Genomic DNA, 144,179 nt, shown 5'->3' with positions numbered 1-144,179 from the left:
CGAATATTACTCAGTACTATTTTCTCGAAGACAACATCTCTGCCACAACAGCACCACCCAAAAGCCTCCCGATCGAACGCTAACCGAGGAGCAGTGCCAAACACAAGTGAGCATGCGCACACACCGCTCGCGCCCAAGGGTTCTAAGAGGTCTCCTGCGGGGGCCCCGGGTTGACCAATGGTTGCTGATTGCCGTCAGTGGTCCCTAGGGGGATTGAAAGTTGTTTCTCACGGGCTATTTCTTGCCATGGCTACAGATAAGTTCTTTCCTAAGCTTGGGCCTGGCTCCGCCCCCTACTTCTCCATCCACTCTGTCATCCACTTACCCTACTCCACACGGAAAGGTCTGCTATCCACTTTTAACATGACCCCTTTTGCAGCTTGATGGATCTTTCCCAGATGTCTGTGTCGGATCTGGTAGCTCAGCCGAAATCCGATTCCATTTCTCAACCAAACCGCTCCCGCGCTCGCCTCCTGCAGCCTGCTGGAGGTTCCCGACCCCTACTCCACACGGAAAGATCAGCTGTCCTCTTTCCACATCACCCTGTTTGGCAGCGTGATGGATCTTTCCCAGATGTCTGAGTCGGATCTGCCAGCTCAGCCGAAAGCCGATTCTCTTTCACGAACAAACCGCGTCCGCGCTCGCCTCCTGCAGCCCGGTGGTGGTGCCAGAGAGTGACTTTTTCTTCTACGGTCCAAAGTCAAAAAGCGCCTTCATGGCAGAAGACAGCAGCTTAACGGGCCAGCCCGCTCACCTGCCCCCTCGGCTCTTATCCACTTCTAAACCTAACACCAGCGATTACTCGGTACTATTCGGCAGAAGCCAACCTCTCTGCCACAACCGCACCACTCAAAAGCCTCCCGATCGAACGGTAACCAAGGAGCAGTGATAAACACAAGTGAGAACGCGCACACACCGCTCGCGCCCAAGGGTTCTAAGAGGTCTCCTGCGGGGCCCCGGGTTGACCAATGGATGCTGAGTGACGTCAGCAGTCACTAAGGATATTGAAAGATGGTTCTAATGGGCTATTTCTTGACCTGGCCACAGATCAGTTCTTTTCTAAGATTGGGCCTAGCTCCGCCCACTACTTCTCGTTCCGCTCTGTCACCCAAGTCCCCTACTCCACACGAAAGGATCTGGTGTCCTCTTTCAACATGGCCCCTTTAGGCAGCGTGATTGATCTTTCCCAGATGTCTGAGTGGATCTGGGAGCTAGGCCAAAAGCCGATTCTCTGTCTGAAACAAACCTCGTCCGAGCTCGCCTCCTGCCACCTGGTGGCGGTGCCTGAGAGTGACTCTTTCGTCTACCGTCAAATGTCAAAAAGCTTCTTCATGGGAGAAGACAGCAGCTTCAGAGGCCCGTCCCCTCACCTGGCCCCTCGGCTCATACCCACTCGTGAAGCCGATATGAGCGAATATTACTCAGTACTATTTTCTCGAAGACAACATCTCTGCCACAACAGCACCACCCAAAAGCCTCCCGATCGAACGCTAACCAAGGAGCAGTGCCAAACACAAGTGAGCATGCGCACACGCCGCTCGCGCCCAAGGGTTCTACGAGGTCTCCTGCGGGGCCCCGGGTTGACCAATGGTTGCGGAGTGACTTCAGCAGTCACTCAGTAGATTGAAAGTTGGTTCTTTTTTTTTTTTTTTTTTTTTTTTTTGACTTTAAAAAGGGTGAATTTTATGGTTTGTGAATTATCTCAATAAAGCTGATTTTTTTTTGAAAAGTGTCCTACGTGTAAGTATATATGAGTACATATATGAATATGTGTACATACATACAATAAATTGTAAGTTAATTTAGAAATAGACAGCTTCATATCCATCTAAATCAATGTTTAAATTCTTTTTAAGGATGTTCAGATGCTAACATATTTGAGGGAACACTACAATATCACATAACCTAGTTTGATAATTACAGATACATACCAAAGATTTAAACTTAAATCTCCATTGAACTTTGAAATCCTAGAATCTGCAGCAACCTGCTCACTACTGAGTTGGCTTAGCTCTAGTTCCAATTTCATATTTGCACGGAACCAAGAAACTCTACAAAGGCGAACAGCACACCACTGGGTATGGAAGAGCAGGGCCGCGTCTTTTACACCCTCGTGACCTTTGCAGCACGCGGCACTGTCCCTCGCGCACATGGCAGGCCACATGACAAATGAGGGAGATACTTTTTAAATACCATTTTTGTGAAACAGGACCAGAACAGTTAAACTTTTGTTCTCTGTGCTATCCCGTTAGATCAGGTCAGCAAACTTCTTATGTAAAGGACCAGATAGCAAATATTTTAGGCTTTGTGGACAAGATCGTTTCTGACAGAACTACTCAGCTCCCTCCGAGTAACATGAAAGCAGCTGTAGACAATATATAAACAAATGGACAACATTTCAACAAATGATCCCCTGCTTTAGACCAGTGCTGTCCAACGGATCTTTCCACAGTAATAGAAATATTTTATTATCTGACTATTAAGCCCTTAAAATACGGCTACTGTGACTAAGAAACTGAATTTTTAAATTATTTTAAATGTAAACAGATCCATGTGACTAGTGGCTACTGTACTGACCAGCACTGCATTAGACAACTAACTAGCCAATTTTATTACCTCTGTTCTAAAAACCGAAAAACAGGACCTCTATTCAAAAAACGTAAAGCTAAAGATGAATTCTGTGACTACATTTCAAGGATGAACTGAGAAGAGAACACACGATGTCAAATTTCTAATAATTCATCGATCCTACCACTAAGTATCAAAATTCTAAAGCAAATTATCTCAGTTCAAGCAGGAGGATACGTGTAGAGTTCCATGTATCTGGACTTCGCCATACTCTGTCTGGTGTACACTTGCTGGATTCCAGCTCTGAGGTCGTCCCAGAGCTGGTCAAGGCCAATCTGCTTCGGTCCATGGGGATTCTGACTCCTGTTGGATGACATTGTGAGTAATGTTCTGAAGTCGTCCAGTGCAGCAATCCTTATTCAAAATACAGCTATTTCTCCATTAGATGAAAACATACAGTATCATCCCAAATTTATTCACAGCAGCTCAGAAAAGGATGTCCTTTAAATGCAGAAAATGAAATCTCATTGCAGGCAAGCCCGCATTTCCCTGGAGACTGCAAGGCTCGCGCGCCGTCTCCGCCTGGTCGCTGGGCCCAGGCCCTGGCGAAACCCCCGTCCCGCCAAGGTCGGGTAGCGTCCCTCAGCGCCGGGGCCGCCCCGCCTGGAGCTGAGTGCCGAAAGTTGGTTCTAATGGGCTATTTCTTGACGTGGCTACAGATCAGTTCTTTTCGAAGATTGGGCCTTGCTCCGCCCCCTACTACTCGTTCGGCTCTGTCATCCCCGTCCCCTACTCCACACGAAAGGATCTGGTGTCCTCTTTCAACATGGCCCCTTTAGGCAGCGCGATTGATCTTTCCCAGATGTCTGAGTGGATCTGGGAGCTAGGCCAAAGCCGATTCTCTGTCTGAAATAAACCTCGTCCGAGCTCGCCTCCTGCCACCTGGTGGCGGTGCCTGAGAGTGACTCTTTCGTCTACCGTCAAAAGTCAAAAAGCTTCTTCATGGGAGAAGACAGCAGCTTCAGAGGCCCGTCCCCTCACCTGGCCCCTCGGCTCATACCCACTCGTGAAGCCGATATGAGCGAATATTACTCAGTACTATTTTCTCGAAGACAACATCTCTGCCACAACAGCACCACCCAAAAGCCTCCCGATCGAACGCTAACCGAGGAGCAGTGCCAAACACAAGTGAGCATGCGCACACACCGCTCGCGCCCAAGGGTTCTAAGAGGTCTCCTGCGGGGGCCCCGGGTTGACCAATGGTTGCTGATTGCCGTCAGTGGTCCCTAGGGGGATTGAAAGTTGTTTCTCACGGGCTATTTCTTGCCATGGCTACAGATAAGTTCTTTCCTAAGCTTGGGCCTGGCTCCGCCCCCTACTTCTCCATCCACTCTGTCATCCACTTACCCTACTCCACACGGAAAGGTCTGCTATCCACTTTTAACATGACCCCTTTTGCAGCTTGATGGATCTTTCCCAGATGTCTGTGTCGGATCTGGTAGCTCAGCCGAAATCCGATTCCATTTCTCAACCAAACCGCTCCCGCGCTCGCCTCCTGCAGCCTGCTGGAGGTTCCCGACCCCTACTCCACACGGAAAGATCAGCTGTCCTCTTTCCACATCACCCTGTTTGGCAGCGTGATGGATCTTTCCCAGATGTCTGAGTCGGATCTGCCAGCTCAGCCGAAAGCCGATTCTCTTTCACGAACAAACCGCGTCCGCGCTCGCCTCCTGCAGCCCGGTGGTGGTGCCAGAGAGTGACTTTTTCTTCTACGGTCCAAAGTCAAAAAGCGCCTTCATGGCAGAAGACAGCAGCTTAACGGGCCAGCCCGCTCACCTGCCCCCTCGGCTCTTATCCACTTCTAAACCTAACACCAGCGATTACTCGGTACTATTCGGCAGAAGCCAACCTCTCTGCCACAACCGCACCACTCAAAAGCCTCCCGATCGAACGGTAACCAAGGAGCAGTGATAAACACAAGTGAGAACGCGCACACACCGCTCGCGCCCAAGGGTTCTAAGAGGTCTCCTGCGGGGCCCCGGGTTGACCAATGGATGCTGAGTGACGTCAGCAGTCACTAAGGATATTGAAAGATGGTTCTAATGGGCTATTTCTTGACCTGGCCACAGATCAGTTCTTTTCTAAGATTGGGCCTAGCTCCGCCCACTACTTCTCGTTCCGCTCTGTCACCCAAGTCCCCTACTCCACACGAAAGGATCTGGTGTCCTCTTTCAACATGGCCCCTTTAGGCAGCGTGATTGATCTTTCCCAGATGTCTGAGTGGATCTGGGAGCTAGGCCAAAAGCCGATTCTCTGTCTGAAACAAACCTCGTCCGAGCTCGCCTCCTGCCACCTGGTGGCGGTGCCTGAGAGTGACTCTTTCGTCTACCGTCAAATGTCAAAAAGCTTCTTCATGGGAGAAGACAGCAGCTTCAGAGGCCCGTCCCCTCACCTGGCCCCTCGGCTCATACCCACTCGTGAAGCCGATATGAGCGAATATTACTCAGTACTATTTTCTCGAAGACAACATCTCTGCCACAACAGCACCACCCAAAAGCCTCCCGATCGAACGCTAACCAAGGAGCAGTGCCAAACACAAGTGAGCATGCGCACACGCCGCTCGCGCCCAAGGGTTCTACGAGGTCTCCTGCGGGGCCCCGGGTTGACCAATGGTTGCGGAGTGACTTCAGCAGTCACTCAGTAGATTGAAAGTTGGTTCTTTTTTTTTTTTTTTTTTTTTTTTTGACTTTAAAAAGGGTGAATTTTATGGTTTGTGAATTATCTCAATAAAGCTGATTTTTTTTTGAAAAGTGTCCTACGTGTAAGTATATATGAGTACATATATGAATATGTGTACATACATACAATAAATTGTAAGTTAATTTAGAAATAGACAGCTTCATATCCATCTAAATCAATGTTTAAATTCTTTTTAAGGATGTTCAGATGCTAACATATTTGAGGGAACACTACAATATCACATAACCTAGTTTGATAATTACAGATACATACCAAAGATTTAAACTTAAATCTCCATTGAACTTTGAAATCCTAGAATCTGCAGCAACCTGCTCACTACTGAGTTGGCTTAGCTCTAGTTCCAATTTCATATTTGCACGGAACCAAGAAACTCTACAAAGGCGAACAGCACACCACTGGGTATGGAAGAGCAGGGCCGCGTCTTTTACACCCTCGTGACCTTTGCAGCACGCGGCACTGTCCCTCGCGCACATGGCAGGCCACATGACAAATGAGGGAGATACTTTTTAAATACCATTTTTGTGAAACAGGACCAGAACAGTTAAACTTTTGTTCTCTGTGCTATCCCGTTAGATCAGGTCAGCAAACTTCTTATGTAAAGGACCAGATAGCAAATATTTTAGGCTTTGTGGACAAGATCGTTTCTGACAGAACTACTCAGCTCCCTCCGAGTAACATGAAAGCAGCTGTAGACAATATATAAACAAATGGACAACATTTCAACAAATGATCCCCTGCTTTAGACCAGTGCTGTCCAACGGATCTTTCCACAGTAATAGAAATATTTTATTATCTGACTATTAAGCCCTTAAAATACGGCTACTGTGACTAAGAAACTGAATTTTTAAATTATTTTAAATGTAAACAGATCCATGTGACTAGTGGCTACTGTACTGACCAGCACTGCATTAGACAACTAACTAGCCAATTTTATTACCTCTGTTCAAAAAACCGAAAAACAGGACCTCTATTCAAAAAACGTAAAGCTAAAGATGAATTCTGTGACTACATTTCAAGGATGAACTGAGAAGAGAACACACGATGTCAAATTTCTAATAATTCATCGATCCTACCACTAAGTATCAAAATTCTAAAGCAAATTATCTCAGTTCAAGCAGGAGGATACGTGTAGAGTTCCATGTATCTGGACTTCGCCATACTCTGTCTGGTGTACACTTGCTGGATTCCAGCTCTGAGGTCGTCCCAGAGCTGGTCAAGGCCAATCTGCTTCGGTCCATGGGGATTCTGACTCCTGTTGGATGACATTGTGAGTAATGTTCTGAAGTCGTCCAGTGCAGCAATCCTTATTCAAAATACAGCTATTTCTCCATTAGATGAAAACATACAGTATCATCCCAAATTTATTCACAGCAGCTCAGAAAAGGATGTCCTTTAAATGCAGAAAATGAAATCTCATTGCAGGCAAGCCCGCATTTCCCTGGAGACTGCAAGGCTCGCGCGCCGTCTCCGCCTGGTCGCTGGGCCCAGGCCCTGGCGAAACCCCCGTCCCGCCAAGGTCGGGTAGCGTCCCTCAGCGCCGGGGCCGCCCCGCCTGGAGCTGAGTGCCGAAAGTTGGTTCTAATGGGCTATTTCTTGACGTGGCTACAGATCAGTTCTTTTCGAAGATTGGGCCTTGCTCCGCCCCCTACTACTCGTTCGGCTCTGTCATCCCCGTCCCCTACTCCACACGAAAGGATCTGGTGTCCTCTTTCAACATGGCCCCTTTAGGCAGCGCGATTGATCTTTCCCAGATGTCTGAGTGGATCTGGGAGCTAGGCCAAAGCCGATTCTCTGTCTGAAATAAACCTCGTCCGAGCTCGCCTCCTGCCACCTGGTGGCGGTGCCTGAGAGTGACTCTTTCGTCTACCGTCAAAAGTCAAAAAGCTTCTTCATGGGAGAAGACAGCAGCTTCAGAGGCCCGTCCCCTCACCTGGCCCCTCGGCTCATACCCACTCGTGAAGCCGATATGAGCGAATATTACTCAGTACTATTTTCTCGAAGACAACATCTCTGCCACAACAGCACCACCCAAAAGCCTCCCGATCGAACGCTAACCGAGGAGCAGTGCCAAACACAAGTGAGCATGCGCACACACCGCTCACGCCCAAGGGTTCTAAGAGGTCTCCTGCGGGGGCCCCGGGTTGACCAATGGTTGCTGATTGCCGTCAGTGGTCCCTAGGGGGATTGAAAGTTGTTTCTCACGGGCTATTTCTTGCCATGGCTACAGATAAGTTCTTTCCTAAGCTTGGGCCTGGCTCCGCCCCCTACTTCTCCATCCACTCTGTCATCCACTTACCCTACTCCACACGGAAAGGTCTGCTATCCACTTTTAACATGACCCCTTTTGCAGCTTGATGGATCTTTCCCAGATGTCTGTGTCGGATCTGGTAGCTCAGCCGAAATCCGATTCCATTTCTCAACCAAACCGCTCCCGCGCTCGCCTCCTGCAGCCTGCTGGAGGTTCCCGACCCCTACTCCACACGGAAAGATCAGCTGTCCTCTTTCCACATCACCCTGTTTGGCAGCGTGATGGATCTTTCCCAGATGTCTGAGTCGGATCTGCCAGCTCAGCCGAAAGCCGATTCTCTTTCACGAACAAACCGCGTCCGCGCTCGCCTCCTGCAGCCCGGTGGTGGTGCCAGAGAGTGACTTTTTCTTCTACGGTCCAAAGTCAAAAAGCGCCTTCATGGCAGAAGACAGCAGCTTAACGGGCCAGCCCGCTCACCTGCCCCCTCGGCTCTTATCCACTTCTAAACCTAACACCAGCGATTACTCGGTACTATTCGGCAGAAGCCAACCTCTCTGCCACAACCGCACCACTCAAAAGCCTCCCGATCGAACGGTAACCAAGGAGCAGTGATAAACACAAGTGAGAACGCGCACACACCGCTCGCGCCCAAGGGTTCTAAGAGGTCTCCTGCGGGGCCCCGGGTTGACCAATGGATGCTGAGTGACGTCAGCAGTCACTAAGGATATTGAAAGATGGTTCTAATGGGCTATTTCTTGACCTGGCCACAGATCAGTTCTTTTCTAAGATTGGGCCTAGCTCCGCCCACTACTTCTCGTTCCGCTCTGTCACCCAAGTCCCCTACTCCACACGAAAGGATCTGGTGTCCTCTTTCAACATGGCCCCTTTAGGCAGCGTGATTGATCTTTCCCAGATGTCTGAGTGGATCTGGGAGCTAGGCCAAAAGCCGATTCTCTGTCTGAAACAAACCTCGTCCGAGCTCGCCTCCTGCCACCTGGTGGCGGTGCCTGAGAGTGACTCTTTCGTCTACCGTCAAATGTCAAAAAGCTTCTTCATGGGAGAAGACAGCAGCTTCAGAGGCCCGTCCCCTCACCTGGCCCCTCGGCTCATACCCACTCGTGAAGCCGATATGAGCGAATATTACTCAGTACTATTTTCTCGAAGACAACATCTCTGCCACAACAGCACCACCCAAAAGCCTCCCGATCGAACGCTAACCAAGGAGCAGTGCCAAACACAAGTGAGCATGCGCACACGCCGCTCGCGCCCAAGGGTTCTACGAGGTCTCCTGCGGGGCCCCGGGTTGACCAATGGTTGCGGAGTGACTTCAGCAGTCACTCAGTAGATTGAAAGTTGGTTCTTTTTTTTTTTTTTTTTTTTTTTTTTGACTTTAAAAAGGGTGAATTTTATGGTTTGTGAATTATCTCAATAAAGCTGATTTTTTTTTGAAAAGTGTCCTACGTGTAAGTATATATGAGTACATATATGAATATGTGTACATACATACAATAAATTGTAAGTTAATTTAGAAATAGACAGCTTCATATCCATCTAAATCAATGTTTAAATTCTTTTTAAGGATGTTCAGATGCTAACATATTTGAGGGAACACTACAATATCACATAACCTAGTTTGATAATTACAGATACATACCAAAGATTTAAACTTAAATCTCCATTGAACTTTGAAATCCTAGAATCTGCAGCAACCTGCTCACTACTGAGTTGGCTTAGCTCTAGTTCCAATTTCATATTTGCACGGAACCAAGAAACTCTACAAAGGCGAACAGCACACCACTGGGTATGGAAGAGCAGGGCCGCGTCTTTTACACCCTCGTGACCTTTGCAGCACGCGGCACTGTCCCTCGCGCACATGGCAGGCCACATGACAAATGAGGGAGATACTTTTTAAATACCATTTTTGTGAAACAGGACCAGAACAGTTAAACTTTTGTTCTCTGTGCTATCCCGTTAGATCAGGTCAGCAAACTTCTTATGTAAAGGACCAGATAGCAAATATTTTAGGCTTTGTGGACAAGATCGTTTCTGACAGAACTACTCAGCTCCCTCCGAGTAACATGAAAGCAGCTGTAGACAATATATAAACAAATGGACAACATTTCAACAAATGATCCCCTGCTTTAGACCAGTGCTGTCCAACGGATCTTTCCACAGTAATAGAAATATTTTATTATCTGACTATTAAGCCCTTAAAATACGGCTACTGTGACTAAGAAACTGAATTTTTAAATTATTTTAAATGTAAACAGATCCATGTGACTAGTGGCTACTGTACTGACCAGCACTGCATTAGACAACTAACTAGCCAATTTTATTACCTCTGTTCTAAAAACCGAAAAACAGGACCTCTATTCAAAAAACGTAAAGCTAAAGATGAATTCTGTGACTACATTTCAAGGATGAACTGAGAAGAGAACACACGATGTCAAATTTCTAATAATTCATCGATCCTACCACTAAGTATCAAAATTCTAAAGCAAATTATCTCAGTTCAAGCAGGAGGATACGTGTAGAGTTCCATGTATCTGGACTTCGCCATACTCTGTCTGGTGTACACTTGCTGGATTCCAGCTCTGAGGTCGTCCCAGAGCTGGTCAAGGCCAATCTGCTTCGGTCCATGGGGATTCTGACTCCTGTTGGATGACATTGTGAGTAATGTTCTGAAGTCGTCCAGTGCAGCAATCCTTATTCAAAATACAGCTATTTCTCCATTAGATGAAAACATACAGTATCATCCCAAATTTATTCACAGCAGCTCAGAAAAGGATGTCCTTTAAATGCAGAAAATGAAATCTCATTGCAGGCAAGCCCGCATTTCCCTGGAGACTGCAAGGCTCGCGCGCCGTCTCCGCCTGGTCGCTGGGCCCAGGCCCTGGCGAAACCCCCGTCCCGCCAAGGTCGGGTAGCGTCCCTCAGCGCCGGGGCCGCCCCGCCTGGAGCTGAGTGCCGAAAGTTGGTTCTAATGGGCTATTTCTTGACGTGGCTACAGATCAGTTCTTTTCGAAGATTGGGCCTTGCTCCGCCCCCTACTACTCGTTCGGCTCTGTCATCCCCGTCCCCTACTCCACACGAAAGGATCTGGTGTCCTCTTTCAACATGGCCCCTTTAGGCAGCGCGATTGATCTTTCCCAGATGTCTGAGTGGATCTGGGAGCTAGGCCAAAGCCGATTCTCTGTCTGAAATAAACCTCGTCCGAGCTCGCCTCCTGCCACCTGGTGGCGGTGCCTGAGAGTGACTCTTTCGTCTACCGTCAAAAGTCAAAAAGCTTCTTCATGGGAGAAGACAGCAGCTTCAGAGGCCCGTCCCCTCACCTGGCCCCTCGGCTCATACCCACTCGTGAAGCCGATATGAGCGAATATTACTCAGTACTATTTTCTCGAAGACAACATCTCTGCCACAACAGCACCACCCAAAAGCCTCCCGATCGAACGCTAACCGAGGAGCAGTGCCAAACACAAGTGAGCATGCGCACACACCGCTCGCGCCCAAGGGTTCTAAGAGGTCTCCTGCGGGGGCCCCGGGTTGACCAATGGTTGCTGATTGCCGTCAGTGGTCCCTAGGGGGATTGAAAGTTGTTTCTCACGGGCTATTTCTTGCCATGGCTACAGATAAGTTCTTTCCTAAGCTTGGGCCTGGCTCCGCCCCCTACTTCTCCATCCACTCTGTCATCCACTTACCCTACTCCACACGGAAAGGTCTGCTATCCACTTTTAACATGACCCCTTTTGCAGCTTGATGGATCTTTCCCAGATGTCTGTGTCGGATCTGGTAGCTCAGCCGAAATCCGATTCCATTTCTCAACCAAACCGCTCCCGCGCTCGCCTCCTGCAGCCTGCTGGAGGTTCCCGACCCCTACTCCACACGGAAAGATCAGCTGTCCTCTTTCCACATCACCCTGTTTGGCAGCGTGATGGATCTTTCCCAGATGTCTGAGTCGGATCTGCCAGCTCAGCCGAAAGCCGATTCTCTTTCACGAACAAACCGCGTCCGCGCTCGCCTCCTGCAGCCCGGTGGTGGTGCCAGAGAGTGACTTTTTCTTCTACGGTCCAAAGTCAAAAAGCGCCTTCATGGCAGAAGACAGCAGCTTAACGGGCCAGCCCGCTCACCTGCCCCCTCGGCTCTTATCCACTTCTAAACCTAACACCAGCGATTACTCGGTACTATTCGGCAGAAGCCAACCTCTCTGCCACAACCGCACCACTCAAAAGCCTCCCGATCGAACGGTAACCAAGGAGCAGTGATAAACACAAGTGAGAACGCGCACACACCGCTCGCGCCCAAGGGTTCTAAGAGGTCTCCTGCGGGGCCCCGGGTTGACCAATGGATGCTGAGTGACGTCAGCAGTCACTAAGGATATTGAAAGATGGTTCTAATGGGCTATTTCTTGACCTGGCCACAGATCAGTTCTTTTCTAAGATTGGGCCTAGCTCCGCCCACTACTTCTCGTTCCGCTCTGTCACCCAAGTCCCCTACTCCACACGAAAGGATCTGGTGTCCTCTTTCAACATGGCCCCTTTAGGCAGCGTGATTGATCTTTCCCAGATGTCTGAGTGGATCTGGGAGCTAGGCCAAAAGCCGATTCTCTGTCTGAAACAAACCTCGTCCGAGCTCGCCTCCTGCCACCTGGTGGCGGTGCCTGAGAGTGACTCTTTCGTCTACCGTCAAATGTCAAAAAGCTTCTTCATGGGAGAAGACAGCAGCTTCAGAGGCCCGTCCCCTCACCTGGCCCCTCGGCTCATACCCACTCGTGAAGCCGATATGAGCGAATATTACTCAGTACTATTTTCTCGAAGACAACATCTCTGCCACAACAGCACCACCCAAAAGCCTCCCGATCGAACGCTAACCAAGGAGCAGTGCCAAACACAAGTGAGCATGCGCACACGCCGCTCGCGCCCAAGGGTTCTACGAGGTCTCCTGCGGGGCCCCGGGTTGACCAATGGTTGCGGAGTGACTTCAGCAGTCACTCAGTAGATTGAAAGTTGGTTCTTTTTTTTTTTTTTTTTTTTTTTTTGACTTTAAAAAGGGTGAATTTTATGGTTTGTGAATTATCTCAATAAAGCTGATTTTTTTTTGAAAAGTGTCCTACGTGTAAGTATATATGAGTACATATATGAATATGTGTACATACATACAATAAATTGTAAGTTAATTTAGAAATAGACAGCTTCATATCCATCTAAATCAATGTTTAAATTCTTTTTAAGGATGTTCAGATGCTAACATATTTGAGGGAACACTACAATATCACATAACCTAGTTTGATAATTACAGATACATACCAAAGATTTAAACTTAAATCTCCATTGAACTTTGAAATCCTAGAATCTGCAGCAACCTGCTCACTACTGAGTTGGCTTAGCTCTAGTTCCAATTTCATATTTGCACGGAACCAAGAAACTCTACAAAGGCGAACAGCACACCACTGGGTATGGAAGAGCAGGGCCGCGTCTTTTACACCCTCGTGACCTTTGCAGCACGCGGCACTGTCCCTCGCGCACATGGCAGGCCACATGACAAATGAGGGAGATACTTTTTAAATACCATTTTTGTGAAACAGGACCAGAACAGTTAAACTTTTGTTCTCTGTGCTATCCCGTTAGATCAGGTCAGCAAACTTCTTATGTAAAGGACCAGATAGCAAATATTTTAGGCTTTGTGGACAAGATCGTTTCTGACAGAACTACTCAGCTCCCTCCGAGTAACATGAAAGCAGCTGTAGACAATATATAAACAAATGGACAACATTTCAACAAATGATCCCCTGCTTTAGACCAGTGCTGTCCAACGGATCTTTCCACAGTAATAGAAATATTTTATTATCTGACTATTAAGCCCTTAAAATACGGCTACTGTGACTAAGAAACTGAATTTTTAAATTATTTTAAATGTAAACAGATCCATGTGACTAGTGGCTACTGTACTGACCAGCACTGCATTAGACAACTAACTAGCCAATTTTATTACCTCTGTTCAAAAAACCGAAAAACAGGACCTCTATTCAAAAAACGTAAAGCTAAAGATGAATTCTGTGACTACATTTCAAGGATGAACTGAGAAGAGAACACACGATGTCAAATTTCTAATAATTCATCGATCCTACCACTAAGTATCAAAATTCTAAAGCAAATTATCTCAGTTCAAGCAGGAGGATACGTGTAGAGTTCCATGTATCTGGACTTCGCCATACTCTGTCTGGTGTACACTTGCTGGATTCCAGCTCTGAGGTCGTCCCAGAGCTGGTCAAGGCCAATCTGCTTCGGTCCATGGGGATTCTGACTCCTGTTGGATGACATTGTGAGTAATGTTCTGAAGTCGTCCAGTGCAGCAATCCTTATTCAAAATACAGCTATTTCTCCATTAGATGAAAACATACAGTATCATCCCAAATTTATTCACAGCAGCTCAGAAAAGGATGTCCTTTAAATGCAGAAAATGAAATCTCATTGCAGGCAAGCCCGCATTTCCCTGGAGACTGCAAGGCTCGCGCGCCGTCTCCGCCTGGTCGCTGGGCCCAGGCCCTGGCGAAACCCCCGTCCCGCCAAGGTCGGGTAGCGTCCCTCAGCGCCGGGGCCGCCCCGCCTGGAGCTGAGTGCCGAAAGTTGGTTCTAATGGGCTATTTCTTGACGTGGCTACAGATCAGTTCTTTTCGAAGATTGGGCCTTGCTCCGCCCCCTACTACTCGTTCGGCTCTGTCATCCCCGTCCCCTCCTCCACACGAAAGGATCTGGTGTCCTCTTTCAACATGGCCCCTTTAGGCAGCGCGATTGATCTTTCCCAGATGTCTGAGTGGATCTGGGAGCTAGGCCAAAGCCGATCTCTGTCTGAAATAAACCTCGTCCGAGCTCGCCTCCTGCCACCTGGTGGCGGTGCCTGAGAGTGACTCTTTCGTCTACCGTCAAAAGTCAAAAAGCTTCTTCATGGGAGAAGACAGCAGCTTCAGAGGCCCGTCCCCTCACCTGGCCCCTCGGCTCATACCCACTCGTGAAGCCGATATGAGCGAATATTACTCAGTACTATTTTCTCGAAGACAACATCTCTGCCACAACAGCACCACCCAAAAGCCTCCCGATCGAACTCTAACCGAGGAGCAGTGCCAAACACAAGTGAGCATGCGCACACACCGCTCGCGCCCAAGGGTTCTAAGAGGTCTCCTGCGGGGGCCCCGGGTTGACCAATGGTTGCTGATTGCCGTCAGTGGTCCCTAGGGGGATTGAAAGTTGTTTCTCACGGGCTATTTCTTGCCATGGCTACAGATAAGTTCTTTCCTAAGCTTGGGCCTGGCTCCGCCCCCTACTTCTCCATCCACTCTGTCATCCACTTACCCTACTCCACACGGAAAGGTCTGCTATCCACTTTTAACATGACCCCTTTTGCAGCTTGATGGATCTTTCCCAGATGTCTGTGTCGGATCTGGTAGCTCAGCCGAAATCCGATTCCATTTCTCAACCAAACCGCTCCCGCGCTCGCCTCCTGCAGCCTGCTGGAGGTTCCCGACCCCTACTCCACACGGAAAGATCAGCTGTCCTCTTTCCACATCACCCTGTTTGGCAGCGTGATGGATCTTTCCCAGATGTCTGAGTCGGATCTGCCAGCTCAGCCGAAAGCCGATTCTCTTTCACGAACAAACCGCGTCCGCGCTCGCCTCCTGCAGCCCGGTGGTGGTGCCAGAGAGTGACTTTTTCTTCTACGGTCCAAAGTCAAAAAGCGCCTTCATGGCAGAAGACAGCAGCTTAACGGGCCAGCCCGCTCACCTGCCCCCTCGGCTCTTATCCACTTCTAAACCTAACACCAGCGATTACTCGGTACTATTCGGCAGAAGCCAACCTCTCTGCCACAACCGCACCACTCAAAAGCCTCCCGATCGAACGGTAACCAAGGAGCAGTGATAAACACAAGTGAGAACGCGCACACACCGCTCGCGCCCAAGGGTTCTAAGAGGTCTCCTGCGGGGCCCCGGGTTGACCAATGGATGCTGAGTGACGTCAGCAGTCACTAAGGATATTGAAAGATGGTTCTAATGGGCTATTTCTTGACCTGGCCACAGATCAGTTCTTTTCTAAGATTGGGCCTAGCTCCGCCCACTACTTCTCGTTCCGCTCTGTCACCCAAGTCCCCTACTCCACACGAAAGGATCTGGTGTCCTCTTTCAACATGGCCCCTTTAGGCAGCGTGATTGATCTTTCCCAGATGTCTGAGTGGATCTGGGAGCTAGGCCAAAAGCCGATTCTCTGTCTGAAACAAACCTCGTCCGAGCTCGCCTCCTGCCACCTGGTGGCGGTGCCTGAGAGTGACTCTTTCGTCTACCGTCAAATGTCAAAAAGCTTCTTCATGGGAGAAGACAGCAGCTTCAGAGGCCCGTCCCCTCACCTGGCCCCTCGGCTCATACCCACTCGTGAAGCCGATATGAGCGAATATTACTCAGTACTATTTTCTCGAAGACAACATCTCTGCCACAACAGCACCACCCAAAAGCCTCCCGATCGAACGCTAACCAAGGAGCAGTGCCAAACACAAGTGAGCATGCGCACACGCCGCTCGCGCCCAAGGGTTCTACGAGGTCTCCTGCGGGGCCCCGGGTTGACCAATGGTTGCGGAGTGACTTCAGCAGTCACTAAGTAGATTGAAAGTTGGTTCTTTTTTATTTTTTTTTTTTGACTTTAAAAAGGGTGAATTTTATGGTTTGTGAATTATCTCAATAAAGCTGATTTTTTTTTGAAAAGTGTCCTACGTGTAAGTATATATGAGTACATATATGAATATGTGTACATACATACAATAAATTGTAAGTTAATTTAGAAATAGACAGCTTCATATCCATCTAAATCAATGTTTAAATTCTTTTTAAGGATTTTCAGATGCTAACATATTTGAGGGAACACTACAATATCACATAACCTAGTTTGATAATTACAGATACATACCAAAGATTTAAACTTAAATTTCCATTGAACTTTGAAATCCTAGAATCTGCAGCAACCTGCTCACTACTGAGTTGGCTTAGCTCTAGTTCCAATTTCATATTTGCACGGAACCAAGAAACTCTACAAAGGCGAACAGCACACCACTGGGTATGGAAGAGCAGGGCCGCGTCTTTTACACCCTCGTGACCTTTGCAGCACGCGCCACTGTCCCTCGCGCACATGGCAGGCCACATGACAAATGAGGGAGATACATTTTAAATACCATTTTTGTGAAACAGGACCAGAACAGTTAAACTTTTGTTCTCTGTGCTATCCCGTTAGATCAGGTCAGCAAACTTCTTATGTAAAGGACCAGATAGCAAATATTTTAGGCTTTGTGGACAAGATCGTTTCTGACAGAACTACTCAACTCCCTCCGAGTAACATGAAAGCAGCTGTAGACAATATATAAACAAATGGACAACATTTCAACAAATGATCCCCTGCTTTAGACCAGTGCTGTCCAACGGATCTTTCCACAGTAATAGAAATATTTTATTATCTGACTATTAAGCCCTTAAAATACAGCTACTGTGACTAAGAAACTGAATTTTTAAATTATTTTAAATGTAAACAGATCCATGTGACTAGTGGCTACTGTACTGACCAGCACTGCATTAGACAACTAACTAGCCAATTTTATTACCTCTGTTCAAAAAACCGAAAAACAGGACCTCTATTCAAAAAACTTAAAGCTAAAGATGAATTCTGTGACTACATTTCAAGGATGAACTGAGAAGAGAACACACGATGTCAAATTTCTAATAATTCATCGATCCTACCACTAAGTATCAAAATTCTAAAGCAAATTATCTCAGTTCAAGCAGGAGGATACGTGTAGAGTTCCATGTATCTGGACTTCGCCATACTCTGTCTGGTGTACACTTGCTGGATTCCAGCTCTGAGGTCGTCCCAGAGCTGGTCAAGGCCAATCTGCTTCGGTCCATGGGGATTCTGACTCCTGTTGGATGACATTGTGAGTAATGTTCTGAAGTCGTCCAGTGCAGCAATCCTTATTCAAAATACAGCTATTTCTCCATTAGATGAAAACATACAGTATCATCCCAAATTTATTCACAGCAGCTCAGAAAAGGATGTCCTTTAAATGCAGAAAATGAAATCTCATTGCAGGCAAGCCCGCATTTCCCTGGAGACTGCAAGGCTCGCGCGCCGTCTCCGCCTGGTCGCTGGGCCCAGGCCCTGGCGAAACCCCCGTCCCGCCAAGGTCGGGTAGCGTCCCTCAGCGCCGGGGCCGCCCCGCCTGGAGCTGAGTGCCGAAAGTTGGTTCTAATGGGCTATTTCTTGACGTGGCTACAGATCAGTTCTTTTCGAAGATTGGGCCTTGCTCCGCCCCCTACTACTCGTTCGGCTCTGTCATCCCCGTCCCCTCCTCCACACGAAAGGATCTGGTGTCCTCTTTCAACATGGCCCCTTTAGGCAGCGTGATTGATCTTTCCCAGATGTCTGAGTGGATCTGGGAGCTAGGCCAAAGCCGATTCTCTGTCTGAAATAAACCTCGTCCGAGCTCGCCTCCTGCCACCTGGTGGCGGTGCCTGAGAGTGACTCTTTCGTCTACCGTCAAAAGTCAAAAAGCTTCTTCATGGGAGAAGACAGCAGCTTCAGAGGCCCGTCCCCTCACCTGGCCCCTCGGCTCATACCCACTCGTGAAGCCGATATGAGCGAATATTACTCAGTACTATTTTCTCGAAGACAACATCTCTGCCACAACAGCACCACCCAAAAGCCTCCCGATCGAACGCTAACCGAGGAGCAGTGCCAAACACAAGTGAGCATGCGCACACACCGCTCGCGCCCAAGGGTTCTAAGAGGTCTCCTGCGGGGCCCCGGGTTGACCAATGGTTGCTGATTGCCGTCAGTGGTCCCTAGGGGGATTGAAAGTTGTTTCTCACGGGCTATTTCTTGCCATGGCTACAGATAAGTTCTTTCCTAAGCTTGGGCCTGGCTCCGCCCCCTACTTCTCCATCCACTCTGTCATCCACTTACCCTACTCCACACGGAAAGGTCTGCTATCCACTTTTAACATGACCCCTTTTGCAGCTTGATGGATCTTTCCCAGATGTCTGTGTCGGATCTGGTAGCTCAGCCGAAATCCGATTCCATTTCTCAACCAAACCGCTCCCGCGCTCGCCTCCTGCAGCCTGCTGGAGGTTCCCGACCCCTACTCCACACGGAAAGATCAGCTGTCCTCTTTCCACATCACCCTGTTTGGCAGCGTGATGGATCTTTCCCAGATGTCTGAGTCGGATCTGCCAGCTCAGCCGAAAGCCGATTCTCTTTCACGAACAAACCGCGTCCGCGCTCGCCTCCTGCAGCCCGGTGGTGGTGCCAGAGAGTGACTTTTTCTTCTACGGTCCAAAGTCAAAAAGCGCCTTCATGGCAGAAGACAGCAGCTTAACGGGCCAGCCCGCTCACCTGCCCCCTCGGCTCTTATCCACTTCTAAACCTAACACCAGCGATTACTCGGTACTATTCGGCAGAAGCCAACCTCTCTGCAACAACCGCACCACTCAAAAGCCTCCCGATCGAACGGTAACCAAGGAGCAGTGATAAACACAAGTGAGAACGCGCACACACCGCTCGCGCCCAAGGGTTCTAAGAGGTCTCCTGCGGGGCCCCGGGTTGACCAATGGTTGCGGAGTGACTTCAGCAGTCACTAAGTAGATTGAAAGTTGGTTCTTTTTTTTTTTTTTTTGACTTTAAAAAGAGTGAATTTTATGGTTTGTGAATTATCTCAATAAAGCTGATTTTTTTTTGAAAAGTGTTCTACGTGTAAGTATATATGAGTACATATATGAATATGTGTAAATACATACAATAAATTGTAAGTTAATTTAGAAATAGACAGCTTCATATCCATCTAAATCAATGTTTAAATTCTTTTTAAGGATGTTCAGATGCTAACATATTTGAGGGAACACTACAATATCACATAACCTAGTTTGATAATTACAGATACATACCAAAGATTTAAACTTAAATCTCCATTGAACTTTGAAATCCTAGAATCTGCAGCAACCTGCTCACTACTGAGTTGGCTTAGCTCTAGTTCCAATTTCATATTTGCACGGAACCAAGAAACTCTACAAAGGCGAACAGCACACCACTGGGTATGGAAGAGCAGGGCCGCGTCTTTTACACCCTCGTGACCTTTGCAGCACGCGGCACTGTCCCTCGCGCACATGGCATGCCACATGACAAATGAGGGAGATACTTTTTAAATACCATTTTTGTGAAACAGGACCAGAACAGTTAAACTTTTGTTCTCTGTGCTATCCCATTAGATCAGGTCAGCAAACTTCTTATGTAAAGGACCAGATAGCAAATATTTTAGGCTTTGTGGACAAGATCGTTTCTGACAGAACTACTCAACTCCCTCCGAGTAACATGAAAGCAGCTGTAGACAATATATAAACAAATGGACAACATTTCAACAAATGATCCCCTGCTTTAGAACAGTGCTGTCCAACAGATCTTTCCACAGTAATAGAAATATTTTATTATCTGACTATTAAGCCCTTAAAATATGGCTACTGTGACTAAGAAACTGAATTTTTAAATTATTTTAAATGTAAACAGATCCATGTGACTAGTGGGTACTGTACTGACCAGCACTGCATTAGACAACTAACTAGCCAATTTTATTACCTCTGTTCTAAAAACCGAAAAACAGGACCTCTATTCAAAAAACTTAAAGCTAAAGATGAATTCTGTGACTACATTTCAAGGATGAACTGAGAAGAGAACACACGATGTCAAATTTCTAATAATTCATCGATCCTACCACTAAGTATCAAAATTCTAAAGCAAATTATCTCAGTTCAAGCAGGAGGATACGTGTAGAGTTCCATGTATCTGGACTTCGCCATACTCTGTCTGGTGTACACTTGCTGGATTCCAGCTCTGAGGTCGTCCCAGAGCTGGTCAAGGCCAATCTGCTTCGGTCCATGGGGATTCTGACTCCTGTTGGATGACATTGTGAGTAATGTTCTGAAGTCGTCCAGTGCAGCAATCCTTATTCAAAATACAGCTAATTCTCCATTAGATGAAAACATACAGTATCATCCCAAATTTATTCACAGCAGCTCAGAAAAGGATGTCCTTTAAATGCAGAAAATGAAATCTCATTGCAGGCAAGCCCGCATTTCCCTGGAGACTGCAAGGCTCGCGCGCCGTCTCCGCCTGGTCGCTGGGCCCAGGCCCTGGCGAAACCCCCGTCCCGCCAAGGTCGGGTAGCGTCCCTCAGCGCCGGGGCCGCCCCGCCTGGAGCTGAGTGCCGAAAGTTGGTTCTAATGGGCTATTTCTTGACGTGGCTACAGATCAGTTCTTTTCGAAGATTGGGCCTTGCTCCGCCCCCTACTACTCGTTCGGCTCTGTCATCCCCGTCCCCTACTCCACACGAAAGGATCTGGTGTCCTCTTTCAACATGGCCCCTTTAGGCAGCGTGATTGATCTTTCCCAGATGTCTGAGTGGATCTGGGAGCTAGGCCAAAGCCGATTCTCTGTCTGAAATAAACCTCTTCTGAGCTCGCCTCCAGCAACCTGGTGGCGGTGCGTGAGAGTGACTCTTTCATCTACCGTCAAAAGTCAAAAAGCTTCTTCATGGGAGAAGACAGCAGCTTCAGAAGCCCGTCCCCTCACCTGGCCCCTCGGCTCATACCCACTCGTGAAGCCGATATGAGCGAATATTACTCAGTACTATTTTCTCGAAGACAACATCTCTGCCACAACAGCACCACCCAAAAGCCTCCCGATCCAACGCTAACCAAGGAGCAGTGCTAAACACAAGTGAGCATGCGCACACACCGCTCGCGCCCGAGGGTTCTAAGAGGTCTCCTGCGGGGCCCCGGGTTGACCAATGGTTGCTGATTGCCGTCAGTGGTCCCTAGGGGGATTGAAAGTTGTTTCTCACGGGCTATTTCTTGCCATGGCTACAGATAAGTTCTTTCCTAAGCTTGGGCCTGGCTCCGCCCCCTACTTCTCCATCCACTCTGTCATCCACTTACCCTACTCCACACGGAAAGATCAGCTGTCCTCTTTCCACATCACCCTGTTTGGCAGCTTGATGGATCTTTCCCAGATGTCTGAGTCGGATCTGCCAGCTCGGCCGAACGCCGATTCTCTTTCACGAACAAACCGCGTCCGCGCTCGCCTCCTGCAGCCCGGTGGTGGTGCCAGAGAGTGACTTTTTCTTCTACGGTCCAAAGTCAAAAAGCGCCTTCATGGCAGAAGACAGCAGCTTAACGGGCCAGCCCGCTCACCTGCCCCCTCTGCTCTTATCCACTTCTAAACCTAATACCAGCGATTACTCGGTACTATTCGGCAGAAGCCAACCTCTCTGCCACAACCGCACCACTCAAAAGCCTCCCGATCGAACGGTAACCAAGGAGCAGTGATAAACACAAGTGAGAACGCGCACACACCGCTCGCACCCAAGGGTTCTAAGAGGTCTCCTGCGGGGCCCCGGGTTGACCAATGGATGCTGATTGCCGTCAGTGGTCCCTAGGGGGATTGAAAGTTGTTTCTCACGGGCTATTTCTTGCCATCGCTACAGATAAGTTCTTTCCTAAGCTTGGGACTGGCTCCGCTCCCTACTTCTCCATCCACTCTATCATCCACTTACCCTACTCCACACGGAAAGATCTGCTATACTCTTTTAACATGACCGCTTTTGGCAGCTTGATGGATCTTTCCCAGATGTCTGTGTCGGATCTGGTAGCTCAGCCGAAATCTGATTCCATTTGTCAACCAAACCGCGTCCGTGCTCGCCTCCTGCAGCCTGGTGGAGGTGCCCGACCCCAACTCCACACGAAAGGATCAGCTGTCCTCTTTCCACATCACCCTGTTTGGCAGTGTGATGGATCTTTCCCAGATGTCTGAGTCGGATCTGCCAGCTCATCCGATATCCGATTCCATTTCTCAACCATACCGTGTCTGCGCTCGCCTCCTGCAGCCTCGTGGATGTTCCGGAGAATGACTCTTTTTTCTACCCTTACAAGTGAAAAAACTTCGTGCCGCCTGTGGCTCACTCGGGAGAGTGCGCTGCTGATTACAACAAGACCGCGGGTTCGGATCCCATATAGGGATGGCCCGCTTGCTCACTGGGTGAACGTGTTGCCAACAACACCAAGTCAAGGGTTAAGATCCCGTTACCGGTCATCTTTTAAAAAACAAATAAAGTCAAAAACCTTCTTCATGGGAGAAGACAGCCGCTTCAGAGTCCGGTCCCCTCACTTGACTCCTCCGCTCTGACCCTCTTCTGAAGCCGATATGAGCGAATATTACTCGGTACTATTTTGTAGAAGCCAATGTTTCTCCCACAACAGCACCACCCAAAAACCTCCTGTTCAGAACTGTAACCAAGCAGCAGGTCTAAACACAAGTGAGCATGCGCACACAGCCCTGGCGCCCAAAAGTTCTAAGAGGGCGTGTGCAGGGCTCCGGGTTGACCAATGGTTGCTGAGTGACATCAGCAGTCACTAGGGAGATTGAAAGTTGGTTCTCTTGGGCTATGTATTGGCATGGTTACCGATTAGTTCTTCCTGAGCTTGAAGCAACCTTAACCATACGTTTTCCGCTGAAAATGTTCAGGCTTACTAGTGAGTTTCAGGAAATTTTAAGCTAAAGGGAATACAGCATTTAAATGCATTTAAATACCTCCCCTTACTCAATATAGAGATTTACAGAATTGAATGCAAGACAGATATTTCCAAGGATTAAATACTAGCATTTCATACTGGCATTAGTTTCCCAAAGGGCCGTTAAGTGTTCTATTGTACGATTTCCTTCCTTCACAGTTGCTTCTTTTTTAAAGGATGGAAGGAAACTTTTCTTCGACATTAAGTCTGAAAAACGACTTCAAGTTGATACCTGTCCTCGTGCTCCGACTGGCAGGTTAAGGGGACATTTTTAAGCATAAAAGTGTTCTGAGAGAAAACAGAAAGTGTCGATGACATAACAGGTATTCAGGTTATGCATGAAGAATTTGTGCTTTGACTGCATAAGTAAAGAGAGTTGACGGGTTCAATAATTTTCATGAAAAATTCGTAAAGTTAAGCAATACTTTTGAATTATTTGCAATCCTATGTATGTTTGCTTTTTGTTTCCAAAACTATACAAACAAAATGATTAATCTATAGTTGTCTGCTTAAATGGGATACACCTGTGCACAACACGAACATACGTGTAGAACCAAACGTGTACATAATAAAGGCCACATGCACGGAGATAACATTTCCCTTTACTTCTGATGTGGCTGCAAATTGGCAGAACATACAGATCCACAGAAAAAAACAGTGATCGAAAGTGGGAAATTATTTTAATTTGTACAAGATTCACATTCCTACCCTTCCCCACGATTATCTCCTTCAAAGGAATGACTTACTGAAACCATTATCCATGTTCCTTGTAGAAATCACAGATACAAAAAAGAAAAAGGGAATTTCACTTTGAACTCAAATGTCCAGAAATAACTGTGCATTCATTTTAGCTCTTTGGTACATATTTTCGGCTAACTTAAGACCATAATCTGTTTGTGCATGTGTTTAAGCAATCTTTGTTCTCACTTAATATACCAAAGTACGTCTTCACCTGTCTACATACAGCTGTATTTACCCCGACTTCAATGGTCACACACCATTCCATCCCACGTATGCCGTGCAGTTTATAGAACCTATTATACGGTTTCTTCTTAACGCATTGCTGTTTGAAGCAGTCATGAGAAAAGCAACTCACGTGCATCTCTCATCATTACATATAGATATTTTAGTAGAACGTAATTCATGGGTAAAAGGCATAATTGTTTGTTAAATGTAGTACTCCCTACCAAAGTTCCTACTGGTATACTCATAAACAGCTTAAATTTTAAGCAACGGCATAGGTACCACTGCTCTTCATCATCAAATCTTTGCAGAGGGGACACTATTTCTAAATTCTTGCCCATATGTGGGCGTTTCTTGATTTTCCATGCCATTTTGTTCATTTACCTGTCTTTTCAGCTGTTAGTGAACTACTCATTTGCGGACAATTGGAACACGTTTTGATCTCTAAAACGGCAAGACTTTGCTCATCACACTACAAAGGTTGTCTTAAAGTCACCCCAACAGTAAAAGATAGCATGCGTTACTCAAAAATTTTAAACGTCCATATTTTTATTGGCCTGATGTTAAAAAGGATACATTTTAAAAGAGCTCGCATTTTCAAATACATGAGTTACCCTATACAACAATGCGGAGCTAATTTCCTGGTTGAGGGTTTCCTTCTCCCATCCTTCAGTAAGAAACACATAGGAATAGATGTAGACTGATTTACAATGCATATTGGAGTTGATTCAAAGAATTTTCAGCCCCCAGAACTTGATGTATCATGGGAATTATACACTCTGTGCTCTTTCTTTTTACTTTCATTCCTTAATGGTGTTTGAAAACATGTACTTGACAAATAATACGCAGTATGGACTTCATTTTGATAGTTAAGTCACTTCACGGTCTTCAATAAAGTGCTTTCTATGGAGAATTCTCAAGGCATCAAACACCAGCGAAAGTTTTGTTTCTGTTTTGCAGCTCCGATACATGATTTGGGCACTTGAACCCTGCAACATTTCTCCGTCCCACCTTCTAAGGAATGTATGGAGGGACAAAAGCCTAGCATCATTGGTGGCAGGAGAATTCAGGCCCAACCATGGAGAGCCCTGGAACGTGTGCTTTCTCCCTCATCCACCTCTCCTCCTCCCCACCGGCCCTCACTGCCTGGCTCAGCCCCTACTTTTCGTTCCACTCTGTCATCCACGTCCCCTACACCACACGGAAGGATCCGCTGTACTGATCCCTCTACCTGGAGCACCAGTCCCTCCCTGTTTACCTGCCTGACTCCTCTAAACACTTTAGAAGCACGTGCCCCATCCCCTATCCACTGCACACCGCCATCACAAGTCACTCCCTCTCCCTTGTTCCTACAATCTTAATACATCCCTCCAAAAGAGCCCTGTCACATGGAGCTAACATGCGGTCTGTCCCTCTGTCTGTGAGCATCCCATTCATCCCTGTGTCCCCAACCTAACAACAACAAAAACACGACAGCAACAACAGACAATAATAACAACCGTCCAGGGTTTACTCTGGTCCAATAAACGTATAAGTGAATATTTGAGTGAATGAATAAATTAATGTGAATGGGTACTAGCACGTTCTTACATAGTCCGTCAGAAAAGCCTGGGCTCATGGTTGGAGAATGATTTCTGAATGTGATGGGATGTGAGCTGACTCTTCTCCCAGGCCTCTGCTCCTGTCCCTAACCTCATGGACCACATGACCCCATCAGTGAGGGCCTCAGGCTGTAAGGCTCAGCACGTAGCCCCTCTTCCCAAATCCACTGCTTACTGCTCCCAGCAGGTCTGGCAGGGTGGTCTCAGAGCACGTGACTCCAGGGAGGTGTATGTGCCTGTAGCCTCCTCTAATCTGTTCCCAGAGAGGACAACTGGAAGGAGTGTGGAATTGAGGAAGACATGCAGAAAAGGAGGAGGAGGAGCAAGAAAGAATCAGCATCCATCCCGAGGTCAATGTACATGGCTAATTGCATAATCAAGTGCAGATGTGATCAGAAATTGACTATGATAGTGAGACGAACACCCAAGGTCAAGAAACACCAATCACCTCCTCATAATGCATTCCTCTCCAACCATCTCCTGCTCAGGAAAATCCCAAAAGAAGGAAGGAGAAGGAAAGGAGAAAACCATCCTAAAGGAAGACCTCCAGGATCTGGAAACAAATGAAAAGCTTCTATGGAACGGATCAGTACTCATCAGAGGAGTCAGGGCTACAAGAGAAAGGGAAAAATGAGGACTTCCCCAAACTGGAAGAGTCTGAAGAAGACACAACAGCTATGAGCAATGTGTGATCCCAACTCGAACCTGAAACAGTAAAAGGGCATTAGAGAAAAAGTGGTGAAATTCACACACAGTACAGTAATAGTATCGTACGCATGTAAATTTCCTGGTTTTGACCAAGGTACTATGGTTATGTAAGCTGTTAACATTAGTAGAAGCCCGGGGAAGGGTATACATAAATTTCCTATACTATTTTTGTGATTTTTCTGTAAGTCTAAAATTATCTTAAAATGAAAAGGTTGCTTTGTCTTTTAAAGGACTTCAACCCCACCAGTAACATCCTGGTAAGAATGAAGTCATTCCCACCAAACCTGGTTTTGCTGAATTACCCATGAATGTAGCTTATTTATTTGCAATCATGGATATTGTTCTCTCAAGAAACCTACAGTTCTTCCGTGATGCTTAGAAGTCTCAGACGGAAGGAGGAGGAGGAGAGCTGGAAGTGACACACTGACAAATGGCAGGGAGGAGGAAGGACAGTTTGGAGCCATTAAATGCAAGGGCAGATAGGCCTGCACACCTGAAGAACCTCCGGAGTCAGTCCCCGGTTCCAGCACAATCTCTGGAATCTTTAAATGATGCAACTCCAATTGTGCAGCAAATGTTTATGGAGCCCTGAGCTGGGGACAGAGTATTGAACAAGACTCAGTTCCTGCCTGCAAAAGGCTCACAAACATAGAAGCAAGTTTGGAAAAACACAAAAGAAAATCTTATGCGATTTCTATCATTTTGAAATGTGCAGTATGTTACAGGACCCCAGGTAAATGGGCTATTCATTCAACCTGAGGGAAGACAAGGTCAGAGAAGCCTCCAAAGAAGGGGACATTTAGGTGTTAGAGGTGGCTGGGGCCCAGGAGTCAAGGTGGAGTGTGGTTAGAATAGAACCAAGAGAGGCAACCTGGGACGAGATCAGAAAGCACCTTAAACTGTTGAGCTGCAGGGCCATGTGGACTTAATCCAGCAGCAATGGGAAGCTCCTGGAAGGCTTAAGCAAGAGCATGGCTTGATGTAAGGAAGTCCCAAAGCTGCAGTGTGGACAGATGTCCTTTCTTCAAGAGGCTGAGTAGAGCAGATATTAAGACCATCTGTACCCAGTGTTAGAGGGCAGGATGCCTGCAACACACTGTGACAGTGAAAATGAGATGCTGAGAAAACAGCATCTTCCCCACAGGGCCAAATTCACAAGCACCACTGCCCATCAGGCTGTCCTGCCTTTCCTCGTGTGCCAAAGCTCAGCTGCTCCAGCCCAGGGATGTAAATTTTTCATTCACTATACTCCATTCAGGTGACACAATTAGCATTCCTCTCAAGGATGACTTCTCCCAGCAGCATCTCAAGTTCATCATGGTCAGCTCAGACGAATAACAGACAGTCTCAGCTAGCTCTCCTAGGAGCCTGCATATGGGGAGCAGGTGCAGGGGAAGCAAAGCCCCTACAGTTGTTGCATTGGGTTCTGGAATTTCCTGTTCTTCTGAGCACTATGGATGTGTGCAGTTGACGTACAGATATTCTTGAGTTCCCAAGAGTCACCGGAAACCGGAACAAGGGCCAGGACAGAAAGGAGAGGCAGAGTTAAAAGTCCCCTTCACGCTGCACCAGCCATTCCAGCAGAGGGACGCTATAGAGGAGACCAAGGTCCCAGAAGTTACTGAGTGAGACCCCCTTCTGCTGGGCCAAGGTTCTCAAAGGACAAGTGATTCATCCCAGGACACACAGCTGGTAAATGGCAGAGTAGGGACTTGAACCCAGGTCTCTGGCTCCAAACTCCGAACAAGTCCAGAGTGAACATCTCTGTGCTTTCTGGAACTTAGAGAAAGACAGACCTCATGTGGTCCCCTGTGTTCCCTCCCTATCCCCCTGCTGCTCAGTGCCTCATGAGGGTATTGGCCATCTTCTATGTTCCAGGCCAGCCCCTACCCCACCTTTCCCCCTTTATCCTCTGAAATGAGCTGTGGAAATGCTTCACACTCACGTGGGTTTTTTATAAATGTTTTCTGCACTGTTTTCTTTATTCCTAGGTCATCTTCTTCCACAAAGAATCAAAGCCACTTTATGTCTAGAAACCCATACATAGTATAATGTTTTCTCTAACAGGTGACTAAATGGGGCAAAGGAAACGTACACACATCTCAATTTTCTTAAATCAGGGACGAAGGAAACACACCCATTACAATTTTTGAAAAATGAGCGAGTGATTCAGGACAAAAGAAAAGCAAGGATATGAAATAAAAGAAAAAGACCAGGATAATACTGAAAGACAATTCCTATACTTGCCAGAGGTGGACCCCCAAAAATTGACTTTAAGTAGCAGTCACTGCAGATGGAAACACTCTCTGTTATAAGATTCACAATATTCAAGATATATGCATATTTGCTATAAGTACTTTTTCTAACTGAAGGATTTCTTAATGAATTTTAAGTACATAAAATGCACTAATTTGAAATGTATGATGTTTTTAAAATATGTGTATATCAGTTTAAAATCAGTAAAACTCCCACCCACATCAAGACATAAAACATTTATTTTACATATGAGTGCCATATTATTTACCACATAACAGTCTCTTAAATGTTACATCCTGTATTGTATGTTTTGTAAATATAAAATATCTCATTATGTGCTTGAATTCTGTCTAATAAAAGTGTTACTCTCAATTTCTATGACTTATTGTTTCCATTAGATTTATATTATCTTTTAATTGTATTTTTCCAGGAACTTTTTGAAGTACCCTAGTATCTTTAAACTCTTTTATCCTTTGTTTCATAAAAATGTGTTACAGGTTGGAGACTGATTTTTGAACCAATTTAAATGTAAGAGTATTTAACCAGTTTATGAGTATGATAACACATCTGTAGCTCTGTCAATCTATTGTTTGCTAATTTTAATATTTTCTTGCTGTTTTTCTTTTGGTTGTTTTTTTTTTTTTTACCAGTTCCTCCCCAATCCAAAATATCGGAATGTACATGTTTTATTTTTGTCTGTAACACTTATCTCGATGTCAAATTTACTTATATGAACTACCACATGATGAAGTAACTGTTGTTTTTCCCAGGCAACATGTACATAAAACAAGGTTATACCCACCCCTCCCCAAGCAATGATTTGGAAGTTTTCTTTTTACACTATCAGTATTGGCATCAAAGACAAACTTGCTCCTTTGTCCTCTAAATGAAGTAAATTCAATAATTTTATTTATAAAGTAAAACCGTGCAGTTTTCCAATTTTGTCAGATTAACATTTGGAATGTCTTTACTCTTATTTTTCCTGTCCACAATGACAAAGCCCTTTTAGTTTAGTTATGTTTAGGTTAAGAATACACATACCTTTACCTACAATACTACATGCTAGAAATAAAGCAGTACTTATTTGCCCAATATATTGAACACTGGCATGCCCTTTCACAGTTTAAACTATATGAACTGAAATTTTACACCCAGTGTACAAACCTATTTTTGTGTTTATTTTTATTACCCTATGTATGGCAATTTAAACTTAATTAGATCAAAACAGGTCCACTGTCACCACTGCCACAGTCACTGGAGCCATTGTCCAGTCCCAGAACCATCGTATAGTCCTGCAGGTTGTCCATCACTACAGTCACAGAATCCACAGACATGAGAGAGGCAGCTGCAACCACCACCACCACCACCATTGCCACTGTCACAAGTTAACCCTTCTGTTGCCAACGACGCAGCAGATGCAAAGGAGGCAGTTGCAGCCACCAGTGCCACGGCCACCCCCACGAGGTAAATCTGCTGCTGCTGGAGACACCACAGATGCGAGAGAGGCAGTTGCAACCACTCCCACAAGGTAACCCTGCTGCCACCGCAGACACCGTAGCTGGATAGGCCACCACTGTCAACACCACAGCCAAGCAGGAGGCTGCTGCAGCTGTCACTGCTACAATCACTGCCACCACCGATGCCACCAGGCAGCCACCATCATGGAGTAGCCCGCTACCTCTGGAGCTATTGCTGTCATGTGGGCAGCCTTTCAAAGCCACCTCCACAACCACTGCCACCACAAGGGCAGCCTACTACCACAGCAGTGGCTGCAGCAGCCACTGCAACTGTATAGGCAGACCAACCATTTAACTGCATTGACACAAAGAAGGTCACCAGCAGAGTCCATAGAAGAAGCAACTGCTCCACCAGATGACCAGACATCAAAGTAGAGATACTAGAAATACAGAAAAACAAGAACATATAGTCCACCAAAGGAATACAATAACTCTCAAGTACTAGGTCCCATAGAGCAGGAAACCCTAGAAATGACTGAAAAGGAATTCCAAGTAAAAAATTTAAGGAAACTCAATGAGATACAAGAAAATGCAGTTAGACAACACAATGAACTGAGCAAAGCTATCCAGGATATAAAGGAGGAAATTAACAAAGAGATTAATACTTTTTAAAACAACATAGAAAAACTCGTGGAACTGAAGGAGTCACTCAATGAATAAAAACACAAATGAGAGCTTAAGCAGCAGGCTAGAGCAAGAAAAAGAAAGAATTTCTGATCTTGAAGACACTCTCTTTGAAGTAACTCAGGCGGACAAAAAAGAAAAAGAAAAAAGAGTTTTAAAAAATGAAGAAAACCTAAGAGAGACAGGAGACAACCCTAAAAACACAAACATCTGAATCACGGGTATTCCTGAAGGGGAGGAGAAATGAAAAGGCATTGAGAACATATTCAACGAAATAATAGCAGAAAACTTCCCAGGTACAGGGAGAGACATGGATCTTCAAATCCAGGAGGCTCAAAAACCCCCAAACAGATTCAGTCCAAAAAGATACTCTCCAAGGCACATTTTAGTCAAACTCACAAAACTCAAAGACAAAGAGAGAATCCTAAAAACAGCAAGAGGAAAGCCTCAAATCACTTATAAGAGAGTCCCCATCAAACTAACAGCAGATTTCTCAACAGAAACCCTACAAGCCAGAAGAGAATGGGATGACATATTTAAAATACTAAAAGAAAAATTGTCAGATAAGAATACTATACCCAGCAAGAAATGAAGGAGATATAGTGTACTTCCCAGATAAACAAAAACTACAAGAGTTCACCACCACATGACCAGCCCTACAAGAAATCCTCAATGAAGTTCTACATCTGGAATCCAAAAAACTGTAATCACTACCATGAATACACAAGAAAGAAAAAAACCCACTGGTAGAAAAAAGTACAATCAAGAAAGAGAAAGAAACTGTATCTCACCAACTCCAAAACCAACAAACACCAAAGATAAACAATAAAAGGGAAAGAAAGAAACAAAAGATATTTAAAACATCCGAATGAAAATTGATAAAATGCCAGAAGTAAGACAATAATTTTCAGCAACAATCCTAAACATAAATGCCTTAAATTCCCCATTCAAAAGACAGGGCGGGGGCCGGGCAGGTGCTCCGCGGCTGTGTGTGACACCGAGAGCCGGCGGGCCGCCTCGGCCCCCAGAGACCCGGCCATGGTACGGGCGGGCGCCGTGGGGACGCATCTCCCCGCGTCCGGCTTGGACATCTTCGGGGACCTGAGGAAGATGAACAAACGCCAGCTCTATTACCAGGTCTTAAACTTTGCCATGATCGTGTCTTCCGCCCTCATGATATGGAAAGGCTTGATCGTGCTCACGGGCAGCGAGAGCCCCATCGTGGTGGTGCTGAGTGGCAGCATGGAGCCGGCCTTTCACAGGGGAGACCTTCTGTTCCTCACAAATTTCCGGGAAGACCCCATTAGAGCTGGTGAAATAGTTGTTTTTAAAGTTGAAGGACGAGACATTCCAATAGTTCACAGAGTGATCAAAGTTCATGAAAAAGATAATGGAGACATCAAATTTCTGACTAAAGGAGATAATAATGAAGTTGATGATAGAGGCTTATACAAAGAAGGCCAGAACTGGCTTGAAAAGAAGGACGTGGTGGGAAGAGCAAGAGGGTTTTTACCATATGTTGGTATGGTCACCATAATAATGAATGACTATCCAAAATTCAAGTATGCTCTTTTGGCTGTAATGGGTGCGTATGTGTTACTAAAACGTGAATCCTAAAATGAGAAGCAGTTCCTAGGACCAGATTGAAATGAGTTCTGTTGAAAAAGAGAAAAACTAATATATTTGAAATGTTCTACTTTCTGTATGAAAGGAAACAGTGTGGAGATGTTTTTGTCTTGCCCAAATAAACGATTCGTCAGTAAAAAAAAAAAAAAAAAAAAAAAAAAGACACATACAAGCTAATTGGATTAAAAAGCTAAGCTAGACTCAGCTTTATGCTGTGTATGAGAGACTCACCTCACCTGTAAAGATGCATACAGGCTACGAGTGAAGGGATGGAAAAAGATACACCATGCAAATGGAAATCAAAAACAAGCAGGAGTAGCTATTCTTATATCAGATAAAATAGACATTAAACCAAAAACAATAAAAAGAGAAAAGGCCATGATATAATGATAATGGGATCTATCCAGCAAGAAGATGCAACAGTCATAAATATATATGCACCCAACATCAGAGCACCCATATATATATAAAGCAAACACTATAAGACCTAAGGAAAGAGATAGATCCAAATATGATAATAGTTGGGGACCTGAACACCCCTCTCTCAACATTAGACAGATCATCTATGCAGCAAATCAACAAAGAAAGACAGGATTTAAACCACACTTCAGACCAATTGGACTTGGCAGATATCTACAGAACATTTCATCCACAACCACAGAATATACTGATGAGAATATTCATCTCATCAGTGTGTGGAACATTCTCCAGGATAGACCACATGTTAGGTCACAAATCAAGCCTCAACAAATTTGAAAAAATTGAAATCATTTCAAGTATCTTCTCAGACCACAATGGAATAAAACTAGAAATCATAAAAAGTGAAACTCGAAACTATGCAAACACATGGAAATTGAATGACATGCTCCCAAACGACATATGGATCCAAGAAAAAATTAAACAGGAAATCAAAAAATTTCTCAAAACTAATGAAAATAAAGGCACATCATACCAAAACCTGTGGGATGCTGTGTTATTGCAATAACCTTCTCTCTTAGTACTGCTTTTGTGGGATGTTGCAAAAGCAATACTAAGAGAGAAGTTTATTGCAATAACACTTACATCGAAAGAATGGAAAGATTACAAATAAACAAGCTAACACTACACCTCAAGTAACTAGAAAAACAAGAACAATTCAATCCCAAAATTACCAGGTGGAAAGAAATAATTAATATCAGAGCAGAATTAAATGAAATAGAAACCTCCAAAAAATGATACAAAAGATGAATGAAACAAAAAGTTGGTTTTTTGAGAAGATAAACAAAATATACCATTAGCTAGGCTAACTAAAAGAAGAAGAAAGAGGACCCAAATAACAAAAATTAGAAAGGAAAAAGGAGACATTTCAACTGATGCCACAGAAATACAAAGAATCATTAGAGACTATTATAAACAACTATTTGCCAACAAATTTGAAAACCTGGAGGAAATGGATACATTTCTGGACTGAAACAGGAAGAAATAAAAAACCTGAACAGACCAATAACAAACAACAAGATTGAAGCAGTAATTAGCAACCTCCCAGGAAAGAAAAGCCCAGGACCAAATGGCTTTACTGATGAATTCTAACAAACCTTCAAAGAGGAATTAATACCAGTTCTCTTCAAACTATTCCAAAAACTGAAACAGAGGCTGTTCTCCCAAACTTATTCTATGAGGCCAGCATCACCGTGATACCAAAACCAGACAAAATACAACAACAAAAATAAACTATAGGCCAGTATCTTTGATGGACAGAGATGCAAGAATCCTCCATAAAATGTTAGCAAATAGAACACAGCAGCACATCAAAGAAATTATACACCACAATCAAGTGGGATTCATCCCAGGGACGCAAGGATGGTTCAACATATGCAAATCAATAAATGTGATACACCACTTCAATAAAACTGAGGACAAAAATGATATGATTATCTCAATAGACACAGAAAAAGCATTTGACAAAATTCAAATCCTTCATGATAAAGAATCTCAGAAAATTAGGTAAAGGAGAGTATCTCAACCAATAAAAGCCATATACAACAAGTCCACTGCCAATGTCATCCTGAATGGGGAAAAGCTTAGAGATTTTCCTTTAACAACGGGAACAAGACAAGATGGCCATTCTCACTACTCCTATTTAACACAGTGTTGGAAGTACTAGCCAGAGCAATCAGTCAAGAGGAAGAAATAAGGGGTATCCAAATTGGAAAAGATGAAGTCAAATTGTCCCTCTTTGCAGATGACATGATCCTATATATAGAAAAGCCTAAAGACTCTACAAAAAAAACTCTTAGAGTTGATAAAGAATTTCAGTAATGTTGCAGGATACAAAATCAACATGCAAAAGTCAGTAGCATTTTTATACTCCAACAACAAACTAGCAGAAAAAAGAAATCAAGAAAGTGAGCCCATTTACAACAGTCACCAAAAAAATTAAATACCTAGGAATAAATCTAACCAAGGAGGTGAAAGATCTCTACAGCGAGAACTCCATATCACTGTTGAAAGAAATTAAAGAGGACACAAAAGATGGAAAAACATTCCATGCTCTTGGATTGGAAGAATTAACATTGTGAAAGTGTCTATACTAACCAAAGTGATCTACAGATTCAATGCTATCCCCGTCAAAATACCAATGACATTCTTCAAAGAAATAGAAAAAAACAATCCTAACATTCATATGGAACAATAAAAGACCCCAAATAGCCAAAGCAATCCTGAGAAAATAAATAAATAAAGCTGGAGGCATAACACCATCTGACTTCAAATTATCCTACAAAGCTATAGTAACCAAAACAGCTTGGTACTGGCATAAAAACAGATACTCATACCAAAGGAACAGAAATGAACCCACAAACTTACAGCCAACTGAGCTTTGACAAAGGCAGCAAGAACATACATTGGGAAAAAGACTGTCTCTTCAATAAATGGTGCTGGGAAAACTGGACATCCATATGTAGAAGAATGAAACTAGATCCATACCTCTCACCATATACCGAAATCAACTCAAAATGAATTAAAGACTTAAATGTAAGCTCTGAAACTATAAAACTCCTAAAAGAAAACAGAAGGGATATAAAGACTTTATGAATATGACACCCAAGCACAGGCAACGAAAGAAAAAATAAACAAATGTAATTGTATCAAACTAAAAAGCTTCTGTGAGGCCAAAGAAACAATTAACAGAGTGAAAAGACAACCTACAGTGTGGGAGAAAATATTTGCAAACTATGTATCCAACAAAGGATTAATACCCAGAATATACAAGCAACTCAAACAATTTAACAGTAAAAAAAACCAAAAAAAATTAAAAATGGGCAAAGGAACTGATCAGGCATTTCTCAAAGAAAAGTATACAAATGGCTGACAGACACATAAAAAAACGCTCAACATCACTCAGCATCAGGGAAATGTAAATCAAAACCACACTGAGATATCATCTCTCCCCAATTAGACTGGCTATTATCAAAAAGACAGAGAATAATAAATGCTGACAAGGATGCAAAGAAAGGGGAACTCTCCTACACTGTTGGTGAGACTGTAAATTGGTGCAGCCATTATGGAAAATGATATGGAATTTCCTCAAACAACTACAGATAGAACTGACATATGATCCAACAATTCCACTGCTGGGTATATACCCAAGGAGATGAAAATCATCATTTTGAAGGGATATTTGAACCCCCATGTTTTTCACAGCTCTATTTACAATAGCCAAGAGTTAGAACCAACTAAACGTCCATCATCAGATGACTGGATAAGGAAAATGTAGTATATATACACAATGGAATACTACTCAGCCATAAAAAGAATGAAACTCTTCCATTCACAACAATATGAATGAACTTAGAGAAAATCATGTTAAGTGAAATAAGCCAGGCACAGAAAGAGAAATACCACGTGTCCTCACTCATAAATGGAAGCTAAAAAATAAACAAATAAATAAAAAAAGAAGGAAAGAAAGATACAACAATCACAATAATACATTGAACTTTCAAAAGGAGAGAACAGAACTGAGGTTATCAGAGGTGGGAAAGGGGAGGGGATAAGGGAATAGGGGAGGAATTGGTAAAGGGCCACAAAACATGATTACATTGTGTAATGCTGAATATACTAATTATCTTGATTTGAGCCTCACATATTACACACAGGTAATGATATTCAACTCTGTACCCCGCAGATATGTACAATCAACTATGTTACAATAAAAAATAAATAAAATAAAAAATGTTTTTAAAATGAAAATTAAACTGGATTGATGGATGGAGGAATGAATAAATGGATAGTTATATGATAAAGCAAACAGAAAATATTCATCATAGAATCTAGAAATGGGTATATAGGTATTTACTGTAACACTCTTTCACCTTTTTCTGTATCTTTGAAAATTTTAATAATAAAATGTCAGAAGAAAAAAAAACTTAATGTTCCTTATCCAGTTCTAAAGCTTACAATTAAGTCTTTCATACAATTGTCTCCCTACTCTTGAGTTACTTTAGTTCATGTTCTCTGTTGGCTGCAGTAAATCATTCAGCAAATTTTTCAGGGAAGGTTCTTGGTTGACACACTTTCTTAACACATGCATATTTAAGAATGTCCTCCAGTTGCCTTGGTACAGAAATGATAACTTGGTAGGCTATATAATGCTTGGTTCAAAATTATTTCCCCTTAAAACTCTGTAGATATTGTTCCATTGTCTTCTGGCATTTAGATTTGCAAGAGAAAAATCTGAGGTCAGCCAGACTTTTGCCCCTTTATAAGTAACTTGCTCTCTCTGTCTGGATACTTGTAGAATTTTTTTCTTTATACTTGAAATTTAAAAACATCACCAGAATATGTCTAGGTGTTGCTTTCTTTTGGTCAAATTTAAAGGTACCCTGTTGCACTTTTTCCATTTATAGATCTAGTTCGCTCTTCGACTCTGCAAAATTTTCTTTGATTAGTTCCTTAACTGTTGTTTCAGCTCCATTTGCTTTGTCCTCTGTTTCTGGTATTCTTGTTATGCGAAGATTGTATCTCTTGGACCAGCCCTCTAGGTCCCTCTTTTTCTCCTCTTTTCTTATCTTGATTTCTTTTCCTTTTTTCTCCACATTCTAGACTTTCTCTTGTTTTACATTTACTTCCGTAATTTGACTTTGTATCCAATCTGACTTGTACATTTCTATTAACTCTCTCAACTCCCTGATACTTTTCTCTGACTATCCTTTCTCTATCACTGCCTATAGGTTGTAAAACACCTGTATTATATGATTCTTAAATCTTTCTATATCTTCTATTTCCAGCACTATATCCATTTCAAGAGAAGGCATTTTCTCAATTACTTAGCTCTGTTCCTTTCTTCTGAACTTGAGTATTACAACCTTTTCAATAGCTCTTTTTAGCAATGAGGACCAAAAACAAAAATTAAAGGAGGTCTTCCACAGCACGGAAAATAAAATGTAGAAAATGGTTCCCCTCAAGAGATATTTTTAAATAAACACAAAGAAAGAAAACCTTTTGTTCCGAAGAAATGAAACTATTTTTGTTACTGAGCCTGGAAAGAAAGTTCTCCCACAGACTGAATTAATATTAGTTCCTTTCTTTTTGCCCCTTCTGCCTGTAGTCCCAAATCCCTCTTTTGTCTTCAAGCTGGGAGCCTCTCTTGCCTCAGCTGGGCACATGTAAAAAGATGGGACACACTTTTTTAAAAATTAAAGGACAGCACGCATACGTTAAAATGTTCATAAGTGTACTGTTCAATGATTTCACAAACAAAATACATACGTACTCAGCACCCAGACCAGAAAGCAGCTTTTGCAGCCCACCTGAAATCCTCATCCAGTCACTGTCTCATCCCAAGGGTAAACACTGCTGGAACTTTCAGCACCATAGATCTGCTTTTCCTGCTTTGGAACTTTATATAAATGGAGTTATACAGCATCTGGATTCTTTCACTCAATGCTTTGTTTGTGAGTTGTCCATACTGTTGCCTGTAGTTGTAACACGTTCATTCTCGTTGCCGTGGAGTATCCCGTCATGTGATTCTACCACAATTTACTCTCTGGTAGATGGGAAGGTACATCCATCCTTGGTCAGGAAAATAAGGATAGTCACAGGTTTTACATGGGTATTTTTATCTGAGTTGACTGTTATAATAATTTGGTTAAATGCTTGAGTTCAGGAGATGCCAATGTTCTTTTTCTAAACTTTTAAATTAGACTCAAATGCAGCATCTGAAAACTGTCAGTCTGGCAGCTGACATTATGTTGAACATTGAAATCTATTTTTGTAAGCAAAGATGTCTCTGTCCTGTGGCCAGGGTAGCAAAAACTAAATAGAAAAGCCATAGGAAAGGTTTTCTCTGCTCTTTTAAAAGTAGACATTCAACATTTGTTGGCAACATTTATTGAGATTTTACAATGTGTCATGAACTGTACTAAACACTTCACATGTATTATTTTCATTCAATCCTGACAACAACCCTGGGAAATAGTTTTACTTGTATTACTCTCATTTTTTAAACTTTGTCTATGTTACCCAGTCCTTCATCCTGTGTATCTAGTGTAGTATCCAGTACAAATCAGGCACCCAACAAATGCCTGTTAAATATGGTAATGAATGAATAGTAGCAGCTACCATTTACTGAGGCCTTAGTATACAGCAGGCATTCTGCCAACGTTTACATTCTATTTAATGTCCTATTTAATCTAAACCTGTGAGGTAACATAGGAGACACCTTCAAGGGTTTTACCCAGCTCACACATCCCACTTTGAGAACCTTCACCTGCTCATGCATGTATCCATTAGCTGTCATGTTTATGCTCTATGACCCCATCCCTTTGGTCACAGTTAATTGGACCAGGGATGGACACTTAATGTAGCTCAGCCAATCAGATTCTCTTTTGGGAACTTAGACTTGTGGTTGAAAAATGGTCAGTTAATTCTGCTCGTGGCTAGAGTTGAGATGCTGTAAACTTGCCCCCAAGCTGCAGTATGGCCTTTTTATGAAATAATGGAGAAATAAGTCTTCAGGGAGAGAAAAATTAAGTGACTAAACAGAGAGGCACAGAGACAAAAGGCAGAGTCTTGCCAGGGTCTGTTTGCTTCTCTGTTTCCCACTTCAGGGCCTCAAAAAAGCCCAGATTTGGATTCTAGAAATTGTCCTTTTTTGCTTAAAATAATTTAAGTTAGCTCCCATTAGTTGCTACCAAAGAAAAAATCTAAACTAAGATAGATAAATATTTTTCCCATACCACAGGTGAAGAAATTGAGGGTCAGAAGAAATAAAGTGACTTGCCCAAGGTCATATATCCAGTGAGTGGTGGAAAAAAGACTTGAGCTCAAATTCACCCAACTCTACAGCATGAGCTATTTCCCCTCCACACACTGGTATTCCTTGGTCCAGGTCAATGGAACATCTGTCCTTCACCCCTGCTGCAAGCTGTTTGAAGACTGGGGTCACTGCTGACTCATTGTAGCAGCTTCACCTGGGCTGAACATTGTCAGGTGTCACTTGCAAGCCACCAGGATGGAGATTTCACAGAGTCAAAGGAAACATTATGGCATGACTGATGGGAAGTTAATGGGCTTTGTGGATACAAATCATAGAGGCAGAAAAGTGGAGCATGAAACTGAGACACTCCCTAGTGACCTTGACAGACAAGCCAGTGAGCAATTGATGCAAGTCCATGGCAGCCCTAAAGCTGGAGAGGGACCACCATGAGACTAAAGCCCTTGGTGGGAATACCAAATACCCCATGGAAAGTGGGAAACCCCTAAATCTTCCTCATGGCCACAACCCTCAGCCTGGCTGCCTTGACTTCAGCCTTGGCAGAGTAGGTGGGGTGAGAACTAGGTCAGAGTCCAAGCCAAATGTGGGGGCTTAAGCCAACCCCAGAGGCTGGGCCCAAAGAGCCCTAAGTGCTCATTCTGCAGAAGCTGGATCATCTGATCCTCTCTGCACACACCTATCCCAAGCCACCTTCCACACAGTAGACCAAAGAGATTTCCCTACAACACAAACTTGACCACATCACCCCCTCCTTAAAGCCCTTACATGGCCCCCAAAGTTTTCAGCCTGTAATTCAAGGCATTTATGAACTGCCTTTCCAGACTTCTTACATAACACACCACTCATTCACACTCAACTTTGCTTCCAATAATCCAAGTTGCCTGTGTCCCTGGAATCACCCTGGTCTCACGCCACCTCTACCACCTTTGTACACATAAGCTATTCTCTCTCCTAGAACATCTCGCCCATCTGTGAAATCTTAACTGAGCTTTAAGCTCAATTCAAGAAGCACACCTTCAAAGAAGCCTTTTCTGACCTCCACAGATTGAGTTAAGTGTTCTTTGTGCACATGGCTGGCACAGAAAATATATTGTTTAGTGACCATTTGTTTATACATGTGCCTCTCCTAATGGACTGTGGGCTCCTAGAGGACAGGGACATGGTTTTCTACATTTTTTTTTTTTTTTTTTACCAGTTTAGAGCAGAGTGCTCAGCCTGGAGTGAGCATCTGTAAGTATGTATGGGACATACGGTTGGATGGATGCAGATGGGGTCAATGGGTAGATAAACAGGAGTTTGTATGGATAGGTGAATGGGAGAAAGAGTACATGGATGTGTAGGAGAATAGAGAGGTGGGTAGATGAGAGGAAAGTTGGATGGATGGATGAATGGATGGATTGGAAGATGGAAGGAGGGATAGGTGGTGCATGGGAGGTTAGATGGGTGGATGACAGATCAATCAACTCTGATGCCTGCATGTCTAAGCCTAGGGTTCAGTCCTTCGGCTGTCTTTGTGGCCTGGACTCCTGTCAGAGTTCTGCTGCCTGCTGATAACCCTTGAAATTCAACATGTGTAAAATCAAACTTATATCCTTCTTTCCCAAATTTGATTCTTGTCCAGTGTTCTGCTCCTTAGTAAATGACAACACCAGCCACCCAGCTGCACCAACTAGAAATCTAGCATATGGACTCCTTCTACTGCCTCAGTCCCCATTCCCAAGACATCACAAGTCCTGCTGAGTATACCTCTGATATATCTCTCCAACTGGGCCATCTTGCTCCACCCCAGGGTCACCATCACTTCTCTCCTGGGCTAGTGCGACCACCACCTGGCCAGCTTCCTTGCCCCCAACCATCTCCCCACTACCAATAAAGCTGTCTTTTCAAAATGAAGGTCTGCTTATGCCACTCCAATATTGTTTAAAACATTCTAATGCCTTTGCTCTTAGGATCAAAATCATGGCTTCTGTCCACTTCTCCTGCCACATCCCACACCGTGACAAGGTCACACCTTTGCAGCATGTCTCATTGATGCAACTTTACATTCATCTCTGTGACTCTTGTTCATGTGTGTCACCTCCTATAGGCTGTGAGCCCTGGAATGGAAAGATTCGGTCTATTTTGGTTTAACCTGTTTGCAGCAGGCTTGGGTACAAATCTGGGGCCTGCCTCTAATTAGCTGTGTGACCTTGTACAAGTTACTTCCATAAATCTCATTGCTGCATGTGGAAAACAGAGAAAACATTACCTGCCTCTGCAGAATGTTGAGAGGATGGAATTAAATAACACATGTAGCATGGCTAACACAGAGTACGGCCTCTACGAGATGGCAGGACCGGACTGGGAGCAGCATCAGTAAGTTCTGTATGTAATCCCTGTCCACCCCTCACCTGGCCCTAAAATTAGCACTGCCCTGAATACAAATCTTCAAGTAAGCCCAGAAATAAACTCTCCCAAAAGAGACCCTGGGAATAGGAGAGAAGGGGCTGCCTTTTACACTTCAGCACCTGGAGACTTCTCCCAGGGCCCTGAAAGGTGGCTTCCCTCCTAAGAGGAGACAGACAGAGGCAGCCTGACCCAGCCCCTCCAGCCAGGAGAAAGGGTGGTCAGGGTTTATCAAATTCCCAGAAGTGTCTAGAACCCCAGAGAGCAGCCTTCTTAACAGGTCTAATTCATTAAGTCCCTTCCTCTCTCAAGAGCCTGCAGTGGCTCCCTGCAGCCTAGAGCATCCAGTGCAGTCCCCTTTACTTACGGGAATCTCACTCCCATCTCCCACCTGACCTCAGAACCCACTCTTCATTCAGACAGGCCTCTTCACCTGCCTCCAAACTCTTTCCTGACCGCAGGCCCTGCCTTCTGACCTAGAAAGCCCTCTATTTTCAGGTAATGCTCTATAAACCCTTCCACACCCCTCAGGGCCCTCCTCTTCCAGAAAGCTCTCTAGGACTGACCCAGCCCACACTAATCTCCCCCTCTTCTGAGGTCCCAAGACCCTAATGCCTCCAATAAAAGACAAACCTCTGGTGTAAGACAGACCCATCTGAGTGAAATTCCAAGCTTTCTACTGTTGAAGAATAAAGTTTTTTTTAAAGGATAAAATCATGAATGCTACACAAATATAAAATGAACATGTGTCAAAGCTTTTATTTAACTCATTAATGAGAGAACCAGTAAGATGTTATACATGATTCAAGGAAGAATCCAAAGAGCATGTAGGTATACGTGTATAGCTCTTAGTCCACCCATCCCAGATGTCCATTGACCTCCTCTGACAAAACTCATTTGCATCTCAGTGAACAAGAATAGTTTGCATTATTATCAGTTTTCTACAGCTTACAGAATAATGAAATAGCTCAGAGACCATGACAGGCACAAAGGCCTCGAGAAACAGATAACATCTAATAGTCAATTAAAAGGACACCTGGTAAACGTTTTTGCCTTTTTTAACATGTTTCATAATCTTACCTGGCACTACTTAATCAGCTGTGCATCTCTGGAAAGTCACTTAAATTCTGAGGGCCTCAGTCTCCTCATATGTAAAGTGGGAGGGAAAGCACAAAACCCTGCAGGCTCTCAGCACAGAGGAGCTCCAGAAGGAGATGCTTCAAGTATTACAGATATTTCCCTGCCCCTGAATTTCCCCTGGCTACTTCAGCTGCCACCTCTGAGCCTATGGGTGCAAGGCAGGCAGACTCTGCTCTCTGTCCCCCACCACCTCCCACCAAATATGAACCAAAGCCTCTTCCTTCATTTCCCCTCAGCAACACCGAGACATGCTCAAGGGACCTTTAGCAAAAATCAGATGGAAAGAGAAAAATCTTCACAGAACTAGTGGGATAGTTTTTCCTGCCTCCTTCTTTAGAGCATGGTGTGCTCTCCACCCCCAAGGCCAAGGCAACATAGACAGCAGGTCTTTTGTAAAGTAATTCAAGACTGGTAAGACACTTTTGCCATACTTCTGTAAAAGAGATATGCTAGAAAGATGTAACCTCCCTGGAGGGTCTGATGGGTGTTTTAGACAGATATCTCTTCCAAAGGCCAGAGCATCCAGAAGGTCTTTCCCCCTCCCCTCCTCTGCCCTTAGCATCAGAAGATTCCCCCCAACAATAAAATTGATAAATTGACTATCATGACGTTAAAGGAAGTACGGATGGTGAGGAGGTCCAAGCTGAAGAAGCTCAGGAGGTCCCTCCAATATCTCCATCCCATGGGTTCTGGGATTGATGACGGCATGGACCCTGTTCTTTACAAACAGAAAGGATGTTCTTTGGTATTCACTGTGAGTGACTGGGCTAACACAAAGCACACTCTAGGGCAAGTTCCCCCAACCCAGCCGGTCCCTCAGGGTATCTCAAATGTCACTTTTGTTCATATGTTGTCTATTGCTATAACAGAATACCACAGACTGGGTAATTTATGATGAACACACATTTATTTGACTCACACTTCTGGAGGCTGGAAAGTCCAAGACCAAGGGGCTGCAACTAGCAAGGGACTTCTTGCTGCATCTTAACATGGCAGAAGGCATCACATGGGCAAGAGAGAGTGAGAGAAGGGGGCCAAACTCATGCTTTTATAAAAAACTCACTCCCATGATAACGAATCCACTCCTGCTATAATGGCATTAATCCATTCATGAGAGCAGAGCCCTCATGACCTAATCAACTCTTTTAAAAGGTCCCACATTTCACCCTCTTGCATTGGGAATTAATTTCCAACACATGAACTTTGGGGGACATACTCAAACCACAGCAACACCACATGATTTCTCGAAGGCTCACTTACTCCAATCTCCCTATTTTACCTTTGGTCAAGCAGACACTAGATACCACTGTGCTTCCCTGGTGCCCAGGACATATCCTTTCTGCAAATCTAAGCCCATACAAAAAAACACCTCAAAGATATATGGATATCCCTACTGACATAAAGAATAATCGTAGACATGCACAAATTTACCCATGAAGATGTCCACTGCGGTATTGTCTAGAAGTATGAAAAACTGAAACAAACTAAATGCCCAGCAATAGGGGATTGGTTAGATATATATAGTACAACCATCCAATGCAGTGCTAGGCAGTCATTCAAAATGTGACATACAAGGGGAGAGGAGATATCACAGCAAGCTCACTCCATTTAAGAATATTTGTAAGGTTAAGCAACTACAAAGAAAGGGGGAAAAAAGAAACCTCAACATTAACAGTGGCTGTTTTTTATTTTCTTCTTTTTCCTTTTGGTTTCTAAGTGTCCTGCACTAACATGTATTTGTACATGAATAGACAGACAGATAGAGATAGGTAGGCAAACAGTCATAATCCAACTCCCTGAAGCTAGACCCAACAATCACCAGGCCCACTGGAAACCAGTTCTGGGTTCCAGTCTGAGGAACAAGCCACATTTGCCAGACCAGTGATATGCAAATGGGGAGTGGGGGGAATGAATTCTTTAGGGCTGGCGCCTTCCACAATGACTCACTCAAAGTGAGCCACCCCACACCACCACACCACAAACACACACATACACACACAGTCTTGCCAAAGAAGAGGCTTATGGGTAAAACCATTCAACAACTAGAATATCCATCCTGTAAGATTCATCTAGTGTCTGCTCAGGGAGATCAAGGGCACTCTTAGCAAGGTTGTACAGTGGGGAAGCCCTGGCCTGAGAGTCTCAGAGCCTCCAATCTCAGCTCTCTGGCCCTGACCTTGCCTGCCTTTCTCTGGTCTTCCGTTCATCCATCTATAAAACAAATGTGTGGGGTTGAATGAAGGGCCTCCCAGATCCCCTTTCTCGGGACTCTCAGAGATATTTCGCTTTATTCAGGCCCCATCTCTCCACAGCCCTCAGGACAGCCCCAGAGTGAACTGGAATGCCCCAATCTAGGTCCTAACCCCTCCCAGTCTGCAGGAGGGGTAAGGGTAGCAATGCAGGAGGCAGACCAGAGTAAGTTACCAAAGGAGGCTGGGAGGTGTCCTCACCCAGGAGGCTCTAGACCATGCAGCTTCCCCCGCATCCCCCCAAGGAAGCCCAGGACAGAATGACTGGCAGGGCTGGGGTGAAGTCAGGTTTGTACCTTTGCCCACCCACTCCATCCCCAAGGGCCAGTTGCTGGCTCACTTCCCTTCTCTGCCATTCCCATGGCTCCTCTGCTTCCCCAGGGTTTATCATCAACATGTTCATCTCTTTCTCATCATGTTTTATTTTTGACAACCACTTTCCAGCCTGTGGCAAGCCTTTGGGTTTTGAAACAAACCTAGCTTTGAATCTCCTTACCTCTTCAAAGCCCAGGTTCCTCATCAACAAAATGGGGGTTAGGAGAGGGTCACCAACCATATATTTTATCAATTCATTCATCAAATGTACTGAGAGCCTGCTCTGTGCAGACCCTTCCAGCCCCTCACAGATGCTGCCCGCCTGGGGCTCCCAGGCAAGTAGAGGAGATGAAATAAATGATTCTACAAAGAACTGCAGAGCACCACGACACAGCCGGGGTGGATGTGAAAGGGGAACTCTATCCTAATGAAGGGAGACCTGGGATTTGTCCAAGGCCCCAAGGTAGGGAGCGAGCAGAGCAGGATCTGGAAGCCAGAAACCCTCCCCTGAGCAGGCATCCCCTGGGGCAGGCTTGCATCTGCCAGGGCTGAGCCCTATGCTCTGAGGTGTGGGCAGCAGAGGGCAGAGGGCACAGGGTGGGAAGAGGGGTGAAGGAAACAGGCCTGACAGGTCACTCAGAGGGGAAAGCTTCAGCCAGGCCTAGCAGACACCCTGGCACGCCCCAGAACTCCCCTGCCAGCTACTGGGAGCAGGAGACCCTGCCAGAAACCCAGCCAAGCTGCGTCCCCGCCTGCCGCCCCCTCCCCATTCTGCCCTTTGCTCTTTGCCTGTGACAGGGCTCCTCTGCCCAAGTGCCCCGCCTTGCCTCTGTCCAACCTGTCTGGCTGTCCTCTGACATATCGTTTGTCTACCCTTCTCTGCACGTGTCAGTCCTCTGTTCCTGTCTGTCTGTATATCATTCTCTAACAGCGCCTGTCTGTCTGTCCTCCTCTTCACACGTCTGGCTGGCGCGCCGGCCTCCCTGCATCTCTGGGCCTCCTCGCCGCGCCTGCCCCGCCTGCCGCTGTGTGGGTGTCGGGCTGGCTGTGCGCACAGGGGCGCGGCTCGGCCCGCCCCGTCCCCCGCGTCCCCCATCTCAGGAATGACCCGGGCCGCGGCGCAACGGTGCTGAGGCCCGGCAACCGAGCCGCGGCCGAGGCAGGCCGGAGCGAGTTGGCGGTGGCGTGGGCGGCGGCGCGGGGACGACGGGCGGCCGGGAGGAGCTGCGGCAGATCACGGCCAGGGCCGGGGCCGGGGCCGGGTCCTGGGAAGCCGCTGCCGCCGCCTCGGCCCGGGATCGCGGGCGGCGGGTCGGCTGGGCTCGGCCCGGCCCCGCCTGGTCCGCCCCGCCCCGCCCCTGCGCGCAGAGCAGGCCGAGGCGGAGCGGCGCGCCCCCTGCGACGCCCGAGCCCGAGCCCGAGCCCGAGCCCGAACCGGAGCGCCGCGACATCCGAGCGGGAACCGGAGCGAGAACCGGAGCTGGAGCCGAAGCTGGAGCCGGCACTGCGGCGCACGGAGCGGAGCGCGGCAGCCAAGCCGAGTAAGGGGCGTGGGGCGAGGGCGGCGCTGGGGAGGGATCGAGGAGGGGGGTCCCGACCCCCTTCCCCCGCGCTCTGCGGCTGCACCCGCGAATGCACACAACCGGGGACGCGCCGCGCGGAGCCTCGGCACGCCGGGCGGGCGGATGCGTGGTCCGGAGCAAACCGCAGCGCTCTCGGAACAGAGAGGGACCCTAGGACTCCAGCTGACCCGCACCGACTGGTGGACCACCGGACTGGCAAGGGCTGAGGCTGACCCTAAGCACGCCCTCGGGCCGCGGGGAAAGGGAGGTCCCCCGGGTTCCTGCCTGACTCGAGTGCCAGACGAGCATCCATCCCTTGAGGGGAGCCCAAGAAGTCTCCCCAGCTCCGGGAGCTGTTTGGGGGACCTCGGTTTGGAGGACCTCTGAGCAATCCACTCAAGAAGGGGAAACTAGGGCGCGTTCTCGTCCGGGGTGGGAGAGGAAAGGGACCGGGGGGGTTGTGGAGTTTGGAGCGTGAATCCAGGGCCCCACCCCCTGGAACTAGGAAGTTTGACCCTCGGACAGGCGGGTCACCAGGGCCGTGTCCCTGTTTCCGTGCCTGCTGCGCTGGCCTATCTCAGCACCGAGGGTGGAAGAGGGAGTGTCTCCGCCGCACCTTCTCCCGCTTTGGGGCAGACTTTCTCTTACGCTCTCAAAAGGCCCCGAGGCAGGGTCCGAGGCGCGGCTCCCGCTGGCTGCGCAGCTGAGCAGCGTAGCCACCTCTCCCCAGGCGCCCTCGGAAGCTGGGTAGTGCCCACCCCACCCCCGGCTGAGTCGCGCGGCCCTTCCTCTCTCCCCAGCGGGCTCTGCGGTCTGGAGGCTGGCGCGCGGTGAGGACCCAGGGCTGCCCTCCTGATCCCGCGCCGGTGCCGGCCTGGGTACCCAGGCCCAGGCCGGGAAAGGGAAGGCTGAAGTGACAGGTGTGAGAGGCAGAGGCTCCGAGGGCTTGGTCTTTGGTCTTGATCCACGCAGTCCCACAGGCACCTGCCAAGAGATGTGCGTCTGGACTCTCTCTTCAAACATCCTGACTGCTTTACCAGAACAAGTGACTTCACCACCCTGTGGCTCAGTTTCCTTGTCTGAAATGTAGGCAGGATTCTGGAACCACAGGCAGGCTTGGCTGACTTTCTAGGTGTATGACCTTAGGTAAGACACTTACCCTCTCTGTGTCTCAGTTCCTCCATCTGAAATATGGGGATGGTGAGTTGAGATGATGTGTGCGGGGAGCCTAGCCTAGTGCCTGGCAAACACCCTGTACTCAATTATAGTGGGCTACAGGTGTCATTTTATGAAGTGTCTGCACCAGTAGATGCTGAGGCAGTGAGTTCACTTGAAGTACTAGGGACATCATGCCCCTGAAGCACCTCCAAGGATGCCTTTGAATCCCCCAAGGCCCATTGACGCCTAATTGCACAGCAAAACCCTCCTGAGGGCCTGCCCTTTCTCAGGCATTCCCTCCTTCTGAGGCTCTCTGTGGCCCAGCCCACTTTTCCACTCCCCACCCCTCAATGTCCCTCCAGGTTGGAAAAGGCTGCATCTGACTGCAAGGGACACTCTTTTCCTCCCTTTGGCTGATGTCTGCTGTCCCAAGTAGGGGCACCCTACTTACCACTCAGGCTGTGCACAAGGGAATTTACACACCTCCCTCCACTCCTGCGTTTGGGAGCATGTGAAGGTTTGCCTTCCCTGCAAAGCAACCAGGCTGTCAGGTGGCTTAGACTTGCCAGTGATGATGGTTCAGACAGGCAGTGGGAAGCAGCAGGGAGAGCAGCCACAAGGGCAGGAAGACAGCCAAGAGGGCAGAGGGGTACCAGGCTTGATTTCTTACTGACTGGGATGTGTTCATCCAGGTGACGAGGCCACGAAGCACTAGAAATGAACCTCAGGGAGGAAATGGAGCTGGTGACTGACAAATTAGAACTTCAAAGCTAGACAGTTCCCAGGAAGGGATCTGCCCCAGTCTGCACAGCTGTGGCCTCAAACCCAGAGCAGAGCAGAAAGAGGCCCAGGGCCTAGGGGAGCATGCTGGGATCCTTGGGGTGGCATGGGGAGGTGTAGGTGACCAGGAGGTGGGAGGAAAGCAAAGGTCCAGTTTGTGGGCATTCATGTTGGTCCCTGGCCACCTGTGGCCCAGCTGCCCAGAGCAGGGAATGGGGGAGTGATTTCAGATGAGGAAACATATCCATATGTTGCCAGGACCTGGTGAGACAGGCAGAGTGGGTTGCCTCATCAGGGCTCCTCCACACAGAAGCCCCTCTCTGCTCTTCTTCCTCTGTAACCTCTCCCACCCCTCCCCACTCACACACTAGGGTGTCACATTCCTGCCTCTTCCATAATCCTCACTCCTCATCTCCCCAAAGGAGTTAATCGGAAACTAATTAGGTTTCTGTCTACTGGTTCACAGAGTGGTTGGAACACAGCTGATAGGGAATGTGATGGGAATATAGGCAATATTGTCAGTCTTCAGGAATAATCAGTTGGATACCCTCACCCTGGAAGTGCTCAGAGCACAGGGCAAGTGGCAGGAAGACATAAATCTGCTCTCAGCCTCCTCAGAGGAGAAACTGAGGCCTGGAGGGCTTCTGGAGCCCCTTGCAGGAGAGCACAAAAACAAAGAGTTGTGGCTGAGAGCATAGTTTCTTGGAGCTGGGCTGCCTGGATTTATAGCATATAGGTCTGGGCAGCTGACTTATTATTCAAAGCCTCAGTTCCTTTTGAAAATGAGAATAAATATTACACACCTCCCAGGATAGTTGTGAGATCGAAGAAACAATAAACTCATATAGGAAGCATAAAGCAATGTCTGATGCGCTCTGCCAATGGCCCTGTAGTGTCTGCATTATGAAAATGCATTGCACACACACTGTTTCCTAAACATAAGCATTTCTCTGAATCCTGACAGCAGCTCTCTGATGTAGGTACTATCATTGTCTCCATCTTACTGATGAGAACACTGAGGCTGAGAAAAGTTAAAGGGCCATCCAACTCTGCTAGGTATAGAATACTTAAAACATCACTGTGACTCATCATAATTTTATATGACTTTGTAAAATTGATAATTAGCACATTGTAACTTAGATGTCATGTAATCAGTTATTGGAATGATTCCTCTATGGAGATCTTCAACCATTTTATGTCTGAGAACTGAAAAAGAATATGTTAATTGTCCACAGGCTATAGAATTTTTACAGACACCTTTACTTTTTTTCTATTCAAACAGTAACCAAACTGATTTAAAAGAGCAGCCTCCCATTCATTACTTAGCCCTCGTCTATTTTTCTCCAAAGCACTTACCATTCCAACATCTGTATATCTTCTTTATTTATTTATTGTCTGCCCCCCAAAGGCAGGAACTTTTGGCCATTTTGTTCTCTCTGATATCCCCAGAGCCTAGAATAGTACCCAGCACTTAGTATGCTTTGCAAAATTATAAAGGGTTTTACAAACATAAAGTCTATTATTGTTATTATTTTTGCCAAGTGCATAGATTGATCGAAAATAAAACATTAAGGTTCATAGCAAAAACCATTAAAGCAAATATTTGGCAAATAGGACTTGCTCAAGAGCCAGGGATAATTTGATGAAGATTAAAAACAACGGAGATCATGTTTCTAATATTTTAATAAAGCTTCTTATCAGTAAGTTCAAAGACAAATTAACTTTTTAAAAATCTTTTCAATGACAAATGACGTGTTCAAAGGCAATTAAATTAGCTTTTAAAACTTTCAATGAGCTAACTATCACTGACTCATTCATTTAATTACTTTTTATTTTGTTAGCACAAAAGTTTTTATTCCAATCTTCATTTTAATAATTTTTTAAATTATAAAAGTAATATGTGGTTCACTATAAAAATTTTGGGAAAATCATAAAAAATATAAAGAACATAAAAATCCTCTTTAATCTCACCACTGCCCAGAGAGCACAATGACTGTGGACATTTTATTCTATTGCCTTTCTAATCTTTTGTTATGTATGAATATATTATCTAGGGTTTTTTTTTTTTTCCTTTTACAAAATAAAGATCATACTGTATGCACAGTTCCATAATCTTTTTTTTTTTTAATAACCTGGGTTTTTTCCTCTTAACATTATACTAAAAGCAGGTTATTAAAATTTCTTTTAAAACGTGGTTTCACCACTATGTAATATTCATTATAAGTGTGTGGCATAATTTGCTCAGTCTCTCCTACCTTACTGGACAATGGGGTTGCCTCCCATGTTGTAGTGCTACAAATAATGCTTGCCTGTGTCTCTTTTGGTGTTTTCTGAGCCCCAAATGCAGCTTCTCTACACACTTGGTCAGCACCTAGTTGACAGCTTGCAGATGGACTGGTTTATGCAGTCAGACAGTAAATCAGCCTTAGAGTTTGGGCCACAATGGTGGTGAGGAAGGGGGTGACAGTTGATACTGTAGAGGGCCACTCCAGGTAAATTAAGGCAACATGGAGACCCAGTAAACTCCAGGCACATCCTGACCAACCCAGTGGGTTGCACACGTAGCCAGATGTTGCATGGGGACAGAAGGCCTCCTGCTGCAGAGGCTCTCACATACTTGGATTCCTTTTCTAATATCAGAACTGAATTACCTGTTTGCAAACCTGGATGCCTTCTACCCACCTCTTTGCCACTGTTATTTCACTTTTTCTACCCCACTCCTAAATTCATTCATTCCTTCATTCAGTCATATGACAAACATTTCATGACACTATCCACACTTGCCAAGGAATATTCTCCATTGCGGAGGTCACCAGCTGAGTTCCAGACTCATATAAAGACCTTCCTTTGACAAGAGAAAGTTTTCCTGCTGCCTGGGGAACCCCACCTGCAGCCCCAGGAGTTAGCTCCTGCCTTGGTGAGGCAGATGTGCACTTTGAAGATTACTGCGTCCAAAAAAGTCCCTAGAATGTCTTACTTCTTTCTGGCTCTGGGTGATTACATGCACACCCAAAGATTCATGAAACCCCTGTGAGATGACATTGTTCATTCATTCATTCATTCAGTAAATAGCCACTGAGCACTTCCTGTGTGCCAGGCACCATGCTAGATGCCAGGGACACAGTGGTTGTCTGGGCTGTCTAGACCTGAAGTCATTACCTCTCCCATCTGCACTGTCTGCTCACCACCCAAGCAGACACAGGAAATCATTCTCAACTTCTCTCTCTTCTTCGCTCTCTACATCTGATCCACCTGTCCCTTAAACCCACCCAGCTTGTTCCTGCCCAGGGGCCCTTGCACTCTCTGCCCCCTCTACCTGGAATCCTCTCCCTCAGGTAACTGCCCAGCTGGCTCACTTCCTCTGGTCTTTGCTTGTCTGTGACCCTCTCACCAAGACATGCTGCAGCTGCAATATCTAAATGTGCAGTCCCACCTGCACAAACAGCCTCTGTTCCTTCTCATGCTGCTCTCTAACAAACTCTACCATTGTAGCCGTACCTCTATCAAGAAAGCTCCATGGACCATCCCTGCTCTATCCCTGACACCCAGCACCTGGTACCCAGGGACTTTCAGTGAAACCTGAACTGGTGAATGCAGCCTCTTCCCTTTTCTGCAGTCATTGTTGCCTGCATTTAGGCCACATCACCCCCTGCCACAGCCTCCTGTGCTCCCCTACCTCCCACACCTAGCCCACCCTCCACACTGAGACCGAGAGATAAAAATTGCTCTGCTGCTTAAGATCCTCCTAGCAGCACTCTTGGGGCAGAGAGCATACTACCTCACCAGGCCCTTTATTCTTCTGAGTCTCACTGTTGTCATCTGTAATGAGGGGATTTGCTTTGAGGCTCCAGTGAGCTGACAGCATGGGGAAGCAGTTGAGCAGGTTCTGCATAAACAGGGACCATCACATGGCCTTTCCACAAGACCAGCCCACTCCACAGCCCTTCCCTGCCTGCTGCCCGCCAACGTGAGGCTGGCCGCTCCTGGGTCCTTCTGCACCCTGCACATCTGTGCACTGAGTTTCCTTGCAATTGAGCAGACCCAGGCTCTCTCCCCAGAACAAAACCCTCATCTGCTCAGGTCTGAGTGTCGCAACGGAGCCCCAAGTGGAGGTATCCCAGGAGCAGGGACACAAAAGGGAGTGGGAATGACGTGGACTCACCACACACCATTCAGCCACTTCAAAGCCTGGAGTGTCACCCACCCACCCGCCTGCCCGCCCTCGAGTTCCCAGCCAGACAATCCAGTTGGAGATGAGTCACCGGCAGGAACAAGCTCAGATGCTGGGCTCAGAAAGAGGTGGGCAAGGGGGGGAAGTGACCTCGGGTGTGGGCCCCCACCTGACCTTGGCAGCTGGGGTGGGCCCCTACCCCAACCAAATCACAGTCTCAGCCCATCTGTGCCAGGCCTGTCTATGTCCTCATCGCTGTTCCTCACCATGGCTCTGGTCACATGTAGGAAAGCCAGGGCGGGCACTTGCTCCCTTGGACCTCCCACAGCTAGCTCCTTTGTCGTGATGACCCCAGCAAAGCTCCACCAAAGTGGAAGGTCTGATGACACTAGGAAGTGGTTTTTCTTCGGGTCCTCAGGCTGAAATCCAGAAATGGGGGAGAAGAGAAGGAAACAGACAGTGAAGTTGAAAATCCAGCTTCTGTTATAGGATCCAGAAAGCCCCTTCTTGTGCCTTCTAAGGGTTTTGTGGGATGTATAGTAGGTGCCTGGTGAATGAATCAATGGATGCAAGCCAGGAGTGCTGGAAGGTGGTGGCGGGAGGGTGTGTGTCAAGTGCTGATTGTGTTGGACGACGCAGGGAATGTAGCCGTATCTGATGTTGGTGTCGTTGTCACAAAGGATGACAAGAAGTCTGGGGAGCATCTCAGCTCTTCACATATGCATCCTTCTCAGCAAGTTGAGCATCAGTAAAAGGCAGCCTCCACCCATCAGTTACACGTCAGCGTCAGGCCAAGGTTGGCTTATTCTAGCGTTGCCGTGTACTTTCGAATGTCCCCTCAGTGCCCTGAGCTGGACAGCCAAGGCCACACTGACCCTCCATGCCCTTGAGGAGCTACTAGTCTAGGATAATTTAGGGCCAGGGTTTTCCTGAAAGGATGTCCAGGTGCTGCAGAAGCACAACCAGAATATTTTCTTGCCGGCAGTCAGGAGGACTCCCCTGAAGAGAGCTCTTGAGCTGGATGTTGACAGCTACATAGGAGTTTGCTGGGTGGATGGGGAAGGAATGGCATGCCAGGGAGAGGGAACAGCCTGCAAGTAGGACAGGCCCAGTGTGTCCAGGAAGCAGGCCAGCCAGAGCACCAGTGTGGCAGATCTCTGTGGGATGTCCCTGGCAGTAACTGAAGGGCACTGAGAACGACACAGTTGCTCCCTCCTTCCCACATAGCTCTTCCTCCATCTCTTCTCTGTGGCCTTGGATAGGTTATCTCCCTGAGCCTCAGTCTTCTCGTCTGCAAAATGGGAATGATGTTATCCACTTCAAAGGACCAGTTGCAATAACATTGGTGACATTACATTACCTGGCACATGCAGGTGTTTGGTGAATGTGAACCATGCCTGAAGCCCCGAGTGCCCAGAAGGTGTCCACGTATGGAAATGTCTACCTGACCAAAGGCCAAACTGGCTCGCTGCTCCCCAGCCTCCTGAACCATTGAGGGACTTACAGTTTGTCCTCCAAACACCCAAACTGAACACAGAAAACCATATGCAAAGCAAGAGTTCTAAGTGTCCTTTGCCCTGGGTGACCCATCTCCCACCTCCACGTGTCCTGAGAAGCCTCAGCCTTCATCCCAGAGTCACAGGGCCCAGTGGGAGGAAGGGGGTGGGGGGGTGTAGGGGGGTCTCTGGGACAAACAGGACCCTGAGGAAAGCTCCTTGAGAAAGGGAGGGTGGTCAGCCCCACAGGAAGTACATTCCACATGCATTTATTAAGTACCTACACTATGCCAGTTCACTGGAGAGGTAAGCAGGAGCCCAGGGCTGTGGAGGTTGTAGTGAGAAACTGGGACATTTTCCTGAGGGCACTGGGGAAAAGTTTTCCCAAAAGAGTTTTCATCAAGGAAGTGACATAATCCATTTTGCCTTTAGGAAAGATCCCTCTGGAAACAGCACGAGTGATGACTTAGGTAACTTATGTCCTCCTCCCCAGACACACATACATGTGCATGCACATACAGCCACAGTACACATGGGCACATTCACAGACACAAACGCAGACACATGTGCATGCATGTATTTTTAGAAAGCATGGATTGCAGGCCCCAAGATTCTTCTTGAATTTTCTGGTGCAAAATCACCAAGCAGCCTTCCCTGTCAGTCCCGGGGAGATCACATACTACCCTCAGTTCCCCAGGTCAGAACTCTCCCTTGGTTTCTATGGAGAGTGGCAGCGGTGTCACGCCAGCCTGACAGTTCACACCTGGAAGTCTGAGCTACATCAGGAGGAGGCAGGAAGGAGCCACCTAAAGAGAGGGATTCCCAAGTCAGCTCCCCTCTCCCTCACCCTAGGAGAACAGAATGAATGACCATGAGGCTGTGCACCTCAGCCCAGGGACTTTCCAAACATACCTCTCGTCCTGAAGCAAGTTCAGGGCTCATAGCCTTGCTTTACACGGGTGGACGCTGAGGTTCAGAGGGCAAGTTGATATTAGCACTCAGGGATTGGACTTCTGAGCACAGACTCTCCAAGATAGGTCTCTGATCCATTTGTTAAATAGACAAAAACAATTATTAGTCAATGCCGTGTGTTTGGCCAACAGGTTCTGTCAAAACATGGGACCATCTGGGAGGGAAAAAATATATAATTATAAAAAGGTCCCTGGGAGGCCAGGATGGGAACTCTGGACCTGCTTTTTACAGAAAAGTTCTGTCCACAAAGACGTCATCCCCAGGATCAGGGAAGTGACAGCCTCCTGAGACCTGGAGGGGCCAGGCTCTTTTCTCTCTAGCTTCTGGCTGCTGGCTTTCCCATGCAAGAGCCCCCTGAGCTCGGCATCCGTGGTCCCTACTCAGCAACTCCCCAAGGTGCAGTTTGGTGTCTGCCAGGCAAGTGACCACACTCCTTAGGACATAAGAACCTTATCTCCCTCCTGTTCCCAAAGGCTCATGTCACTTAGGGACACACCAGGAGAGACAGAACCAGTTCAGATCTTTAGCAGCAGGGGGAAGGATGGGTTACTTTTTGAAAGTGTTTCCTGCATTACCAATGGGTGTCAAAGTGACCTGGCACTTCCTAACTGCCCGAGACATCCAAGCGTCACACCAAGTTCATGTTGGCGGGGGAGGGGAGTTGGGGAAGAGGCAGTTTCATTCTGTAGGCCTTCATTTCTGAATTGGTAATTTAATATATTAGGTGCCTTCTAAAGGAGTGTGCTGACTAAGTGTGGGCTTTGGAGTCAGACAGACCTAGATTGTAGTCCCAGCCTTTAGTTAGAAGCCGTATGACCTGGGGCAAGCTATATAATCTTTCTGAGTCTCAACTTCCTCATTTATAAAATGAGGATGAAAAAAGCATCCTATTCTTAAAGTTGTTGGGGTAATAATAATAATATGGTTTGAGCTAGATGTCAATAAATACCCTTCAAAAGCCAGCTGTGAGACCTTGAACTAGCCCCTCACCCTCTCTAGGTCTCAGTTTTCCCTTCTATGAAATGATGACATTGGGCTAGTCTATAAGGGTCCTTCCAGCCCCAACAGTTATAAGATGCTCAGGATGCCATGGTCCGTTGAAGTTGCTGGAGGCAGTGGGGTCTCACAGGCTCATGAGACAGGAGAACTCCGTGGCATCTCTAATTCCCACCCAAGGATCCATCCAAGAGAGATATTTCCCCCTCCACCCACCACTGGGACCCCAGCATGAACTTGTCCCTTCCTGCACCAACACCCCCATACTCTGCAACCCAGAGGTCCCCCAGGCCCTTGCCTAGTCTGGTCACATGCTCTCAAAGTCACCATCCTCTCCCTCAGAGGTTGACAGCTCAGGGGATGTCAGTGCCCAGCCCGTAAGGACAGGGGCTGCGCTGTGGGCACCCCCATCACTTGCCTGTTTGTGTCTCCACAGGTTAGTGGAGGGGCCTTCCCTGCAAGAAGTCAGAGCTGTGTCCGTGGGCAGGCTGGCTCCACTGCTCTGCTCCAAGGATTACATGTCCTTCAAACACCCCTGCCCCTGTAAGTCTCCTCCCACATCCTTTTGCCTCTTGGGGCTGGGTGAGGGCAGACCTTGCAGTCGGGGTAGCAGAGAATGGCTCTTTGGCCAAAGAAATCCAGGGATCCAATTGGGGGCTAATGCAACATGATAGGTTGGGGGAGGGCCACACAGAAGACCCGTAACACCTGCAAGACACTCCCTAAAATTTGAGAATCCCACTTTGGCCAATTCTCCTGTATCAACCCTTCCTAAAGTATGGATCACAAGTTCCTCTGAGGTGTACTAATGGGGATTACATGGTGGTAGACAGGAAAGAGATTCCATGGCCAGGTAAGTGTGGGAAATGCTGAGTGAGACACATTAAGATAGTTTTGCTGCCACAGGACTTCTCAGAGCCTTTAGTATGGGGATGTGTGTTGTGAGGCTCCCATGGAAAGAGGGAGCCCGTTGCTCTTCCCAAATCTAACTGACCACAAGGAATGTTTCACACAATTGTCATTCCACAGAACACACTCCTTGGGGTTTACTGTCCTAAGGAAACCCAGTAGATGAAGTCCCTCATTTACTGAAGCCATTAGATGATTTTGCCCCATAACAGTCTTTTCATGGCCCCCTGATGCCCATGAATCCAGGTGATGCATTCAGCCAGGTGAACCCCTGGGGCTCAAGACTGCAGCTCCCTTTGACTTACTCCCCTAGTCTCCACCAGCTCTGCCCTCACTGATTCATGCCGCCACCCTTGCCCCAGGTCCCCTTCACTTCTCCCATGACAGCCACCTGAGCCCCCCAAAACCATCACCATGTGCTATAATTGGGGGTGCATGCATAAGCACCCCATCCTTTTCTCCTTAGTAAGTCAGGACTGTGAGTGTGTGTGTAATCAGGGGACACACTCCCCCAACACCTCAGCTGTCATGTCCCCTCTCCCATGCTCACTCTGGTCAACACCTCACCCTCACTCACCAATGTCTGTTCAGATTTGTACCATGGATGCATGTGTGTCATGCATCTTGGGGTGGGGACATGTCTTCAAAATAGTTGAAGCCCCAATTAGTGAATCTTTGAACATCAGGTGATTCCACAGTGGGAGGCAGGGGAAACTGGCACACCCCATCTGGGTGGGATTCTCACCAGGCATGCCAGGGGCAATATGCTGGCTGTGGGCGTTACTGACCAAAGAGCGGTATCCGGGGATGGGGGAGTCAGCCTGGCTGCTGGCTACCGTGGGTACCCAAAGAGGGTACAGGTCGAGAGTTGATAAGATTATTTCTGATGGATAGTACGAGCTCAATAAATTGTTATTACTGTTGTTCCTGTTGCTGTGGCACAATCAGAAAATGAGAACCCAAATCTCAGACAGGTGGGAAGGCTGCTGTCCAGGGGCACTTTGGAGCCCAGGGGCACTTTGGAGCCCAGGGACACCTGCCCTGCAGAGGGCCGGGATGGTCTGTTCTTGCCCCTATGTGCTGATGAGGCAGGAGCAGCCAGGAGTGGAGAAGGCTGGAAAAGGTCAAGTCTGAGGATGCTGAGTGTGGAGGCTTTCCAGAACCTTCTGGGGTTAAGCCTAGGCCACCTGCACTAATAGAGGCCATTACTGCAGAACAGCCCTCTGCAAATTCTCCTGAGGACTCCAGAGTGTGGCCGTTGGTATTCTGGGCCATTCAGAAGTGGTTCCTGCACATCTCCAAATTCCCCTTCCCCTCGAAGGCCCAGTATTTAGCATGCAGTAGGCACTCAATAAATGTTTCTTGAATGGACAAATGCATAAATATACACTCTGGAGGAGGAGCTGGGGGTGGTGGGTTGGGGAGAAGCTGAAGCTGGTGACTCTGCCACCAAATCCCTCCATGGGGTCTGGCCCAGCCTCCTCGCTAAGGCAAAGGGATTGTCCAACCCAGTGGTTTCCAGGAGCTCAGCACTCCTGGGAGGCTCCATTGTCTTCTCTGCCAAGTTCTGCCCCTCATATTGTCCACTTCAACTGTCTTGATGACTTCTACTTTGGGTTCCTGGTGTCTTTCAGCGATTCTGACCATCTAACCATCTTACCTTGCATTTGTGATCTCCCTTGGTGGTGGAGGAGGGAGGTTCTTCCTGCACCTGCCCTGGGATGCTGGGAGGCTCCAATTCAGCCCCTGATTCTCACTCTGCACAATCCAGACCTTCCCACCCTCACTCGGCTTTCAGCTGCAGCCTCTGGGCCATCAGCTTCCAAGGCTCTGGCCCACCTCAATTTCTTCCTGGGCTTCCCATTCCTTCCTTTTCCTTATGTTGCCTGTCTCTCTTGGGCAGCCCCCATGCCTAAGCTCAGATTCAGCCAGTCCCACTATGAACTTTTTGTCTTCCCCTCTACACTGTCTGTGCTTGATTTTGCTATATTAGTTCAGGGCACCACCATTGACTCAGGCCCTTGGGCCCGAGTCTGGGAATGATGCTCAGTTCCTTCCTACCCATGCACGCATCCCTGCCACCTGCCCAGGGAGGGAGACCCTTGGGTTTGTGAATTGGGCAAACAGATCGTCATTCTGACTCTGTCTCCCTCTCAGCCCCCTCTTCAGATCCAATCTAGAAATTGCTCTTTTATTAACCAGCTCTTATCCTTGTTCACATGTCCAGGCCCCCAGCAGAAGGTGAGCTTCCAGAAAGCAAGGAGCATGCCTGCTATGTTCCCCGGTTTATCTCCAGCACTGTGCTCAGTGCCTGGCACATAGCAGGTGCTCAGTAAATGTTTACTGAACAGCTGAACGAGTGAATCAATCGAGATGAAGCAGATGCCTTTGGGCAGCCTCTGTAGCTTGCAGACCGGAGGCCCTCACACGGGTTCTGGAAGGGATACAGAAACACAAATGCTCCAGACCACTGAGAATACCAGATATAGAAACAGGAAGAAAACCCAGAAGTCCCAGGAGGGGCACTGACACAGACACACACCCCTCTTTTTTAACCCCCAGTTCCAGATCTGGAGCTGCTCTGTGCATTTAGAAATGTAACAGGGAATGGCTTTAACTTTCTCAGCTCACAAAACCATCTTGCTGGCTACATATGAAGATACTGAAGCCCATAGAAACTGAAAAACTTAGGGTAGGAGCCATAGTTTGTTCTTGTTTGGGTTTCCAAACCACAACCCCCTTCCAGTTTAGGCAGGCAGCCAGATAAGTCCCCAGAAGCAAAAACAAGCTCAGAAGTTTCCTAAGCAAGACTCCACCCCTAGGAATCAGTGCTCACGAGGTCCAGAGAGAGTGAACAGTCACATAGCAGAGGGGAGGAGGGTAGCAGAGTGAGCGGTGCCCACATACCGAGGGGCACAGCTGTGGGCACTGGGGAAGCAGATCACCCATTGGCCTCCCGGGGGTCAGACAGCATTAATCAGGCCAGGCTGGGCTGACTCCTCCCAGGCACTGCCCACAGCCCAGCAGCCCCCATCCCCCAACCCCATCTCTCCTTCACACATTCCAGCTCACCTCTGCCCCTCACAGAGACAGCTCCAGCAGCCCTCATCACCCCCCCCACACACCCACCCCCATTCTGCAGGTGAGAAGACTTAGGCAGGGGGAGGTGGCAAGAACAAGAAAGGGAGAAGGCAGGGGAAACCCTGACCCAGGGAAGCCCAGAGGGGTTTTGGCCAAGTGGCTGCAAGGGGGAAGTGGGCTCCTCTGCCTGCAAGCACCAGGCCTGTTGCCATTTTCCAGCCTTCAGGAAACCTGCCTCAAGATCTGAGTGGGAAAGAGGAGAACCGGTCTGTATTCTCAGGAAGGCTGGAGGTGGGAATCCTTCTCCACCTGGCCCCAACTGGGCAGAGCAGCCAGGATTTGCCCAGGGCCCAGGCTCCAAGAACGGATGCTTCACAACCTCTTCCTCTCCACCAGCCGATGGCTGCTCTGCAGAGCTCCCTGTGAGGTGGGCGTGGCCTACATCCCTTTGGCCTCTGGGGCCCCAGGGGAGACTGAGCCTGAGCAAAGCAGGAAGAAGGAAGGTGGAAGGTCATATCCGATCATCCACAAATAAGTCAAGTGGGGCTTGTCTATGCCAAGTTCATGGTGGCCGGCACAGGTTGGCAGGGCCTCTGGGTGGGCTTTGGTCTCCCTCAGAGTTGGTGTGATATAGTAGACAGTGCTTGAGTTTGAGTACAATCACTTACCAGCTGTGTGATCTGGAGCAAGCTACTTAACTTCAAGAAAGCTCAACTTGCTCATTTATAAAATGGAAAAATACCACCCTTTTGGTTTGATGCTCAGATTTGATGTGCCACAGGGAGAGTCTGGCTTGGTGCCAGGCACTGAGAAGATGCTCAGGAAACTTGAAAGTCTTGTCCTTTTGGCCACCTTCTTTCTCCACAGCTTAGTATTACCCAGAGAGGGAAATGGAGAAGAGTGGGGACTCTGGGGATGAATTTGGGGGTAATAAGATACTACTGTTCTCTGCTCTGCTCATTGTGAGAGTTACCTTTGCACAGACTTAGCTATCCACAGAAGGAAGGACTTGAGGGCAAGGAGGGCAAATGATGGGACACATTCCCCACACACCACTTCTGCTCCCTGAGCAGACGTCACTAATCAATTGCAGCACTCTCATCCTGAGCCTAGAGCAACCTCACACTCTGTCTAAACCCATGCAGGCACTACCTAGAGATCATTGGCCTGTGAAGTGATACCCTTATTCATCCTTTGCTGAGATCTGACTCTGGAGGAGGGGAGAGAATAGAGGGAGTAACTTAAGCTACTCCCATTTCTCTTTGGGATCATTTTCCTTATCCGAAAAAATGGGAGTTGAAAAAGTACCCACCTCAGAGGATTGCTGTGAGGATCAAATAAAATATCACAGGTGAAGGGCTTACAAGGCCTTATGATCATTTCTTTATGTGGCCTCCTTGCTTCCTTATAGAAGCCCTTCAGGGGAGGGGTCGGTGTGCCCATTCCACATATCAGGAAACTGAGGCTCAAGAAAATGAAGAAATTAGTCTAGGTGACATAGCTAAAAAATGGTGGGGCCAGGGCTACACCAAGCAAGTCTGTCTAGGGCTCAATTTTAGCTGGACAAAAGGACAGGGGTGGAGTCCAGTCATTCCTTCATGCCCACGACTTGGATGGAGGAGTCCACTCTGCGGTAGGACTTCATGGCCCCACAAATGTCCCAGCTGCCCGTCCTCAGATTCTCTGATCTATCACAGAGTCTGGTTGTAATGAGTGCATGGCATCTAATTGCTAATCTTCATTTTTAATGTACAGTCATGTCATATCAGAGTCCCTGGCAAGAGAACACTCAGCCTAGGCTTGAGCATGTAATGTAGTAATAATAACAATAGCAGTGCCCCCCAGCTTTGGCAGAACACTCCCAGATTGCAAATGCCTGCATTTCACTGTCCCCTGGCACTGAGCTCACTGCCCCTGGAGTCAGCCCTGCCCAGTGGCTTTTCCTCCAGTGTACACCATGCCCCAAGGAAGGGCTTCCTGAGCTTTCCCCCAGAGCTTCCTTTGTTATCTGGACTGAGATTTCACCCAATTTGGCCCTTCCCTGTCCTCTTAGAGAGGTCTCAGTTTCCTCAAGAACCTTCTCCTGTCCTCCCTCTGGGACAAAGAGAAACTCAGGGCTGTAGGTCTTGGACATCAGCCTCCATGGCCTGGGAGGGGCTTTGAGGATGCAGATGGGGCAGTCTGTCACAGGTAACCTGTGGCTGGAGGTAGGTGCCCTCAGTGGTCCCTGCTGGTCACAGTACAGGAGGGGACTGGAGGGCAGGAGGACAGGGAGAGTGAGTGGCAAAGACCCGTCTTTTCTGTGGAATCATTGACATGTCTCTCTGGGAACTGGGCTTGAAGACGCTGACTAGATCTGTGTTTTTCTCATGAACAGCCCAGAAGAGGGTGGGCTTTGGAGCACACAGACCTGGACTCGAATCCTGCCTGCATCATTTACGCACTGGCTAACCTCCCTGAGTCTCAATTTCCCCGGGTGAAAATGGGAACATCCTGATGCTTTGAGGGTTAATGCGAGGGTTATCTGCTGTGCAGCATGAGGTGAGGGATTGAGATAATGTGGACCAAATGCCTGGCACCAGGGTGGGAACATTGCAGCCCCCCAGTTAAAGGTGACCATGGGTACCATGAGCAGAATAAAGCCTGAGGCTGAGCCAGAGCCTCTGCTTGGTTATCTGCAGTACGGCTCCATCATGGTTCCAGTTGTAAATGTGGACAGTCATTCCTGATATCAGGCTCATTCTCCCATTCATTCATTCATTCATTCAACAAATATTGAGCATTTACTACACAGTAACACCCTTTTAGATACCACGGTTACAGCAATAAACGAAGCAAAGTCCCAGTCCTCATGGAGCTGACATAGTCAGAAAAGACAGGCAAAAAAAACAAACAATGAATATTTAATATGTCAAAAGATGGGAAGAGCTATGAATACAAATAAAGCAGTGAGGTGATGGGTATGGTCCTAGGCTCACCAAGAAGGTAACACTGGAACTGAAGTTACTAGAAGGAAGAGAGGGAGCCATGCAGGTGTCTAGGGGAAAAGGGTTCCAGGAAGAGGGATTCTGAAGTGGAAGCAGGCTTGGCTTGTTCCAGAACAGCAGGAAGGCCAAGGTGCCTGAAGAGGAGAGAGGAAAAGTACCAGAGGTAACAGGGGTCAGATGACATAGGGCCTTAGAGCCTGTATTAGTCCATTTTCTGTTGCTTATAACAGAATACCTGAAACTGGGTAATTTATAAAGGAATGAAATTTATTTCTTACAGTTTTGGAGGCTGGGAAGTCGAAAGTCCAGGGATCAAATCTGGTGAGGGCATTCTTCTTGGTAATGACTCTGCAGCAGTGCAGGTGTCACATGGTGAGAATGGCATGAGCAAGAGAATTAATGTGCTCACTTGCTCTCCTTATAAAGCCATCAGAACCACTCCCTGATAACCTATTAAACCATTAACCCATTTTTCCATGAATGGATTAATCCACTCATAAGGGTATAGTCCTCACAGTCCAATCACCTCTTAAAGGCCCCACCTTTCAAATACCATAATTGAATTTCCCACTCTCTTAACACTGTTACAAAGAGAGTTAAGCTTCATTGAATTTTGTGCGGACATTCAATCCACAGCAGAGGCCGTTGTAGGACTTTGGCTTCTACTCAAGGAGATGGGTAGTCATTGGAGAGTTTTGAGCACAAAAGAGACCTGATCACCCTGGTTGTGGCAGAAGAGTTTGGAGGGAGACCAAGGAGAAGGTGAAGAGGCCAGGTAGGAGGCTAGGACAGTGGCCCAGGTGATGACAATGTTGCTTTGGACCAGGGGGTTAGTGGTAGAGGTGGCAAGATGGGGTCAAATTTGAAGGTGAAACAGGATTTGCAAATTAATTGGATTTGAAGTGGATGAGAAGAAAAGGAGTCAAAAATGACTTTGGGGGCCTGAGCACAGGGAGGGACCGAGCTTCCATCTGCTGAGACGGGGAGGATTATGGGCAGGTTGGGTCAGGGACTGTGAGTCAAGAGTTAAGGTTTTTACGTCTGAGATGCTTTGTAGACATTGGAGTGGAGATACAGGCAGACAGTTGGATGTATAAATCTGAAGTTGAGGGGAGAGTCTCGAGCTGGAGATGTCAGTTTGGGGGCTGTCAATGTACAGATGCTGTTCGGTGCTGTGAAGCTGGATGAGATCATCCAGGGAGCATGTGTGGGAATGTGGGAAAGGCAACAGTCTAAAGACGGAGCTTCGGGTTGGTGGAAGGCAAAATGATTTCTGCATCTAGAAGCCTTGCCAAGGAAAGTGTGATCCCTGGGGTTATTGCCCATGGCATCCCAAAGCCAAGCGTATTGGGAGGATTTTCCTACAAACAGGAATGAGTAAGGACACTGCCATTTCTCTGCCAAGGGCCACCCTACATTAGCCACCCTGGCACTCGGCTCCACCTGTACCTGGAACTGTGCCCAGGTGATTGGGAAAGGCTGGTTGTCCTCTCTGATGTCACCACAGAAGTCTGCAGCCCACATGCTTCAGAGACAAGAGAGAAGGACCCCAAGAAAGAAATCACATGCCCAGGGACCCATTACCAGGAGCAGACAAGTTCAAAAGCAGGGCTTCTGGGTCCAAGGCCAAGAGCAGTCCCCCTGCTGGGTCCTCTGGGGGCTTGAGTACATTTTTACTTCCCTGAGTTTTATTTGCCTCTCTGCATTTAAAGCAGCATGTCATCCCCTTTTGTGCCCAAACCATCAGCTTCTGAAGGCTGCTTCCTCTGCCCACTTGAGCCCACCTTGACCCCATGTCTTTAGGTCACCTCCCTCTGCAACCTCTGCTAGAGAGAGTCATTCCATAGCTTTTCTCTGCCCATACCCCAGGCCTTTCAGCCCTGGATGGCACTTGTCTCTCCTAGGAATGGGGCTACGGGCAGGGACTGGGGGATGGGTGTAGCCGAATGCGGTAACAGCAGCAAGAGCTCAAAGACCCAGGTTCAAACCCACTGGAGCAAAGGTTTTTAAATCATCAGGACCTCTCTTTATTCACCTGTAAAATGGGACAATTAGACTCAGTTTCCAGTGTGACTGTGAAGGTTTGGAGAGCACGTGGTTGCTTAATAAGCTATTGTTCTTTTATTTCTTCTCTGGCCTTTTAATTCCACAGTGATTGTTGTAGACCTACTGTCAGTCTTCCTGAAGGGTCCTCCCGAGACTGCTCCAGGGGGAGGACATATCTTCTCTCTCCCTCCCCAGCTAGCCCCAGGTTGGTCTTGGGAGGAAGATTGGTACACTGGCTCACCTTCATTTGACAAGGTCTCATCAGGCCTGGCCAGGTGCCAGCTTGTGCCAGGCCCCATTACGAGCACGTGATGGGATAACTCAAGCAAATAGTTTCTCCCTACCTTGTAGATTGGATGTAAGATGTCATCTGCTGACCTTGTGGGTCTCACCCTGGGGCTCTACCCAACTGCCTCACACCACATATGTGTCCAGAGAGGGGACTGGACCAGGTCACCCAGCATGTTAGTGGCTGAAACTTCAATCTCCTTTTCTATGTGGAAAGTGCTCTTTCCACATAAAAGTGGGAAAATGCCCCAGGAGGGAGCCTGCTGCTCTGCTCTCAGTGAAAATGCAGAGAAAGTGCAACCCCTCTTTTGGAAGTAACTGTGACCCAAACTACGTCTTTAAAAGGACAGAGTCTGTGACATCCAGGTCCCCTGCCATTTACAAGGCAGTGGACCATCAGACCAGCAAAGCTTCCCCCTTCTTCTTGTTGCAATCCTTCCCGTCAAGGCCCCAAGATACCAGAAGAATCTCTGAACATCTGGACTGAAAACAGATGAATTTCTTTTCTGGGGAGATTCTCTAGGGACTTTTTTTTAGTAGAAGTACCAGCTCACAAGAGCCAGTAGGTAAATAGTCCAGAGTTTCATGAGTTAGTTGTTAAAACATTGGTAGCTTGACAGCCACCGTGGTTGGAGTATTTACACCATGGAAAATTGATAAACGATGGAAATTAGGGATCTTTCTTTCTTTCTTTCTTTGAAAGTTGGTTTACCTGTACACTGCTAAATAAAACATACATACAGAAAGGTGCACAAATCATCAATGTATAGCTCAGTGAATTTTCACAAACTGAACACGCTCATATCAGGAAACACATTGTTACCTACACCTTAGAATTCCCTCCTCGTATTCCACCAGTCACTACCCCATGCCAAGGGCAACCATGATCTTCACTCCTGTCACCATAAATTCATTTTGCCTATTCTTAAACTTTATATATATTGAATCATATGGTATGTTCTCTTTTGTGTCCAGCTTCTTTTGCTCAACATTATGTTGCGATATTCACCCATGTTATTGAGTATAATTGTAGATCATTTATTGTCATCACTATATAGTATTCCATTGTGTGAATATACCACTAATAACTTATCCATTCTACTTTTATGGGTATTTGAGTAGTCTTCAGTTTGGGGAGATGAATGAGTAGTGCTGCTGTGAACATTCTACAGTGCTGTCCAGTAGAACTTTCTGTGATAATAAAAATGTTCTGCATCTTCACTGTCCAGTATAACAGCCACTAGCCGCATGTAGCTATTGAGCACTTGAAATGTGGCTGGTGCAACTGTAGAACTTAATTTTTAATTTGACTTTAGTTGATCTGAATTTAAGCAGTTACATGTGGCTAGTGGCTATCATATTGGATAGCGCAATTCTAGTACATGGTGAACATGTGGATGCCTTTCCTTTCCTCTCCACCTAGAGTAGAATTTCTGGGTTTAGCACATATCTATGTTTGGCCTTAATAGATAGAGCTAAACAGTTTTCCAAAGTGGCTGTACCAATTCACACTCCATCAGCAATGTATGAGAGTTCTAGTTGCACTATGCCCTCATCAACACTTGGTATTGTCTGAATTTTTTCATTTTAGCCATTCTAACAGGTAGCAGAGATATTACATTCTGGTTTTAATTTGAATTTCTCTGGTAACTAAATATAGTTTGGCACCTTGGGTATCCTCTTTTGTGAAGTAATTGCTCAAGTCTTTTGCCCATTTTTCTATTGAGTTTTTTTTATTATTGGTTTCTAGAAGTTTTTTTTTTGGGGGGGGGGAGCAGCTGACCAGGGTACAGGGACCAAGTATATGTTATACATATGAATTCCCTGTTGGATACATTATTGTAAAAATCTCCCTCTCAGTGGTTTGCCTTTTGACTCTTATAATGGTGTCTTTGGATTAACAGAATTCTTAAATTTTTGTAGATATTAAGTATTTAGCATTTGAAGTTGGAAAACAGCCTTGTTAAAGAGTTTTTGTCTGTCATTGAAATTTCAGATTTTAAGTTAAACAAAATTTAAGGGATTACTCATGAAATAATTTAAACTTTTTCAAAAACCTCACATTTTTCCAAGATGAAAAGGTACCTCTAATACTTGAAAATATCAAGAGTGATTCCAATAGTATGACTATTTTAGTATGTGTGACTGTTATACATACACAGAGCGTCACCACACTGTAAACAATGAGAACAGTAGCATTTTGGCATCACTCCCATTTTATTCTTGTGAGGGAGTAAGATGATCAATTACACCTGCAATGCTAGTGTGCTGACTTGTCTGCTGTATTAGTTTGTTTTGTGTTGTTATAACAGAATACTTGAGACTGGGTAATTTATAAAAAAACAGAGTTTTATTTGGCTCATGATCTGGGACAGCTGCATCTGGCACGGGCCTCAGGCTGCTTCTACTCATGGCAAAAAATGGCAGGCAGCTGGCGGGTACAAGCAGATCACATGGCCAGAGGAAGCAAGAGAGAGAGAGGGGAGGTGTCAGGGTCTTTTAAACAACCAGCTCTTGCAGGAACTAATAGAGCAAGAACTCACTCAATACCCCCACCCCCAAGGGAGAGCATTAATCCATTCATGAGAGATCCACCTCCATGACTCAAAAAGCTCCCAACACTGCCACATTGGGGATAAGATTTCCATATGAGTTTGGTGGGGGGATAACACATCCAAACTATCATCTACCAAGTGTAAAATCCAATTATCTAAAACAACATGACTATCAAATTCCCAGACAGTATGTAATTTATAACTGAATTTGTGTATTTAGAAACCTGTGGAGTGTTCTTTAAATTCTTCTAAAATAAAAATTATACTAAGCATTAAATAAAAACACTGAACTAAATAGTATAACCACAAGAGTGGCTGAAGTTCAGTGTCTGGTTTAACAAATGTTTACCCATCATTTTGATATCAATTTTTGCTCATTCTTAGCACATCCAGTGTTTCTCCTGCAATGGGATTTATTTTTCAGCATATGAGAATGAAAGGCCCAGCTGTACATGACTGTCTTATTACAAGAGCCATAGGGATGTTGAGCCTGTGAAGTACACGCAGGGGAACAAAGGTGCCCACAGCATTTCCCTTTGTTTGACATTGGCTTTGAATGGCTCTTAGAGAAAAATTCAAAAACAAATTTTAAAAACTGAATGAGGGTCTGTTTCTAAGTTTAGTTCAGTAACCAAGACCTGTACTTCAACTGCAAAAATCTTCGCAGGATGGAAGTACTCAAGTGACACAAATACTGAAACACAGGTAATCGGAGGTACCAAAGGCATGGATAATATGAGTCATCACCAAAAGACAGTCTGAGTAAGTATTGCATATTTCCTGTCAGCTGAGGCTAAGACTTGCATATTTCAAACTGAAGAGGAATCTTGTGGAGCTTTTTACTTATCACTTATTTGAAGAAATGCTGTTTTAGGTCCCCTCGTTGAACATAAAGCCTAGGTTTCAAAATTCGTTTTCCTGTATCATCACAAAACACATTATACTCTGTTAATACTATTTGACATTGAACTGCTATAATTGATGGTACAACCACTCTCTTGTGTATCCAGCAAAGAGCAAACCTATTAGAGTGAAAAGCTAATCATGAAAAAATGGATGATTCTATAAAGATATGAGGAAGGACTGTTTGTGTTTTGGGATCTATTAACCAGGTCCAGGCACCTGTACAGATAGATGGCCTGGGGTAGTTTGCGCATGATGACTATACTTAGAAAGTCTTCCAAAAACCTTCTGCTTGCTCCAGCCATGGCCTTGACCCTATGCACATCTCAGTCCCTGGGTAGGCCCTTAGCCTTCTGGCCACTTCACAGCCCAAACTCCCACCAAATGTCTTTATTTTAATGTAGTCTAATTTATCCATTTTTTTTTTTAATGGTGAGTACCTTTTAAGAAATGTTTGTGTCTTATTTAAGAAATCCAGAGTTGTGAAGATGTTCTCTGATGTTTTCCTTTTCAACCATTATTGTTTGGCCTTTCACATTTAGATCTGTGTCTAGGGAATATCTTTAAGATTTTAAGGTTTGATTGTCATGTATTGAGTACCTATTATGAACAAGGCATCCTGCTAGATGGTGTGCTTTGATTAACTCATAGAAGAGACTGCTGTTCCCAATTTACAGATGGGGCAATAGAGGCTCAGAGACCTGACTTGCTCAGTGGGCTAGGCCAGCCTGAGGTGGGACCAGGATTTTAACCCAGGACTGTCTGTGACTTACTTAGCCAGAGTGATATCCTAGGACAAGATACAGGTCAGCTCTGGCAGAGGAGCTCTGGGCTTTGGCTGACCCGGCCCTGTTCCCAGGGCTCTACCCCCAAGGAAGGTGGCTGAGGAGTGACCTCCCTCCCAGAGGACCCTACGGCCACTGACCTTCTCAGGATACTGGATGTTGGTGAACAAAAGGCCTGCGATGAGGACTGGTTTGGCTCTCAAGACAGCTAAAGGCTGCAAAGCAATCTGACGGGAAGGGGAGAATAAAGGGCTTGTCCCCAAATACCCCATAATATTTTTTGGAATCCATGCTCCATGAACCACTTGCTAATATGATGTTGGCAGTCAGTTGAGATAGTCAGGATTTGTTGTGGATGAGAAGTATCTGTCTTTTCCTAGCCTACTAGTTTTTCTTGTCCTACCTACTGCAGTGACATTATGTTAATAGATTTCCTGATCGTAAACCATTCTTGCATTCCTGGAATAAGCCCTACTACTTATGACGTATTATTTTTAATACACTGCTAGCCTGATGCTGGTTTCCCAGATGCACTCGTAAATTCTGGGAGCTGAGGGAACTTCTGTGGATCAGCGGACAAAATCCCTTCACCATTAATGTGTTCCAGAATGGGAACACACAGGGCCCTGCCTTTTGTAGGCTCGAGGCCCAGGCAACATGGTTAACAGAGATGGGAACCATAATTGCCCCGACTGCCAGAAAAGCATAAATGGACTGGCAGAAGTATGCCCATAGAGTGTGACATTTAGAGAGGTGAGATGGCACTGGAATCCTTCATGGGTGTTTAGCAAAGAGATCTTTAGGGAGGCCAGGATTCTGAGCAAGTTGCCAGTGAGTGTTTGTTTGAGAAATTTCCAGAATCTTTTTGCAGGATCGATTTTTCAGAGCGTGGAGAAAGGGAGGACAGGGGTTAGAAATGGTTTTCTCTGTAATTGTGTTTGCCAACCCGCATGGCACCTCAGATGGCCTCTCACTTAGCCCAGGGCCCATCTGTACAGCCTCAGAGTAAGGGAGGGAACCACAGCTCCCCAGGAGGGCAGGTAGGTATCTTGATTATTCCTAGGGCTATGGAGTCAGAACCAAGTTCAAATCCTGTCTCCCCACCCCCACCCCCAAAATGACTTTGTGACCTTGAGCAAGTCACTTCAACTTCCTGAGCTTCAGTACCCTCATCTATTGAGTTGGATTACTAGCACCTACCTCATACAGGTGCTAAAATTTGTCCATTTTGTTTATCTTTTCAAAAAAACAGCTTTTGGTTTCATTGACGTTATCTGTTGCTTTTCTGTTTTCTAGTTCATTAATTTCTGCTCTCCTCTTTATTATTCCTTCCTCTACTTACTTTCGGTTTAGTTTGCTCTTCTTTTTCAACATAGTATCCTAGTATGAAAGCTTAAGTTTTTGAGTTGAGACTTTTCTTCTTTTCTGATGTAAAAGCTATAAATTTCCCTCTAATTTAGCTGTATCCCATAAATTTTGATATGTTGTGTTTATTCAGTTCAAATTATATTTTTATTTTTATTGCAATTTCTTCTTTGACCCATGGGTTACTTAGAAGCATGTGGTTTAATTTCTAAATATTTAGAGTTTTCCCAGATACCTTTCTGTTTTAGATCTCTAATTTAATTCCATTGTGGTCAGACAACATATTTTGTATGATTTAAATCGTTTTAAATTTATTGAGACGTGTTTTATGGATCATATAGAGTCTATTCTGCAGACATCAGAATAATACTAACTCAAATCCAATAAAATATGGAAATTTTACTCCAATATATCTCATTTTCCTCCCCCGCTCACTTTTGTGCTTTTGTTATCATGTATATTACATCTGCATATGTTTTAAACAAAATGGTATTATAATTATTATGTATATAATCTTATGTCTTTTAAAGAAGTTAAGAGAAGAAATTAAAAAGAATATACTTATAGAATCTTTTGTATTTACCTACATATTGACCATATGCAGAACTTTCTATTTCTTTCTATGGATTCAAGTTAGCATCTAGTGTCATTTCCTTCCAGCCTGAAGGACTACCTTTAGTATTTCTTATGAGTTAGGTCTGCTAGCAACAAAATCTCTCATTTTTTGTTTATCTGGAAATGTCTTTATTTTACCTTCAATTTTGAAAGATTCTGACTTTTTACCTCTTCAAGGTTGTTGCTGTTTGTCTGTTTAGTAACTTGCCTAAACTAAATTTATTAAGATCTGTCGCCACAGCAACATGCAGCTGCTAATGTCTCTGCTCAATTGTTGGGGTTTTTTTTTTTTTTTTTTTTTCTTGCTTTAATTTTGAAGCCTTCTTAGTGGATGACCCATGTCTACGTAGCTCAGTGTTCTGTCAAAGAATGGCCAGAGGCTGTAATCAAACATCTCAAGACAGTAAGGCTTACACTCTCTGCTATTGGGTCTGTGTGTGCAGCCTGGAGAGTGCATTGAAACTTCAGTCCATTTTCAAGTCTGCCCCAGATTTCACTTCCCTCTAAGCATCTCTCACCTCTTCTGCACAAAATGCAGGCTCCATTAGCCAGGGATGTGTTGGTGACGTGGGCCCCTCTTGGCTTCTGCTGCACATGCACACAGCCTGCACTCAACCTAGGATGTGTGGAGAACTTACCCAGCCCCTATAGCTGGATCACTTCCCAAAACTCCCTGTTAAATTTCTAACTAGTCTGCTAGTCCATTTCTTGCCACAAACAGGACCACAACTTCAGGCTGGTGCAGCAGCTGGCCCTCCTTGTTTATGTACCACCAAGATTGCCACTTTAACAACACTCTAAATCAACTTGGTCTCTGCAGTGGTAGCGTGACAGCTGCTGGGTTTCACAGCCTGTCCCACTCTGGCTGACAGTTGGTGGGGAAGAGGATGGGAGAAGTCCCAGACAAGAACACCCCAGACTTGTACTGTTTTTACCTGAAGTTCAGTCATTTTCATAAATGCTTCTTAGTTCATGGTATGCCTTTGGCCAATTTCCAGAGAACTGAAATGACAGTCTGACTGTTTCATTCAGCTTTATATGTGGTTGCACTTATGGAGTGCTTATGTAACTCATGCAAACTATCTCACTTAATCCTCACAGAAACACCTTGAGAGATCATTACCCTGTTTTAGAGATGAGGGAACTAAGGTACATAGGTGTTAAATAACCTGGCCAATGTCACTGACCCAGGCTCTTAAATGCTGCATTTACCACCTCCAGAGATATCCTCTCCCTAAAGCTTTTTTGAGCAAAGCAGAAAACACCCCCCAAATCAGGATGATTACTCACAGCTACAACAGCAAGTAATGTAATGGTGACCTGCCTAGACACTCAGTCATGTTCATTCCCCCAAATCTGACTCACAAAGGGAATCCCTGAATGACTATATTGGGTGATGCTAACTGGCACTAGTGAGCTAAGGAAGGGCTGGTTTCCTTTCCTGTTCCAGTCAAGCTGCAGAAGTGTCTCTGAGCTTCCTGGAGGCCAAAGTTACAAGGCAAAGAGGGTTAGTTACATGATTGTCATTATCTGTAAAGAGAAAGCAGCTCTTTGGGAAAGTCAAGCTTTTCATGGTCCTCAAATCTTGGAGCAATTTCTCACATGGAGCCTCACTGAGGGAATACTGAGAAGTGTAATGGACAGTATGTGCAGCAACACACTTGTGAGAAAGCTGCTTCTTCAGTCCCCTCAATGTGGGCTCTGAGGCATAAGGCCAAAGCAACACTCCAGGAAGACAGTTCTTGGGAAGGAAGCTTAGCTATTGTAGCCGAAGAACACAGATCTAGGCTGGTCCAGCTTGTTCCGAGGACTAAAAGCTTTACACACAGAACTGTGTATGGATGGAATGGCCGTCACACAATCCTCCATAAATATTCTCTCTCCCCTGGGTGGGATAGCTCATGATAATTTGCAGCATGAATTTAACATTTCTATGTCAATTATTCATAAACTTTCTGGAAAGTCAATGTTCTAGTAAATGGCCATTTTTCTGAACCATGATTTTGAGTCTCCTAATGCAAGCTGGGCTGTGGGAGCTTACCTCCTAGCTGCTGGGTGGGCCAAGCCGGCCCCCCAGCATCTGCTTCTCAACCTAACCAGGGAAGCACAGTGACTCTACTGGTGTTATTAAATCCTGAGTTCTTTGTGGAAAATGGTCCAAGAGCCAACCCTAGGTGGCAATGGAAGAGAAGAGAACATGAGGAGGTCAAGGCCGGTGATGATTCTAGCAGGAAAATGGGAATTAGGTTCAAGTGAAATGTCTAATCCTAACCTGGCTCCATTCTGCAATGTCAGACTGTTCACTATTTCCTCTGCAGAAATAAGGAAAATGGGTTTGTGACACACCTTCAGCAAGTTTTCCAGCCAATAAGTAAACTATACTTAAAGCCAGAGATTCACTTTAGCTAATGGTGACAAGCAGGTAAACTTATGGAATTTGGATACGTGTGAGTTAATTTTACTGAGTTTAAAGTGGCAGAATGTATCTTAGTGGAGTAAACCACTTTCATCTCATATATTTAGAATCATTAAGGGCCTGTGGGTGTGTCACATATTTTTTAGTTATATTTTAACACAGTGATTGAAAACCTTCTACTTGGCAGTGGAGCACTCTTCTGTTCACTCTGACATGTAAAACAGATGGAAGCGGAGATGCTCTGCTGAAGTAGGAGCAGGGAGCTGCATGATGCCCCAGAACTGCCCTACTCAGCACCAGGCACCTGTGTGGGACTGCTTGCTTTCCACAGTTTGAGAGGTTCATTTTAATCTGATTCATATCTGTGTTCCCAGTGTCTGGCATGTGTCCAGGCATGGAGTAAGGACATGGTGAGTATTGGTGAGTGGATGGATGGAGGGATGGATGGATGGATGGATGGATGGATGGATGATGGATGGATGGGTGGATGATGGATGGATGGATGGATGATGGATGGATGGATGGGTGGATGGATGGGTGAATGATAGATGGATGGATGGGTGGATGGATGATAGATGGATGATGGATGGCTGTTGGATGGATGGATGGGTGGATGGCTGATGGATGGATGGATGGATAATGGATGGATGGACTGATGAGAGATGAGTGGGTGGATGGATGATGGATGGATGATAGATAGATGGATGGGTGGATGGATGATAGATGGATGATGGGTGGCTGATGGATGGATGGATGGGTGGATGGCTAATGGGTGGATGGATGGGTGGATGGCTGATGGATGGATGGATGGATAATGGATGAATGGACAGATGACAGATGGGTGGGTGGATGGATGATGGATGGATGATAGATGGATGGATGGATGGATGGATGATAGATGGATGATGGATGGCTGATGGATGGATGGATGGATAATGGATGGATGGACTGATGAGAGATGGGTGGATGGGTGGATGATGGATGGATAGATCGATGGATGGATGGATGCATGCATGGATGATGGATGGATGATGGATGGGTGGTTGGATGGATGGATGATGGATGGGTGGATGGCTGATGGATGGATGAAGGATGGGTGGATGGATGGATAGATGGGTTGATGAGTAGGTGGATGACTGAGTGAATGCTGAGTAGATGGCCTAGATAGATAAATGCCTGGGAGGGGGGATGATTTGTTGGTCGAATGAACTGATGGAGGATTGATGAATAGATGGATTACTCCATATTTCATTCTTCCTTTCCATCATAATCTACCCCACTCCTAATGTTACAAATGATCATGTAAAAATATTAGGAACTTGGCATGACATTAGTTGACTTCTTGTAGAGATGCATCACCATTGTAAGAAGAATCCTGAACACAAAGGAGCCTTTTCCTCATCCCCATAATCCCAACATTCAGCTGCCATCAAGGGGACATCCCACAGCCTCCCTTCAGGAGAACCCCCCTTTCCTGAGCTATGCTGGCACCTCACCCCTCTCTGTTCCTTTCCATGATTCTCCCTATCTCCCCTGATCTTATTCTGCTAGTTCATCCTTCAAGACCCAGCCCTTATATGTCCTTCTCTCTGACCTGCCCCCAGCCCTGTGTCATACCTCCATCAGTCTACTGGTGACCAGAGGATGGATGTTAGCCAGTGAGCTGAGAAGTCACCCAAAAAGGCAGGAAAGGAGACTCAGAAGTGCCCAAGCCAATGAGCCCTGCACTCACATCCCCTGCCCCAGCCCTTCTCCAAGTCCCTGCTGGGAAGATGGTGCCTGAGTCACGTTCCCTACACTCCCTCCACTGACTCCGTGGCCTTGCCCTGTAGGTTTCAGTAGTGGGGGAAGAGTGCACTGCCAAGGCCAGACTTGCCAGGGAGTGAACCTGTGACAAATGTCTTCAGAATTTTTGTGACAGGGACCTTCAGTCAGACCTGAGTCCTTGACCCTCCTTCTCCCTCTACCAGCATCTCCGAGAGAGTGGGCAGGACTGGAGGGCTAAAGGTGTTGAGTCAGCACTCCTGAGTCTCTGAGCCTTCCCTTTGTCACTGCTGCTCAGATAGCTGCAGGCTGAAAGATCACTTCACTGTACCCAGACAGAGCGACTGTGGAGTTGTCTACACACTACACTCAGCAAGGACTTGGGTCTGCCTCAGTTTCCCTGCCCTGTATGTTTCTCAGGTTCCCCAGACTGGAGCCAGTCCTGACCCAGCCCCCTGACACAGGCCTGGATCTCATTGTTTTCCCTCATAGTTCCCACCTCCCTCAGACCCATTCACCCACCCTGAAGGAACACCAGTTCAAGAATAAGTGCCTCTTCAGACAGATAGCCAGCAGGTCTAGAGAGGGCAAGGGATGTGCCCAGGGTCACACAGTGAGTGAGTGTAGAACCAGGAATAGAACCCAGTTCTCCTGCCCCACACCCCCCTTCCATCCTGCTCTCTTCTCCTCTTCTGTGCCACTGTTTGATGAATTATCAGACAGTCCTGGATTCAAATCCCAGATCTGCCACACAGCTAGGTAAGCAATCTGAGCATGCAACTTCAGCTCACCAAGACTCAGTCCTCATCTGTAACTGGGAGTGACAATGGCATCACACAGAGAGGAAGCAAGCCCAAGACCTGGCTCCATAACCAGGTTTGGGTTGTATAAGACCTTCTGACTCCAGGCAGTTCCCAGTCCCAGAGGCACCAGAGCTGGCTTCTGCCTGGCATGGCAGTGGCCCCTGGACCCAGGCACCACCCCAGCCCTATGGGGGTCTTTGGAACACCATGTACAGATTGTAACTAACACCAGGACTGTCTCTGAAGCCTGCTCAGAGGACAAGAAATCGGAAGGGTCAAGGACCTCTGCAGTCTTATTCTGTGGTATCGAGTGTGTTCATCTGAACCCCACTCCGTGCTTGGCTCTACATATTGCAGGGACTGTGGCTCAGCCTCCTCTACCTCTAGCTCCATGCTCATGTGAGTCCTCACAGCAGCCTCTTCACAGATCTCCTGCCTCCCACCCTGCCCCTGCCCATCTGTCCTCCCTTCTGTAGCCATAGGGCTCTCCTCTAACACTCTGACCATGCCCCTCTTTGCCCTTGTCCCTTTGTCCTTGGAATCAAGGACAGTCTCTTGATTTAACCTTCAAGATCCCTCATGGTCTGGCCCCTGACAGCCCCCACCCCCAACCTCAGCCCTGACCAGTCTCCTCTACAGCCTCCACCTCTCCTGGAATTCCTCAAATGCACCGAGCCCTCATGGGGGTGTCCCAAGGTTCTTCTATAGTGGAATTTTCCAGACTGACTTATCATTGATCTTTAGCCCACCCTAGACTTGGATTCCTTAATCAAGACCTGACTTACTGTCCTGGATGGAAGCACCTATTCTGTTCTGACAGTCTGCCAATGTTTATTTGCAAACATCTGTGAATCCCATGGTTGGGCTGGAGTTGGGGGTGGGGTTTGAGTGAGTGATGAACCGGAGGACAGGCCAAGGAGTGAGTGAGAATGACTGAGAGCAGCTCATGTGCCCTCCCTTAGGAGGCATTACATATCACTGACTTCCCCTTGGGCAATTCAAATGACTCCTGAGCTTCCTCTTTGTGCTGGCCCTGCCCAAGATACAAGGCAGAGGAGATGACAAGACAGAGAGAACCCACCCTCCGGGGGCTCTCAGTCCATATGGAACCAGAGCAGTTGAGAGTGCAGGTTCAAGAATCGTTAAGAAGAGGCTGGATCTAAGTCCTGGTCTGCCACTTTGACTAGCGCTGTGCCTCGGCTTCCCCATCTGTAGAATGGAGGGAAAGACCATAGCTGCCTGTCAGGGTTGTGATGGAGATTAGATGAGATGACCACACATGTGAAGAGTTTAGAGCCTGGCTGATGCATAGTGAATGCTGAGTCAGTGAGAGCTACCATATTGTCAGTGTTCCTCTATGGCAAAGTCACTCAAGGGTCCCTGCCCTACAATCAAGGACACCTGTAGAACAGATCTAGAGATAGACTATACACAGAACGCCCCTGCCCAGCCCTGAATTGTTTGCTCTTTCCCATATGACTGCCTGCCCATCTCATCCCGAGACACACGGGCTCCTATCTCTGGGATCCTGGCGTCTTATCAGTGATGTTCAGCTGTTGATTTGTCTTTATTCTGAATAAGCCCCAGGTCATGGCCTGCTCTGACTACATAAAAAGTGGCTCAGGAGAAGCAAAGCGTCATTTTAAGGAGAGGAACATTTTATTTTATTTTACTATTTTTTATTGTGATAAAATATATGTAACATAAGATTTGCCATTTTAACCATTTTAAAACGCTCTATTTCATGGAAATAATTACATTTACAATGCTATGTGACCATCACCTCTATTTCCAAAACATTTTTTGTCATCGTAAACATAAACTCTATACCCGTTAAGCACTAACTTCCCGTTATTCTTTTCCCTCAGTTTCTGGTAACTTCTTATCTACTTCTGTCTCTGAATTTTTTTTTTCTTTTTGTTTTTTCTTAATTGACCCATGATAATTGTGTATACTGGGAGAGGAACATTTTATTTTCACAAGATTTCAAACATATGAACTGCTCATGCCTGGGGCCACAGCATAGCATCTAGGCTAAGAGCGCAGGACTTCAGCTTCCCGCTGACCCAGGTCCCTCTCCATAGGGCTGTGAGCTTGGAGAAGTTACTTAACCTCTCTGAGGCTGTTTCCTTACCTGTTAACTGTGGATCTCATCACAGGCCACCACAAGGATTAAATGACATAATATAGTGCTTGAAAAGTACAGGGCACACAGTAGGTGCTCAGGAGATGGTTACCACTTCTGCTGGTATGTGGGGGGAAGGTGGTGTCTCAGGGAAGAGCCTTTATTTTGAGGTATAGTTTCCATTTGGTCGTGGGCACCTTTGTAGAAACTGCTTGGGAAGAAAGTCCAGGATAGAAGTGAAGCTTGCTTCATCCTCTGTCCTTGCCGCAGCTGGTGCAGGGGGACAAGGAGGCAGAAAGGGTGGGAAGGGGGGCTTTCATCATGTTATTTCTCTGCAGTCATATTTATCTTGTTGATAAAATGGGCCCCAGGTTTGGAAATTGGAAGACTTTCCCTCATAATTTAAAGCAGTGCCTACTCTGCTGGTCTCAGTGACTGGGAGATTAATTTCCCAGCCAGCCATGTAGGCAGATGTTTGCATCAACTGGCTCCATTGGCAGGCACAGGTGACACCATCACTGGTAACGAGGCTGGTGCCAGATAAGGGTGGGGCTGTCATCTGCTGCTGAGGCAAGTGGAGGGAGGGGTGCCTTCAAGGTGACCTTATGGGGCTGGCACCTTGGAGCCAGGTTCTGCGTGCTTCAAGGGGCTAGCACACACACATGCACTGGCACACACACGTGCATGCACACACACATCTAACCCTAGGTTTGCAATCTGAGCACCTGCAGCCCTGCCATGGCCAGCTCTGTAGTAGCATGTCTGCCTTGGATCATGGGGTGACCAGTGCATCCCAAACCACTGCAAAACCTGGGATCAGAATAGGATGGACATTCCGATGCCCTGTTAGGGGCAAGATTCTTGGACCCAGCCCACTATTGCACAGCACTGTGGATCCCACACACTCCTTCCCTCCCCAAGAAGGGCAGGTGTGCCTGATACTCCCAAGATCTGCCATTGGCTCTGAAGGTGAGAGGCTGCATGATAGAAAGAGCATGGCCATTGCCTCAGGAGTGGTAACATGCCGGACTCCGGTCATGCTAGATGACTGGTGGCTAAAAGCTCCATATCATGACCAGCTCTAAGCAGTTGTAGTCACTGTATAGAGTGCTGAGCTGAAAAGGATACTGAGGCTGCCTCCTGGGCTACACAAGAAAGAGACCATGGTCGGTTAGTAATGTCAGCCATTGGTATGGACTCAGGAAATGGTGGTAGGTACACTATAGGTTCACCAGCCAAGGACTAGGTTTCTCCTAAGTTGAGGTCAGACAAGACCATTTAAATTGATACCTTTTGACTGGGAAGAAAAGATGGAGGGGAGCCTCACTTTGCCACCTTTCATCTATGAGTGTTGAAGAAAAATGGAAAACTTTAGCTTACTATAGCTAACAGCCAAGGGAACCAAAAGGAGAAGTTGCCACTTCATCCGAAACTCAAGCTGTCACAATCAGTCAAAAAATAGTGAAGAAAACAAATTCTAGCCTAATGGGGAGATAGACACAAAGCCAACTAAGTCCATTGCAGGTCACTCAGTCATCCAACTAGTATTTAATGAGCACCTATTATGTGCCTGGCACCTGGCTGGGTGCTTCAGATTCAAGCAGTACACAGGTCAGGGAAGATGGGATATCTGTCTTCAAGGAGCTAACAATCTAGTGAGGTGGGCAGGGAGTCCAAAGATGTACTAACGCCATAAACAAGTAAACAAATAAATAAACAAGATGTTCAGAGATTGGGATATAAGTGCTGTTTGAAAAAAGTGCATGGGGTAATATGATGTATAGTGGGGTGAATGGCAACTAGGCGCAACCACTCTGAGGAGGAGACTTTTAAGAAAAGATCTAAAGGATGAGAAAGAGGCAGCCAAGCCCCATGTACTTTGGCAGGGGGGACTATCATGAATAATACTATTATGAATATTAACATACAAATTTTTGTGTGTACATGTGTTTTTATTTTTCTTAGATAGATACCTAAGAGTACAATTGCTGGATCATATGGCAATTATGTTTAGCTCTGTGAGAACTGCCAGACTGTGTTTACGAAGAACCAGCAGTTTATGAGGGTTCCAATTTCTCCACATCCTCACTAACACTTGGTCTTTTGGAATATAAGCACATCTGTCTTTGATTATAGCCAGCCGTGTGTGTGTCAAGTGGTATCTCATTGTGGTTTTGATTTGCATTTCTCTGATGACTATGGATTTTGAGCATCTTTTCATGTGCTTATTGGACAGTTGTATCTTCTTTGGAGAAATGTCTACTCAGATCTTTTGTCCATTTTTTAATTGGATTTTCTTTTTGTTATTGAGTTGCAATAGCTCTTTATATATTCTGGAGTCTCTTATTATATATATGATTCACAAATATTTTCTCTCATTCTATAGGTTGTCTTTTCATCTTCTCGATAGTATCCTTTGATGCACAAAAGTTTTTAATTTTGGTGTTTCTTTTTTTTTTCTTTTGCTTCTTATGCTGTTGGTGTCATATCTAAGACTCACTTGCCAAATTTAAAATCATAAAGATTCATCCCCATGTTTCCATCTAAGAGTTTTACAGTTTTAGGTTATATATTTAGGTGTTTGGTCCATTTTGAGTTAATTTTGTATATGGTGTGAAGCAGGGATCTAACTTTATTCTTTTGCATGTATTTAGTTATCCCACTACCATTTGTTGAAGACTATTATTCTCCTCATTTAGTTGTCTTTGCACCCTTGTTGAAAATCAATTGACCATAAATATAAGGGTTTATTTCTGTACTTTAATTTAGTCCATTTATCAATATGTCTATTCCTGTGCCAGTACTGCACTATCTTGATTACTGTAACTCTATAGTAAGTTTTGAAATCAGGAAGTGTGAATTCTCCAATTTAGTTCTTCTTTTGAGGTTATTTTGGGCCCCTTGAATTTTCATATAAATTTTAGGATCAGCTTGTCAGTTTCTACAAAGAAGTCAGCTGAGACTCTGATCGGGATTGTGTTGAATCTGTAGATCAATTTGTGGAGTACTGTCTTCTTAACAATATGACATGGGGTGTCTCTCCACTTATACAGGTTTTTAATTTTTTTCAAAAATGTTTTAGAATATAAGTTTTTCACTTCTTTTGTTAAATTTACTCCTAACTAGTTCATTCTTAATTTCATTTTAGGTTTGCTCATTGCTATCATATAGATATAGAACTGATTATTGTATATTGGTCTTGTATCCTGTAACCTTGCTGAACTTATTAGTTCTAATTTTTTTTTAATAGATTTCTTAGGATTGTCTATATATCAGATCATGTCACTTGCAAATACAGTTTTACTTCTTTTCTTTTATTGTATTTTCTTGCCTAATTGCTCTGGCTAGAATACCCTGTACAATGTAGAATGGAAGTGGCAAGAGTGGACATGCTTGTCTTCTCCTGATCTTAGGGAGGAAATATCAGTTTTTCACCATTAAGCATGATATTATCTGTGGTTTTAGATGCCTTTTATCAGGTTGAAAAAGTTCCCTTCTATTCTTAGTTTGTTGAGTGTTTTTAACATAAAGGGGTGTTGAATTTTGTCAAATGCTTTCTATGATCATGTGGGGTTTGCCCTCTAATGTATTGATGTGGCATATCACATCAATAAATTTGGGGAAGTTAAGTTAATCTTGCATTCCTTGGATAAATTTCACCTGGTCATGATGTATAATCCCTTTTATGTACTGCTAGATTCAATTTGCTAGTATTTCATTGGGGATTTTTGCCTCAATATTCACCAGAAATGTTGGTCTGTAATTTTCTTTTTCTGTGATGTCTTTGTCTGGTTTTGGATAATGGTGGCATTATAGAATGAAATGATAAATGTTCCTTCTTCTATTTTTTAGAAAAGTTTATGAAATTTTGCACTTTTTAAGCTTTTTTATTGTGGCAAAATATATATAACATAAAATTTGCCATTTTAATGATTTTAAGTGTACATTCCAGTGGCACTAAGTACATTCATACTGTTGTGCAACCATCACCACCTTCCATCTCCAGAACTTTTTTCATCTTCTCAAATCGAAGTCTTGTACCCATTAAAGTTATTATTTCTTCTTTAAATGTTTGGTAGAATTTAATAGTGAAACTATCTGGTCCTGAGCTTTTTGGTGTAAAAAGCTTTATGTTACTAATTCACTCTCTTTACTTGTTATAGATCTATTTAGAATTTCTGTTTCTTCTTGAGCTCGTTTCCTTAGTTTTGTGCATTTTTAGGAATTTGTATACATTATATTCAAGTTACTCAGTTTATTGACATACCATTTTTCGTAGTATTCCCTGATAATTCTTATTTCTATGAGGTCTGTAGTAGTGTCCCCTTTCATTTCTGATTCTAGTAGTTTGAGTCTTCTCTATTTTTTCCTTGGTCATTCTAGCTAAAGCCTTGTCCATTTTATTAACCTTTTCAAAGAACCAACTTCTGGTTTCATTGATTTTTTTCTACTGTTTTTCTCTTCTCTATTTCACTAATTTTTACCCTAATCTTTATTATTTCCTTCCTTTGGCTTGCTGAGGAATTAGTTTGCTCTCTTCCAGTATCTTAATGCAGAAGATTAGGTTGTTGATTTGAGATTTTTTTTTTTCTTTTTTCTAACAGACATTTGTAGCTGTAATTTTCCCTCTAAACACTGGTTTAGCCGCATCCCACATGTTTTGGTGCAATTTCATTTTAACTCATCTCAAAGTATTTCCTAATTTCCCTTATGATTTTCTCTTTGACTCACTGGTTATTTATTAGTATGTTGTTTAATTTCCATGTATTTGTGAATTTCACAAATTTCTTTCTGTTATTAATTTCTAATTTCACTTCACTGTGATCAGAAAACATATTTTGAACAATTTTAATAATTTCTTATTTCACTTCACTGTGATCAGAAAACATATTTTGTACAATTTTAATAATTTTAAACCTATTGATGCTTGTTTTATGACCTAGCACATTGCTTATCCTGGAAAATGTTCAATGTGCACTTGAGAAGAATGTACATTCTGCTGTTGTAAATGTTTGTTAGGTCTGGTTTTGTAGAGTGTTGTCCAAGTCTTATATTTCCTTATTGATCTTCTGCCTAGTTTTCCTACACCTTATTGAAAATGGCACATTGAAGTCTTCAGCTATTGTTGTATTGCCTATATATCCCCTCAGTTTGTTAGCCTCTGCTTCACATATTTTGGAACTCTGTTGTTAGGTGCATATATGTTGAAAATATAACTTCCTGATGGATTAACCCTTTTATCATTATAATATGTCCCTCTTATCTCTAATGACTTTGTTTGTTTTAAAGTCTATTTTTTCTGATATTATTATAGCCACTCCAGCTTTCTTATGATTGCTATTTGCATGGTGTATCTTTTTCCATCCTTTTACTTTCAACTTATGTGTGTCTTTGGTTCTCAAATGAGACTCCTATGAACAGCATATAGTTCGATCTTGTTTTTTTACCCAGTCTGACAATCTCTGCTTTTTTATTGGATTGTTTAATCAATTCACATTTACTGTTATCATTGAGAAGGTTTGATTTACATCTGCCATGTTACTTTTTGTCTTGTATATGTTTCATGTCTTTTTTCTTCCTCTATTTCTCCTTTTTGCTTTAAGTGAATATTTTCTGCTGTAATGTTTTAATTCTTTAAATGAGTTTTTCACCATATTTGCTTGAGTTATTCCCTTAGTGGTTGCCCTAGGCCTTACCATGTACATCTTAACTTATCAGAATCTACCTCATGTTTATGCTAATTCCAGTGAAAATTAAGTTACTCCAGTTACTCCTCTATAACTCTATTCCCTCTTCCCTCTTTTAGTGCTATTGTTGTTACACATTAGAGAGCTTCTTGTCCAGCTCCTTATGATTTAGTAGGGAGACCAAGACCCAGAGAGAGCCTGGCCTGGTCATATACTGGCTGTATGACTGCAGGTGAGTCATTTAATATCTTTGAGCCTCAGTATCCTCACCTGTAAAATAGGGAGAGTCAGATCGACATAGCACCAAGGATGAAGTGAGCTCTGAGCATTGATTCTACACATGGTAGAAGCTTTGAAAATAGTGGCCTGTGTTTGTCCCTCTAAGAATCCCAGGAATCCATTTGTCCCAGCGTTCTCACATCAGAGAGTCAAGAAGCATACATGCCCAGCCAAAGCTGTGAGTTGTTCCTTCTCTCCAACACATGCCTCTCCAGAAGAGCGTCTTACACTGAACTTCAGCAAACAAAGGCTTGGATCTTAGCCTGGTATGACATACAGACAGTAGGGCCTCTAGGTTAGCGGGCTGTAAGAGCCACAAGCGTGAGCCAGAACTGCCCCCAGGGCACATTCCTAGCCCTAGCTAAGGTCCTGAGTTCACGCTTCATCCTCCTGTTCCTGCCATGGGCTGAGCATGGGTGAGGCTTTTGGGGGCAGTGCTGTGAAGGGATGGGAAGGGGAAAATGACAACAGATGAGTGTCCAGTCTCTGATTGGCAGAGGTTCAGGCCCTCATCTGGGGGTTGGTGGTGAAAACCTCTTTCAGCTACTCTGGCAGGTGATCATCCAAACTCTGTTTACCATCCAAGACAGAGGCTTCATTCCCCTGAGGCAGCTTGAGGCCTACCTCATCTGGTCTCATATATGGAGCCACTCATTCAATACAGTCCTTGGGCACCTTTGGAATACCCAGACCCAGTGCTGAGCTTGAGGACAAAGAGTGATCAGTCACAAGCCCTGGAAACCACACGTGATTATTTGCAACAAATGCAAAGCAGGGCTCAGACATGGGCTCTGGAAGGACAGGCAAGGAGACCCCTCTCTGAACAGAGCCCAGGAATGATGTGACCTCCCTTCATGCTTACCCCTGACCCTATGGTGTGTTGAGTGTCTGAAGGTGGCTTCCTACTGCTGTCCAGAAATGGGTCTGGCAGCCTCAGGAAGGGCTCATGCCTAGGGCAGGAGATGCTGGGGAGTGAGCGCTACACTTTGAAGCCAAACCTGGTTTCTAGCTTGGCTCTGTCATGGAGTAATGGGGTGACTGTGGGCTGGTTGCTTAATAGCACTGAGTCTTAGTCCACAAATCTGTAAAAGTCTGCACATCTGCATCACCACCCTGGCCTAGTTGGAGGGAACTGAGTGGCATTCCTAGGCACTCACTAATGAGGTGCTAGCTATCCCTGAGCAAGGCAGCAGGTGCATGTGGCTGCTCCTGGCTGCCTCTGACCCCTCCATAGGACTTCAGCCCACAAGGCCCTGTCATCATTTCCTATAGGAGGACAAAGTTACCACAATTCCCAGGTGCTCTCAGGGATCCAGCTGTTAGTCCCACAGGAGGTTCCTCTCCTTGCTCCTGCCACACCATACCCTTCCTGGAAGTCCCCTCCCATTACTCTGCGTCTTTGTCCTTGCTCTTCCTCTGCCTGGAATGCCTCCCCAGCCTTCCCTGAGCTAACATATTCTCATCCTCTGAGATCACCTTGGCTTCACCTCCTCTCGGAAGCTTTCCCTGATCTGATCCACCCACCTTGACCTGTCTGGGTCAGTTGCAGCCCACAGCCCCAGGCCTGCCTGAGGCCAGTAGTGTTTGTTCTTATACTCCATCCCCCTGTGCATTCCCTGCCCCTTCCCAAGACCTTGGTAAAGTCATGATGACCTTTCAACCTCATTTCTTGGTGGAGTAGAGTCTTTATCTAGCACTGAGAGTCTGGGATTCAAGCCTCAGCTCTGCCACTAATTTGCTGTGTGACCTTGGGCAAGTCCATTGTCCTCTCTGAGTTCCAGTTTTCCTATCTGTCAGTTAGTTGAGCTCCTGGGGCAGAAGCTTCAGAGGAGAGGAGGGACCATCAGCCCCAGTACAAAAGGCTGCTGCAGGCAGTAGGGCAGGGCACTGCTCCCCTCCACCCTGGCAGGAGCAGCCAGGATAAAATCTATGCACCTGACCCCAGACTATCCTCTGTTATTTAGGGATGAGTTACCCAGAGTAGCAGGGGTGGAGTGGAGGAGGAAAGTGTGTGGCAGGCCTTGGCCCCAGCTCAGTGTTCTCTTTCTCTGTCCACAGTAGCACGATACAACCGCACCAGCTACTTCTACCCCACATTCTCAGAGAGCTCAGAGCACAGCCATCTGCTCGTGTCTCCTGTGCTGGTGGCAAGTGCTGTCATAGGTGTGGTCATCATCCTCTCCTGCATCACCATCATCGTGGGCAGCATCCGCAGGGACAGGCAGGCCCGGCTCCAGCGGCACCGCCACCACCATCACCGCCGCCACCACCACCATCACCGCCGCCGCCACCGACACCAAGAGTACGAGCACGGCTACGGTGAGCTGCTGCCCACCCTGGGGCCCTGGGACCCTTGTCCAATTGTGATTGCAACCCGGGTGGCATCAAAGAGATGGCGGCTCTTCCATGGGTAGGGCAGGGTAGTCAGGGAAGGCATCCTAGAAGTCCTGGGTGCTCAGGAAAAGCTCACAGGTGCCCACCATAATGTTTTCAGTGGCATGAGAAGCCCCATTGTCTGCCAAGAGAGGAACGCAGAGTGAGGCTGAAGGTTGGAGGGAGAGTGTGTTTCTACTCCCCAGTCTCTGTCGCTATTGGTCTAGGCTGTATCAACAGCTGATCCAGCTGGTGCCTGGACGGAGGGATGGATGGAGAGATGGTTGGGTGGAGGGGATGAGTGGATAAATGGATAGATGGAAGAATGGATGAATGGAGGGATGGAGGGACATACAGATGGGTGGATTCAGTGGTGGATGGATGTGTGAGTGGATAGATATATGGGATGGATGGATGGATGGATGGATGGATGGATAGATAGGCAAGTAGAGGGATGGATACATGGGGGCTGTTGGATGGGATGAGTGGGAATATGAATAAATGGATAGAATGAATGGGTGAATAAATCTCTCCCAGAGAACCTGCTAAGTGCAAGTAGAACTGATTTCAGGGTCTCCCAATTGTGAAAGTCACTCTTAAATAGAGTTGGTGGCCAATTCTTGGGTGATAGATTATCCATTTTCTGTCACTTATAACAATACCTGAAACTGGGTAACTTATAAAGAAATGAAATTTATTCCTTACAGTTTTGGAGGCTGGGAAGTCCAAAGTTCAGGGGGTGCATCTGGTGAGGGCCTTTTTCCTGGTAGGGACTCTCTGCAGAGTCCCAGGTTGTGCAGGGTATATCACATGGAGAGGGATGAGTAAGAGCAAGTGTTAACATGCTCACTTGCTTTCCTTAGAAAGCCGCCAGTGCCACTCCCATGATAACCCACTCATCCATTAAACCATTAATCCATTAATCCATGAATGGATTCATCCACTCATGAGGGCATAGCCATCATGATCCAAACACCTCCCAAAGGCCCCACCTCTCAACACTGCCACATTGGGGATCAACATTCAGACCATAGCAGGTGACCAGCCCTGGAAATGCCCATCTGGCCAGAATGCCAAAACTTTTCACAGAGTGCAACCACCTGACTCTGTCTCATTCCTGAAAGGGGCCAGTGTCTAAAAGCAGCAGGATGGTACTCAGTTGCATTCAATTCCCAGACAATTTTCAATGGCAGGAAAAAGTCAGACCCCTCCTTACAGGATCCTGCACTGAGTCCTCATGGGGCCTCTGCCTAGAGTCCAAGGCCACCCTTCAGGTAGGGAAAAGAAAAGCAGGTCCATGGAGTTGCATAATTCCAGGGAGTGCCCTTCACACTATAGATGAAGTGATATCAGCCTCCTGGGATCCAGAGCCATGGCAGGACCTGAGAGGCTTTCCACGCCAGGGCAGAAAGAGCTTGGGGAAAAAAAAAAGAAAGGACAAATTTTAAAAATAGATTGAATTGGATTCAATCGGCCTGGGCCATTGGAGGCCCTCTTCCCCTCCCCCAACACACCCTGATTAACCAGCAAGTTTGAGGCTTTTTCTCTCCCTTTTCCCAGAGTTAACTGGTAAAGGAAGGTGCTAGCTTTTAGCACTTAAGGGAAACCTGAAGCTGGGGAACACAGGCCTGGAAGTAATGGCCAATGAAAACCTGCTTCCAGGCCAGTCTGGCACCTCCAAGGCATTTTCCACAAGGCAACCAAAGTGACTGGACTGTGACCACTTCCATCGTCTGCTCAACATCCCTCAATGGCTCCCCATTGCCCAGTCAGCCCTCTGCCTGCCCACAGGGCCTTTCTACAGTCTGGTCAGACAGTGAGGAGCCAACAAATGTTTGAAAATGAATGAGAGAGAGAGAGAAGGAAGGAAGGGAGGAAGGAAGGGAGGGAGGGAGGGACAGAGGGAAGAATGAATTCTGTCTCCGTAAGATGGAAAGATCTTGAGCTTTAAGATAGATCTGGTGGCTGACTGTCTCCTCTCACTTGCTGTGGATTTAGAGCAAGTTTCGTCATATGATAGAAGAGGGTAACCACAGCGTTTGTCCTGCAGGTGGTTGTGAGGGCAAGTGAGACCGCGGAGGGGGAGCACAGTAGGTGCTCATGGGTGCGAGTTCCTCCTCCGCCCTCTCCTGGAGCCTGTCAAGGGGTGGTAACCTTGGATTGGGTATTTCTTAATTTTGGCAAAAAGGAGGATAGGGAGATTTCACCTGCCATGAGGTGGAAAGCGGGACTTCCAGAGTCTGTGCAGATGTGGAAGTCAGGAGAGGAGAAGGGATAGAAGTGGATTTGAGGAGTTCAAATGGGGGAGGGTCTGGTTCCTTGCTAGCTGTTCCTCAGGAGCTCTGCCTAGAAGGATGTCTGGACTGAACTCGGTTATCTCAGATTGGCGTCTGAGCTAGGGGAGCGCCTCAGGGCAGTCTCAGTTTCCCTGAGATGCTCAGCCTCTGGGAGGCCCAAGAAAAAGCAGCTTAAGAAGAGAGGGTAAATGGCAGTTTGGTTTGTCCCTCTCAGCTCTCAAGGCTGCCCACCCTGTCCACCCCACTTAGGTCCCAGAAACAGCCCTGGCTTTCCCCAGAGGTCCTGTGTGACAGCCACAACCTCCTGTCCTAAAGGTGGGACACTCCCCTGAGCCCAAAGACCTTCCTGGCCACACTGGCAGGGACAGGACCCCAGCACTGCAGCCCTGCAGCCCTGGTTCACCTATTGTTTTGTGCTTTCATCTTTCCTGAGTTTCTTCCCAAAGTCCTTCCAAAAATTCCATCTTTCTCCTGGTGCCCTGAAGAGAAACAAATCTCATTTCAGCTTCTTTTTTACAGTATGTTATTGGGTCCATTTTTCCCAGTAGAAAAGTAATATGTGTTCATTGTAGAAAATCTTAAAAATACAGACAATATAAAGAAGAAAATAAGGGTCATGATCCTGTCATCAGGACAGAGCCACCACTAACGTGTTTGGAATATTTCCTTCTGAGAGCTTTCTTGGTGTCCATATATAACCCTGGAATTATACCTGCAGGTATAGTTTCAAATCCAGATTTTTCCACTCACTGTTGTATCAAGAGTGGGAAAAAGAGATTAGGGGAGTGGAAACAACAGTCTTTGGGGTTATATGAACTGCATGAATTCCTACTCCACACCCTACCAGGTATGTGACCCTGAGCCTCAGCTTCCTAGTCTGCAGAACAGGGATGGCAACCTGCCACCCAAATTGAGGTCACAGGCTCCGCCCCTCATGTTGAGCCACACCCCCAGAGGGGAGGACTCACCTAAGAACCCATGGGGGTGGGGAGACCTCGTGTCTCAGCCATCTTTTGGCTCCCACTGTTCCCCAGCCATGACTGGACCTGTCAGAAACTGGGAAGTAGGGAGCTTAGAAGGTAAGGAGCCCAGACATCCAGCCACCCTCTGGCCCCACCACTCACTGTGTGGCCACCAGCAAGTCACCAGACCTCTCTGAACCTCAGCTATAGAAGGAGAGGATTGCACTACAGCAGCATCTCCTAAGCAATGTTACTAGGTTTAAGAAAATAAGATTCTGTGGTTTCTTATCAAATGCTGGACAAGCACAGTTAAATGTGGTCCTTAGCTGCAGGCCTTTTCAGAGCCTTTGATATGCTAATGAGTGGCAAAAAACCTAAAGGAGAATGCAATATTTGGAATTGCCAGATTCATGTAGAAGCCTCTTTTTTCCCTGAGATTCCTAGAGGGAATAGTGTGCGGTTGGGGTGGGGGGTGGGGGAAGACCTGATCCCAGAGTCCTCTGCAACCCTCATTCCTTGCTGCTCTCCTCCCGGTTTTTCTTATGCCCAGGCCATACTCCGCAGCTCAAAGCTCCCTGTTCACACCATACTCTTCTTTTTCCTCTCCCTCCCTGGCTCAAACTGTTCAGTTCCCTTCTCTCAGTCTGCCCCTCTTCTTCTGGCTAATTCCTAGACAAGACTCTGGCGGCCCCTCCTCCAGGTAGCCCTCCCTGACTTCCAAGAGGTCAGTCTGCTCCCACAACCCTAGTACTATCGAGGCTCACAAAACAATGCCCAATACCAGGCTGTCTCCAGGGCAGGCTGCCCACCTCCCTGGAAGCCCCTCCAAGACAGGGCCTGCTCTGCTTCCTCTCTGTGACCCCATGCCCAACACAGTGACGGCGCTCAATATTCTGGTGCTGTCACTGAGGGGATTAAGGTAGCTGTGCTTGGTGAGGGGTAAGTGGTCAGGTGGGAAGATCAGAGCCTCGGTGACCTCTAGTAAAGGGTTCTGGGCTGCCTCTCCGTGAGGACCATGTCTGGGCACTGGCCTGAGGCCAAGCTGATGTCTATTCCCTGCAGTGTCTGGCGGGCACACATACAGCCGCTCGAGCCACAGGATGCGCTATGCCTGCAGCCCCACTGAGGACTGGCCCCCACCCTTGGACATCAGCTCCGATGGCGATGTGGATGCCACAGTGCTCAGGGAGCTGTACCCAGATTCTCCACCAGGGTAAGGAGGCCACGTTGGGGAGGAGGGGACATGAGATGATGGGGCTGAGGACATGAAGACACCCCCCACCATGAGAAATAGCAACACCTCTCCTGCTGTTGTAAATGCACCACACATCTGCTCAGTGGGCGTGGCCATCTCCTCACCACTCCTGACTGAGCAGGTCCCATTGAAGCAGGACGTGACTCAGCAGATTTCACCAGGAGGTGCTAGAAAAGGAAGAGACAAGCTCAGCTCCTTCAGCTGATGAGCAGGGCTGCCCGGGAATGCCTGAGCCCTCTGGGGCTCTGCTCCTCCGGGTGTCTCCCTGGGGCATTGGAGCAGTGGAGTATGAGGTTATTTCAGTGGCCATGGGATCAACTTCTCCCTAGGGGAAAAAAATCCATTGTGCTTCTCTAAGTAACACCAGGGACTGGGGTAGCAAAGCGGGGACAAGCCCAGATGCTGGCATCTGATGGCTGCAGGTTGACTGGCTCTGGAAATTCTTTCTTATATGATCTTGAGCAAGTTACTTAATCTCTCCACGCCTGCTTCTCCACTGTTAAAATGGCCATGGTAATGATATCCACCCCATAGGACAGTTGTGAAAATGAGAGGAAATGGTGCGGGTGATGCTCAGCAGAGCACACAGCACAGTGCTGGATACTCACTGCTCTTCTCCCAGCGCTGTTGTTACTACTTCCAGGTCATAGGTGATAAGGTGTCAGTGCTGAGGAGGATGACAGGAGGGCATCGGGAAGCACAGGCCTCTGTCCAGGGCGCTGCTGCAGCAAAAGCCTGGAAGCCAGCGGGCGCGGTGCGCCACTCCCAGGAGAGCACAGTCAGGCTTGACCTCCCTTTCCCTTTCCCTTCCCTGGCTTTAGAGTCAGACCTGCCTGGTTTGAAACCAGCCTGGACCCCCACTCTCAGGACCCCCACTTCCTCATCTATAAACAGGGACGAGTAACCCCTGCTTACCAGGTGTTCCTGGGTAGAAAGAGATACTTGGCTGTCTGGGGATTGGCTCAGGGTTAGTGTGAGCCCCACAGTTCCTGAGGTCATGCTTTGAGAATAAGTATACCCACCCTCACCCCCAGGGGCCTCAGTGGCTCTTGCTCTGTGTGGAGAAGTTCCAGCTAGGCCCCAGAGACCAGGAGCTGGGCCCCAAGGAGGTTGCCTGTGCTCAGTGCAGCTCATCAGAAAGACAGGACCCAGTGGGGCTGCATCTGATCAATGTCAAGGTGCACAGGGAGCAAGTCTGGGGCTTTGGGGGACAGAGTTCTCCTTGAGTCAGAGCAGTGTGGGGTTCCTCTCAGGCACGGAAGGTGTCCAGGTGGAGGGCCTAAATTGTGGTTAGGCTCCTTGCCCCGGGCTCATTGGGGTTGGGGCCTGGACAGGCAGCTGAGGTAGGGGTGGGAGTAGAGGGGGGAAGGTGGGATGATCACACACACACATGCACACCCACACACATACTCCCCACACACACACACCACACACACACACACACACACACAGGCATGCACACCCACACACGCATGTCCCCCCACACACACACAGGCATGCACACCCACACACGCATGCCCCTCACACACACACACACACCACACACACAGACATGCACACCCACACACACATGCCCACACACACACACATGAACACCTGAACACACAACCACACACACACACCACACACAGATACACAACACACACACATGCACACATACACACACCATTGAGACCTGGCAGGCAACAGGGGTCTGGCTAAGCCTGGGGTCATTGTGACCTCAGCTGAAGCCACTGGGGTAGAGACCGCCTTTGGGAATGGGGCCAGGTTCTCCTTGAGAAGGAGCTGGGTCATGGAGTCTGAGGGAGGGAGTTATGCCCACTGCTGTGGGGGACCCCAGAAACAGTGGTAGTAGGAGGGGAGGGGAACAGACAGGGGGCTTGCTGGACGTTAGATTCCTGCTGTTGGGGTGAGGGTTCAGGCCCCAGCTCCTACGAGTCCCCAAAGCCCAAATCACATCTATAGGGACAGGAATCATTGTGTCCAGACTGCACTCAAGGCCATCAGGCAACACTGTCCCAGGGAGGCATTCTCTGAGGGGCCTTTAGGTCTTCTCCCACCAGCCACCCTCAGGCAGACCACCCATCAGTTAGGACTTGAAGAGGGAAGAGAGGTCAAGGCCCCCATCACTTCCTTATGAAGAGATCCCTCAGGCCCTGGATAAATGGCCCTGTCCTCCCCAACACCCGTTCTCCTTTACCCCTGCCCCAGGGGCACCAGGACGGACAGTACTACTGGTCTTCTCTGGACAGTGGTGCTTTTTTGCTTCATGTCTTCAGGTTCAGAGCGGCCCTCCTAAACCTACAATGGCAGCTTTGGAGTGACAAGGGAGTGACCTCAGCCCAGCCCAAGGTTGCTCCTACCCAGCTCCCCTCACACATGCAGTGGACATATGCCTGGAACCCACTCCCTAGACAGTGGCTGCTTTTGTTCTGAGGAATCTGAGACCCACAAAAGCCCAGTGAATTGCTCAAGTTCACACAGAACATGGGACTGAGTCAGGTCCAGAACTCAGGTCTCAAGGGTTCTGGCCTGCCTCTCCGAGAGTGTAGTGGGGTTTCATTGGAACCAGTGTGGACACGTCCCTCCCTGGTCCTCAGCCAGGGCAGCTTGTCACTGAAGATAGGCCCCCATCCCTTGGCAAGAGATCCCCACACCTACCCCTAAGGCCCAGGTTCCACAGGGCCCTGAGGGAACCTCTTCTCTTGTAGCTATGAGGAGTGTGTGGGGCCAGGGGCCACTCAGCTGTACGTCCCCACGGATGCACCACCGCCCTACTCGCTGACCGACTCCTGCCTCATGCTGGATGGCACCCTCGACTTGGGCAGCGGCCACAGCCACAGCCACAGCCGTCACCAGCAGGAGCAGAGGACCGAGGGCCACAGTGGCCTTCGCACCATCTCCATGGACACCCTGCCCCCTTACGAGGCCGTGTGTGGGGATGGCCCCCTATCAGGCCTCCTGCTGCTGCCAGGACTAGGACCAGGTCCAAGGAGCTCACAGGGCTCACCGGTCCCAACCCGGACAACAGCCTCCAGCCCGGAGAGGATCGTGTGAGTGATCCAGCCAGCCAGGTCCTGCCGGTCCCTCTAGGCTGAGCCACATCCTTCAGGCACACACAGGCACATACACACAGAGAGACATGCACACCCAACTCATGCACACACATAGATGCAACTTGTACACACACAGACATACACACTGACATGCCCCATGTGCACACACAGATCTAGACATGCCCCACATGTGTGTAGACATGTGCACACACACAGGCCCACCACACCCACACAAAGCCCACCTGCAAAACTTTCATTAAAAGTGAAGCCTTCTCAGCCTCCCATCTCTCCCCCCAGCCTGCTGGTTGTGCCTCTGTAGACAGCGCTGAGGGAAGAGAGGTGAAGTAGGATACGGGCTCTCTATTGCCTCTCCCTGGGCCTGTCTGCCCCCACCCTCACCCACAGCCTCCAGAAACTGCTCGACCATCTCAGGTCAGCTGCCTGCCCCGACCCCTATCCTAGGGCCAGCTTGTCCTCCTGGGAGGTGGGACAGGCCCTAGAGAGATTCCACTGTGTGCTGTGCCTATCTTTCATTTCCAGGGCAGAAGAGCCACAACATCACCACCTTGCCACTTACAGGGTGGGGTCATGGATCTGGGGGCCCAGGCACAACCTGGAGGTCCTCACAGTCCACTAGGCCCCCTCCCTAACCCAGTACCCTTAGTCTGGTGGTGCTAGTGGAGTTATCTCAGTAGCCCCCACCCCAAGCTACAGGGGGTAGACAGGGCCCCTAGTGGGTGTGCAATGGTGGTGGTGGGTTACGGCTGTTCCTGTGTCAGTCCAAGCACTGCCCAGGACTGAGGGTCTTTACAGAAGATGAGACCATTGCCCTTCTCCAGGTGTCCCCACTGCAATGCTACCTGGGCCCTGTTCTGAGGCAGGGAATTGGCCCCTCGCTCAGGATGTGCCCAGCTGACCACTATGGACTGAGCTCACATGTGCCAGAGCCAAACCCAGGAGCTGGTGCTGTCCTCCTGGGTGGCTGCTCATAGCTGGGAATTGTGAATCGACATGTTCTGGCCTTGCCCGTCTGGGGTATTTGCAGAGACAAGATAAAGGAGATATGAGCCCCATAAATACCACCATGCAGCCATGAGAGGACCAGTGGTGTGTCTTGGCCTCACTGCCAAGGGTCCTGCCACAGAAGGGGATATGTGGGGTCAGCCTGGTTGTAGAAAGGCTCAGATCTTGGCCCATGAACCCCAGCAATTTCCATCAAAGACCATGCAGGTAATAGAGATGATACCTGAAGACCCAGCCTGCCGGGGGTCGCAGCCAAGCATCTTTGAGGAGTATCCCCACCAGCATTGCCAGTGGCAGGGAACAAGTCACCCTGCCTCCCTCCCCACCTCTTGTCATCCATTCTTAAACAACAGCATCCCCATACATCCTTTCCCACATTTCAATTCCTCCAATGAAGGGCTAAGACATTCAGTAATCCCTTTCTTCAGCCGAGGGGTGGCAAGGATGGCAATCTCGAATTTTATTTTCTGTAGAAATAGCACTTTTTCTGGTGCAGAGCTGAAAGGAATCACCCAGAGGTTCTGTAGCGTCCTGCGTGTGGCATCCTGGAGCCCCAGACTCCACCTGGGGGAGGGAACGTGTTTACAAGCAGTTCTGTCCACCTTTGTGGTGTACTGTTTTCTAGGCAAAAAATATCTGTCTATTGTACTGTATCGCCTTTAAAATGCACTCCAGGGATGAGACTCTTAAGAAATGCATCCTGCTTCTGCAACTCTATAGAGCGCTGGGGAAAAGAAAAAGGTAAAAACGCCTACCTACTCATCAGTGTTTGAGGGATGGAGATAAACAGCTTTTCTTGTTCCTGGACTAGGAGCTGAATATGAGTAAGCAACAATGTATCTTTTCTGTGTTCAAAATAAATGCATCATATCAATAAAAATGTAGCAAGAAGTAACACTTCCAAAGAGTGCGTGGGGGTTTCTGCCTTCTGAAACTTGTAAGGAAAGGAAACACCAAACAGCAGCAAACTGAAGATAGATATGCCTCCACCTAGCAATTCCTAGCCACTGTTCCTCCAGACTGAGAGTCATTAAAGCTTTGCCATCCTGTTGATATGGATATTTGGGTCATTGGCAACTTACAGGAGATACTTTTTTTTTTTTAACCTCGCTGAAACATGGCATCATCTTTCTGAGATTCGGTTGGTGTAAATGTCACTAAGATGATCCATCAACTTCAGGATCTGACTCTCTAGGGACATCAGGGACTACACATTCTACTCCAACAGCAGTTGACTTTCAGCACCTTGACGGCTTTTACTACAAGGAGAGAGAGAAATTGTAATTAGAATGAATTGAGTTGTTTTCTCCCCCTCTGCAGAAATTCTCCTTTTCCTTTTTGTGCTCTCCATAAGACCGTGGCTTTGGCTGTTGATCTCTTGACAGATATAGCCTGGTTCCTTTCCTCTGTCACACTTCTCTCCCACTCAAGTAGAGTCCACTAGCACAGTTCAAGACCCACAAGTGCCCTGAAAGTGGGGTGTGATCCTGCAGGAGGGTGCAGTGGAGGGGATGACAACCGTGAGATAAGGAAATGCAGGCTCCTCTTTCCGATTTCCCAGCCCAAGTCCCACATCTCGCCTGGAGGGGCCTGGGGCCAGATGTCCCCACGCCCACCACCCCCACTCCGAGCCCACACTGCCGTCTGCCGGCTCCCTGCTGACACTGTTCAAAGTGAAAGGCTCCTGAAGAATGCGGAATCCCCCTTCTCCCACTTTGAAACCCATTGCCCACAGACACTCATAGTTGTAGACAAGACTTGTCATTTGGATCCTGTATTTGTCTTCCACCCTTGGGATGTTCCATGAGGTTTAACCCATTCACACATTCCGTTTTCAGGACTAACCCCTACCCCTAGCACCTCTCTTGGGGCACAGCCTGATACCTGTGTCCCTGTATTAGTCTGTTTCTGTTGCTTATAAAATAAAATACCTGCAACTGGGTAATTTGGAAGAAAACAAAATTTATTATTTACAGTTTCAGAGGCTGGGAAGTCTAAAGTCCAGGAAACACATTTGGTGAATGCCTTGGTGGTGGCGACAGTGATCCAGGGGTCTCACATGGCAGAAAATGGTGGAGCAGAGAGAGAAACTCACGTTCTCTCCTTTAAAAGCCATCAGAACCACAACCCTGACCACCATTATTAATCCATTCACTACATTATAGTCCCACAAGGCCCCACCTCTTTAAAGCCCCACCCTCAATTATCATAATAAGATTTCCCACCCTCTTAACAATCACAGCAAGGATCAAGCTACCAATACATAAAACTCGGGGAACACAATCCATATCAGCCCCATCTCGGTATGCAAAATAATCACTCCTCTGTTCTTCTAAACACTGCTATGCATGACTCAGGTGCCACCTGAACAGGAGATGGGTTATTTATACACTGACTCTCAGCAGTCATTGTTTGGAGGCTGCTCTTTACAGAAAGTTAACTCTTGCCCCTTGTGCAGGCCGTGCAGACTCCTATGGCCAAAGAAAGTCTTCAGACAGGGAGTTGCAGCTGTTGGCAGATGAAGCCATCGCAGTGGTCAGCATGAGCCACCATTGGGTCAGCATGCATGGACCCGGCAAGTTCCCAGGTCTCTGAACAGGGCACCAACAGCATGTGCTACATATGAGCACAGGCATCACCCAAAGAGGGAAGAAGGAAGGTAGATACAAAGGATGTCTGTCCACAGCCACCACTTGGAACATCCCCCGTGACACTGGCCAAGCCCCCTACGCACATACGTACACATGAGGTCTCTCACAAGTCCCTAGAGGACCCCCCCCGACACACACTCAGTGTGTGGTATCACACTGGAGCCTCCCTCAGCTCCCACCCCCTGTGCTCTTGTACACATTTGCTCAGACAGCTTCAGAGCACACACTACTTAGCACTCTAAAATCAGCATCCCACATGCAACTCAGGTGTTGTGCACTCCAGCGCCATCCACACTCACATTCAGGTGTTCCCATCCATGTCCACCTGCATAGCCGACCAGAGTCTGGGCGTGAGCGATGGGAGGACAGGCAGCTTCGTCTTCTGAAGGAGACTTTTGTCATCATCTTTTGTGCTGGGCTCTGCTCTGCTTGGCCTCCCATTGCACCTCCCCACACCAGCTGAACTCTCTGGAGCACAGGACTGATTGCCTAGGTCAGGCCTGGTGTCTCTGGGCTTGCAGGCTGGGCACATCTTTGCCCCAGGCCTGCAGCCCACCTGTGCCTGCCAACATGTCTCCAAGGAATCCCTGGGCTGCAGGAATCCCTGTTGTCCCAGCCTCAGCCATAGCACAACTGGCCATCCTCACTAGCATGACTTCTGGGGTCCTGGGCTGTCTATGTTTCAGCTCCATAGCCAGTGGCTGTCTGGTCCCCAGCCCACCACAATGCTGGCATCACCTGGACTGTAGAGTGGGTATAGGGAAAGAACTCCTGAAAAGGGGACCCTCCACTCTCTGACAGGCTCTGAGCCCCATCACCCACCCGTATTACTCAATTGCAAGAGGCAGAAACCCAACCTGAATCTTAAGCAAGAAAAGATACTTATTGGTTCATGTAACTAAATGGTCCAAGTGATCATTTCAACTTCAGGCATGGCTGGATCCAAGAAGTCCAAGAATATGGGCAGATAAATTGTCTCTCTGGGCTCTGCTGTCCGCCACATTGCCTTCATTCTCCCATTGGAGCAAATGGCTATGGAAGTCCCAAGTCTGTGATGATTTGTGACCCATAACGCAGGGAGACCCTCTCTCTCCCAGACAGCAAATACCAAATCTCAGAGAAAATTGATAGGCCTGGACGTATATTCATCCCTGAACTTCTGATGGCTGTGACTGGGGGTAGAGTCTTGGATTGGCTGGGCCTGGTCATATGCCCACTCTGGGGATGGGGGAGTAGGAGCCAAATCAGTCTTTCCTGGAATGGGTTTTCCAAGGAAAGATGGAAGGAGGTCAGGAGGACCAGGCATGGACTCTGCCACATTCCCTCAACAGGTCCAGGCCTTACCCACCAGCTCTGAGTCTGAGTGATGATACACAGCCACAGGTAGACAGTGACCACATGGTGAGCAAGGGCAGGTGCTGGGGCAGGGGAAGGGAAGGGGGGTGGTTGCTGACCAGGGCCCCTAGCAGAGAAAGGAGAATCAGAAACAGCCTCTAGCAAGGACTGAGGGCTTCAGACTCACTGGGCGCCATCTTGAATCTCTCCTGGATCGTTCCCAAGGTTGCCTTGGAGAGGGTGGTGGGAGCTGGGACCAGAGAGACCCAGCTCCAGTGCCCACTGGAAGGGGTCTCTGGCCTGCTTCAGGGAGCTGGCCAAACTCCACACTGAGGGCACTCTGTGACTTATAAGCATACAATACTCTCAAGGAATAGACCCACCCACAGTCTGGTTGTGCATAATTTCTTCCTTAAGAAGAACATATATTTGGGCAAAAGGCCAAGGTAAGGATCTGTGAAATTGGGCCTGAGGCTCAAGGCCAGGCACTGACTTCTCCCCAAGGGCCATCTCACCATAGGGTCCTGCCTCTCCTCCTCCTCCCAGCCCTTCCCTTCCTGGACTGCAGTGTCTGAGTCATCCCTCCCAGACTGAGGGCCCAGGATCAGAGCCCAACCTGGTTCCTCTGCAGGTAGTGGGCCCAGCACATAGCCCAGGGGACAATTGGCAAGAACATCCAGTTCAATTAAGAGGGAAACAGGTTCCTCCCTGTACGTCATGCATGGACTTGATGACAGTAAGTGCTAAGTTCCAGACCTGGGACCCCCTATCCAGGCAGCACCCCACACCTGCTCTCAATGTGACCACTGAGCTCACTGCTGTGAGTGAGACTGGGCACTGGGACCCAGAGGCCTGGCTTCTCTGCTTCTGTCATCAGCTTAGTCTGACCTTGAGCCAGCCCCTTTCCTCCTCTGGGCCTCAGGACCCCCATCCCCATCAGCCTACCCAGGCCAAAGCAGTCCCTGCACATTTCCCATTCTCCATCCCCCAACTCCACCACCATTGTCCCCAAAGCTGGTCACACTGGCAGGCAGAAAAAGCAGTTTCTCACTAAGCCAATCACTCCCCTAAGGGCCCAGAAAGTGCAAATAATGCAATTAACTCCAAATCCCACAGTTCAAGGAGGCTGCGGTGGGCCAATGGGGAGACTGTCCTCAGGCCAGGAAGCTGGCACTGGAGGAGGGAAGGAAGGGAAGGAGGGAGGAAGGGAAGAAGGGTTCGATGGGAGAATGGATAGGTGATTATTTCAGTCTGGATTCCCCCAAAAGCAATCCCTAACACAAGGATTTGGGTATAAATAGTTTATTTGGGAGATGATTCCAGGAAGCATGTGAAGGAGAAGGGAATTAAGATATGGAAGGGAGAGAAGGTTACTGCTGTGGGCAGCTGGGGTCAATCCCACAGGGGACCCTCTGAAAGGCCATGGAGATTACACCTCAAAATTGTTCCTCTAAGGGACAAGCTGGGGTTTCTATTCCCTAATTATCAGCCTCCACTGGTCCTTGGTTGGTTGAGGGTTGCCCCTGAGGTGTCATCTCCCTGGCACTTCCAGCCTGCCCTGTACACCAGCAGAACATACTACTACAACCAAGAGCACTCTCAAGCGTGAGACGTGAGGAGCCCTAGAGAGTGACATCAGAGCAGGCTGAGGATGGGGGTGTGGAGAACGCAGGCGCTGATGTGCCTGGCTCTCACGTGTGTGTGGCAGACAGAGCCTGACCTAGGCCCTGCTCCGCTGGGAGGGGATGGGGATGGGGCAGTGGTGGGGGGCTGAACATAGGCCCAGTCGCCCTCAGATCTCAGCCCTCCAGAATGACAAGCCATGGCAGAGCCTCGCTGTGCACAGCTTTCTCTTTTGCTAATGCAACTTCCTCCTTAGCTTCCTGACTGAACGCTGGGAGCGGGACAGAGGCAGGCCCCATCCATCCCCCAAGTGCCCTGCCTGGGACTGGCCTAGCCTGGGAAGGCCCACATGACTCTCTTTCTTCCACATCCAGCCCCATCAGAATCACCATGAACGGCCTCAACCCCCAGGCCCAGGCTAGGCTGCTCTGGAAACCCTCCTGGATGACCTCATCAGCTACTACCAGGAGGGGGCAGGAGGGGGCCAGCTCGGGGTCCACAGGCGAGCAGCCCTCATCCACAGTGCCAGGCGTCTCCTGGGCAGGGGTCCCCACCTCTGCTCTATCTGCTAAAAGAAGCGGTCCTTGCTCTGGGTTGCTGCCCTGCCCCACAAGTGTGCCTTGAGCTGGTGCAGGCACTAGAGTTTCTGGAGCTGATCTCTGTTAACCTGCTTCTATTTCCCTGGAGGAAGGAAATCAGGTCCCTGAAGGTAGACACTACCATGCTGCTGAGCAAGGGCGTCTCAGGTAGGAGACCAGGCTCTGCCTCTGGGGGAAGAAGCATGCCCACCATACCCAATGACTTTCATCCCATTTTACAGTTGGAGAAACTGAGGGCTAAAGAGGTTAATGCAACTTGTCCATAGCCATATTGCCTCTCTGAAGAGAGACAGAACAAAAGAAGTAATAATAAACAAGGGGAGGAGCTTGGGTTTGAAAAGCTGCTGGACAGCTTTAATCTCTTCCAGCTCTAGGCCCCAACTGATGGGCTAGGAGCCAGGACAGCTGGGGCCTTACCCCAACTCAGGCACTGTATTAGTCCATTTCTGTTGCTTATAACAAAATATCTGGAACTGAGTGATTCATAAGAAAACAAAATTTATTGCTCACAGTTTTGGAGGCTGGGAAGTCCAAAGTCCAGGGAACACATATGGTGAGAGTCTTGGTGGTAGCAACAGTGACCCAGGGATCTCACATGGCAGAAAATAGCAGAACAGAGAGAGAATAATCTCTCATGTGCTCTTCTTTTAAAGCCCTCAGAATCATGTCCCTGACCACCATTATTAATCCATTCACTAGGCATGGTCTTACAATCTAATTACCCCTTCAAGGCCCCACCTTTAAATTACCATAACAGGATTTCCCACCCTCCTAACAGTCACAGTGGGGATCAAGCTACCAATACATAAAACTTGGGGGACACAATCCATACCAGTCATTCTCTTGCTGCATGACTTGAGACAGGTCTCATTTTGTCTTTGAGCCTGTGTACCTCTGTGTAAAATGGGACAGATTTTTTAGCCAAATGCCCTCAACCACCTGCTTCTCAGGAGCTCCCAGTGTCCCTGGGCATCAGCCTTTGGTCCTGCCTGGGCTAGCCCCTCTCAGCCACTCTGCTGAGGCCTGTCCCACCTTTAACAAACACCTTTGGTTGTTTCAGACGTACATTGGGAGCTTTACCTACAAGGTGCGGCCTGTGCTTTGGAAACACACACTGGACACCATTCTGGGCAAGCTGGGCTACAAAGCCACCTCAGAGGCTGAGTTTTCACTGGTGCAGGCCATAAGCAGAGAAGATGCCAAGCAGATGGTGTTTGAGATCCTCCTAGCCAGAGATGCGTGTGAGGATGTTCTCAGAACTGCAGGCAAGCAGGTATTCTGGCTGGGCAGAGAGAAACTCGCCAGGCCCCACTGCAGGCACAGCTCAGAGAGAAGGCTGGCAAAGTCCCACAACTGCCTCAAGAGGGCCCAGCCAGGCTCAAGTTCCAGGGGACTCAGCAAGGCCCCTCAGAAAGGGTAGGTCTGAGAGGGACCTGGCTGAGGGCACTGACCATCAGAAATCCCTGCCTGTGGCTCCAAGCCCCTCTGAGGTCTCCACAACCCCCAATGACCCCTCCATGGCCCCTGGTTACCTTGGACCCCCAGCACTGTGCCAGCACACACTCATACAGCAAGGAGTTCCTGACCTGCTACAGTGACCTTGTCCTGCACTGGACACCCTTGTTCCCCAAGGACATTTTCCTGAGGAGCTTAAAGGGAAATCAAGTCCAGGGCCCAACTCTGGCCCCTCAGGTGAGGTGAGGTGAGCTGGTCACCCCCTCAGGTAGCAGCACTGTGTGTGGCCCATGGTCCCTGATGCAGCTCCTGAGAGCAGAGGGGTCACTATCCATGGCCCACTCCACCCAACACCAGGTCCCAAATCTCCAGGTGAGTCCTTGGACTGGAAGCCAGAAGCACAGCCAGAGCTGGCCAGGCCTGGCACAGACACAGCTCCTCCAAGCACCTCCTCGGAGGTGGATGGCTCTAGGAGCACCTCTCCCACCTCCTTGGACTCCCAGCTCTACCAGACCATTCTGGAGGCTTCCCAGGTCCTGGGGTTGAGGAAAATGGACAACTAGAGCCTCTCGAGGGGCCAGAGCCAGCTGGTAATGGTCGTGGCCCAAAAAGTAGTGTCACTCAACTCTGGAAGTCTACCCAGGCCCCTTCACATGTGCAAGTGCCCCCCAGTACTCACTACATCCCCCCCGGGGAGATGGAAGAACCAGTTCCCACCCAAGGCTGAGAGTGTCACCCCTGGGTGGCATGGGGGCAGACACCCTGAGTAAGCAGATTGCTCTAACCACAATGCCAGCCAGGAAGGTGACCCCTGGGACAGGTGGTAGGTCTGGGAGCAGGGAACAGGGGAACGGCAGCCAAACCCGTGGCTCATCAGGCACAAGGACCAATCTGCTATCCCCAGCTGGTCTCATATCCCAGTACCGCCACTTATGGGCTGTGTGACTTTGGGTAACTCACTCCACCTCTCTGAGCCTCGTTTTCCTCATCTGTCAAGTGAGTGCAGTTGGGAAGGGTTAGCGAGGTGAGGCGTGCATAGTGCCCATCAGTGCCCCACCCAGGGAAGGGCCCCACAGCAGGGCTTCCTGTCCCCTTCACATCCCAGCTCAGTTGTGTGAACTTGGACAAGCTATCCTGCATCTCTGAGAGGCAGCTTCCCTGAGGAGCCTTAAGACCCACTTCACCTGTCATAGTGCAGATTAAAAGAGAGCAGAGATGTGTGGACAACCAGACATGTAATTCACCCTTAAACTGTTTAGGGTCCACTATTAGCCTCCCTTTTCTGCCAACTAACTTCAATTTGACAGAGGAAAAACCACAGTTGGGAGCTCAGGGTCAGCTCTCATGCCAGCTCACCCGCCAGGGGTTGGGGACTCCACCCATCTGGGCTGCAGGTGCCAAGACAGAGCTTGGAGTGGGGCTCCCCTCCACGAGCCACCTCCTGCCCCCATATATGCACATATGCACACGCACATATGCACACAGTGGGTACTGCAGGTACACACTGTTAGGGCTTTCCTCATTGTGGTCCCAACAGAGAGCATCCTCCCCCAGCCAAGACCTTCTCTATGGGGCAGCAGGTGACACTTGCCTAGGGCCAGCCCCTCAGCTTCCCATCTGTGAAATAGGGAGGATGGCCCCCACCTCCCAGGGCTGTGGTGAGCAGAAAAAGTGATATAGGTGAAGGTCCCTTCAGGACACACAATGGGTGCTTAATAAATGTTGATGCCTGCCCTGCTCTCCCTGGAGCTGAGCATATGACCACAGCACTTTTGGTTCCAATGACCAAGGGGGCATCAGGCAGAAAGAATTTAAGGAGCTTTGGCCCCACCTCTATCCCAGTCAAAGAGAGCAATCCACTAAGACAGCCCCTATACCGGCTTTTTGAGATACAAATCTGGAAAAAATCTGTGTTGGGGAACAAGAGGCACACTGGTCAATCATCCATCCAGCCATCTGCTCATCCATCCAACCCCCACCCCCCCCGCCACCCACCCACTCCTCCATTCACCCAGCCATCCCATCACTCAGTACATCCAGCAGTCCATGTTCAAGCTGACGAGCCATCAGTGTCTGGGATACTGTGGTGTTTGTCCAACAGTAATTCTCCATTTCCCTCTTCCCTTTCACATTTATTAATTGGAATTCTGTTGTATGGAAGCACTCCCCTTCTCTCCTTAAATATTTACTTATTTACTTACTTAATCATTTACTTATATCAGTATGGATTTGTCAATATTTATTTTAATCTATGGGTTAAAATCCAATACTATCATAATTTATTTTGTTCCTCTAACTCTTCCAGCTTTGGCCATTGGGAGCTTCTTCAGGCAGGCTCCCTTTGACATGGTCCCATCTTTTTTTTGGAACACTTAATTTCTAGTACCATAGAATGTTCCAGGCTCATCTTGCTTCCCTGCTGCATCCCTGGAATCTACCACTTCTCCTAGGATCCCTGGTTCTTTTTATTGGAGAATGATGTTTGGAGACCAAGGTCTGGATGCCAGTGTGCTCACTGAGTGTCATTGCTTCTAGGCCCACTCAGGGGACAGAGCTAGGAAACATATGTATGTGCACAAACCATGCATATACCCACATATCTATAGTTCTGCATCTATCCGTATGTAATTTTATAATCTTATATGAGTTTATACTGATACCCCTGACTCTAATCCAATACCACAGGTTTTATTCTAGCCTTCTCCCTTTTCTTATTTCTAACTTCTTTCTCTAACATTAAGAAACTCCAATCTCATAGTCTATAGTCTATTTACTCATTTATTCCATTCTAGTGTACATAGTTTCAGAATTGCTAACCTATACCCCTGTAAGAAACACTTTTAGTATATTACAGCATTATGTACAGTAATTGTTGCCTTTACTCTTACTGTATCCAGTCAAAATACTGTTTTCCACAGTTACTTAGGTTAGTTCTGTTCTTTCCCACCCCCTTTGGTGTGGTTATGTTGTTCTCTTGTGATAGTTAGGTTCATCTGTGTTTGTGTTCTATTTTCTGTTCCCCTACATCCTGGGTGATATTGGGTTTTTTTGTTTGTTTGTTTGTTTTTGAAAGTATATAAGGGGTATGTGAAACATTATTATGGTTCTAAGAGTCAGAGTTATACAAAAAGATATATTTGGAGAACTGTCATTCCTTTCTCATCCCTGCAACCTCGATCCTATTCTTCCCTTCTTTCCAGCCTCTTCCCACCAACCTATTTCATTTTGGGGTTATCCTTTCTGTATTTTCTTCTATCTCTCCTTTCTTATACAATGGGTAGCATACTATACATATTCATTTGGGCATTGCTTTTTTCACTTAACAGTATGTCCTGGAAATCATTTCATATCTGTTCAGAGATGTTCCTCATTCTTTTTTATAGCTGCATGCACAATGCATCCATTGTGTGGATGTATCATAGTTTACTTAACCACTCTCTTATGTATGCATCTTTAGGTTGTTTCCAATATTTCACAATTACAAACAATGCTGCAATAAATAACCTTGTGCATATATATTTTTTCATATTGTTGGAGGTATATATTAGATCCTACAAGTGGGTTTGCTGGATTGAAATATATGTACATGTGTAGTTTGTTAGGTATTACCAAATTTTCCTCCAGAGGATTTTGCAAATTTGTGCTCCCACCAGCAAGAGTACATCTCCCCATAGCCTTACCAACAGAATGTGTTGAGATATACATAATATTTTGGCCAGTCTCGTAGGTGGGAAGTGGTATCTCATTGTTCTTTTCATTTCCATTTCTCTACTTGAGTGAATTTGAGTATTTTTCATATCTTTAATGGCCATTTTTATATCTTTTATTGTGAATTGTCTGTTCATGTCTTTTTCTCATTTTTCTATTGGATTTTTGATCATTTGTCATCCATTTTTAAGAATTATTTGTAGATACTTAGGGATATTAGCCCTCTGTTTATGATATACATTGTAAATATTTCCTTCCAGTTTGTCCATTACCTTTTTACTTTTTTATGATGGTTTTTGTCATGCAAAACTTTTACATTTTTATTTGGTAAAATTTATCAATCTTTTATTGCCCCTAGATTTTGAATCATAGTTAGAAAGCCTTTCCTGCACCAAGATTTTAAAGAATTCATTCATGTTTTCTTCTAGTACTTGTGATTTCATTTTTTTTACATTTAGATCCCTAACTGCTGGAGTTTATTCTTGGGTATGAAGTGAGATTCAGATCTATTTTCATCTTTTCCTAAAGGGCTACCCAGTCATCTTGGCACCATTTATTAAAAAGTTCATCTTTACCCCAGTGGTTTAAAATCCCACTTTTATCATATACTAAATTTCCACATGTACTTGGGTCTATTTCTTGGCTTCCTATTCTATCCCACTGATCTATTTGTCTATTCATGTGCTGTTACCACACCGTTTTAATTATAGTGGTTTTATAATATGTTTTAATGTCTAGAAAGGCTAGTCCTCCATCATAGTTTCTGTTTGTTTGCTTCCTGATTCTTTCTGCGTGTTTGTTTTCTATGTGGACTTTAGGGTAATGTGTCTAACTCCATAACACAGTCTGTGGTGTTTTATTGACATTACATTGAATTTGTAAATTAACTTAGAGAGAAATGACATCTTCATAAAGTTGAGTCATTCTATCCAAGAATGGGAGATGTCTTTACATTTGTTCGTCTTATTTAGCATCTTTCAGTAGTGTTTCAACATTTTTCTTGCATGGTTTCACACAATTCTTGTTAAACTTATCCACTTATTCCAAAGTATTTAATCATATTGGTTACTAATGTAAATGGGGTTTTCTCTACCATTATAACCTGTTTATTTTGTGTGTTAATTCTGTATCCTGCTTCTTCACCAAAATGTTATTGTGTTAGTCATATCATTGATTCTTTGGGATATATTATCATACTGGAGTTAATTCTTTACCCCACCAGAAGAGGGTTTTGAGGCTGCTGGTGCCCTCCTCCCTCAGTGAAGGGTTTTCTCCAGGATATTTCAGGGTAGAGAACCTGTGAAGAGCTAAACTGAATGATTCCTGGGAGGAAGGTCCATGTCTATCCTGTTCAACAGTGTGGGCTTGGCAGCCAACACAGAGCCTTGCACAGGGTTGATGCACGGGAAGGGCTGGCAGAAGACAGGGAGAGAATGGGGCCTGCTTATGGATTTCTGGGGCCTCTCCAGTGAGTGAATGACTGGTGAGGATGCTGAGATCATGTTTCCTGCACAGCCGTGATGGAGGAGCATGTTTTGAAAATGAAAAGGAAGGCTTGAAGTAGCCAATCAACAAGATTTCCCTGCAGGAACTTCACCAGCGAAGGTACAAGAAAGTCTGGTTGCCTCTGCAGCTGCAGAGAAGGGGGAGGGGTTGGAAAGAGCCAGGCAGACCCTCTCTGTCATTCATTTAACTCACCCCTTCATAGTTTGTGTAGCCCCTCTCCCTGTGAGGGTTAACAGGACCCTGGAGTCCAGGAGAGGAGACAGGATCAGAGAAGTGAGGTGACCTGCCCAAGTTCTCACAGCCAGTAACTAGGAGAACTGGGATCCTAGCCCATGTTCTGACCCTGAAGCCCAGGCCCTATCCCAAAGGCAAGTGGATTCCAAAAGGTGAAATTCGTTGGTCAGTACTCATTTTTATTCCAGGCATTTTCTAAGATGTGCCTGGAACTGCCAAGTTCTGCCCATCCCTGGCTACAGATAAATCTGTTGTATACATTAGGAACAGGGTAGGGTGAGAGGTCACCTGGGGCCGTGGAGAGGGAAGCCTGCCAAGATATGAACAACAGACCAGAAAGTCATTTTACATTTATGGTGTAAGAAACCCCAGGACCTTGTTGGTACAAAAAGAGGTATCAGTACCCACAATCCGAGAAGGCCTGTCTCTCCCAGCCCTTCCTCTCCACAGAACAGCAAGTGCAGATCCAGAGTCCCTGTGAAAAGAAAAGAAAGGCCAACTACTTGTCCCAAGGTCTGTAACTGCAGAAAGTCCAGAAGGCACTGTTCAGTGGTATGGTCCCTAGGACCAGCTTTGGCCTGTGTCTTGTTCCTTATAGTCAAGATGGTCCCTTATTAATATGCATCCACGCCACTCTGATGGAAAGTGCGGGTTACTGCAGTTACCAAGGCCACTAACCATATCACGGCCTAGTTTTCCAAGGCACATCCACTGAACTAACATTCATTGGGCACTTGTTGTACACCAAGCCCTGGCCTGGTCCACCTCCATGTGCCAAGTCAGCTTTCCTCACGACAACCCTGAAAAATAAGCAATGCTCCCAATGAACAGAGGATAACCAGCGCTCACAAAAGGTTGAATGATGTGCCAATCTTCCTTTGAACTCCTGGATGTCTGATTCTAAAAAGCGTAAATCTAGAGAGGTGGTTCTCAGAGGGTGGTCCCTGGCCCAGCAGCCTCAGCATCACCTGGGAAGTTGCTAGAAAACAAATTCTCAGGCCCATCCTCTATCTGCTGAACTGGAAACTGGGGTGGTGGCAGGGAGACAGCAATCCGCATTTTAACAAGACTTCTGTGTGATTCTGATGCTCTAAGTTTGAGAATCATTGAGCTAGAGAATCCCAGAGGTCACAGATGCTGGGAGTAACTAGTAATTGCAGATCATCTAAAACAGTGTTTCTCAATATGCGTTCCATGGAATCTCAGTGCTGCTGAGATTGTTAATGGTAATCCCCAAATGAGGAGTTCCACTCGCAAATAAGTTTGAGAGCCCCTGGCTTAAAGAAAGTTTAAAAGGCATTTTTACTGCAGGACTTTTGAGTTTTAACCAGGCTAGTTGTACCTCAGACATCTCCGAGAGAGTACACAAGTAGTTTTTCAAACTTCCTGGACCATGGGACCCTCTTTTCTCAGAACACCTATTAAATATCTCCCAGGACACCTGTGTTCCACAGAGTCCAGTCTGGTAAGTGCTAGTCTTAAGGGAAAAAAAAGCCAAGAAATTCAACAAGAGCTTCTGCTGAGAACTGTACATGCCAATACCCATACTGGATTCCACAGGACAGGCTTTCTCTTAGCTTCTGTTTAATGACAGCTTTTGCAGAGTTCATCACCTTATGTAACCTAAAGGAACACAAAATGCACTGCAGGCTTAAGGGAGCTGTGGGTTGGGGTTATTAGGAGAAAAGAGAAAGCCTGTGCCAGTGATCATGGGGCCTTCCATGAGTAATCCTGCACCAAAGCCCAGAGGAGCCAGGCAATGTATTATTGTTATTATATTCTGAACAATGGAGGACTGACATTTTCAAGAGTTTGTCAATTATTTTAATAACTAACTCTTCAGGGTGGAGAGGCCAAGGGGATGGGTGTTACTCATTCCACAGATATGTACGTACTTGAAGTGAGCTCCCCTGCCCAACCCCAGGGCTCTGGGAAAACAGAGGTGGCCCAGATTCAACAACTCCATGATGGTAGATAGGTTTTGAACACATCTTTTACTTGATGAGTTTTAAATATCACCACCCTCCCCTGGTCTGATGGTAGGAGTCTATGGGAGTCCAGAGAAAGATTTTCCTGACTGACGTATTCCCCAGGCAGGCAGATACTTCTCTGGGTGAAGGACTGATGGAAATGAAAGGGGCTAGGAAGAGACACAAGCTGGGTGACATCACTTCCCAGGGTCCACAGTCACTCATTCATGAATTCGGTCACTCATGTCATCAGAGCAAGATGTGGTCTCAGTCCTCATAGGGCTAGGCCTGATGCTGGAAACAGACTGAGCCAAGAACATTACAATACAGGGCAGTGAGGATGATGTGATGTGGGGCAGAGGGGAGAAGGAGGTGGGCCCAGAGCACCGAAGCCAGATCACACAGCCCAGTCTGTGGGTGTCAGCTGCCCTCTTGCCTTTCCCCCACCTCCCAGGGCCTCAAGCAAAGTCCTGTTAGAACCTTCCAGCTTAGCTTGGCTATGCCTTGGAAAGAGTCATTACCCGAATATGAATTAAAGTGTAAACGGGGAGCAGTATGCCCTGATGCCAGCACTGGCCAGAGTAGGCACTCCAGCTGCCATTTTGGACAGTGAGGCCCCTGAAGGAAGGAAGCCATGAACCAGGAAGTAGAACCAGGTACAGAAAGGTAGGAACAGGCTGGGACCCTGATGGCCACCTAGCTACCCTAGACTTGGACCATCCACCTACTCACTTCCTTTATGTAAAAGAGAATTTCTATTGTTTTTTTTTAAATCACCAGGTACACAAAATATTTTTAATATATTTCTAATCATATATTTTACATGTAAAATCAAAAAGCTTAAATGTAAACTGGAATTGTTTTAAAGTGCTAACTGAAAGAAAATATATACCCTGCTTAACATTTTAAAAAAACATCAGCAGCTGAGGCGGCTCCAGGGGGTACTGACTTTATGCCCTGTGTAACCCCAGCCTTGGAGTAGAATGAGGTGATGCCAACAGATATGGAATGTCATTGCCCTGGTTGGCCGCTCCGCTCTTCAGAGATGTCAGCCCCTGCCACGCTCCTCCAGGCCAATCCTGGGAATCTCTGGGGAGGGCCTCCCCACACTCTAAGAACTAGGCCCCATTATGCCTACTGTGTATCATCTGCCCTTATCCTGCCCTGGGTCATAGTAGGGTTTATCACTGCTCCATGACCCCCACCGCCACCAGCCCTGCTTGCCGCACAGGGACAGCAGCCCTGTGCAAGCTGGTGCCAGCCATTTCAGGTGTGACCTCTAGGCTGGGAGGTTTTTGCGACCAGCTCTGGCCACTGCTACTATGGCCTCCTCTCTGCAGTGCCAGGGTGGGAGGACAGCAGGTTAGGAAATATGATATTTAAAAAATAAAAACACATTATCCTGCTGGCAAATGGATGCTGCAGAAAGCTAAAATCACTGGCACAGGGAACACTCCAAAATCAACAACAGGATTTAGGTAAAGGATTTACTGAGTGCCACAGAGTAAGAAAAAAATTACATTTTCCCCAAACTGAGCCAAGGGGAAATACCGAACTGTTTATTTACAAATTCCCAAAGATGGCCCCAGCACATCAAGATTCCTGATAGCAAAGGTTCCTGCCTCCCCCAATTATCTTGTCAATCACTGGCATTTGGGCTACAGGTGCTGAGAGACACGGTCCCCACCTGGCTGCTGCCCCTCATCCTGCTGACACAGCCCAAGAATTGGTCCAAACAAGAAATACGAGGAGCTGGACTCTTAGTACTCTCTCAGGGACTGGCCACAGGGGCACCGGACACCTGTTTACTGGCAGAAAGTTGTACACACAGGTGCCCACACTTGCAGAGGCTTTGGTACCTTCACCTATAGCCAGCCACTGCTGTGAGAGTACTTGGCCTATTTCTCCAGAGTCCACAATTAATCCTTTCCCAGATTTACAACCGGTCTTCTTGAAGCTCTCTCCACCCACCTCCAAAACATCAGCAGCAGCAATGCTTCCAGAGCCTTGTTTGCAAACCCCAACTCTCCTGTCCAGACTGTCCCCAAGGGAATGTTCTTCCTCTCTCATTTCCTCCTTGACTGCAGAGGCAGCTGTGCCTTCCATGCATTGTCATAGCTGAGCAAAGTGATATTTTCTTTTTTTTTTTTTTTTTTGTCTTTTTGTGACCGGTAAGGGGATCGCAACCCTTGGTGTGGTGTCGTCCGCACCGTGCTCAGCCAGTTAGCGCACCAGCCATTCCTATATAGGATCCGAACCTGCGGCGGGAGCGCTGCTGCGCTCCCAAGCGCTGCACTCTCCCGAGTGCGCCACGGGGCCGGCCCAAAGTGATATTTTCTGAACCAATAAAGATGGTTTCACACTCTATGGCCTGAGGTGTCCCCTTGGATGGAAAAACATTGCAAAAAAGACTTAAGGCCACTGATGTCTCTTCCCCTGGGCCACAAACAATTGGCGAAGCTCCTCATACAAGGACATGAGGGAGTCAGGGACCTTCGGAAGCCAGAGCTGGTCACCCCTTGTCCCAGCTTGGCACTGGGCAAACAGGCCAGGCGCCAAAAGCTCTTTCCCTGACATGAATTGGCAGCTGTTCAAGCAGGACCTTTATCCCAAGAAGACTGAGCCCCATGCAGGAACCAATGCTTTCTTCTGAGGTCACTGAAGTCCGGATGATGAGGTGGTAGATGTTTCAGCGTGCTGGGAAACCACTGAATGCTGGGCTCGAGCCAAATATAGGACTATCCTGAAATTGTGAAATTTAGAAAAATCTAGAAATGCTGACTATCCTTGAGAACTGCTCAATAATGAGAAAATGATGATACTGGCTCCACACACTGCCAGCTGTCCCTACAACAATGTGAGAGTCTCCAGCAAGGCAGGACTGTGGAGGAACAGCTCTCGGGATGAGGCAGCATGAGGCAAGAGAAAATTTTGGAGTTGGCCAAAAGTCTGACTGGTGCCAGCTTCACTGTATAGTGGTTGGGTGACCCTGTGGAATCACTTCACCTCTCTGAGCTTCAAATTCCTCACCTGGGATATAAGACTGCTACCTCACCCTCTGGGTGGTCTGAAGAGTTGAAGACAATTCTGTACAGAGCCCAGCATGATGCAGGACACATGGCAGGTGCTCTTCCTAAGGGCTTCACCAGAGGGATCCAGCAATGAGAAGCCACCAGGAGAGGCACCAGGGGGAATGCAAGGCTGCGGACACCAAAGAGCACAAAGAATCCATTGGTCCCATTTCTCATTTCCCCACAAAGGCTAGAGACCCATGATAAAGACACTGGCAAAGGGAAAAGACCATTAGAAAAATAAATATGGCCAGAGAAAAAGCCTTCCTAAGTATGGATTTTTCCAAATTGCTCCTAATAGCTAACTTGGCAGCTGTGGGCATTTTTCTGGCCTGATCTTATAGACCTTTCCCGTCCTACGGGCCAAGCTTCCGATTTTCTGGAGTTACTATTCGGTCCCGGTTTTGTTCAAAGAGTTCTAACACCTTCTCCATGTTGTGGTCAGCATCAATCACCTGGAAGTTAAACACACGGGTCACAGGGTCACACCAACCTCAATGTCACCCTCCCTTCACAGATGGAGAGAGACAGGCAGGCAGGAATAAGCAGGGAAGGCAGGGAAGGCCAAGGTCACACGGGCAGATAAAGAGGAAAGTTGGAGCCAAATGGCTCCCAGCTCTTGGTCATTCCACGTTCCCAACTAGATTTTCATTAAGAATCCACTATAGTTGTCCTTGTGGTAAGCTCACAAATGGTTTTTTTTCTCATCATTTTATACCCTCCACATTTTTCATAATGAGGGGAAAAAATAAACTTTACTTCTTTAACAATCCACTATAGTAATATCTCTTTCCAGCAACCTTACTGCCTGCAAGAGCCATGAGTGAAAGTGTTTGAGCAACCCAAAGAGCTGTCCTTAAGGCCATTCACAAAAGCTCGTGCATGGCCCTCTCTCACATCCCATATTGTGTGTGCAATGATCTTAGGTGTTCGTTCGCCTTAGTAATTTGGGAACAGCAAATCAGCAAACAAGGGGGTGGGAAGTGAGGAAGTACTAATGTAGGCAGACACAGCAACTCCAGTTAGAAATGACACGTGTCAGCAAGAGAAAGGAAGGCTACTATAAAAAGCAAACACAGAATCTAAAGGCATTAGTAGTCTGGGCAAACAGTCCTACACACCTCAGCACCTTCTAAGGCCATCACTGTGTGAAAGCCCAGAACAGCAACTGATGTTCCTTCTGATGACCCTAAGTCACCAAGCAAAGGTGTCATCCACTGAAGAAGGAAGGTCATATCAGAGGGACCACCATCCCAAACAGATAAAACCAAAACCCAGGACTAGAGGTTTTGGGCATCTAGAACACTCCTCTGCTGACAATTCTGGATAGGTGACATGTTACTGTGATCACCAGGTGAACCGGCACCAGAAGATTGCCTTCTATCAGGTCTGTCCAACTTGCTCTAAGACTCAGTCCAGAAATGGAGACTGGAAGAGAGAAAGACCCCTCGCCAGCCTTCCCACATTCCTCCTTCCAAATTCTCAAGCTCTGATGTGGCCCTTCCCATCTGTAGAATGGCTGATATTCCCTCAGTCACTCCTTGTAGAAAAGTCTCCTGTCTTGAGTTCACTTACCAGAACAGGTGCTGCCACAGGGAAAAGGCTTCCTTTGACAAGCCACTCCTCATAGAGGTGGTGAATAGCATCCAGATATTCCTGCCAGGGAAACACGCGAGTGCAGGCTATTGAGAACAAGGAGAGAGGCAAGCCCCTCCCACCAAGGGTCTTGGGCAGGTGGGGCAAAGCTGTCAATGACCACAGGGCAGTGACTTGGACAAAGCCCTGCAACAGCCAACCTGGCTCAGGTCGGCAGCATAAATGCAGCCACACATGCAGCCAGCTGGCCCAGGCATCGCAACAGTCAGAAGCATCACCAGCCACCCTGCTCTTCTCCACTGGGGTTTCGTGAGCATGAATACCCTCTCCTGGTGCCCGAGTGGAGACCAAGTCAAAAGGCAGGACTCCTCGCCACACACCTGACTTTTCCCATTTACTGCCACTTCTCTAGCAGCAGGGCCTCGGATCCTTCACATGGCAGTCTTTGGCTGCTCTGTGACCAGGTGCCCCAGCCCAGCAGCCTCTAAACTCTCCCCTTTGTCTTGTCACCAAGAGGACTACGACCCTCACCCCTTGCTGCTTCCACTCCCAGAAACAACTCAAGACCACAAAGACCATCAACTGCAGAAGGCCTGATGAGGTGGAGCCCAAGGGAAAAGGGACACAGATACTCCCATGAGCCATGCGTGCCCCGGCGCCAAGCAGCAAGGAACCCTCATGCTCCACACTCACAGGCAGCATGCTCGTGGCCACCCACGAACATCTCCCGAGCGGGACGCTATGTGCCACCCCGGATGCTGTTGTACAAACCATGCTGCTGCCTTTTCATCTGCCACTGAGCTTTCCCTCAGCAACAGGAGCCAGATCTATCACATACACTTTGTCAAAAGCATTAAGACAACGGCTTGGATAATGGCTTGGAAGGTCTCCAGACCTGGCATTTCTTTGGAACGTTTGGGTCACTGCACAGAGCTGCCATGCCCCATCACGGTGTGGTTTGGCCAGGCCCTGCTCCACGGTGCTCCATCCTCCAGACACTCCTGTCTCAGATTTCAAAGGAGCTGCCCAGAGCGAGGCCTGGGCCTTCATGGCTGGAATATACCTTGCTGGCGCCAGGGCAAAACAAAGCTGGGCAGAGCCTCAGGAGTTAAGACGGTTCTCCCAGAGCCCCCAGCCCAGCCCATCCTAAGTTCAGAGCCCCATGACATCCCACTAAATGTTTGGCCAGCCTCTATGTACCTACAGGAGAAGCTCCTCACATGGGGAATTCAGTTGAATATCAACTGAGCAACTATTAGATTCCCGGCCCCAGGACACATGCTAAAGACACAGAGGGAATAAGACCAAATCTTAGAAAGTTTAAGGGATGGGGAACAAAGGCATAAACAAATAGTGTCAGTGTACTATCCTAAGGGCTGTGATCCCAGTAAGCCCAGGGGTAGGGGAAACACAATGGAGGGAAGGTCAGGGAAGGCTTCCTGGAGGAGATGATATCTGAGCTAAACTTTAAAAGCAAAGGACACTGCTCTACAAAGGCACATTTGTGTAAAGAGAGAGAGAGAGAGAGAGAGAGAGAGTGTGTGTGTGTGTGTGTGTGTGTGTGTGTGTCCACAACTAGTTCCTTGGCCAGAGCATAAGCATGCACTGGAGGGAGGTAATGCCACACAGGCAAATGGTGCCAGGTCATGTGCTATGAAGCAGGAACTTTATCCTAGACAGCAGAGAGACACTGAAGGTTGGGCTGGAAAACTGCATGAGTGGTATTCCATACTGGAAATATCACCCATGCCACAGCCTGGAGGCTGGATTTCAGAGGGAGATATGGGAAGTAAAGGGCCAGGGCAAGGAGAACAGTCCAGGCTGCCACTACAGCTCCAACTAGGGTTGACGTGGTCCCAAGCCAGAACCCAGAGGGCGAGGCATCCACCCACTGGGCAAACACTAGTGAACATGAGCACCACCTCCACGCCGGGCACTATGCTGAGCTCTGGAGATGCAGCAGTAGGCAAGAGGGCTTGGTCCTGCCCACCTGGAACTCACATTCTAGAGGAAAGCATTCAGCCAAGCAATCTTCAGTTGAAACGGACAAGCTCTGGTATAGCCAAGGCAGGGAAGGGGGCAAGGGACAGAAGGGTGGGGTGACTCTGAACATGGGGTTGCCAAACCCTGGGTCAGGGACCACAGGAAATTAAGCAGATCTGGACATTCACATGGTTCTCCAGCCACACAAGAAGTCAGAGTTCAACCTTGCACACGCTCAGTTCCTGTTTTTCTCTCTGCACACAACAGCACAATGATCTCATGGTAGGTGGGGCCAGGGGCAGTAAGCCAGGCTAGGATGCAGGTGGTTTCCCCATTTGTCTCTAACCAAGCCAGAGAGGCCTCTTACCAGTGGAATGACCTTCTCCTCTTCTCTGCATCTCATCTTTAACCTCTGGAAACAGGTCTCAGGTGTGGTCCGGAGATAAACTAGGTTAAAAAAAATAGGTGGCTCTAATCACTCTGCTCATGGCTTGGAAGAGGAAAGCAGGAGAGACAGACCAGTGGCCAGCTCTCAGCTTGATCACTGGCCAGCTGTGTGGCTGAACAGACATCTTGACCCAGAACCGCTGACTCCTGTTCCCTTTCCATGTCACCAGCCCCATGGGGTCGCTGTGATGCTGAATGAGATTCCACACATACACAGAGCTTAGAACAGTGCCTGGCACACGGTGGGTTTCAGTAAATGTCCAGGTTCTGTCCCATCCCCTCCTTTACAAATGAGAAAAACCCATCAAATCACAGTGGATTTGGATCTGAAAGTAGCTGACCCAGGGGAGGGCAGCTTAAGGAACAAAGGCCAGAGTTCTTCTCTATGAGGGACCAGAAACCCCAAAATTGTGTTTGCCCTTGGGGAGAAGACTGAATTAATGTGGGGAGGGAATCACTGATGTCAAGTGCCCCACCCACCACCCCTGCAGGTTGGGGGCCCAGCCGGGCACTCCGCACTGGGCCCAGGGGAGAGCCCAGGAGGGAGGTGAGGGAGGACCGCCTCACCTATCAAATCAACGGACACGTCGATGTTCTTCACGATCCAGTCAAACCATTCCGACAGAACCACATAGTCCACTTCAGGCATCTTCCCGCTGCAATGAGAGTTGCAGGGGGTTTATTCACCATGAGAAAGTTTCTGGGCTACAGCGTTCCCTAAAAGGGATCTAGGAATGGCTCTCATTGAAAGAGAGTCACCAAGAGCACCATGGCATAGCATCATCTACACAATACTGGCATGTATTGACTCCAAGGCCCCTGAACATTCCTGACCTGCTTCCTCTGGATGATTTCATTCAGAGCCATGACACTGAATGATGGGAGAATTCATTTGGACTGTGAACTCCACTCAGAGAAAGAAACTTTAAAGCTGGTCCCCTGAAAATGGAGACAGCATTCAGGTTGGGAAATGGATCGGTAAACCAATTTTACTTCTAGAAACTTATTTTGTGAAACTAATTGTGGATGCTTACTGCAGCACTATTTAAAATAATGAAAAATAATAATCTTTGTATATCTATATAACAAAAAACTGTGCAGTAACTGAAAGATGATGGTATAAAATAATATTTAATGACATGGAAAATGCTCATAATCTAATGTTCAATGAAAACCGGAGGATATAAAATAATATGACCCCAACCGTATTTTCAACATATTCATCTACATGTTTTGAACAGACTGGAAAGAAAAATATCAAAATATTAATAGTGCCTTTCTCTGAACTGTAGGACTTGGGAGACTTCTATTTTTTTTTCTACCTTTTAGTATTTTCCAAATTTTCAGACTGCAGTTGACCACGGATAACTGAAACCTTGGAAAGCAAAACTGCAGATAAGGAGAACTGCTATACATTATTTTCTTCTGCTTTCACAAGACCTTGTGAAGTTGATTTTAGCCTAAATTTATAGACGAGGAAAGCTGAGGCTCAGAGGAGTTAAGCCCAACATGGATTCAAGCCTGGCTCTCCGTGGCCCCCAAACCCATACACCTCCATTGCATCCCTCATCCTCCCTGGTCTGTCAACTGCAGGGGATGTCCTGGATCAAGTCCAGTGTCTCTGGCCTGCGATCGAAGGAAGCCACAGCTCTCAGGCCCATGACCCTGGCCATGAGACCAGAGCTGGGGAGGGTGCGAGCCCCAGGCCTAGTGATGGAGGGAGGAGGTCCCGCCTGTTGTTCCAAACACTGGATCTGAATCAATGTCCCGGAACACCGGCCACAGGTAAGTCAGCATGCCATTTCCCCAGCTGGGCCCCACTCAATTCCCTTACTTCTGTTCTTAGAAAAGGAAGAAAGGCAATCTTGTAAAACCTTTGCATTCAATTACTCAGCCCACCGGGCTTGGACCACACAATCGCCTGTGCGGCCTCTTTAGCTACATGAATTTTTCTTACCACCTTCAGCTTTTATTTCAGCCTGGTGCTCACAGCTCAGAAGTTCCCATCTTTAAGGACACTGTATAACTGGAATCTTCCTCTCAGGGATTAACACAGCCCTCTCAAGCCCTTGGTGACACAACTGCACTTACATCCTGCCCACCCGAACATCGCTAGGCTGGGAGTGCTAGAAGAGGCAGGTCTCTCCCTACATGAGCTCTTCACTAGTTCCCCAAAGCAAAAACACCCTTCCAGAAACTCTGCTTTGGGGAGATGCAGAATTCCAATATGTGGGCTCTTCTTGGAGAGAAGACCTGCAGTTGCAAACAGCAAGGCCAGGCCTGCTGTACTCCCTTCTGTCTAGGCCCCCAAAGATCCCAAACCAAGGTGGCAAGTGCTCCTGAGAAAGTGAAAGAGATCAACCACAGCACTGAAGGGGCGCCCGACCTTGTGGAAGGGCCCACCAGCATGGCCTGTTAGGAAGTAAGGAAACACAGTCTCCCAGGAGCTGATGCCTCCCACTTGCCATCTTGTGGTTCCCAGTACCCGGCTGAAGACCCCGCAACCAAGAACAAAACATCCTATTTTAGGTATGGGCCAAGGATCCAGCTGAACTCAGTTCTATGCTACATTTGGTACAGGTTTAGTCTGTATTTGGGGGGAGCAGAAACCTCTAAAAACATCTACTTTCTCATTCATACTTCATTGCAGATGACCCACCACTTCAAGGAGAGCTGGAGCCATAAGGAGAGTGACCTCAAAGAAAGCCCAAATTCTATTCTTCCCTCCATTCACTGCTTCTGTAGCTCTGGCTAAAAGTACTTTTTACTGTGCCTCAAGAGAGCAAATCTTTGGCCCTACTCCTGGCCTAGGAATAAAGCTGGAAGGACACCTTTAAAACAAACATAACACAACAAAACCCCAACAATCAAACCTGAAACAAGTGAGAAATGAAGAAACCACAGGCCAAGTGCAGGAAACTGAGGAAATCCCTCACTGTGCAGAACTTTCACATGGCCCTGCAGACAGTCCTCAGGACGGGGCTCTTGCTCTTGTTACCCCAAAGGCCCAATGAGGCCCTAAGGAAGCCGTGGGGACAGAACTGCAGGGGAAAAGGGCTGAGGAGTAGGGACTGAAGGCTTCCTGCAGATCACCTGGCCCACTGGCACCTTATACCTCAAAGTGTGATCCCGGAAGAGCACCTGCTGGAAATGCAGACTCAGGCAGAAGTCCCACCCCAGCCTCACTGAAGCAGAATCTGCACATTAACAAGATGCGCAGGTGATCGTGGGAGAAGCCTAAAGTAAGGCCTGTGCGGAAAGAAGAGAGTATCACCCTGGGGCTAGCACCTCAGGATTCTCAGTCAAAGGGCCTGAAGCCTTTGGCCTTGAGGGCCTTGAGAGAAATCTAGATGTCTCTCACCACTTCCTCACTCCTTGCTTGCCCCCACACAGCTGGGTGCAGAATATCTTCCCCCTCCCTTGGTTAGTTTCCTGCACAATCAGAAAGGAGAACTAGCTTTGCAATCCCTTCACTTCCTTATCTGCCAAACAGGGTCAACAACTAGACAATACGTGTGGCTCCTGTCCATGGGTCGCTGCCCTGCCCTGCAACCACATGAGCAAATGACCCAATTTCCAAGGAAACATACACCAGTCCAGTTCACAAGTAATCACCTGCCCTGGGAAGGTGCTTTTCAGCCTTGGTTTCAGCCCTCGGTTTTCTGCCTCCCACACCTGGGGACTCTGCAGTACCTGGCTAAGGGAGGGAGTACTCCAAGCCACGGTGTTTACTATAGGATCATTCATTTTTCTCAATGACAAGTATGTAAACTATTATGTTTAGATATAAACAGAACATGTTATAGAGTAGAATGCAAAATCCAAATGAACTCCTGTATTAAAAGAGGACATTTCAAAGAAATTTCCAGATTGTTTGCAGGCTGCAGCTTTGGGACACAGGGGTTAGAAAGGTAAGGTTAGGAAGCAGCCGAATGTGGGGTCTTCTCTGCTGCCTTCGGAGGACTCAGTGATGGAGCCTGAGGAGCATGGTCTTCTCCTATCTCCTTGAACACCGTGGCAGCTGGCCTAGCCCTCAGGTGCCATGTGCTCCCAGGCTCCTCGGGAGCACCTGAGGCCACGCACCAGCTGACAGCCTTTGGCTTCATCAAGTGATACTTGGTGATGAGTCTCAGGACTCCAACAAGGTCTTCGGGGGAACCCATGCCCTGCTGGAGGCTGAATGAACTTTGATCCCGGGAACATAAACAAAGACACTACATTTCTTTTGTGGTTCGTTGTCGCACAGAAATCGTCAGATTCCAGGCATTCTGGGAGGGCCAGGGTGAGGCAAAAATAGGAAGTCACCAGGGCAGGAAAAGAGCTAAAAGATTTAAAAGCTACATTATTTTCCTATACTACCCACAAAACAGCCCAAGGCAAGACCATAACCACAGAGACTGGGAAATACAGAAGCAATCCATCAGAAGTAGTATGACAAAGGACTGTAGGTGTGTTACCCAGGCCCAGAGACATCAGCTAACATTGTGGCCTGGGACAAGCAAAGGCAAACGGCTCCTAGGGAGATTCACCTGGTGCTGGGCAGCCTACAAGGGGTGACAGAACGGGTGGGGAAACTGACAAATTTCATGAACACCAAGGTAGGCAAGGACCCCACAAGGGCAGTAAGACCCAAACTGGGCAACTGGTCCAAAGGATCTTCAGAGATGGATGACAGGAATTAGAGATGAACGATGGGAATTAGACATGACAAATGGACTCAGAAAACTTTAGAAACTTGGTCACACCACGAAGAGAGCAAACTCCAGAAGCAGGATGGATCCAGGTACACCTAACCCCACACCGCACTCTCTCCCCTCAACCTCTGGTCATTCCATTTCAGGTCACCCTCTTCAAAGAGCCACTGGCCACCACACATAAAGCTGTTTCTCAAACAGCTACAGATAGATCTTCCAGACAATCCAGCAATCCCACTTCTAGGTATATGCCCAAAGGAATGGAAATCATCATGTCAAAGGGATACCTGCACTCCCATGTTCATCGCAGCTCTGTTTACAACAGCCAAGAGATGGAACCAACATGTCCATCGATGGACGACTGGATAAGGAAAATGTGGTATATATATACACCAAGGAATACTATTCTGCCATAAAAAAGAATGAAATTCCCCCATTTGCAACAACATGGATGAGCTTGGAGAAACTTTATGTTGAGTGAAATAAGCAAAACACAGAGGGATAAATACCACATGTGCCCACTCATAAGTGGGAGCTAAGAGAGAAAGAAGAAAAGAAAGACCACAGTGGTGCATTGGACTTGCAGAGGGAGAGAACAGACCTAGGGATACAAAGTGGAGTGGGGAAGGGGGAGTGGGAGGGAAGTCGGGGATAATTGGGAGGATATTTAGGTGGGGGACATAGGGTATAATCACAATTTGAGGTACTGGGCATGCTGCCAGTATGGATCTGGCCATACATCTTAGGCACAAGTGGTGAAAATTTGCTTTGTACCCCATGAATATAATTTGGCAGCTGTGTGCCTGGCCCCCCTTGTCAGCCTCCCCCCCCGCCCCGTATTACCCTATCTTCCTGCCTTGGGCTGGGGCACTGCTGTCACCACCTGGCAGAGCTGGTCCTGCTCTCCGCGCAGGATGCTCTTCCTTTCACGCTCTATTCTCATCTGGAGCTGTCCTCCCAGATGTCACCCCTCTCCTGACCCTCTTGTGTATGGGGTAATTTATGTACCCCATAACCAATTTAAAAAAAAAAAAAACACTGAAAAAGTTGTTAAAATTAAAAAAAAAAAAAAAAGAGAGAGAGACAGCCCCACTTCTTGAGGTTCACAGGAAATCCCTCCCCACTACCCGGCGTCCGCTCCCTGGGCTACACTTGCGTCAGATGAGTAATGAGTAAGCAAACATCACAGGGGCTTCCATTGGTTTTTCCCTCCTTTCCTCTGCCTGTCCTCCCTCTGGCTGATGAGCAGGGAGCAGAGGAGAGCAAAGGGTTGGATAAACCTAGCAGTGGATACCTCGAACCCTGCTGGAAACCCAGGAAGTTGGGTGAGAATGGGGTTCTAGTGTCAGGAATGCTGCCTGCTGAAAGGCCAAGCTAGAGCCACAAGCACGTCTGAGGTCAGAGGACAAGCTACCGTCAGGACCTGCCCTAGCTGCCTGCCCCAACCCCACGGCATTGGTCTGACACTCAGAGTGGATTGGAGGCAGAGACTCTTGTTTGGGGGAGTGACATGGGTTCAAGGACATGGACCCATGGGAGAAGTCTTTTTAGTCGCCCCCTCAAATGAAAGGGTACAAAACAGTGGGGGCCACAGCTTGGGGAACAAGTTGGGCTGGAGACCAAAGAACAGCCACAGGTCTCATCATCCAACAACAGTTAACAGGTATTGGCCAGGTGCCTGCTCAGTGCTGGGTCCAAGCTAGGCAGGAACCAGACTTGGTGCCTGCCCTCAGGAGCTTCTGGTCCAGGTGGGGGGTGTTGCGTGCAATAAATAATTGGACATATGCTAAGTTGAACATAAAACTGCCATTTGTGTAGGTCAAATTGGTCAAATATTAACAATTTCATATGGCTATCTTAAATACTACAAAGAAAACCAAAAGACAGTAGTCATTAAGAACAACAAGGGGCTCAACCCATATGGACAGGGTACACAAGAGGGTCAGGAGAGGGGTGACATCTGGGAGGACAGCTCCAGATGAGAATAGAGCGTGAAAGGAAGAGCATCCTGCGCGGAGAGCAGGACCAGCTCTGCCAGGTGGTGACAGCAGTGCCCCAGCCCAAGGCAGGAAGATAGGGTAATATGGGGCAGGGGGGGAGGCTGACAAGGGGGGCCAGGCACACAGCTGCCAAGAAGGGAGGGGGACAAGGAGGAAGCCAAAGCTTCAGACTCCAGCCTGCAACCCATTTCCCCTAAAACCCATAAAAATCAACAGTCAACTAACCACAGGAACAGAGGGCCCCATACATGAGCCCTTGGTGATGGGCCACCAGAAGTCCCCCCAACAATGTGCATATGACAGAGCCTGCTCCTATGAGGGAGGAAGGTTGAGTGAAACCACAACAAATACCACATACACCACGGTAGACTGCTCTAGGCACTCTGATTCTTCCCCCTTCCCTATGACCCTGCACATTGCTGTGGCACTCACTGGGCCCTCCCACCTCCCCATCCTGGTCTCGTGTGACCTGCTTTGGCCAATGGAATGTTAGCAAATGGGAGCAGAGGTCTGAAAAAGTGCTTGTGTGTTTCTGCTAGCACTTTTGCCCTCTGCCATCACCATGAGACGTGAATACGCAGGCTAGCTTGCTAGTCCCAGAAGGAGGATGGCAGGCAAGAGGAAGAAAGATGAACCACCCCAGTCACCCTGATGAAGCCATCCTAGACCATCTCCAGACATCTCATTGGGCCCAGCTGGGGTCAGCTGAGCCACCCGGCCCACCACCCTAGCCGATTGGGCAATACATGCAGGGAGCTGCCCTCCACTGAGGCTTTGTGGTTGTTTGTTATACAGCATTACTGTGGCAACAGATAACTGACACAACACAGCACGTACTCCATTTCTGTCAATTGAATAAACAAGTTCCAATTTCATTTCAAAAAATTAATGGTTTAATAAATTATCAATCATGTGAACTACAGTACCTTCTATACAGGTTTTCAACAAAAATGTATCTTGCACTGTGAATTGACCTCTCCATCAACCGTACAGGTGCCGTCTAAAGGAAAACAAAAAGTGATTCACTAACTCAGATGAAGAGGAGGGGTCAGGAGGGCTTGAGAAATGCCTGTTACTCCCCCTGCCTAGGGTCTTTGCTGAATTTGAGAATCAGAGGCCATGGGGAGACTGAGGCAGGCACCTGAGGAGGACCTGTGTCTGACATCAGGCTCAGCTGTGTTCTTCCCTCCACACTCACCGCCCCACACCTGACGCTGCACAGACAGCACAGCAGTGCCAGGGCTGAGGGCTCATTAGCAGTGGCCTCTGTCACAGGAGAGGTGACACGTAACTGGAACTTAGAAAAGTGCTGGAAAAACTGCCAAGTCCTGTCCATTTGCGGCAAAGCATGGGAATTATTACCCACCTAAATAGGGTGAATTTGCCTAAGCAGAGGCATCTGTATGTGTGAGGAAGAGCCCCAAGCAGGCTGGGGTGGGGGAGACATTCTCAGGGCTCTGCCTGTGGAAACTGGGAAGGACTGTGCCCAGAAGCGGGGAGGAGGAGGACAGCCTACATCGCCCCTCTTTGCCAGGGTGCTCACAGCCTCCACAGACCACCTTTCCCTTTGTCCAGTGTTCCTTTGGGAAGCAGGAGGGGCCCTTACCCTGTCGCCAAGTGGACAAACACTGCTCTCACTGGGCTATGGCCCACAGCACCCATGGGACCTGGGCCAGCAAATCAGAGGCAGATTCTAAGCCAAGGAATTCCCTCTCTCTCCCTGCTTGTCTATCTGTCCCTCTGTCCTCCTTTCCATTTTTCCATCCTATTTACACCTCCAACTGCCTGTCTTTTCCCAGCTCCCCGCTCATCCGTCTCTCTCCTTCTGCTTATCTTTCCTAGTCTGTCCACCTCTCTGTCTCTGTCTCCTTAGTGGCAGATTTCCTTAAATAGAGGAGCACAGTTATGTCCCGTTATATTCAGATATCATCAGGTACAATTTAGGTTTGCAATTGAGTAGCATGCTCAGGAAAAATGGGGTAATCAAAGGAGAAGTATGCCAACTTCAGATCCTCTCATCTCTATCATCTAGACAGATAGTTGGGGAGATAGAAATTCATGTTCACCAAAAAGGTTCTGCTCGCATCTTTCCATTTTAAAAGACACAAGTTTATAGGAAGATGATAGTTAAATTGCAAGTGCCCAGCCCTAGATCAAACCACTGAGCCCAGTGGCTATACCTGGCTGTAGGGATGTCCTATTTCCTTCGTAGAGAGCCTCTAATGCTGGTATATTAGGCTGTGCTTACAGCTCTGACTCACAGGTGCCAATCAATATCTCCTCAGCCTCCCTTTTTGGAATGGACATAAGTAGCCATGTGCATTCCCTGTGACCTTGCCCCTGACACCTGATTGAACCAGGGCTGAACCAATCACTCTTTCTCTCAAGAACTTGAACTAAGAGCCAGACCCTGTGAAGGTTAGACCAGTGGTACTCGAACATGCAAACAGACAAAGCATGCACTCAAGTCACCTGGAGGGCTTGATAAAACAGACTGCTGTGCCTCACCCCCCAAATTTCCAATTCAGCAGGCCTGGGATGGGGCCAGAAAAATGTGTGTTTCTCACATGTTCCCAGGTGGTAAAGCTGCTGCTGGTCCAGGCACCACACTTTGAGAACTGAGTTACATGAGGCTGAGCCCAGCAGTGGACAGGTCATGAAGACGCGGGCTTGGAATGGGATAAGGACGACCACCAGGCAAGCTGAGGTGTGTGGGGGGAGGGCGCTAGGAGTTGGCCCTCAGGTAGCTCCAGGAACAGGAGACCTTGGCACCAGAGAAGGCTGTGCAGCACTGAAGGTGCAGCTGGGCTTCCTTGTGAGGTTCCCCTTCCTGGCAATCACATAGTGTTCATTTGAAGGAAATTTTATTTAGGAGAGTTGAAACCAAGCATCAGAAATGTACCTGAGGACGAGTGTGCTGGTCCAGCATGGTGAGCTGCACGTATGTCTGCAGCGTGAGGCCCCATCGACAGGCATCACGGTACATCAGACCCTGCAGAAGGGAGAATGTGGCACTTTACATCCAGGTGGTATCTGTGAGACCCTGGTCTCATCAGGCACTCACAGCCATCTCAAGAAACCTACACAGAGCCGGGCTGGCGCCAGAGATGAATCCAGCATGGTCGCTGTAATAGGGGCCCATATAAAGTCCCCAGGGAACAGGATTCAATCATTCAATAAATGTTCTTTGACCTGGAGTCTGTTCTCTATCCAGCAACCAAAGTGAGCCTGTTAAACCTAAATTAGCTCTTGTTACTCCCTTGCTCAGAACTTTCCAGTGGCTTCCCATTGCATTCACAGTGAAATCCAAACCCTGATCATGGTCCACAGGGCCCTAGAGAATCACTTCCATCTTCTCCCATCTCCTGCCATTCTCCCTCTGGTCCAGTCTGCTTCTATCCACAGGAGCTACCTCAGTGTTCCCCAAACATGCAGGGCATGACCCCACCTGAGGGCCTCTGCATCTACTGTTCCTTCCGCCTGAACACTCTACCTCTGTGGTGCTCACTCCCATATGTTTAGGTCTCTGCTCAAATGTCACCTTATCAGAGATGTGTTCCCTAGCTACCCTATTTAAAATAGAAGCCCATCCTACTCCACCTCCAATCACTCTCTATAGACCATAGATATAAAACACCTCATGCTCCATAGTCCACTTGGTAATACTCTCATTCTGCACTTTTCCATATTTTAGCTTTTTGTTTTTCTCTTGGTGCAAACTAGTCAAACTCCAGTGCTCTGCACTTAAAACTGCGGACTTTCCTAACTGCAGGTGAAAGAAAATCTCAGAAAGGTTAGGAGAAACACTCCCTGTTGCCTGACGGCTACAGAAACAGATACCTTTCTGCATCAGAAAACGAATCCAGATAATGTGGTGAATTGAAACTTCAAAAAAGTAGCAATCTTGCTCATCTGTCCAGAGTGGAAACCTGTGTAAAAACATCTAATTCTACCGTACTTTTTCATTATAAAAGTTGTTGGAAATACTATCTGTACCAAGGATGCTTGAAATTCTGAGACTGTGATTCTGTCCTGTGAAACGTCATCTATAATCCCTAACATCTGCAACTCTAGTCGTCTTAATAATCAAACCCTGGTTCCTCCCTGGTGCCTAGAGAATATGAATATTCCTGAGCTTTCTTTGTTATATCCACAGAAGATGACTGGCATCCCACCTTCTCCCACATGTATAGAGGTGAAATTCTTCTCACATCTCTGTGGGACTCTTTATTCAGACCCTGAGAGGTTTTGCCTTATTTAAATAACAGTCTTTCACCTGCTTTAGCTTTCCTCATAGCTCCTATCACATTTAATTGTCTCTGCCTCTCTACAGTGGAACATCAGGCCAGGAAAACGGGGACTATGAATTGCTCACTGCACCAGCGTCCAGGACAGTGTCCACCACACAATGGACACACGATAAATACTGGCTGAATGAATGAATGAGCAAGTACTAAGTGCTAGGCAATGTGCCTATGTTCTAGCAAACAACAGTGCACAAAATAGACACAGTCCCTGCCCCTACTGGAACTCAGAGCCTAATGAATCACATGAGGAGATGCCAATTGTGTTGCTAAAAATGAGGGGCAGTACCAGCTTCTGAGTCCAAGGTTCAAACCTAGATCTGTCATCTACCAGCTGTGTGACCCTGGGCAACTCATTTAACCTACAGTTTCCACACCTGAAAAATAAGACTAATCACCTCTACGTCATAGGATGGATGTCAAAATCCAACTTCCCTTTCTTAAGCTCTCTCTCGCGGGAGCCAGATTCTACCCATCTCTTGCAAGCAGCCAGGGCAGAGCCTTCTGAATGGGAAAGGAGGAAGAAGGGGCACAGGCGCATGATAGCCCCTGCTTGCTAGGTCCACCCTCAAGAAAAGAAGACAGGTGGTTTCAGGTGAGCCAGAGGCAGCCCCTGATACTGGACATTGCAAAGTGCAAACTCAAATCAGGGGTTCACCAAGGAACTTGGTAACTTAGAGATAGGTCCTGGGGGACCTAGGTTCTGATGGCTTTCTTCTAGGAGAGGGTGGGGGTGGAATGAGATGGACACCCCTGGTGGCTGAGGGTAGCCACTTGGGATCATTTGGGAGAGCCGATGGGAAGTCCCTGAACTCTGTGTATACCCACCCAGGCCTCAGAAATCCTTGACCTCAGGACACCAACATGCCTCCATTTTCTGCTTGTCCCTGCTTGTTCTCCTCCAACTCAGCTACGGGCAAGGAAGATGCCTGGGGAGACTCAGGCTCAGGCGTCAGCACCACCATTCCCAGGCACTTAAGGGGAAGCTAGGGGTTCTTGCAAGAAACCACCTACTCACCAGAGGATTATGGCCACGGACATTTCTCCATTTGTGCACAGGTTCTGTTAACAACTGGGAGGAAAGAAAACAACAATTTTGAGTTCTGAGAGCTATGAATGTGTATCAGTATTGAAACCAAGTGAGAAAATCAACTACATTGTATATTGATAAATTAAAATCTAAACAAAAAGAAATTAGGTTTGACCCAACACCCTTAGAGAATTCACGATGTAGTGAGGTAACTCATGAATCCAGAACTGTCCTGCACTGTTTCCTGCCTCCAAAGACCTGGAGTTCTTGAACCCTGCAGTAATGAATTCATAGATTTTTGAACCCAAGGTTAGAAATTAAGTTGCTTGCTTGAATATTAATCTTTCAAATAAGAAAAATGTCACAAGTTGCTGGTTTGATTTGGATTAATAAGGTCATGTTTATATTTTGAGTGGAGAAAATTACATGCTTGAAGGTGGAAAAAAAAAAAAAAAAGAAAGCAAGGGGAAGCATGTGGGGGGAGAGAGAGAGAGAGAGAGAGACAATCAAGGTTCAGGTGCCCAGGGTGGGCCAATATAACAGAGCAACCCTCTCTGTGAGGCCACAACTCCATCTAGACATGGTTTCCTCATGCAACTTCCAGAAATGGCCCGAGAACAATTCTTTCCATGCCTGTATCCAAGCACAGGCATATCCCATCCCTCTGGCTGCCCTGGGAGCTCCCCACAGGTATCCCTCCTCTGTGTGTTGTATCCCAGCCCTTCCTGTCCACCACATCATGCTGGGCAGGGAGGTGGAGAAAGCCAGGAGGGAAAATAGACAGGGCTGGGCTTGAAGGCCCACCTGGGAGCCTGCCCATGACATTGGTGGGTAGCTTGCCTCCATTTCCTCCCTCTGATTTCTGCACTGGGTGCACTGGCTGCTAAGAGTCCATGTTTGTTTAGTGTGCTAGCCTGCACTGGTTTGGAGGCTTTCTTTCCCTCTGGTCCTTTTTGCACCTTTCAGATGCTGCCAAGTTCTCTAACACCTTTCTGGGTATGCAGAAGTGTGCTAGAAAGGATTTAAACAGTATTCCTGGGGCCAGGATTTTGAGTGCCCAGATCCATCTGGGGACCTTCAGAGTGCACATGAGCAGATGCTATGGGTGACAAGAGACCAAAGGCAGGCAATGCATGGGACTCCTGAGATTAACCTTCCCCCGTCCTTTGCACGTCTGTGGCCTTGCTCACACTGTTTCCTCTGCCCACCATTCCCACCCCACCCCATTTTTTTTTTTTTTTTTTTTTTTTTTTTTTTTTTTTTTTTTTTTTGTCCTTTTCATGACCGGCACTCAGCCAGTGAGTGCACCAGCCAGGTCTATATAGGATCCGAACCCGCGGCGGGAGCGTCGCAGCACTCCCAGCGCCACACTCTACCAAGTGCGCCACGGGCTCGGCCCACCCCACCCCATTTCAAATCGGCTTTCATTACCTGGAAAACTCCTATTCATCCTTGAAAGTCCACTTCAAATATTCCTTCCTCTGTGAATCATTCCCTGCCTCTCCCAACCCCCTTCTCCTTCTTCTGGGTCTTCAGTACGCCATTCCCAGCCTTGAGTAGCATATACTGCACCACTCAGGCCCACCAAAATCTATGTCACAGGCAGCCTTGCTCCCTGACCCAGCTCAGGGCCCAGCCTGTAGTGGGTGCTCCGTATGTAGCACTGCCACTAAACAAACATTTATTGAGTACCCACTGTGTGCCAGGTACCCATGCTAGACCCTGAGGATACAGCAAAGGAAAACCACCCAAGCCCCTGCCTTTGTGGAAATTTAAGCCTACTACAGGAAGCAGACATTAATCAGGTAATCACAGAAATTAACACATATTTTCAAACCCCAAGAAGTGGTATAAAAGAGAGGTACAGAAGGGCCAGAAGAACCTGCATCAGGTAGGGTAACCTAGATGGGGAGGTCAGACAGCAGTGAGATGAGATCTGAAGGGTGAATGGTCTTCCTAAAGCCAACAAAGCTCTTCATACCATAGAAGAACCAAACAAGGGCCTGGCCCCTAGAGCCAGAGAGCCTGGGCTGTGATCTGGCTCTACCACACATTAGCCGTGTGTCTCTGGACAAGCCACTTAACCACACTGAGCCTTGGTTTCCTCATCTACAACAGAGGTAATAATAGTACCTACCTTAGAGGGACTACTCTTGTAAGGATGGAATCAATTAGATAATATGATGAACCTTTAAAACAGTGCCTGGCATTTAGCATTATACTCATTAGATGTTAACTATCATTGTTGTTGTTGTTGTTGGTTGGTTCCAAGCAATTCTAAAGTGCCACTGAAAGGTACACCACTCAGGACAGGTGATGGGATTCCCCAAGACCCCCCTCCTCTGCAAGTTTGATGATTCACAAGGAGGATTCATAAGACATAGCATACAGTCACACTCACAGCTAAGAGTTATTACAGTGAAAAGACACCAGGCAAAATCAGGAAAGGCAAAAAGTGTAGGTAGCAAAGTCTGGAGGAAACCAGGCACAAGCTTCCAAGGGCCCTCTCCCAGTGGAGTCCCACGGGACACACTTAATTCCTCCAGCAACAAGGTGTGACAACACATGAAATGCTGCCTATCGGGGAAAGTGGCTTGAGCCTGCAAGTTCAGAATTTTCATTAAAGTTCAGTCACATAGGCAGTCACTGCTTGATGTGTATCAAAATTCCAGAGTCCCAGGAAAAAAGGAGGTGTTCAGCATAGACCATACCATTTGCACAAACAGTTTAGGCACTCTTATCAGTCAGGAACGCTGGGAGCCCTCTCAAGATCTAAGTTCCCAGATGTTAGCCAAGGGCCAGCCTTGCAAGCAGGCCTCTCTAAGGACGGCTGTCTTAGGACTGCTGTGTCAACTCTTTTCTGCACAGTAGTACATGAACACAAGACAAGAGCTATTTGATGTTTATTATTTTAATCAAACCATATATATTTTTAATAGAAGTAAAAACAGGAAAGAAAGGAAAGAAGAAAAGAAAATGACTTATAAGAGTATGGAAATTGTAGGATCTATAGTAACAAAAGAGAAAGAACCATAAATAGAAAAAATTATACCGCTACAATCGAGAACAGGAAGAAGGGGCAGGGTCTTACGGCAGAGATGATTCTTAAACATCTATAAGGTTATTTTTAGTGAGTGGGATCTACATGAACTAGAAATTATATTAACTGCCTTTGCATAGTAATACTCCCCTGTCAAGGTTAATTCTAGGTGTCAACTTGATTAGATTAAGGAATGCCAAGAAACCTGGTAAAGCTATCTTTTTAGGTTTGTCCATGAGGATGTTTCCAGAAGAGAGTAGCATGAGAGCCTGAGTGCACTGGGTAGGAAAGAACCACCCTCGATATAAGCAGGAACCATTCAATCCACTGGGGTCCACGAGAGAACAAAAAGCAGAGAAAAAAGGTGAATCACACTCTATCCTCTAGAGCTGGGATACATGCTTGTCTCCTGTCCATAGATACCAGAGGTCAAGACTCTTCAGCTTTTGGGTTCCAGGACTTACACCAGAGACACCATCAGCTTCCATGGTTTTGAGGCCTTCGGACTTGGACTGAGCATCCAGTTTGCAGATGGCCTATTGTGGGACTTCTCTTCACAATCACATGAACTAATTCCCCTAATAAATCCTCTCATATATTTATAACATATCCTATTGATTCTGTCTCTCTGGAGAACCCTAATACAGATTTTGGTACCAGAAGTGGAGTTTCTCTGCTGTAACTCTAACCCCATGTTTCCACTCAGCATTGCTCTAGCAAAGGCTCTATGCGGTGACTCTACCCCTGCAACAGATCTCTTCCTGGGTCCACAGGCTTTTCCATACATCCTTTGAAATTGGGGTGGAAGTTCCCAAGCCTCCACAGCTCTGACATTCTGTGAGCCTGTAGACCTAACACCATGTGGATGCTGCCATGACTTCCAGCTTGTATTTTCCAAAGGTGCAGGTCCAGATACACCTAGGGCCAATTTAGCCATGGCTGGAGCAGCCGAAGCAACTGGGGTGCTGGTGTGGGGAGCAGCATCCAGAAGTAGCCCTGGGCAGTGAGCCTGTGGAGGGTGCCTCGGGCCTGTTCCCCAAGACCATTCTGTGTCCCTAGGCCTTTGGGCCTGTAATGGAAGGTCTGGCCTCAAAGGCTTCTGCAATGCCTTCAAGGCCTTTTCTCCCTTCTCTTGACAATCCCTTTCTTTTGTACCAATCTTTAGCACCATTGCATTTTTCTCCTAAAAATGCTCTGTTTTTCTACCACATGGCCAGGCTGCAAATTTTCCAAATCTTTACACTCTGCTTCCCTTTTAATTATAAATTCTGGCTTATGTCAAGCCTTTTCTGCCATAACTCAGCTTAGGCTGTTGCAAGTAGCCATGCAGCTTCCTGAATGTTTTGCTGCTTACAAATTTCTTCCACCAAATATGCTGGGTCAGCACCTTTAAGTTCCAAATTCCATAATACTTTTGGGCAGCCAAGTTCCATGCCAGTTCATAGCACGGGTGATCTATGCCCCAGTTTCCAATAAGTCCCTTCTCTTTGTTTATATCTAAGATTTCCTCAGTATGGCCTTCACTGTCCATATTTCGATCAGCATTTTGCTCACTACCATTCAACCAATCTTTTAAGAAGATCCAGACTTTCCCTTGTTTTCTTGTCTTCTAAACTCCCACCAGCAGCTAGGCTTTTTCTAGCCTACTCCTTCAAGTTCTTCCAGCCTTTGCCCATTACTCAGTTCCAAAACTGTTTCCACATTTTCAAATACCTGTTATAAGCAACACCCCATTCTTGGTACCAATTTTCTGCATTAGTCCCCCAATGTCCATATATTAGAAGCTTAAGTCCCACTGTGACTTGAGGATGGGAAGTTGTATTATGGTAATTAAAAAGAGGTGATGAGATTGTTAAGACTATGTCACAGTGAATGGATCAATAATAGTGGTCAGGGGCGTGGTTCTGAGAGCTTTAAAAGGAGAGCATGTGAGAGTCTCTCTTTCTCTGCTCTGCCATTTTCTGCCATGTGAGACCCCTGCATTGCTGTAAAGCCACAACCAAAGAAAACCCTCACCAGATATATTGCCTGGACTTTGGACTTCCAAGCCTCTGAAACTGCAAGCAATAAGTTTCATTATCTTATAAATTACCCAGTTTCAGGTATTTTGTTATAAGCAACAGAAACAGACTAACACATTCTCTGTTTGGACAGTGATATCTCAGACATGACAATGTAACATTCTAGCCTTGCTCAACATCCTGACTTTTGTCCTTTCATACTTAGACTCTTTCCCTAACAGACTGTGGGGAGGTCTATACCTGCACTGTCTAGTACAGTGACCATGAGCCACATGCGGCTATTAAGACCTTGCAATGTGATTGGTCCAAATTGAAATACGTCATGAGTGTAAAATACATACCAGATTCCAAAGACTTAGTATGAAAAACAGAATACAAAATCACTCATTGATAATTTTTATACTGATTACATGTTTACATATTTGGGATATATAGTATTAAATAAAATGTTCTTTTTGCTTTTTTAATGAAGCTATTAGAAATGAAAAATTACATATGTGGTTTGCACTTGTGGCCCACGTTACATTTCTATTGGTCACGGCTAGTTTACCCGCTCTATAAATTATTCCATCAAGCCTTTTCAGGTTCCTTCAAACCCAGTGTGGAGGCCATACCTCAATGTCTGTTGTGCTGGAGAAGAATTCCAGGCATGTCGTCTTCCCACTTGCAATATTGCCCTCTACACAGATCTGGCAAAAGACAAATGCACATTAGAGCCAGAAAGCAAGCACCGGGGGAAACATTAGGGAGTGATTTCTAGGTAAGGGCTCAGGTGAACAGCATGGTTGGTTCAGTCCAAGACTTTGAAGTGTAAGCCAAAATCTCTCGTCAGGAAACCCCCAGGGTCCCATCATTAGTAATGACAGACAAACAAATTTTCTCGCTCAGTGGCAGGCTCAAGTTGTCCCTCCAGACCAGACTCTCCTTTCCATCAATTTCTAGACAACACACAGCCTAGCTCTGCCCTTCCCTAGCTCAACCCCTCAGACTATTAGATTTTAGGTGTAAGTGTCCTACCTCCTTAACCAAAGCTTGATTAATGGCTTTGAGGTTGGGAAACATATGTATGTTATCTATACTCTAACTCTGCTTTGTACAGAAAAAAAGCACTTGGTCATTGAGTAGAAAGTATTAGGAAAGGGGAGAAGAAAAAAGAGTAAGGACTTTGCTGAGCACCATGTCACAGGCCAGGCCCTAAGATGATTAACATACATGATTATCACATTTAACCTCACCAGAACCTGAGAAGTGGGTCCTAGCATTGTTCACAGAAGAGAAAAATGAGGCATGTAGAAGGGAATAAAGCAAGAAAGACAGCTTGAACCTACACTCTGCTCATGACGAAAGCAGCTGGGGAGGGAGACGTCATGGCACTAGTAAGAAGGGCCACAGCCAGCCATCTGGAGTTTATCTACACCAAAGACCAAGGAGCCTCCTACAAGTAACACTCCATAGGGAAAGAAAGCATTTAAGGCAGTGGTTCTCTGCCTTGGCTATGCATTGGAATCAACTGGGAACTTGTAAAACTATCTACAAGGAAGCCATAACCCAGCCCAATCTCTGAGCACGGGATTCAGGCCTCGGTAACTTTTAAAGCTCTCTCTGGGTGATTTCAATGTGCAGACAAGGTTGCGCACCACTGGTCTGCAACAGAGTAGCTTGTTAACATGAGATACCACCAGGTGATACCCAGGCCCTTGGAATCAGACTTTGGGTTGGAGCCCCTGAACCTGCTGCCCAGCGATTCTGACAAGGCTCTGCTCAACCAGGAACTGATGGTGACATGGGCTAAGTGGCTTTGTCTGCAACAGATTACCAGAGGGAGCAGGCATTTCTGCATACGTAAGAGGGCAAACTGGCCCTTGAGAACACACATTAGACATCTTCTGGGAGCACCCACAGTCAGAGAAGAACCTGTCCTGCTGCACAGTGACCTGTTGTTGCTTTATACCCAGGCTGGAAGTACCCAGAAAAACGTGGGCCACTTAGGTAGCTTGCCCAAGGCGCCAGACCTGGCAGGGGAAAGAGGTGGAATTCACACCCAGGCCTGAAAGGCCCTTTTCTCATGACCCCTGGTGGAGTCTCAGTAAAACAGTACATAAAACACCAGATCACAACTGCCACACCTCGCCACACCCACTATAAACTCTCCTCAGCAACTGGAACTCTGTCAGTCAGCTGCAAAGGTTTCCTCCTGCCTTGATCCTAACAGATATGCAGAAAAGCCAGGTCACCCTCCAATCCCGAGTCCCTGCCAGCTCATTCCTTTAGAATCCCAAACTATAAAACAAACCCATGAGAGTGTGCAAAAGGGCACCAAAGGACCCCATAGAACATAAACAGATTTGATATTTTGTTGTTGCTCTCTAAAGAAAACCATTTTTCCTCTTCCTAGATATTTAAAAAGAGCTCAACCTAGACATCATTCTACATAGACTTTCTTTCCTATTCGCTGCAAAGACTTTAATATGTTGTTCAGATGAGATCTTCTTCTAAAAACACTTGTTCCTATTCCCGCCATGAAATTATGAAGAGTTGGTAAATATAAAGCCTTGAATGAGCTCAGCCAATTTGCTCGCTGGTTTAGAGCAGGCAACCCATGAAGGATCTCACAAAGTTCCCATCATGGAAGGGAAAAAAGAGAAGTCAAGCAAAAGAAGTCCATAAATTAGTTTTTAAAGTGATGTTTACATATATTATAAGAGGAGTGCAAACCCATTGACAAAAATAGCGAAAATTATAAAGCAGAAAATACTGCCCATTAATCAGATACTGAGATAAACTTCACTACATTTTAGCATATTCCACACATTATTATTTTCTACACACATTTCACATCTTTGAGAGTCTTTCAAGTGCTTATTGAAGGCCTGCTATGTGCAAGGCACTGTGTACTGAGGACCCAGTCCCAGCACCCACAGAGCTCACAGTGAGTGTGAGGGTGGGAAGGAAAGTAACAGGAAATTATAGGACAAGGAGGTATTCACTATGCCATGGCAGCACACGGCCGGCCAGGCCCAGTGTTCTGTGAATGTGCCACAATTTACCCACACTTTCCTCTGCCACATATGAGGCCTTGAGTTGTTTCCCATGATTATAACTGACACTGTGACGAATCAACTACCCTTATTTTTAAACAACAACATTTAATCTTTTCTAAAAATGGAAGTTAAGCATTCTCACTGTAGGAAATACAGAACTGCCATTTGGATGCTTATTTGGAACCAAAGGCTCCAGCAGCAAACAGGCTTGAGCTCCAAAGCCCCCACCAGAAGAGTCAAAATATATATTGTCCTATTAAAGACCCTGAGACGTCTGCAGTAAAAAAGGAAATTTGCCTAAATGTCTCCCTACTGGTGAATGGATAAACAAAGTGTAATATACCCATACAATGGAATACTATTTGGCAACAAAAAGGAATGAAGTACTGATAAATGCTACAAGGCAGATGCACCTCAAAATAGTATGCTAAGTGAAAGAAGTCAGATACAAAAGATCACATGCTGTATGATTCCATATTATATGAAATGTCCATAAAAGGCAAATCCATAGAGACAAGAAGCAGATTCATGGTCTTATGGGAAAGGAAGAATGACTGAAAATAGGCATGAAGTTTCTTTTTAGAGTGATGGAAGTGTTCTAAAATTAGATTGCAGAGATATTGCAGAACTCCGTAAATTTACTGAAATATTTTTGTCTTTTTTTTTTTTTCTTTTCTTTTTAAAGATGACTGGTGAGGGGATCTTAACCCTTGACTTGGTGGTGTCAGCACCACGCTTTCCAAAATGAGCTAATCGGCCATCCCTATATAGGGATCTGAACCCGCCACCTTGGTATTATCAGCACCACACTCTCCCAAGTGAGCCACAGGCCGGCCCCCTAAAAAATCTTTGAATAGTATACTTAAAATGGGTGAATTTTATGGCATGGAAATTATAACTCGATAATGCTGTTTTCTAAAAAAAGGAAGCCAGTTCAATTTCATTTAAAAATCAAAGAACTGGGGGAAGACTCCCCACTTTTGCCCCCAAACTCTCTTTCATACTTACCCATTATTAACCCCCCAACTTTCTCTTAACGATACTGAGAATTTCTTCGTTATTAACAGTTTGTGATATTTCTTTCCTGTTTTTTTCCCTAAGGACAGTTTGTATTTTATTTCATTTAGATTATACATCATATATTTTGACTCTTAGTGATTTAGTTTTTTGTTGTTGTTTTTCTTTCCCATTTTTTACCATGAGTACCTTCCTAGGTCATTAAAGTTTTTTCAAAAACATGATCAAACATGATCTTGAACGGCTTATATATTCCATCACATAAGATACACCAAAATTTACTGAAATATCTACTGTTAGATGTTAAGTTCTGTCCAATTTTTTTTATTACAAAATTGTGTTGTTGTGATGCCCAATTTTTTTTTTTTTTTTTTTTTGACTGGTAGGGGGATTGTAACCCTTGGCTTGGTGTCGTCCACACCACGCTCAGCCAGTGAGTGCACCGGCCACCCCTATATAGGATCCGAACCCGCGGCCTCGGCACTCCCAGCACCGCAGTGCTCCCAGCACCGCACTCTCCCGAGTGAGCCACAGGGTCAGCCCCCAAATTTTTGATATTGTAAATAGTGCTGTTTGATGGCTACATCACCCATGCAAACACCCCCATCACCCTGGACATCTTTGCTCCTCACCCAGCAACATCAAGCAACCAGCAATGCCTCTGAGCCCTGCATCCCACCCATCTGCAGAATCTGTGTCCATCTCCTTGGCCCTGAGTTTAGTTAAGGCTTCCACTCCTCTTGGCTGGAGTAGCCTCCCTGCTGGCCTCTCCACCTCCAGTCTGGCCCAGCAGAACACTCCATACATGGTCCACCACTGTTTCTTCCTAAGGCAAATCAGAGCATGTTGGGTGGGGGTGAAGTCCTTCAGGGGCTCTAGGTGTTAGGACCTATCCCCACTCCGTCCACACACCTCGAAGCCCTCCCCACCACGTCTCTAGGGACTGGCCACAAGCCCAGGCCTGCAGTTTCTCTTCCTTCTGTGACTTGCACCTGTAGCTCTCTCTCCTCGATCTCCCAGGAGGCATTAAGGCTTCCCAATCCTCCCCTCAGTCATCAGCCCCCCTCCTCACAGCCCACAGACCCACTGCTGTTCTAGATCCACCATTGTCCTACATACTGTTGTCTCCCCCATCACACTGACCAATCAGAAGGACCGTGGGCCAAGGGCTAACAACGGGGGCTGTTTGATTTCCAGCCCCAGGTCCTAGCCCAGTGCCTCCTACACATGAGCTCACAGGACTTGAGTAACCACTCAAGCAGCCGTGAACCTGAATGCAGGCTCCATGCCACTTCCTATAGACTATGTACTCCATGTCTGGGGCATATGAGACCGCACCCAGAAAGCACCTAGAACAGGCCCCACTGACATCAATGCTAACTCAATAATGAATAACACAATAATGCATTAGTTCCCATCCAGCTCAAGTGTGCGACCTCCTCCCCTTCTGTGGTGCCCACCTGCCGTACCCCACTCCATGCCTATAATTTCAACAAACTTCTATAAATCTCAAGTTTTTCAGTCACCAGTCCTCTCTAAGTGATGTCATTCCTTCCCAGGCCCTCTCCATCACCCTGACTACCCCTGAGGCCTGGCCACACCTCCCACCCTCTACAGATCCCAGCCAAGGTACTCCTTCCACCATCAGCCAAGCCACGCCCTTCCTAGCCATAGGAGCTACTGACTTCCAGCTCCCTTACAGAATTGAGCCTCTTGACTGATGGTAACTGAAATATTGTTCCCAACCCTAGCCAGCTAAAGCACCCAACATCCCCACATACATATCCAACTTAACACTCCTTTGACCTTCAACCTCACACCAGCCACAGTCCCACCCCAAAGAGAGCATCTCAAAGTCACCATGATGACCCACATCTGTGGACCCTCATAGATTCTCTCTGCTCCCCTGCCCACCACCAGTCTCAGCACTGGAGGGTAGGGAGTGGTGGTCAGCAGACCTTGCATCACATCTGGGCTGCCCAACCCAAGTTGAAACCAACCTTCCCCACACAGGAAGAGCATTTTTCAAATCCTTTTACAGCCATCTCTCAAGCTTTAACAGTCCAAATCTACCTGACAGATATGAATACATGTATGCTCCTACCTGCATAGACTCTGGGGAAGGACACACAAGAAATTGGTAACAGAGGTATCCTCTGGAGAGGGAGGTCTAAGACCCAGGCATGAAGACAGACTTCCTTATCCCTGGAGATCTTGTACTTCTGTTTTTTATTATGTGCACATACATGTTCCTTCACTCCTCTCCTCAAAAAAATAAAAATAAAAATTACCCTACACTGGAGAGTGCACATAAAAGAGGGACTTACCACTGATTTTTTCTCTTTTTCTTTTTCTCTATCTTTATCTACAAAAGAAAGGAAATCAATTTTTAAACTCAGTTGTAAAGAACTCGTTCTTCTCTGTCCTAATTTACCAAATGACCACAAAAAGAGTAATTTTTATGCTGCCTTCCTGACCTAAAAATGTTTTCTGTCTGGGGGACCCTCTGTGGGTAGATGGAGGTATGTACACCACTGTCTGCCTATGCGCAACACTGTGCAGCTGCTGCCTGGGTCCTGTAGGCACATCCGGGCCCCATGTGTGCTCAGGTTCTTTCACATAATATTTTACACAGTACTTTCCATCTTCCACACATTTAGTATTTAGATCTTCACAGATGGGTATCCAGCAAGTGAAAACTGGGCAGTGGGCATGGGTTTGGGCCTGGGACCCAGGTTCTCCTCCAAGCCCAAAGCTGACATCGCTGCCCGCCCCACAGGTGGCTCTGCAGCGTCTCTCAACATCCCCGCGCCAGTGAACGCCAGAGCCTTACTATAAAGGCGACTCCCATTTCTAACGAGGAGACTCCCAGGTAGGGTGGGAGGACGCCCAGAGCCTAACCTCCCTCCCCCGCCCGCTGGCACCAGCTCCTAGCCCCCGAGCCCCTAAAGAATCGGGCCAGGAAATGGGTCGGGGGACCCGAGCCTAGGCCGGAATGTTCAGAACAGGCCGTCTGCGGGGAGGGGTGCTTCCTGCTCTTCAGGGCCCTTCTCCCCAGCCCCGCCCCACGGCCCCAGCCGCTCGCTGCCGGCTCGCGCCCGGGTACCAGCCAAGGACCGTCCCCGCCCCTCGCCTCCGCCGAAAGAGGAAATCCAGCGCCTCGGAGAAGAAGCTTCGGGTTCGGCCTGTCCCGCGAGCAGAGGGGCGGGGAGTGGGAGGCCTCCTCGGAACGCCAGCGGGGTGGGACGAAAACACGAGTTACCCGGAGGCCAGGCCCGGTGCTGCGTCCCCCGCGGCCCAGCGCCCGAGGCGGGGCTTCCGGGGTCCCCCGGGCCGATGCGGCGCAGCGCCCGGGAAGCCCAGCCCCGCAGCGGCCGCAGCAACATGGCCTGGCAAGCGGATCCGGCTGACCGGGTTTCCTTCCGGCGCGAGTTCGGGGCGAGCGCGGCCCGGCGGCACGTCCAGCCTCGCGCGCGCGCCCCCGTCCCCGCCCCCGCCCCTCCGGGGCGCCCGCTGGTGCCCAGCCCTTAAAGAGACCCCGTCTCATTTCACCTTCAGGGAGAGGGGAAATACCCGTGGTGAGGGGTTCGCCGCTTGCAGTCAGGAAGTCTTTCCATTGCTGGGACGCTGGCAGAATGCACCCACGACCTGGCAAGACTCAGGGCATGGATGGCTAATAATACCAGCGACCGATTGGTTAATTAATTATTGCAGATTGCAGTACTTAATTGAGCACCTACTCTATCCAAACACCTGGCACACACACACACTCACGATGTCATTTATTCCTCCCAACAACTCTGCACGTAGACATTGGCTCTCCCATTGTCCGAGCCAGTCCTGGGAGAATTAGGTAACTTGTTCAAAATGATCAGAAGCATTCACTAAGCTGGAATTCAAGCCCATCCGTCTTGCTTCGCAGCCCGTGCTCTTTCCTCTGAACTTTGACATTTCCAGGTCCAGACTCTAAATGTACTAGATCCCCTAGCAAAGCACAACAAATATTCCACCTGGACAGACTAATGGGGGTTGGAGAGGAAGCCTGTAGGTCCCATCTATAGATAGCAAATTTCAGCCAGGGTGTGGGGTAGACAAGATATTAAATCCAAAGGGCCCAGGCCCAGTAACCTGAGCTGTTGCCACCCTCGGGAATATGTGAGAGTTCCAGTGCTTGGGTGGAGGGGTTTCCCACCTCTCCCAGGAGTGCAATATGCTGGTAGTCACCTCTTGGGCAGGGAGAAGGAAGTCATTTTCCAGAATTCATTTGGCCATTAGATCTGTTATTGGAAAACC

The 144,179-nt window shown here is 47.1% G+C and overlaps 3 protein-coding genes across 9 annotated transcripts; 2 read left to right on the top strand and 1 right to left on the bottom strand.

Annotated features, from left to right (window-relative positions):
* Positions 1–31,848: 31,848 nt before the first annotated feature.
* Positions 31,849–32,647, top strand: LOC134388947 (signal peptidase complex catalytic subunit SEC11C). The gene has a single exon (XM_063112330.1). It carries the CDS (start codon positions 31,924–31,926, stop codon positions 32,500–32,502), a length of 579 nt encoding a protein of 192 aa, XP_062968400.1. The 5' UTR covers positions 31,849–31,923; the 3' UTR covers positions 32,503–32,647.
* A 9,412-nt stretch (positions 32,648–42,059) lies between these two features.
* BEAN1 (brain expressed associated with NEDD4 1) lies at positions 42,060–95,828 on the top strand. Its single transcript, XM_063110122.1, has 6 exons — positions 42,060–42,118; positions 47,016–47,393; positions 57,424–57,530; positions 87,654–87,914; positions 92,290–92,440; positions 95,194–95,828. Exons 1-6 carry the CDS (start codon positions 42,060–42,062, stop codon positions 95,537–95,539), a joined length of 1,302 nt encoding a protein of 433 aa, XP_062966192.1. The 3' UTR covers positions 95,540–95,828.
* A 1,931-nt stretch (positions 95,829–97,759) lies between these two features.
* On the bottom strand, positions 97,760–143,300 carry TK2 (thymidine kinase 2). 7 transcript variants are annotated; one of them, XM_063111141.1, is made up of 11 exons: positions 143,149–143,300; positions 142,214–142,251; positions 136,443–136,517; positions 130,756–130,809; positions 128,336–128,425; positions 126,360–126,433; positions 119,307–119,395; positions 118,660–118,739; positions 116,289–116,369; positions 114,673–114,843; positions 97,760–97,820 (listed from the first exon to the last, which is right to left on the bottom strand). In XM_063111141.1, exons 1-10 carry the CDS (start codon positions 143,270–143,272, stop codon positions 114,694–114,696), a joined length of 855 nt encoding a protein of 284 aa, XP_062967211.1. In that variant the 5' UTR covers positions 143,273–143,300; the 3' UTR covers positions 97,760–97,820; positions 114,673–114,693. The 7 variants fall into 7 exon arrangements, with proteins under 7 accessions (XP_062967211.1, XP_062967214.1, XP_062967209.1 ...); XM_063111139.1 differs by lacking the exon at positions 97,760–97,820 and adding an exon at positions 110,008–110,147; XM_063111140.1 differs by lacking the exon at positions 97,760–97,820 and adding an exon at positions 113,071–114,385.
* Between the last annotated feature and the right edge of the window lie 879 nt (positions 143,301–144,179).

This window comes from Cynocephalus volans, chromosome 10 (assembly GCF_027409185.1).
Source record: "Cynocephalus volans isolate mCynVol1 chromosome 10, mCynVol1.pri, whole genome shotgun sequence".
In the NCBI taxonomy this organism is placed as follows: Eukaryota; Metazoa; Chordata; class Mammalia; order Dermoptera; family Cynocephalidae; genus Cynocephalus; species Cynocephalus volans.
The sequence above is the reverse complement of the archived record's forward strand: the minus strand, read 5'-3'. Positions and strand labels throughout refer to the sequence as shown.

Coding starts and splice junctions, on each gene's coding strand:
- BEAN1 (XM_063110122.1), top strand. CDS start 42,060: ATGGCTAACACAGAGTACGGCCTCTACGAGATGGCAGGACCGGACTGG. Junction 42,119..47,015: donor CCGGACTGGGAGCAGCATCA/GTAAGTTCTGTA, acceptor CGGCCGAGGCAG/GCCGGAGCGAGTTGGCGGTG. Junction 47,394..57,423: donor GAGCGCGGCAGCCAAGCCGA/GTAAGGGGCGTG, acceptor GTGTCTCCACAG/GTTAGTGGAGGGGCCTTCCC.
- LOC134388947 (XM_063112330.1), top strand. CDS start 31,924: ATGGTACGGGCGGGCGCCGTGGGGACGCATCTCCCCGCGTCCGGCTTG.
- TK2 (XM_063111141.1), bottom strand. CDS start 143,272: ATGTTGCTGCGGCCGCTGCGGGGCTGGGCTTCCCGGGCGCTGCGCCGC. Junction 130,810..136,442: donor CCAGCACAACAGACATTGAG/GTATGGCCTCCA, acceptor CTTTCCTCCCAG/TTGTTAACAGAACCTGTGCA. Junction 116,370..118,659: donor AGGAGAAGGTCATTCCACTG/GTAAGAGGCCTC, acceptor TTTCCCTGGCAG/GAATATCTGGATGCTATTCA.